This window comes from Saccostrea cucullata, unplaced genomic scaffold (assembly GCF_032062105.1).
Source record: "Saccostrea cucullata isolate Sc308-1 unplaced genomic scaffold, CSIRO_AGI_Scuc_v1 ctg2414, whole genome shotgun sequence".
Lineage (NCBI taxonomy): Eukaryota > Metazoa > Mollusca > Bivalvia > Ostreida > Ostreidae > Saccostrea > Saccostrea cuccullata.
Genome location: NW_026924651.1, coordinates 98,524 through 242,702, shown reverse-complemented (window position 1 = coordinate 242,702; position 144,179 = coordinate 98,524). Strand labels below are relative to the sequence as shown.

Here is a 144,179-nt window from a genome sequence, read left to right as displayed (position 1 = left end):
AACAAAACATAAGCAATTTGTTTTAAGGGTCTGGAAAACCAGATGACGTGCTTATGATTGTAGACATAATGTTCTTTATACTCATAAATATACAAGTATACCGTTGGTATGCGTTTTATATAACCATATCTTGCCTATGTTGGCCATAAACAAAATCAAATGAGCTATAAATAAAGAAGGTTTGTTTTTTAAGTAGACACATATTATTATAAGATTTATGCAGATATCTAATCTTTTCTTTACTAAGAAGTATTGTTACTAAATATTAGTTGATGTGACCGGCTATAAAAGATCTTTTCACTCTATGGCGTAACAGTTAGAATTCATGTCTGTAACATGGGTCAGTGGCTAGAAAAAGAGACTACATAGGAAATCAAAAAGGATTTCCCCACTGTGGATATCTAATTATTTTGGATGAACGGTAAAGTTAAGCCATTTTAAACAGTTCTATATTTGTACTACGTCACAAGCAAATAGTAACACCGGGATAACACTTCCGTTTTCCGAGACGTGAAAACATTATTTTGACTTTTACCTGTTTTTTAAATATCTGGTTTTGATTTTTATACAAGTCGGTCTCGTCAACCAAAGCATGGAAAGTGTTCAGTTTGAAGAATAAACATTGCAGAACTTAAAGCCTGAAAAGTAATTCCTCTACATATTTTTTTTATTTATTTAACTAATTATTTTTCTAAGAAGTTATTTTGTGAAAAGGAAACACTTTCTCGTAGATTTCGTCATATTTTTTTAAAATTGACAGACGGATTGACGCGTGTAGCATTTTTTGTGTTACGTTCTCAAACGTTAGACTATCAAAGTGCACATTCTTCTAATAATTCTTGCAACACAATGGTTAAATATGTTTCAGTAACATTTTCATTATATTTTGAGTTTATATATTTTGACTGTGCATATTCTACTTCCTATTTATTGACAATTTTTGAAGACAGGAAGTTTTTCTTAAATTTCAATATTCAACACTGTAGTATATATGCTACTGAGAGGCATTAGCAGAAAGACAATCATTTTCACTTATACTTTTTATACCTAACAATTGTTGGGATGTATATTTTTGTTATGAAAGTTATTTAAGCTTTAGCCCATTTTGTGGAAAGTATAGAATCACCTCAAAGTAAACAGCAAAATCTATGAACATTGGGGCTCGACGATCAATGATTATTATTCAATAAATACTTCTGAATCCTTTACTTATATAACACATTTACTTAATGATTATGATAATATGAACTTGTAACTTAATAAAATGTGACTGTTTAGATCAGCTTCAGTCTCTGTTTGTTTGTGGAAAAAATCCCCTACAAGATAATCCTATGCCATAAAAGGAGACGTCATGGAGAACAAAAATGCATAACAAAAAAATTAGCATTGTCGATTTCAGTAAATTTTCCAGGAAGACCTTATATTCTTCCTAATAAAATCAGCCGTTAAAGAGAAGCTTTTGATATATTCTGAATCAACATTTTCAAGAGGTAATATAAATAAATTATGGTTAATTAAACTCCAAATTACCTTTAGATATTTCATAAGGAACATTTCCTGACAATTTACACACCTGGCTCATTGCGTAAAATCTTATAAACATGTTGGTGTCCAATCGTAGTGTTCGCTTTGAGGGTACTTAACACAAACAAACAAGAGGCCCAGGGACCACAGCGCTCACCTGAGCACATCAGGCTTGAATTTACTCCACCCCCCCCCCCCAGGCGTTCATTATTTGAACAAACTAGAATCTACACTACCAGAGGATGATTCCATATAAATATCACTAATCATAGCTTTGAAGTACTTGAAAAAAAGATTTTAAAAGATTTCCCCATATATCCCTATGTAAAACTTGGGTCGGCCATTTTGGCCCCACCCTTGCCCCGGGGGCATGATTTGAACAAACTTGAATCTACACTACCTGAGGATAATTCCACATGTTTCATCTTTCCTGGCCCAGTGGTTGTGGAGAAGAAGATTTTTAAAGAGTTTTCCTATATATTCATATGTAAAACTTGGCTCGGCCATTTTGGCCCCACCCTTGCCCCGGGGGTCATGATTTGAACAAACTTGAATCTACACTACCAGAGGATGATTCCATATAAATATCACTAATCATAGCTTTGAAGTACTTGAAAAAAAGATTTTAAAAGATTTCCCTATATATAAATAAAGTTGTGGGGGCATAAACAAACTTGAATCTACACTACCTGAGGATAATTCCACATGATTTTCATCTTTCCTGACCCAAAGGTTCTTGAGAAGAAGATTTTTAAAGATTTTCCCTATATATTCATATGTAAAACTTGGCTCGGCCATTTTGGCCCCACCCTTGCCCCGGGGGTCATGATTTGAACAAACTTGAATCTACACTACCTGAGGATGCCTTCACATGAGTTTCATTTTTCCTGGCCCAGTGGTTCTGGAGAAGATTTTTTAAAAATGCCATTAATTTTTAACAAATTCATGATTATCTCCCCTTGGAAAAGGGCGTGTTCATTTGAACAAACTTGAATCCCCTTCACCCAATGATACTTTGTGCCAAGTTTGGTTGAAATTGGCCCAGTGGTTTAGAAGAAGATAAAAGTTTACGACAACGACGACAACGACAACGACCACGACAACGACAGACAACGGACAAATTTTGATCAGAAAAGCTCACTTGAGCCTTCGGCTCATGTGAGCTAAAAATGGATGCATGGATTGATATATATTTTTTGACTGATTTTGATTTAAAATGACATAAATAATAAATCCCTAAAATATAAACAAATCGTAGGATTTCTTGGTGCTTATAAATATTAGACTTTGTTTTGCTTTCTATATAATTCCATACAAACGTTTGCACAAATGTTTAACCTGATGATAAAATCTTATACAATTCTCAAACTATACTCGGTAATCATTATTCAGGTTACCAATTTAAATGTGATTCTATGAGAAATATTGCTTATTTCTGAGAAAAAATGTTTTATTTATCCTTGATTGCTTGGTCATGTGGGAGGCAGAATGTGTCGATAAAACACATTCACATTTATAAAATTAAAAGAGTACTTACATTCCAAGTTTCCTCAATACAGATTAAACAGTCTTCTCACTGACGTTAAATGTACAAAAAATACGTATGAACTAAAAGATGTCATCGATTGAATTCTGTCGTTTACAGCCCTGAGACATAAACTGGTGTCATACTTGTGCCATATTTAAAAAATATGAAAACAAATTCTGACAGGAAGGAAGTTTAAATCGTAAAGGCTGCGCAGTGTTATAAGGATACTCTTAATATGGCTTCACATCATGCGTCTCAGTAACATTAGCCGGAAAAAAATGAGTTATGATTGAGCATTTTTTTTTTAGGTTTATGCATATTATTTTTTGGGATTCATTTACTGATATTATTTATTTATTACAACAATTTTTATTATAGGTTAAATATATCAGTAGATTTGGTGTGTTATTTTGCATCTTTTGTTTACTTACATTTTTGTTATCCATGACGTCTGCTTTTATGGCATAGGATTATCTTGTAAGGGATTTTTTCCACAAACAAACAGAAACTTAAGCTGATCTAAACAGTAACATTTTATTAAGTTACAAGTTCATGTTATCATAGTCATCAAGTAAATGTGTTTTTTAAAAAATAAGGTATCATTTTTAAACCTCTATTGGGATATAAATACGGGTTGCTAACGAGATTAAATTCCATTAGCCGGAAAACAATGAGTTATGATTGAGGATGTTTTTTTAGGTTTATGGTTTATGCATATTATATTTCGGGATTAATTTACTGATATTATTTATTCATTACAAAAATTTTTATTATAGGTTAAATATATCAGAAGATTTGATGTGTTATTTTGCATCTTTCGTTAACTTAATAAAAATGTTTTGATGATGGATAAGAGAGTTAAGGACATATGATACCAAAACAATTAAAACAATTGCACTAAAAAGTAAAGTTTTAGAGATATACACTACGGGATGTATAAGGAAGTGTTTTACCCAATATGGGATTCTCACTGTTACGGAGAGGAAACAGACATTGCATGGGTCAAAAAGTGTATCAATTAAAACATTAATTTGTATTTTGTATGTTATTTTAATTATTTATATGAATTCACATTAGGAATTAAATGCCTTTCTTCTGTTTTGCTAGTTATTGGACAGCAGCCCTAATTAGAAGAAGTTTTAAGCTTTTACGTGAGATGTTATCTTGAGAATCTCTAACGACAAATCTTAAGTGCTTTTCACCAACATATTTGTTGCAGAATGAAATTCAGATTTTACACAGGGCAAACATTGTCCATAAAAGCAAACTGAATATGCCAAGAAAAAAATTCTGAAATAAATAGATAAAAATAAAGCTTAATGTTTATTTTTTATCCGTTCCTCACGATAAAGTAAAGGTTTTTTTTTATATCAACACAGCTGCTTTTTGCAATGAAAATAGAACTCGTAAATTAACTTACCTATTCATTGGTCATTCACAAAATTATTTAAAAAGAAAACCATCTGATTGTACAGATAATTACTCTGAAGTTGACATCAAAAGGATGTTTGAGTTTCTGATTGACAAACAATCTATTTGAATTCCCTTGGGTACCAATTGCGCCCCATTATTAGCTGACCTTTTCTTTGTATTAATTTGAAGCAGAATTTATGTAAAATTTTATGCTTGAAGGGAAGAAAACACTTGCTGGGCCTTCAACTTGACATTTTAGATATGTCGACGACGTATTGTCAATTTAAATGGCAATTTCATTCCTATGACATTACGATATATCCTGTTAAGCTTGAGATAAAAGATACTACAACGTCTGACATATCTGTTTTATATTTGGGTATATTACTTGAAAAGACGTTAATGGTTATCTTACAGCCAACTTCTATGATAAACCTGATGACTAACTTTTCTACCGTCAACGTCAGTTACTTATGCAACAATAAACCTTCATCAACTGCATAGGGAGTTTATATTTTTCAGTTGATTCGATATCTTAGAGCATGCTCTACGTATGAACAATTTCTAAAACGTGGTAAATTATAGACAAACAGAGTTGATGGAACAATAATATCAGCAGTCTCGTTTAAAGTCATTTCGTAAATTTCATGGTCGATACAATGACTTTGTCAGCAAATACAATTGATCATTGAGTCAAATGCATAACAATTGTTAGTCTATTAGTTGTCCAGATTCTATCAAGGGTGTACGGGGATTTGTTCAAAGTTTTTTTTCCATGGGTGTGGAACACAGCCCGGGTTAAATTCCTTTACACACATGATTAGGCCTGAATAACGAATCTAATTCCTGAACATCAGAGGCTGATCAACTACATCTCGATCTATCGATCAAATAACCACTTTGGATCGTGAAGCAATGTTCTTTGGTTTTTTATTATAGAGAAAGTATGCATTGTGTCGACAACTCTAATTCACCCTCCTGCTCAAGTTCGGTACAACTGTAAACAGAATTTTACACCCGACTCTTTAACCAATTAAACTTCGTGTTAAAGGCTGCATAAGAAATAACATTATTCATACAGGGAATTGACGACGGATTTCCAATTATTTTATGATCATGATCGGTGGAGAGGGGGTGCGCACTCCTCCATGGCACCTGATCCCAACTCCGATGTTTTAGAGGTTGGTGTTTGCTCTGCTCCGATTTTATATTGTTGTATTGAATTTTGATTTGGAATACTGTTCGTTATGTCATTATTTTCATTTAACAAAACAAATTCTACTGGAAACAAATATCGAATGCCATCGATTGTGAGGTAAGGAATTTCGATATATCACGACACAATCACAAGACGTGAAAAGAGGTCATATATATACATTTATGAAAATTCTTAGTGTAACTTACATTGTAAATATATTTGGAGTGTATTTTATTTAAGTTTTAAACGATTACTGAGAAAAATTATATGACATCATAGGATGTTACCCTGAAAAGTTCGATTGAATATGTTATTATGTTTGATTGCTTTTTTTTATTTCTTTATTTTTTTGTTAATAAATGCTACAAAAAGTCATTTAAAAAATGAAAGAGGTTAGATCTTCCGTTAAGTTACGAGATATTTTGCGTTTAAGATTTTTTTTAATTGAAAAAAAAAGTAATCTGGTACGCTCCAGGTATTATTATTGATTAAAATGCAACCAAAATAAAATCAGCTGAAATTGAAAGAATATCACTCAGATATAAGTTTTAAAAACTTTTAAAAATTAATGTCTGGGTTTTTTTTTAAAGATGTGATATGCTTCTTCGGGGTCCTTGAATGAATGAAATGATTACACTAAAATGAAAATAGTTACAAAAACAGTGTATACATGCAGTAAGAATTTTTTAAGTTGTGTATGTGCAATTTATGGAGATACTTATTATCTCACCTTAAGCGTAATTGTCACATTTTTGCATATATTCTTTTAACTGTAGGGATTTATAAGATAGTAAAATAGAAAAGATGATTTTATCTAATCTTAGAAATTTAAAATCGTCAATATGTTGCCTTCAAGATACTCATAATCTTCGAGTGGAGTGTAGAAAGAACAGATGCCAGAGGAACATTAACTCTTATGTAGAAGTAAATGTATTTACAGTAAAGACTGAAATTATGTGTTTGAATTTATATAATAATTTAGATAATAAAGTGTATTTTAATAACTGAATATATCCAGTTGAGGTGGTTACACAATAGATTTGTACATAGAATTCTTGCAAAATTTACATAAATACTTATCTAAAATTTGAAATCGCAGAACTTTGTACACTTTGTAGATATAATGCAGAAATTTTAGGCCATTAATTTTCAGAGTGCATCTATGTAAGTATTATATGGATAATAATGGATAAAAGAAGAATATTGCGCTTAAAGTAACTTATGTTTTACTTGGTAATTTTTAGAAATATTTCAATATTCCACATGTAATAATATGTATTATAAAAGAGTAAATTTAAAGAAAAGGGAGTAGAAAAGAACTTTAAATGCTAATGGGAATAAAAAGTGAAATATGATATTATTGTAAATGGGAAAAATTCAATTTCACAAAAAGTGTGAATTAGAATATTTGATTAAAGGTGGGCCTGGCTCTCCACAGTTAATGTCTATATTTTTGCAAAAATAATCTTATGTCACATTAGTGAATATAAAAAATATACCAAATTAACTGTTAGATTCCAAGGCTCCCCAACCTTGGCTATAAGGACACATATATTTGTAATGAGGTAATAAAAGTATTCGAAAATAACCCATGCTTTTAGAAAAATTGTTATTTACAAAAATGTCCTTGTGTTTAACATTATCATTCAGTTAAGTGATTACACCAAGAAATACATGAATATCCCCTAGAAAGATATTTCATTATTTTCAAGTAAAAGATTGTTTGAAGTTTCAGTTTTTAGGCTATATAAACATATGCCTGAAGAACAATCTAACATGAAAAGTTGACTTTGTTCAGATAGTTCCTGATAAAGCACATTCAATAAAAATCTTTCAGAGGATTTTAAGCAGCTAGTAAAACTACCATTTAAGCAGGTGGACGATTTCACTGATTCAGTTGTCAAATAAAGCAGTAAACACTTTAAAAGTCGTTCACTATAACTTTGTGACAAATGTATCGTTTTCTTGAAGAAGGATATACATGTACACTTAGGAATTAGTAAGCATGAGTTCTGTTCTCGATGGCTGCGTCCTGTCAAACCTTGGATGTAAAAATAGGTAGTGATTTTTTCCTTCGCAAAGCCCGGCAACATACGAGGAAGTCAAGGTTTATCAGACAAGACGTAAAAACCCGAAGTCCAGTGTCACGGTAGGTATTGGCACGATAAAGAGCTTTCACTGCTTCATGACTAGAGTGCAAAGCGTAGGTCTGAAATTGAAATTAATTTACTGGCAATAGGTAAGATCTTCATCAAAGTAAGAATTTCTTGAATGGGACTTAAAACAAAATTGATAAATTTGATTTTGACAGAGCGGTGTTAATTAGGTTTTTAAGGGTACTGAACACAAACAAAAAACCTAATGCATGGAATGGTATATCCTACCAAAGTAAGCTAAACGTTAATATAGTGATAACTTTGACACAATGAAAACTTTGAACACTTTGACTCTATGATTCCTTTTAGTGAACGTTTTGACACTTTGATTGACTATAGTGATAACTATTTAGTGATAACTATTTAAACTTTGATTTACCATTGTGATCATTACTAAGTGATTACTATGAAATCTTTGATTCACTTTGGAAACAACTTTGATTTACTATAGCGATGAATTTGAAAACTCTGATTTAATATACAATAACAAAGGCTATATGTTAATCTAGTAAACACTTTGACACTATGAAAACTTTGATTTACTATAGTGAACACAGACTATATAATTCATTTAAGTGAACATTTTGATACTTTGATTTACCATTGTGATCTTTGACACATTGATTTACTACATGTATAGTGACAACTATTTAAAATTTGATTTACCATTGTGATTACTACGAAAAACTTTGATTTTCCATAGTAATTACTATAAAAAGTTTGATTTACTTAAGTGATAACTTTAATTTACTATAGTCATAATTTTGAAAACTTTGATTTGACATAGTGATCACTTTGACACAACAGTGATGACTTTGAAAACTTTGATTTACTACGCGATAACTTTGACAATCACTTTGAAAAGTTTGATGTTCTTTAGTGACAACTTTGACACTTCGATTAATTACAGTTTCCTATAGTTATAGTTAACCGTAGTAAATTAAACTAAAATAATCTATAGTTAGCTATGTAGTTAACTATAATATTTTTGTTGGGGTATTTTTTTCTGATTGATTTTGATTTGAAATGATTTAATAATTATATTTATATTAAAATATGAAAAAATCGTAGGTTTTTCTTGGATATAAGACTTTTTTGCTTTCTTTATAATTCAGTAAGAAATTTTGCAGAAAGGATGTATTCGCTTCGACAAAACATTTGATCTATAAGGGAGAACAATTTTTCAAAAAAAAAAAGTGACATCTGAATATTAATCTTTATTTCTTGTTTTCTACCGAATATATGTCTGATTTTTTGTATCTTGTACATAGAATGTATCATTTAGCTATATAGCTTTATAAAGGTATTTAGAATACTAGTACCTTAATCAAGGTATTTAAAATACCTTGATCAAGGTATTTTATGTAATGAAAATTCAAAAAAAATCTTTAAAACTTAATTATTGAAAGTCCCCCTCTGAGTTGTTGTCAGTAAAATGTGTTGCATATATTGTTTTCAAACACAATGAAATCAGTAGAAAAACATGTCGTGTGAGGAGACGTTATTTTATGCTTTTGATTTTGATACCAGAGTGTTTTTCATGCACGAGTAGACACACTGAAAAAAACTCAGAACTCGACTCTCAGTATTTGATTTTTAAAGAATTTTTTTTGAATTTTCATTACCAAAATATCTTGATCAAGGTATTTTAAATACCCTGATAAAGTCAAGCTATATACGTTTATCGGGGTATTGTGCTGGACCTGTTAACAACAAACCTCCAAAGTTGACTGAACACAACCATTTTGTCCGTTAAAGCGTTGTTTTTTACATGAAGTTTTGCCTAGAAATCTTTCAGGGCAGGACTGACACTGAATAAAATTGTGATATTTTGATAGGATATGATGTAAGGAATGATTTCTATAGGATTTGTTTAATGGTACCTCCGCCCTAGGGTCAAAATTTACAAATAACTACAAAAAATAAGGAAATCTGATTCAAATTTATACCTATCATTCTTATAGACGGACCAGCTCAGTTGATAAACGACTTGGTTTTACACAGTGAAATGCTTCTTTTCAAAGCTACGGGTTCGAATCCACCTGGCACCACACTTTTAAAAAATTTAATTTCTCTTTTTCAAATATTTTTAAATTTTTTTTTAATAGCCTTGTGTATTTTCCTTCAATTATCTATCCTTTATGTAAGCCCATTTTTGAGACAAGGAATAATATAGAGATGTCAACTCGTAACAATCAAATGAACAGCTGTAAGTCACGCGAAACAAACCTCTGTATAGGCACACTTTCTCCAAGGGCAAGAGTAACTCACTCTGTGTTATTTGATGCAGGTGTTCTTGGCAGCATTGAGCTGCGTTGAATTTCAATTGGGTATATTCCTTAAAATTTTATTACATTGATTTTGGCTACATATATCAGTAAATGTACTCCCGTGCTCACATAAATGGCATTTGTTTTTATTATATCCACGGATAAATAGCTTAGACATAAAGAATAGAATTTCAGAGACAGTAGACATTACCATTATGCACAATGAGAAGTAAAGACAAATATCAATTATTACATCTGGATATATCAAACTCAGACAATCAATGAAAATGTTTTTGTACCTCTACTCACTGAAATAAAGATTTAGGGGAAACAAATCATTAAATGTATTCGGCCTAATGTCATTAATCGGAACGGAAATCGACAAAATTTTTGTAGTGAAAAAAATAAGCCCTGTCCTATAGGATAGATCCCTATTTATAATGAAGTCATCCTTTGTAACCTCATGAAAAAATGATATAAAATTCTTCCACTTCATTTGATGAACATTACTGAGGTACTGCTTTAAATGTAAATCAATAAGAAATAGTGCTCTTTCTTGAACAAAAAATTTCTTTTTTGTGTTATTCATCCTTAAAGGACTCAGATTATTGATATACCTTAAAAAGATTTCCTTAACATTGATCCATCTTATTTCAAACGTGATCTTGCAATGTACACAAAATAGTTTTTGACCATAAATGATTAGTACCGAGGATCTGATCATTTTTAGATAAAAAGAATTTTCTATTTTCCAGAAAAAATCTGTGTTTGATAAAATGTCCCTTTGTAAGCAATCAGATATTATTTACATCATTATATACACATGATCTATTCTTTTACTGAAAAGACAAAGAAAGGGTTAAACTCAATCAGAAGTTCTGGAGAGTTGTTTTTTATAGAAAAACTTCACAAAAGAACCTTTGCTTATGGTTTCGTAAGTTAACATCCAGAGATTATATACTTTTACCTTGATTAAACTTTTTAATAGCTTGAATATCTGGATATCATAAACCTTCCGTATAAGTAGAATTTTTAGCGAAGATTTAATTTTGGCATTCTTAGCGAGGGTGCTGACATCACTAAAATTGAATATTGAAGATTAATTGCGTGTTATTTGTAATAACTTCTTTCGAAAGCATTTTAAACAATCGCTAACAATCGCTTAAATTACTTCTCGCTAAAAGTATAATACCAGTTCTAAGGTAGAAATCGCTAAATTTGCGTCTCGCTAAAATTTCCACTTATACGGTATATCCTAACAGGGAGATTTAATGTCTTGTTCACACCCAGGCGACTTTACAGCTATTTCATCATCTTAACATAATAAATTTGACATTATACAGATAGTTCACTTCAAGAAGAGTTTATAGGTCGAAGCAGGAGGTTAATGTTAGTGCACACGCGGAAGATTATACATCTTCATCACAACCGGGAGATGTACTATCTAGTAAGCATCCTCCGTCAGGTCATACAGCTTGATCAAAACAGGAAGCAAAAAGCACGTAACACATATTTATCTCAATATTATCTATTTTTCTGAATGTAATTTTATTGACAAATCATAAGTTTGGTCACAATTCTTCTTCCGTGTTTAACCTAGTTCAGAATAACTTCTTATGGATTTTGTCGATATTTTCCTTGATACATTCTTTAATACTGTCAAGAACAATGAAATAATCCTCCCGCCCGATAGATTTGATGTCAAACATACTTGATAAATGCTGACATTAAATTTCCATTAAAAGAATTGCACCCATGTAGCGCTAGCATGCTCTTGCGTATCGAAACAACTGAGATATATACACTCCGTATGCAGGTGATGAAGGTATATTGCTGCATAAGTAAGGGAAGTTGACGATAGGTTACCATTAATGACGTCTTTTTCAAGTAATATATTTACTTGGTCTATTCATTAAAAAGATTAGCCCTGGTGTTTTGAAACATTTCATTTGGAAGCACATTAGATAACAAAGATTAAAAAAAATCAAAAAATTAAAAGAAATATTCTACTTTCACTTTGGATCGACCCGGGGTGACAACTTCTTCAACGAATTGTTACAATGTATAATCTGAGATTTAAATTAACTGTTTATTTTCTTTACGATATATATTAGATTAAAAATGGCACATTACTTGCAAACTTTGTATCGTTTTACTGTCAAAGCAAATACTGTAGACGTCTTTAATTTCACGTATCTAAAATTTCACGGTTTGTTAGAAAGTTAAGTTTCACGGTGGTTTTAATTTCACGGAGAATCGTTTGTAAATATTCAGGTACTATGACTGTTTCTAGGTAGAAATGACGTGAAATAATAATCACGATGGTTTAAAGTTCGCGGAAAATTCTTAAATCGTGAACATAGTGAAATTAAAAACACCGTAATGTTTTCCACTTCTACAGTACACGTCCATTTTTTTCATAACATTTACATTTGCAAATGTTTTCCTTTATATAACACTACTGAAAGAAAGCGTATCTATAACTGTATAAATACAGGGACGGCTTCAAGAGGCCATAGATGTGTGTATGGATAATCGTTTGACGTAATTTCTCAGTGACGTCATAATGGGTCGACGCTAAAATCACAATCAGGCAAAATATAAAGTATGAATAAGTCACAAATGTAAATATAAGTAATAAGGTATCATTTTAAAACATCTATCAGGCTATAAATAGGGGTTGGTACGAGATTAAATTCATCATACAGCCCTTCGGGCTTTATGGAATTTAATCTCGTGACCAATCCGTATTTATATCCCGATAGATGTTTAAAAATGATACCTTATTTCTTAAATACATGTATAATTTGTTGCTGTCTTAGACGTAAACAAGGGTTGTATCTCTTACGTCACTTGTGCTATCATTTGGCGCACTTTAAAAAAAACAATATTCTCAAAAATCTAATATAAATAAATATTTTTTTAAAGATTCTGGTTAAATTTTTTGATATATAATGTTTTTTAATTACTTAAATATGAATTTACTCTTAATTCACACAAATTAAACAGAAATAATGATCTGGAATTTGAGGGCGAGACAGTCCCTTGATGACGGGCCGAGGCAAATAAATCTCAGCCCTGAGGGCGAGACAGCCCTACTTCAGAGGCGCTCTCTCGCCTAGTCAAAAACGCCTGTATAAGGCTGATACACTACTAGGTATATGATAATATCTTTTACGGTGTGGCCGTTGGGGCGAGCGCAGTCGTATCATAAAAAACACTTGAAAACTTGAAAAGCTATTTCAAACATCAAGCCGAACGAGAATTTCGACTAGCTTTGACGTCATGCGACGTCACGAAGCTCGTCGGAGCTTAAAGAGGCAGTCGAGCTTCTGCTTGAAAGCCATAGATCTAGTGCCTTTATTGTCGAAAAACATTGCAGAGATATTTTTTGTTTCTTAGAAAGATTTCTACAAACTGAAAAGCTTTTATTTAATTAATTATGTATTCGCGCAAAGGACATTAGGTAGTAAAGGAATTCTGGGAATGTTTCACAATAAAATTTGCTTGAAGTATGTACGAGGGCTGTTCAATAAATAATGTCCTCGGTGCTGAGAAAGAAGCAAAAGACGCTTTTCAATGATTTAGTCTTCATGATTTTCCTAATTAATCTCTTTTCAGTAATGCACCTGCCCGTAACATTTTTTTATCCTATTTCTGATTGTTTTTAGAACCCATTTTTGGGTATGACCCTTAGTATACTGGAAAATGGCAGATCCAATGATTTCCCGGACTTGTTTCTTCCCTCTGAAAGGTGTTTTTTTAAGTTTGGAAATAGAAACAAGTCGAAAGGTCAAAGATCTGGCAAATACTGTTAATGTGAAAAAAAACATTAACTTTCTGTTTATCCCGAAAACCCTTTAACTCTTCGGGGCATGCGGGTTTGGACGCTGTCTTGAAGAAATTCAATGTAGATGATTCCTGATTCTGGGTCCTTACTCTTTAAAACCTTTTGATTTTTTTGCAAAAAAATTGTTTTCCAGACTTCTCCAGAAATTGAACTGTCTCTCCGAATACAAATTTGAACAACAATACCACTAATTTTTAAGAAAATTACATATAAATATGTCTTTGTGCTCTAGCATACCTGTGCTCTTGTCAGACATTCGCCGTTTTAATCAAGTACATCTTATGGTTAATTTTGTTTTTAGGGTTTAAAGCAATAGATTCATGTTCCAATATTTGTTTGAAAATAAAACAAACGTTGATAACTACAATTACTGATATTATAAAATAATTGTTAAGTTTTCACTCATTTTTCAAAATATAGGGTGACCTTTGAGTACCAAGCTTTTTTATCGTCAAACTTTTCTTAAAAACAGTGTAAACTACTCCTGATATGATGTCTATAAAATTTGCTATGTGTCTTAAAGTCAATCTTACATCATCAAATATTATTTGTTGAAATTTGGCGAACAGTACATAAATTGTTATAATATTTGTTGGCAAGGAGGGTACCCATTTTTATGCCCTTATCTAATTTTTTTATCATTGAAATCCACCTGCTCTTTTGTCTATAGAAAAGGCATTGGTTTCTGTAAATGTCAAACATTTCAATGAATATTTCTTTTGGATTTTTAACAAGTTTTACGGCAGCTATAATGAAGCTTTTATTTTCACTTTACTTTACTGATTCTTTACCATTCATTTATAATGCAGTGTCTCGAAAAGCCCTTGTTTCCCAGCTTTTCACGATGAAACTATGCGATGAAAAGTGGTCACATAAACTGTTATAAAGTTATGAATAATTCAATAATGAGAGAAAGTCAAGTTTAATGTCATATGATATCTGTAACGTATGTCATATAGTTCAGGACATTATTTATTGAACAGCCCTCGTACAATTCCAAATTTCCTCTGTTCTTACACGTTGGTCTATTGAGCTCACTGCGCATGCTATAAGAGAATGACAATGACATATGCCCATGTAAGCAGAACTTCATTATCAATTTAGATAAGAGAAAGAATGCAATGACTTATGCTCATGTAAGCAAAACTACATGATGGTCAACATAGATAAATGACACATCTTGATTTACACGGGTACCACACAAGATTTATTAACTAATGTTTCGGTGTATTTTATCCAAATTTTTAAGGTTTTCCGTGAAACAAAACTAGATCTTACATATTGTTATGTAGATGAAAATCGCCATGAGAGTTCATTCATAAGATCTCGAGGATTAATTAATAAAGTTACTCTATGTCTGAATTTTCAGAAATATATACAGAAAACTGATCATCCACTTTTGAGCTTCACGTGTCTGTCCGAAGGGAAAACATGACACACAGATCAGGATAGCTTTCAGCACTTAATTACCCGAGGACAAAGGCAGAGGCTTATCTAGTCCATAAAAAAATTTATACAGAGTGATGACAGTTTCTAACTTGAAAAATCCTTTAAATATGTTGTTCTGATATAAGATATAATCGAAGTTTTTGGAGAGGTTTAAAGTGAAATTCTGCACAACTGCCAGTAGTGAAAAATGAGGGTAGATCTGCCCCTTCATTTATTTTATTTTGCACTAATGCTTTTAATTCTTTCCCCATTTATTCCCAGTAGTGAGAAATCCCCCTTAAATTTATCCCAAAATAGGGATTTTTTTGCAAATTGAAGTCTCATCATTTTTATTTAGTTTTTTCTACTCACTTATTGTAAATTGCTGATCATCAAATTTCTGTTTAATAATGAAACTACTTTGTTCAAGCCCCTTTTTTTCATTATCATGTTATGATTTAAAGTATGGATGCTTTGCAAACCTTCCATCACTGTACCATATTAAATGTTCAGCCCACTGTCCCAAAGAAGATAATGTAAAAAGGTTAAAAAGTGTTGTGTTGGTTGTAAATTCAGACTCAGGGATGTTGTCTTGTGTAGGCCAAGGAATGGATTTGGTGCCCTGTCTGTTCATAGTAACTTCCCCATGGTTTTCACCAATTATTTCGGTAACACTTTTCTCAACCTTTTCTCGTGTATGTATATTTGAATCTGGGAGTTGAGCACCAGAATGTGTAAAGCCCCGAGAAATCCCAATGTTTGTCTGTCGAAGTGATGGACCTTTATCATTTTTTTTAGAAAGTATTTTCTTTGAATTCTAATGTAACAATGTCTGTTAATTGCCCATCTTCAGAAATTGATTGTAACCTTTACTCAAAATGATGTCTGAGTATTCCGGATCTGAAGCCATTTTAAAGACTGTTTAATTTTTAAACGACGGACTCAAAATTCTTTGGAGGTATCATTTTTACCTTGTTTTCTAACTTTTATTATTTGTATTTCAGGAGGCAATCTAGGAACAAAAATTTGCTGGTTCATTGATTTCTTCGGGGAAAGTGACACAATGACCTGATGATGCGATACCACCATGATTTAGCATGTGGACATTAATGCATGGAGTTATTCTACTTATAAGTTGTTGTTCTGTAATTGTAAGATCTTAAAGCTCCTCAGGTAATTTACCTTGGTTCATGTTGTTTTCTTTTGAGCACATGTTTATATTCTGCTTATCTCTATAACAATAGGTACAAATTTCACTTGCGGCCATTTTCATGTCAAGTCTTCTTTCAGGACATATTGTACAAAGTTCAAAATAATAGGCCATTTATTTTATGCTCTTATTGAATCCATGGCCATATCAAAATGTTGGTTGTCTTCAGAAGGAGGAGGAGGGGGGATTTCATTGTCTTGGATTTTATATGTATTCATTTTATTTTGAATTTGCCAGTTTCGCTTTCTATTTCTCAACTTAAGATATGTTTAATTTTGTGCTGGCATTTCATATGGCACACCAAATTTTCTGCAGCGTTCTCGAAGTTTTTTCTCCTGTTGGGGTAAAAAGGCATGTTTTTCTCTTTTGTTTTGTTTTTGGGTAGTAGGTGAAGGATCGTGTAGATTTCGTTGAGCCTGTCTTTTTCTTGTATTATGAGTTATTTTCAAATTAGTTTGCTGTCATTTCTTTTTTAAAATGTGTTGCATCACTTACAATTTGAGCTGTGTCCATAGGCAGTGATGTTTTGGAAATAGGGCCCTGATTTGATTCATGAATTCTAACTGGACCTGAAATGGTTGATGAGGATGTTTGTTTATTGGAAGAATTTTGAGTGTCTGTTTTTTCGTGATGTTGAAAAATGTTGGGGCTCTCTGGCAGGCTTGACTGACACTGATTGAATTGAATTGTTTTGCTTGCATAAGTATGCTAATTAGAAATGTAATTTGCAGTGTTGACTTCTGTTACTTGCTGATGGTGCATCTGGGCATAAGAATGGTCATTAATGTTGCTGTTTTGAATGTTCATTTCTACTTCCCTACTTGCATAAGTATGTTCTGAAAAAATATTATTCCTGACATTTTTCATGATTTTTGCTGTGCTTTTTTGTGCACTTGTATTGGAATTTGTTGAATTCTGCAAATTGGAGCATGAATCTAATTCCCATGAATTGTCATTTGATGCATTTTCATGCTCATGACCCAAAAAGCAGTGCTTTTGTTGATTTTTTGTGTTGATTTGACCACATATTTGATCTGATTGAACAATAGTGGGAACATTGTTTGATGTTAAATTCGAGAATGGTATTTCTTATTTTGGTTCTAAATACTAAAAATGCTGATAACAGTAAATGTATAGGCTGATCATGAGTGAGGGTGTCATTTTCAAATTTTGTAAGAACATGGGATATATGACAATGTCACTATTCTTGCTTTCAAGCAAGACATTGATGTACAGAGAAACAATTTAGCAGCAACTTCAATTTCACAAGAGGAAGCATATTCATTAACTAAATCGAACTTTGAAAATATGACAAAGGTGTGTATTCTTGAAGTTCAATATTGTTGCAAAAGCAATCCCAGTTTTTAAGTATGCATACATGTGTTTGCTCACAGATTGTCTGTCTGTAAATATTTGTCATTGTAAAATTGCAATTGGGAGCAAGACTTAAACAATGAAAGAAGCAGTTGCCATCTCCAGGAACGTTACATATATTGAAAATCATTTTGTAAAAACCATTGCCATCAACTGTCTGATCTTTAAAGTGGGTAATGTTTTCCATAAAATTGCATTTTTTAGAAAGAGAAATATTGTATTTGACAGAAATATTTTTAACTGCTATAATTATTGTACTCTAAAAAAGCTACTCTATATTTGTTACCCAATAATAAGAATTAGCTATGAGTAAATTGTCAGTCTTCACTGTTTGTAAACAACGCAGACAACCCGTAAGGAGATGATCCAGATCAAAGAAATGAAAAAAAGTGTTAAGGAAATACTATAATTGATTATAATTTTTTTTGTTTTAGTTATTTGTTAGAAGAAAAGTGTTGTTGTTTTATTTTTACTCAAATCATCGATACTTTTCATGGAAGTTTGTCGGATAAAGTTGGGGAAGGAAATGACGTCATGAGTCAGCAAATGTTCAGATAAGTACAGATTTACTACGTAAGCCCCATGTGTTATTGATATGAGATTTTAAACATTTAAAATCTAATTGCGAAAAGATGTACCCAAATGGCAATTTTTAGCACTTTAAACAAATTATACAACTACTACAATAGACTTTTTGTTTAAACTATAATATTTGATTAGTAATAATAATACCACAGATATAAGAAACACAAAATTCTACCGTCTTCTTACCAGAGGGGTCATCTCAAATTGCATAAAAAATTAACGATGTTAACTGTTTATATTCAGTACTACAAAATATGACGGGCACAAAGGACTTATATAAAAACATGAGAAAAATTATGGAGATATTCTCAAAGAAGAAGAGTCTTTATAATTTATAATCGGCCCTGTGATTGAATCTGATAAGGGATTTTTCAAAAGGTGTCTATAATGCATATTTTCCAAAACAGTGTCATTTTCTCCAACACCACTTTTAGTTTTTCGTCAGGAGCCTCTTAAAAAATGACACGATATTCCACAAAAGTCGTGCTTGACGGCATGACGTCGTGATGGAAACATAACGATATCATTTTTTTATTGGCAACTTTTAAAATCTATTATTTCAAAATATGTTAATATGATGATATTACTTATTCCAATAGGTGATATCCACTATAGGCTATTCAGAACGAATAGGTTATATCACCTATTTATTTCTAATAGGTGATATCACAATCCGAAAAGTGATATCACCTTTTCGAATAGATGATATCATCTATTCAATTTGAATGAGTGATATCTCTTATTTGTATAGGTGATATCACTTTCTGAAAGTAATACCAAAACAGCGCATAAGCTCATCGAAGAATTTCTTGGGAAAATGGTTTATAATATAGCTGTTTTAACAATTTACGAGAGTCTGGTGTGACATGTCTTGCAAAATAATACAGAAACTTACGGGTATTGTGGAAAATAGTTGTTTACTTAACAAAAACTTAGCATTTCATAAATAAATTAGATATAGAGCTTGACAGCAGAGTATCACTTCTGATGTCTAAAAATAGCCGGCGACTAGGTGTCGTTTTTTGAATGCAAGAGATGACAATCAAAAAATCCCAGTACCTTAGAACCACCGGTATCATACGAATTGAGTATACATGTACCATGTTTTTAAAACCATGATTATTTTTCTTTCAAACTTCAACAGTCAACAACTTATGGGATCACTATGAAATTTCGTCGTATGGATTCTCTAGCACCTGCTTTGTGAAAAAGTGTCGTACGAACGATACTCATTAAGCAATTTTATTTTAGAGTAAATAAATATAAAACACTCTTAAAACATAACAGCGAAAAAATAGTAAGGCACGATTAAACAGTTAGAACACATTTAATTACGAGTAAAATAGTCGTCATATTTTACATATCAAAACGGTTTATGGTTAATAATCATACTGATTAAACACAGAATACGTTCACGTTGACATAAAAAGATGCATGAATTTCTGATTGACAATATCTATATGGTTTTTGCAGACCGGTTCCTCTGACAATCTATTAGAAATCCCATGGGTACCAATTGTCCCGTTCTTACCAAACCTATTTCTGTATTCATATGAAGCAAAATGTGTCCAAAATCTTATACGTGAAAAAAAGGAGAAAAAATTGCCGTGGCCCTCAACTGGACGTTTCGACAATGTATTGTCAATTACCAATGGTAAAGTCCATTCTTATGTCCATACTATACATGTATTACACGTTGAGCTGGAGTTAAAAGATACCAAAGAATCTGACAAATCTGTTTCATATTTGGATATTTTACTTAAGAAATAAATAACAAGTTAATAAACTTCAATTGGAATTAAAGTGGGTGGTACGTGATCAAATCCTGTTAAGGCCGCAGGCCTTTGGCCTCGGTCAACTAATACCTGACCAGGTCCGTATATTCACGAGTAGACCTCATCAAAAGTCAATAATTGTATAATATATCACAGTTAATTTGCAAGAGCATGCTCTATGTTATTCTAAAACGAGGTAAATTAGTTAAAAACAAGTTGATGAAACGAAATTATACAAGCAGTCTTGTTTAATGTCATCATTTCGTATGTTCTATGGTGGATACAATGACCTTGTCAGAGAACCTCTTCTGTTTTGGAGATCTGTGTTTCCTCTGCTCCCATTTAATTTTGATTTATTGACTTTTGAGCTTAGCGGATTATAAAAAAGTGTAAACTGACCCAAACCAGGTTATAATCGATTAATTTGGCCGAGAATTAGGTTCATTTCTTATTATTTAATTTTAAAATAATTCAACAACTGTGGGTGTAAAATCGTGCTGCTTTTTATGAGTTCAAATTTGCTGATCAATAATACATCCCTAGTAATGGAAGTGATATGAAACAAGGGGAGGTAATAATTGATACGCAGACCTAGCAGCCATGATGTTTGTTAAAATGAGGAAAGATCGAGCCACTGTTTGAAGTTAAAGGAACATTTATTAAATCTGAATTTTCCATGAGTCCCAAGGACTGGAAATGAGAGGTTTACATGGATACAGATGATTCAGCTGGTTGTTAAGGGGGTGTGTACCCATACCAAACCAGGTTATTAAGAAATAATTTGCGTTCCTTTTTGGAAATAAACCAATGAGAGACTAGAATACAAAATTAAATTATTTTAAAAAAATAGTGACGAACTCGGATCGAGGCTGAGAATACAAACCAATAAACAAAGTTTCCAAGGAGAGAAAATGTCAATAAGCACCCGTAATTGCTTTAAATTTGAAACATATAAGATAAAGAGGCCTTTAATGAAATTGAAATTTGTAGAAGTAGAATCTGATAGATAGTTTTGGAATAGTTTTGTTAACAGTAAAAAAAAGCTGCATGACTTTTTTCCTCGCTTGCGCGGGATTTCAGCTAGTAACAAGTCTCTTATAAGATAAAGAGACCTTTAATGAAATTGAAATTTGTAGAAGTAGAATCTGATAGATAGTTTTGGAATAGTTTTGTTAACAGTAAAAAAAGCTGCATGACTTTTTTCCTCACTTGCGCGGGATTTCAGCTAGTAACAAGTCTCTTATCTTTTATTTTAAGAACTCGGAAACAAAATGACACAAGTTTATATGAATATTTATAAGAAAAGATATGATTATAAAAGTATTTATATATATTCATACATTCATGCAACACACTGGACAAGTTCCTTTCATATCTATTTTCATAAAATATATCGATAATTTCATGAAACAAACCAGATAAGCTCTTTTAATATTTCTGACAATTCAAATGAAATATTATTATGTACAATTTCTATCTTTTTTAAATACATTTTTTAAAGCATTCGGAACTTTCTATTTCTCTGAGACGTGAAGATATTTGTACACTCTTATTATGGTAATGAAACTCTGTCCCAAATAGAGGTTGTGCTTGTCGTCCACACACATAGTTTGTGGTCTATGTACATTATGTTCTTTAGTCAGCAGCAGAGATAGGAACCGACCGTCCTGATCCAGGAGATGAACACCGGCGTCGGAGGGAGAACAATCACACACCAGTACGTGTCCCAGTATATCAGTACAGATACCTTTGGGATTAAAGTAATGCGACGGATGACCTATGTAGTTAAACCGATGTTTTCCTGATTTATTTACCACCACCACTTTAACTGTATCAGATGTCCAGATATCTCCGTTCCTGTTCTCTGTGATGTAGCTAGGCCAATCATATAGCTTCACTCCTTGGTTGTCCTCCTCAATATCCAGGATCTTCTGTCCCGTCTTGTCGTACCTAGTTACTTTACTGGTATATAATACAGTATTATATAACCCTAACAGTATGTCGCCGGTGATGCGGGAGGAGTAGATACAATTTATATTATCGTTTGTTGAGAAAAGTGTGGTGATGATTCCATTTGACTCTAATTTTTTAACATAATTTCCCTCTGTAAACATTAGCTCTCCATCTGTGTTAGTGGAAATTTCACTTAATCCAACATCAAGACGTATTAGAACATTTCCTCTGGAATCCACCTTTAGAAGTTCAGATAGACCACTCACCCAGAATATGTCTGATGTTTCACAAGAGATTAAATTAATATCATTAACATCGGGTATGGTAATGGTAGACGTCTGTATAACGGACGGGAGTCACGTGACAAGACACACAACTATAATAAACAGAAATGTCAAAATAAATAATTATGTAAATATAAACATTAAAAAATAAAAGCTTAATTTACTTTTGTTTTTCGTTTTGTTAGATGTTTGAAAAATTTAAATCTATTTTAAAAATAAGTATCATTATTTACTAAATGCTAATAAAATGTATGTCCTATATACTATATTGTAATAAATATTATTGTATTGCTATTTTAATGTCTCGCATGCAAGTATATAGATTTGTATATATATATAGGAATCTACAATACAAACACATTTCTGTTATGGAGATGAATGACTTCTAACAAAATAAGTGGATTCTATGGCTATATGGCCTTTTACAATACAAGGCATCAGATAAAATTTAACACTGCCTTAAAACAAACCTCTTTTCCCTCGAGCACTCTTTTCCATCATTTCTGCAAAAGAGATAATAAATATTATTATTATTATTAAAATTTGTTAAAGCGCTCAATTTTACATATAGTATGCAATCAATGACGCTGTACATACAATAGCATATATACATATGATAAAAAACAATGCATTTGTTAAAATATCAAATAAAGTCTAAATGTCCACTGGCTGTTTAAATAAAATATACTAGTGTTCACAATTAAATGTTATTTAAAAGCACAGGTGTAGTAGAACGCCTTGAGATGTCGTTTAAAAATATAGTAATCAGTTAACATTCGAACGTTCGTTGGCAAGTCATTCCAAATCGAAGGTCCAGCTACCGCGAAAGACCTAGAGGCAAAAGTTTTGCGTCTTACGAACGGGACGTTCAATGTTTTCGCTGCAGGATTTACGGATCGAATGCCATATGATGATGTTCGTAAACTGAGCATTTCTTTAAGATAATGTGGGCTGTCACTGTCGTTAATGCACTTGAAGACAATGCATGCAAGTTTGAATTTAATGCGGTAGTGTACCGGTAGCCAGTGTAGTCGTTTGAGTGCTTCAGTAGAGCTATCCGTAGACCTCAGCTTCAACACAAGCTTTGCAGCACGATTTTGCAACAACTGTAGTCTTTTAATGGTACACTCTGGCAATCCATACAAGACACTATTTGCATAATCTGAATGGCTAGTAACAAGGGACTGTACAATTTGTTTACACGAATCATCACTAAGATATTGGCGAATTTGTTTAATCAAGAACAAATTCAATGAAATTGTTTTGCTTTTTTCACTGATAAATTTTTTGAAAGTAAAATTTTCGTCCAGATAACATCCAAGATATTTGATGCAAGGAGATGAATTTACAACCGTATCCACTACATTAAGGGAAATGGAAGATGATAGAGATAACATTTGTTGACTGCCAAATAGTACAAATTCAGTTTTACTGGGGTTAAGTTTTAGTTTGTTCAGATTCATCCAGTCATTGATGGTAACCAACACTTTTTCTAAATTTGTTGTTACACGTTTCTCATCAGCGAAACTCTTCGGATTAAAACTGTCGTATGCAGAGTGGTCATCTGCGTAACCTAATAATGACACACCCGAATCTTTGATGTAATGTTGGAGCGTACTCGCGTACACGGTATATAACACAGGTCCGCATATGCTGCCTTGCGGTACCGAGAAGTTCAGACATCTAGGCTGTGATTTAGACGCGTTGATATGCACTTCGGCTTTCCTGAATGAAAGGTACGATTGAAACCAATGAAGAGCCACTTCAGATACTCCGAAAGTAGTTTCTAACACGTTGCTAAGTATGGCATGGTCGATTGTGTCGAATGCAGCAGAGAGATCCAATGCGACTAAAGCAGTAATTTCCTGTTTTTCCATTTTCCACAGAATGTCTGATGACAGTTTCAGGAGAGCTGTTTCGGTACTGAACCCTCTTCTATATGCACTTTGATAGCTAGGTAGTAATCTGTTTGATTCGAGATATTTCGTAAATTGGTTCAGAGCACATTTTTCTACAATTTTTGATATAAAACTTAAATTACTTACAGGACGGTAGTTTTTCAAAATCACATCTAAACCGCTTTTTTTCAACAGGGGTCGAACTACAGCAGTTTTCATTCATTAGCGAATAAACCAGATGTTAGTGATTTATTAACTATGACAACAATTGTTGGCAATATCACATCAGAAAATTGTTTTATTAATTTTGACGGGATAGGGTCAGTTGGGCAGGTAGTGGGCTTAGAACTTTTAATCACACGTAAAACATCCTCATCTGAAACAGGATCAAAGGTATTAAACTCTTGTGTACATTTGAGTCCGAAGTTTGGGTCAAATTTTTCAAAATCGTCTAAACTTTTGCGAATGGCTAAAATTTTATCCATAAAGAAGCAACTGATATAATAACAAATAATGGTAAAGTATCATGCTTTAGACAAGAATAACAGCTTTCAAGTGCTATAATTTGCAATCGTGTATTATGATAAAACTACCAGATATGGGGCTAGAAGATAATGAAGTAAAAATATTTTTATAATATAACTCTCAGTCGGGGTCTCAAGCAGACCCCTTGATCTCAGCACATTAAATTTATTGTATCTCTGCTAAAGAAAAAATGTACAAACATTGCTTTGAACAACACAGACACAAAGTTGAAACTTATTTTTGAAGTTGAAGGCATTTTGAAAATTTAATCTTTTGAAAGTAATTTACTTATACAAATATTTTGGATGCGTAATATTTGACGACTTAATCGTGTACTTATTCATGTTTAATAAATTAAATCCGGACACTTTTATTGAAGTATTTATTCTTTTTTATTTTTATAATTTCATTTTATATTCAAATTCAAAATTCTATAAAAATATAGAAAAACTATTATATTGGTACAAAAATGAATTTTATTAACTTAGCCGAGTATTTCAAGACCGATTAATATTAAGTTATTTTTCAGACGTAAAGTGTAATAAGAGTGCATTTTTCTACTCGTGTTATATTTTCTGCTTTTTTTAAAAACAATATTTTATATTAAATAATCATAAACAATTGGACATTAGACACTGCCTACGTAAATCATCACCATGTTTGAGGTTATAAAATCATATTAATTGATTGTTCCTTGTTTAACGTCCCTCTCGAGAATTTTCCACTCATATGGAGACGCCACCATTTGCCGGTGGAGAGCTACAAATTTTGACCTATACTCAGCACTCAGGGCCATTGAGCAGTGAGGGATCTTTTTTCGATCCAATACCTGCTGCGACAGTTCATACGGTCTCATCCGAAGGACCGGTCTCTACGTCCCACAGTCAGATGCGAACCCGCAATGTAAAGATTAAACTCCTTACTTCGCGACTCTAGAGCAGACGCTTTTTCCACTGCGCCAAGCAGGCTACAGATCATAGACGGATTATAGAGAAGGATTTAAATTCATAAAAGTAAGCCATAGCAAAATTGATATTCATTTGAAATACCTTTGAAATATCTTGCGTAATGAATCATATATCATGCATTTTTACCAAAACATTTTGGAAACAATATGTCTCCATTTATGATACATATGTAATTGGCATCACAGGTGTGTGTTGTTATGAACCTATTCATGAAAGTGTTAGAAACTTTATATGTGATCCAGATTGCAATGCATTTTTTTATATTTGATCCGCTTACATATGATCGTAACACAAAGGCTTTGTGATCCAGTAACATACGGCTTAGTATACCATAACAAAGGGTCTATTTGTCCCCCGCTTGAGAAGTGGGAGACATTAATTTGGGTCTGTTTGTCTGTCCGTCCGTCCGTCTTTCTGTCTGTCTATAACGCTTTCGTTTTACAAACGATATCTCGAGAACTTTTGAGCTTTTGCAATAACATTTTGCATATCAACTCCCTATGGACTAAAGAAGACCCTTACTGATCTTGAGGAAAAAAGGTCAAAGGTCAATGTTATAAATTTGCAAATTCTGTCTGTTATAATACTTTCGTTTTCGCGAGATAGATCGAGATCCCTTTGAGCTTTTGCGATGAAATTACAAAAGAACTCCCCGTGGGCTAAGGAAGGCCCCTATTGATTTTGAGGTCAAAAAGTTGAAGGTCGTAAATTTATACATTATGTTTATGTGTAACACTATGCTTTCCGGGCGATATTTCAAGAGGATTTTGAGCTGCTGCAAAGTAATTTTATACCAAAACTCCCTAGGACCTCCCGTTTTATTAGTATTTATTGTATTACATGTCGTTATTTTTAGCACAGGGGCACGAGGAGAGTTATTTACGTATAAAACAGGTTCTCGGCGGACTTTATATTCTTATGCATAAGAACTGTTTAATAAACGTTAAATTAGACACCATGCATTGTGTAAAATTTTGACAATATCGAGCGTTAACATATAAATACATGTACATGTATGTGACTTCATATTTGTAAATATATTGGTTAGTGTTAAGTAGTTCAGTGGTCTAGTGGTATGTCACTCGCTTCGCACGTGAGAGGCCCGGGGTTCGAATCCAGAACGATCTATTTTCTTTTTATTTTATTAGCGTGTGAAATGAAAAAAAATATGAGGTCTGTCTTGTACAAACTCATAAAATCATCATTACAGAGTGATAAGTATTCCATATAAAAAGATTCTTATAAACACATAATAAAGAATAAGCGATCAATTTTTTATATGCATATTGACATACATGTATTTTATTTGTTTCAGTATACAGTCATGTATACATTTAATAATTCTAAAATTCAGTCAGGGGGATCCGACTTTTTCCATACGCAGGGGACCCGAATTCTCTGAATTAGCTTGTTTAAATTAGATTGCACTTTAAAGATATATTGAATTTGGCCTTTTTGACCAAAAAAATGCAAATTGAGGAAATGTATGCCGTTCAAAATAACATGATTTCTGAACCTGTTAAACATATAGACATTCTTGTATTATATGAAAAGATTAAGGGGAGAGGCATTCTAAAAAGGTAGATAATTTCCAAATTAAAAAAATCCTAGTTTTCTTCGTAGATTACTTTACCAGAGTTTAAATGAGACTTTTTTATAGAGTAGTCAATTCGATCAAACCTGACATTTCCTTTATCTATTAAGGAAAGGATTGCACGGGTCCGTGAAAAAATTCTGCCCAATGAATTTTTCTCATTTTTATATATAACGTTCCTAATGTCAATGATACCATTATATCGAAGTATCAAGCATGGTCATCAGGCTTATAAGGAAGTTATGGTTGGCATGGTAACCACCATTTTTTAATCTTTTGATATTTATGAGGTGAATGTTTTATAATACCATAGACGCAACAAAATTGAAGCAAATTAAATTTTTCCTGCAGATATTTGATAATATGCTTTATATTTATTGAAAATAAAAATTGTTTCGGAAACTATTGATAAATGTTGTAATGCCATTGTTTTGAGGGGAAGTATTAATTGTAAATTTGCAGTAATATTTTCAACCCAATAGCACTTTTTAACATCTAGACAAAAATTACCCAATGAATTTTCCCAAAACTAATGTATTCTGTACTAGTCATTATAAGTGACCTATGGTTAAAATATGAAGTAAGGTAATCAGATTAATTTTGAAGCTACTCGTATTTCAGTAGCCCCCCCCCCCCTTGAATATTAAAAGATTTCTCAGATTTTCATATGATGGTTTGTTGTTGGACCTTAAATATGCATAATCTGTTTAAAGACAATAAAGGCCATATGTATAGATAAATAAATACTTTTTCTCTGAAAATCTGGCAGCTGATGCTCATTTTATATGCAAAGCACAATGATTTACTTATCACCGACAGTGGCCACGAAAGAACTTTTTTTTCTCAAACTCATGCAGTTTTTCATCTCCAAAACATTCATTTTGTTACTATATCAGTATAAATAAATAACAAATTATAAACCAGTGCACAGTCCTCAAAGGCCTTATTCTTCATGCTTTGAACACTCAGCGATGTTTCTTCTTAGTGACCTGGAATCTGCAGTGTGTGTGTGTGGGGGGGGGGGGGTTAAGACATTTGAACACATTGAATGAAAAGAGATTATTTTATAAAACTTGTAACTGCATTGCATTTTTTTTTAAATAAATGTATTCATCCATAAATAATCTTATTGGCCAAATTATAGTAATTCTAAATATTCACATTTACAAATAGTTTTCCTTCCGATTCTTTTCAAGTAATCCCAAACAAAATCTTTTCTTAACAACTCATGCCAAAATCACATACAAATCATATCAATCTCATGAATTCATGGTTTTGAACTATGATTTAGACATGATCCATTTAAAGGATCTGTCATGTTGTAAATTTTGAATTTACCGGGTGGCAGTAAATACAAAATTTACAAGTGTTGTCATGTTGTAAATTGTATTTACGGCCACCCGGTAAATTCAAAATTTACAACATGACAGATCATACTGAAATCATAGATGACAAATAAGGAAGTATTATCCTGATGTGGTTTGTTTCTGGGGAATGAGTCTGCTATGATTTTCTTGTGATTCTGACATGTGTCATTAACTTAGAAAACAAAGGAACATGAGTTTGAAATGATTCGTTAACTTTGACTGCTAAAAGTTTGTGATTTTGATATGGTTTCTTAACTTTGTCTTTAAACTCCATACGAGTTACACATGATCTGTTAACTTCTCTGTTGAGAACCATGAGTTTTATATGATCTGTTAACTTTGTCAGAATTGGTTGTATGATCCTGATATGGTTTTTTAACTTTGTCATCTATGATAGGTGAAAATGCAAGCTATAAATTCACTCTAGCTTGGAGAATCAAATAACATGCATACATCTATAAAAGTCTTATTTAAAAGAGAACAGGAAAATTAAGTTTTAATTATTAAAATGCACGCAGCATGTACAGGTATAGTTACAAAGACAATAATTTTTTTTGAAGTTGAATGAAATGACAAACATATACAATAATATATATTTAAATTAGCAGACATGTATTTTGTTTAAATAACGCAGCTATAGGGTTTTATTAAAATCTTTCTCTCCATATAATATTTGCGATCCACTCCCAATCTAACTGAGGCATTGAGATTAGGATTGGATCACTGGTCAGTTTCAGAGTCATAGAACCTTGTTATGCAATCCTCCTGCTGGGCAGCTCGCTGTAGTACAGTGGTTTGCAGCTGATCTAGGTCAGAATTTGAATTCTGATAAACAAGATGTGCGCGTTTTCTTGTTGCCGATAAGAAAAGCCTTTGCATCATATAAGCAAAAAAAAAAAAAATAAGTGCTGGACTATTTATTTACTCTATACTCGGTGAGTATAATTCATTAATTTTATTATTGACCTTTTTTTTATTTCTAATTTCTACCAGCAAGTGCATGATTTATTTTTTCTTTGTAAATGTGTAGAAAAGACATAGCAAAGATTTACATTGATTTGAATTGAAAAACGTAATTTAAGCATCAAATTGACCTCCTTGATTCAAATATTTGCTGTACATGTACATGTTAATCGTTATATAAAATGTTTATTTATAAAAAGGAAATTCTTTTGCAACTACCGACATTTCCATCTTCATGATAAACATCTGAGTTGCATTCAAATTACCAAATTCAAAAGACCCGCCTTTGGTGAAGACAACATTTGTGTACGTAAATAATATTACATTTCAACAATATTATTCTTTTGGTGATTAATCCAATTCTTTTCACTAATGCAATGGGAAAAGTACTTGAATATTTCATATTTTCGTGATCTAAAGATAATGATTTGTTGATCGATAAATAAATACCACTTTCTCTACGTTTCTTTTTAGGGTGCTTATATACACATATAAAGAGATTATATCAGAGGATAGACTACTTCATTTGGAGCCCTTTCAGTGTTTGTGATTCTGATTAATAGATCCACCACTCTGCTGATTCTGTAGTGAACAAATGTTTTGATTATATGCTTTTGCAGAATCATAAATTAGCAGTGATATCAATGAGTTCCGGATTATTCTTTAAGAAGAATGGATTTTAGTGATTTTGTTCTTATAAAATTCAGTGAATAGTTTGGATAATGTTTTAAATTCAAGTCGTCATTTTATTAAGGAAGATCATTAGATGGGATTATATTTATATGACGTCATGGTTCATGTGACATATGTGCATAATATTTTTCTTAATTTTTGGTAACTGAAATTATTTATTATATATATTAAAGAGAACTTTATTGCAAATATCAAAGTCTTTAGTTAAATTGTATAAGAAGTAGAATTTTCCTATGAGTTGTTCAATTTAACAGATCATACCAGGATCATGATTTTGATACGAGTTGTTAGCTACAACAGATCATACCAGGATCATGGTTTTAATACGAGTTGTTAGCTCTTCAACAGATCATACCTGGATCATGGTTTTCTTGCTAGTAGTTTAGTTTAACAGATCATCTCAGAACCATGATCCATTAGCTCATTTGCATGTGAAATTTTCCTATACCGAAATCATATCAAAACCATGATTTACACATGAGTTGTTAGCATGATCCGATAGGCTGTTTTTTCTGTTTAAGTGCACTTCATTTTCTCCTGTACATGGATGATCGCTATCTCCATTGTGACGTCATAATGACACAATTATAGACTAAACTATAGATCTACTGTTTTGATTAAAAAATAATCATTGATTGAAATAACTTTCCGTCGCTTTATGATATATGCTTGAGTGAAATATCTATGTTCATGTCCATGTGATTAAAAATAAAATATTTTTCAAATGAGGAGTTCACATGTTTCTTTTATTTCTATGTACATGCATATCTTCCCTGGTATTCTTTCAGATTAAGTGTGTTGTATTTCAATACGACGCATGAAACATTTTACAACAATCACTTACAATACTGTATATGTAAGACAATGATTGAATGTTTACACGGTCAATGTGAAATGCTAAAGATCTTATAGGAGAAAACAAAGTACTCTGCGATATTTTTTTAAAGGTATGTCTTCTAGGCATAAGTGGTCTTCGCCGTAACACCTTTATCGAAATCGCCTTCGTTTATCAATATCTATATATGTATCTAGTAAATAACGTCGTCTGAATCTCTTATTGGAAATTATTTATACATAGATGTAGATCCTATGATAAACAACAATCTTAAATAAAATTCTAATTTTAAAATGAAGATATGAACCTCAAGATATAAATCAAATTTATTTTCAAAGAAATAGATTTCAATGTTCAGAGATAAACAATAGATAGACGTGTCGAATCGTAAAACATGCACGTAGATAAAAAATATGATCAACGCTCACCAGCACTCTCAGTGCATCGTAACAATCTTTTTAAAATATCTTATACTCTCTCTACTTTAGAAAAATAAACCCCTTTTTTCATGAGCGCAAACATATGACGCTCCTTATTCCGGAAATAATTACAGCAAACATTCTTTTTTTTATCCACCAAATGATAATCGCGTCCTTAATTTATCGATGTCGGATCTATAAGCATTTCCTTTATCTATTAATTTATCGATGTCGGATCTATAAGGTAAATATAAAGTCACTAATTGAAATACGAAGCATTAAAAATGACTATCGTTCCTTCCTTAGGTCATAGAAAGAGTTTAAATGTCAAGAAAGTTCAAAACAAATTAAAATCAAAAATCTAGCACTGCTACTACGCAAGTAACCTCCCCCCCCCCTTTTTTTTTTTTACAGTTTAACATTTTAGATTTTGATGTTAAAAACTAAATACATATGAAATAAATCAGTACCACCGCAAAGCACGTCCAGTCAGTCTTGTTCACTGCACCCATGACGATGTGTGATTTCCGTAAACGAGCGATTTAATTATCGTTAATTAATTATTGTGTAGTGTTAAGATGATACTGAAATGAAATATATATATATATATATATAAAATAAAGTTAATTCTACAAGTAGGTTTGTTATTGTTTTGAGGAAAATCCAGTTTGAACCGGCTGGCTGGCTAGACTGTCTAGACTGTGAAAAGTGACGTCACAATGACATTCTTGATTTGTTGCCAAAATTGTAGTAGCAGCGTAGTGTATAATGTAAACACAGTGTAAACACCCGGTATAGGACATATAGGGGATATGTACTAACCCACCCAACCCCCTAGGGTTAGGGTTGAACTGAGTTGACCCAGCTATCCCCAACAGACCCCCTAATCTGCACTCTCTTGACCCACCTATCCCCCACAGGGGCTGCACTGCCTTGACCCGCCTATCCCCCAACCCCAAAAGTGCACTCAGTTGACCCGCCTATCCCCCTCAGTGGGATGTCCTAGATATTGACCCGCCTATCTAGGATGCTTATACTACTTACGTCGAACAGACCAATGATAGTAAGACTTAATAAACCCACAAATAACAATATGACAGTAACAAAGAAGGGAATACATGTATAAGATGATAAATAGGAATGCCTATGCGATCATAGAGGGTGATATAAAAAGGAATAAGGAAAAGGATAAAATTTCAATCCAACATTTCACAAAATCAACTCTGTTAGTTAAGCCGAGTGCTTACAATGTTATAATTATACAATTAGGTTGTTCGTGCGTGGTTTAATCATGCATTAATCATTAAAAACAAAGATAACCAGTTTCAGTTTAGATTTTATGGATTTATTTCAAGATTGTAGCTTTTTTTTTGAATGAAAAAATATTAATACTGTCTCATAAAAGTTATGACAGTGTTTTTTTTTTAAAAAAAACAAATCAATTTTCCAACATACAGAATTTATTGCATAATTACCTTGACCCTTTGATCACAAAATCAACAAGAGGCCCATGGGCCACATCGCTCACCTGAGAATCTTTTGTCATATTGTTCTTTACCAGATTCCCCCTTGTAATACATATTGTGACCCCACCCTACCCCAATGATCATAATTTACACAATTTGACATCTACACTACCCAGGATGCTTCCACATAAGTTTCAGCTTTACTGGCCCAGTGGGTCTTGTGAAGAAGATTTTCAAAGATTTTTCCTATATATTTCTATGTAAAACATTGATTCCCCATTGTGGCCCCACCCTTCCCCCCGAGGTCATGATTTGTACAATTTAGAATCTACACTACTACAGGGTGCTTCCACATCAGTTTCAGCTTTTCTGGCCCAGTGAGTCTTGAGAAGAAGATTTTTCCTATATATTTCTATGTCATATTATGATTCCCCATTGTGGCCCCGCCCTACCCACGGGGGTCATGATTTAAACAATTTAGAATCTACACTACCCCAGATTGCTTCCACATCAGTTTCAGCTTTTCTGGTCCAGTGGTTCTTGAGAAGAAGATTTTCAAAGATTTTTCCTATATATATTTCTATGTAAAACTTGGATTCCCTATTGTGGCCCTGCCCGACCCCCAGGGGTCATGTTTTGAACAATTTAGAATCTACACTATCCCTGGATTCTTCCACATAAGTTTCAGCTTTTCTGGCCCAGTGGTTCTTGAGAGGAAGATTTTTTAATGACCCCACCCTATTTTTGTCTTTTGTTGATTATCTCCCCTTGTGAGGGGACTTGGCCCTTCATTTTTACAATTTAAATTTCCCTTTACCCAAGGATGCTTTCACTACTGGACGAAAAAAGTGCTGAGAATCCCAAATTTTACTGATAATGTTTGATAATTACTGATACGGTGCTGTTCTTGCTGATAATTACTGATATTTACTGTTATTATTACTGTTGTTGCTGATAATTTTAGTTGTTGCTGATAAATACTGATAATTACTGTCGTCTTTTAATGTGGAGTCTGATAAATACTGATAAATACTGTTGGGGTACTGTCGCTGCTGAGAATTGCTGATAATTACTGTTGAGGTACTGTCGATGCTGAGATTTACTGATAATTACTGTGGTCATTGTTTTTAACCTGGGAATGGATTAGAATAGCCTGAGAAATGATTATTTGTTGTTTTTTTTTTTAAAGTATTTTAACAAATTCATTACAGTCAACTACAAAATAAATTATTCTAAATAAAAAAGTCACATTTTATTAATTTGTATTCAGTTTTCATCTATTAATTTCATTATAATTATTTTTAGACCATAATGTTAACATAAGCTTTCATAAATATTTATGTTTTTTCTTTAAATTTCTCCTTACACGTAGATGACATTATTAGAGGAAAATTATTCTGTTGTATATCCAGTGGTTTTTCTTCCCAAGTACTTCTTTAAAAAGTTTAATTTTTGTTCATAAAGGTTAAAAAAAATCTCATCTCATATTTTTTCTCACATGTATGTGTACTGTCATCAAAAGCTTTGTGGGTAACTTTAATACTTCAATACAGTCAATGGTTGTAAATATCAATTTATTTTACCGTGTGGAGAACTGATAATGCATGAGCACATTAAGTTGAACCCACCCCACCCCCCTTTTCCAATTACTTTTAAATTAAGCTCTCATTTTAACAAGACAGTATTAAATATTTTTCATGAAATCTAGTCTTGAAGCGTACACTTTGTTATTTTATAGAAGAATGTGACAGGGTTAAATAATTAAATTGAAGCATCTTTAATTATTTTTTTTATATATATATTATGTAGACAGCGCGCTCTAGTTCTCCGATGTCCTCCCTGCGAATTTTATATCGTGTCGCTTTCTAGTTCTCTCTCTCTCTCTCTCTCTCTCTCACACACACACACACACACACCCTCACACACACACACTGTCTCTTTTGAATTATTTGTTAAGGCTTAAGTATTGTACACTACATGACATAAATCTTATGCAGTGTGATTTTCAGTCAATGAAATATACGTCTTTCTTTGTTTTAAGTCTATGTGCATATGGCTTCTAATATTATGCGCCACTCCTTAAACATGTTATATGCGGTCAGTCAGTTAAAAAACTAAATAAAATAAATCATAACTTGAATTAACTTTTTCCATTAATGCAAACTTTGTGCTTGTTGTTATTGAACATACCTGTCAACCACGTGTAAAAGTTCTACTTTCGTTTTAGAATCGGGTCAATTATTAGTACATTCTGCCACAGGGATATCGTTACGGCTTGCGTTTTTGTAAAATTAGAATTTTGTGCAGTGATTATAATTTTTTTTTAATTCCATTTTTGTCTGAGACCTTTGTATAAACGAGCAGTACAGACTTGGTGCTTATTTATATGATTTTACGTGATTGTAGCACAAAAAGGAGGGGGTGAAATACTGTTTACAATTAAGTGATAGCCGATAGGGCAAGGTCTGTTCTTTAGTTGTGTGTTTTAAAAGTCATGCAAGTTATGATATTATACTTATCGAATTTTTTATATGCATGAATAAAATTATTTTAGAGAATCAATTGCAATGAACAATACAAATTTTAGAACTGAAGTAATTATTATATAACATTTATTCATGAGTGCGATCGATACACAACGTCATGTTTCTGACATTCAAAATACATACTTTTAACGTTTTTTTTTTCTCGGATTAAGCGAAGTGGAGTTTCCCTGCATCTGAATTGGGAACAATTCATGCTAATATTATTTCAAAAAAGTGCTTCACTAAAGAATCTTTCTCTTTATATCTATATGATTGTATATTTTGCACATTTTTTTTATTAAAAAGTGAAGTCAATTTCTCGTCTACGTATTTACCGGTCCCAAACAATCATTAGCAGAGATTCAGAATTGAAAATACATGTGACCACCTTCTTTTATCTGATAAACAAAATATACTCCCCGGCCTAAATTCCCTTACTTCGCATTTATAGCAACCTACAAATTTTTTTTTTGTTTAGTTTCTTATTCACGCATGCCTTTTAGACCTACTGTTATGTATAAAACCACTTACATTTTTTATGTTTTTGTGGTCTATGTATACTAAAGTAAAATGGTAAAAAGATTCAAATAAATGATTGATTGATTGAAGAAATATGCGTAAAACTAAAAAATGAAATTAAATACTGAAGAAGATAGATCTTTGAGAATTGAAATAAAAATGAAAATAAGTCTGTACAACGTACATGATGTACATATATGTATCTTTTCTTTCATTATAGTAACAAGGTGTTCTATTCTAAATATTTTTTCTATCAATTTTATTCGTCATCAAATTCAATATTATGGAATTTTTTTTTTCGTGCGACCATAAACTTTATGACTGTTCCAAAGTAGCGAGTACATGTACAGTGTAGGTAGTTTGTTTATTGAAAACACCGGTAGCCGCAGACGAAGAACAATAGGTAATTAGTGCCCATTGTTACGCTGACCACTACAATTTGCATGGAATATACAAGTTGTACCCCGTTCTACCCCGGGGCTGAAGACATGTACACAATACAGCCAAATCACAGGTCGATCACCGATTCCTGATCAATTGAAATCAATTTAAAGGTGTTTTCCTTTCAACTTTTTACCGTGCAAAATTAAAATCGATCAATTTGATCATATACTAATAGTAACATATTAAGTTATTTCTAATTTCAGTTCTTATTTCCCATTCCATAAAATCAAATAAAAAAATTAATGAGATTTCAAAACTGATTAAATAAAAAATGATTTTGTATTTAAATTTTAAGAGACAAACCAAACACGTGTACCTTTGTACTAGGGATTCTTAACCTCTAACTTTTAATCAGCTCGCCCCATTTGTAGGTTGCACATGCATACAGTGTGTACTTGTACATATGTACATGTGGAGGAGTTTAATTCTTGGATGATCTACAAACGTCTACATAACATTAAAATAAATGAATGAATAAATAAATTATTAATTAAAATCAGTGCCCACAGATTGAACATATTCAAACCTGTTTTCACCTCTTAGTTACTTTTTAAAAGGGATAAAATTTCTAATTTTCGAGCAAATTTTCAGATATTTCGACGAAAAGAGACAAGACAACTGAACATTTAACAAGATAAATATAATTGTTTTCGAGAAAAAAGGCCTTAAAACACAAAATGTTGTCCAAACTCGACCAGTTGACCTAGTGAAAACGGAACAAATCCAACTTTTCTAACCTGCAGGAAACTTTTTTTATCCCGATTTTTTTCCCATATATTAAGAACTTTTTTCTTATTATTGAAAAAAAAAAGATCACCGATCTCCCTACATAATTTTCTTGGAGTCGGGGAGGCGGCGATGGATCTTTTTTAAGATGGCATAATTTTCTTTTTATTTACAGTTTATTTTTCAATAAGATCTCATGCAAAAGTAAAATTCCATTTTTTTCTGCAGTTATTTTTTTTTAATTAATACTAGTTCTATATATTCATTCTATTAATAATTCATTTGATTATTGTCAAAATTTTCACAAAGTTAACGTAATGTAGAAATTGAAATCAGCATACATACATACAACCATGTAATTTTGCCACAAGCAGAACATTTAAAAAAAATATGAAAATTTTGCCATGACAATTCAAGAAAAAGAAAGTAATAATTGAACGTTTTAATAGCCCTCTGTTTTATTTTAAACCAATTACCAGGTTAAAAACAATGACCACAGTAATTATCAGTAAATCTCAGCATCGACAGTACCTCAACAGTAATTATCAGCAATTCTCAGCAACGACAGTACCTCAGCAGTATTTATCAGTATTTATCAGACTCAACAGTAAAAGGCAACAGTAATTATCAGTATTTATCAGAAACAACAAAAAATATCAGCAACAACAGTAATAATAACAGTAAATATCAGTATTTATCAGCAACAACAGCACAGTATCAGTAATTATCAAACTTTATCAGTAAAATTTGGGATTCTCAGCACTTTTTTCGTCCAGTAGTGTTTGTACCAGGTTTGGTCAAAATTGGCCCAGTGGTTCTTGAGAAGAAATCGAAAATGTGAAAAGTTTACAGACGGACGGACAGCTAGACAGACGGACGGACGACGGACAAAATGTGATCAGAAAAGCTCAATTGAGCCTTCGGCTCAGGTGAGCTAACAAACATGACAAACAATTTATTCCTGTCCATGGTGGGGCATAAAAATTTCACACAGACTTCTAACCTAACACCACAGCCAAATGAACTTCAAATAAGATCTTTTAAAAATTCTTTATTTATCATCATCATGGGACCAAATTTAAAAAATTGTTATCTCAACACAAAACACTCACAGGAAAAGACACTATACCTTTAATGACAAATTTATTTTCTGACTGTACATGTGTTGAAAATGATAATATGTAAAATGTGAGGTTTTACATGATGTACGACTCTTTTTTTTAAGACCAGTAACTCGACAGAAATATCAAGGCAATGCACTTGAAAAACAAACTTTGTAACTTATTTAACATTAAAGCAAGCATTGTCACAAAACTTTCCTAACAATAAACAAAATTTACAATCACTTAATGGGTCTATGGTTTTGGGAAGTGGAAAGTAAAATAACAGACATAAATTATTATAATTATCTATCTACAAATTAATAAAATAGAAAAATAGTTGCCTTCATAAAATACTTTCCCTGCAGCATGCTTCATGTTGATTGGAAAATACTGGTTTTTCATAATAAAGTTCTTAATCAACAATTTTTTTTCTAATTATCAATGGGCCAATCTGTTACATTTCATTTAAATTTTTGATCATAACAACTTTTCACCTAAACAGATAAATGTCAAAGACTATTAAGACAGTGGCATCAAAAAACATAATTACAATCCATTTAAAACCCTATGTGACACGGTATCAGTGAATATGGAGGGGCAAGGCGTCAGGATCATCCTCATATCGCTTCTTCTATTTCTTCTCTCTAGGTCCCCTGTCCGACGCGTCACTCACAGGCGTGTCTGTCCTGGTGTCAAGGTCATCCAGTATATCAAAATAACACGGCAAAAACTTCTGTACCAGACGCTCAAACTCTTCATCCAGCATTTTCCCCTGGTCATATATTGGAGTTCCAACCTAAAATAACAATGCATTACCAGGGTATTCTTTTGTTTTAAAATATAATTTCTAGAGGCAATCAAAATCTACATTTAATAACTTCAAAGCTAATACTTAAATTTTAAAAACCATTTTAAAATTGACGTTTTAGTTCAGCATAAATACATGTATATACATACCGAATTGTAAGTAGCACAGTTCTTGAAGACCAGTTTACAATCACTCAGGAATTCCTCTACTGTATTATAGTGGTTGAGATTCTGTCTTTGAAGCTTAGATCGTATCTTGGAGAAATCTATTGGTCTGGTTATGATTTTGTAATAGTTTGGTACCTTCAAAGAGAAAACACAAAATAGTTTAGTGTCTCCAGAGAGCAAACAGTTATTCATCGTTTGAAACAGATACCTTTATTTCTTTATTTAGTTGAAATTTTCACAAACTTTTGACTTTTCTCTTTCAAACAGTAAAAATTAATCTATGATAAAAATTGCATATAACTTGGGTATGGGGGAAGTATACAATCAAGCTTTTAGAAGAAAATAAGCAAAAGTATTGAATGCCATATATAAACTGTAAAAAAAAATTACTTTTTCTGGCTTAGAAACATTAACCCTCAGCATGTCTAATCAATAAGTTCATTCAAAGAAATTAACATCATACTTTGTTGTTTTCAAGCATTTCTTATTTAACTAACATTCAGTTTTCAATTGGTACAATGTAAGTGGACTTTAAAGATAAACTCAGCAGACTTGATCTTCAGTTGTCTTCATCAGCTATGTTTTTATTCTAAATTTAGCACATTTCAGCTGATAAAATCATAAGAATCTTTCATACATACCAATTTATGAACAGGTTCATGAAACACAGCACTGTCTTTATTGGTGTACAGCTCTAAGAGGATCCGTTCACAAGCCTGTAAAGCATGTATGTAATATGTATTCTTAATTTTATCTACAATAAATCATATCTTAATAGCACAACATCCTATTTCATGATCAGTTTATAAACACTGTAGTCTCAAAAGTTCAAATTGTTCAATTCATTGTAGCTTTGAGAAAAATCACAATCAATAATAAATGTTCCTGTCTATTTCAAGATAGGAATGAAATATGTAATTCATTCCATTATTTTGCTAAAAAGTAATACAGCACCAAATAAAAATGTCACTACATGCAATACTGAATTTTTTGCTAAAAGAAAATCTTTTATGATGTTGCAAACCAATCTCTTTTTTCTGTAACCATTGTATAATTTTACCTCCTCTAACTCTGTTCTCTATTTGACCTGTAACTTTGCCTACCTTTAATTCTTTCTCTGTAAGTCCTGACGGTGCCTTTCTTTTTCCTGGACCCATTGTAAAGTCTTTCTTTTCAATCTTGCTCAACACCATGTCATCAGCCTTTGTACATAAAGTACACTGCCACTCATCACTACAAGCACATAAACATTTTCACTAAAAGCACCTAATTCCCACATATAAAGAATAACTTTTGCCAAAGAATGGGATAGAATGCACTTTACCGGTACGGCCGCCATTTTGATTCTAGATCCGCGCGTGAGAGTGCGCGGCGTAAAAACTTAGCAAGGTATCAACTACGATGGGCGACGCGATTTTGTTGTGTAAGAAACTCTCGAAGCGAGAAAAAAAGATATCTAAATGGGTTTTCGCTTTTTTAAGCGGGGGTGTGGGGGGGCAGCCCCCAATATGTAAAAATAAATAAAACAAACTTACCTTAGTCGGTAGATAAATCTGCGTTAAGACTCGGGGCCATACGTACGTGTCACTATACATGTAGAACCAGTGTGTCTTTTTTGATGAGTTGTAAATACGTTTTTATGGGCGATGAAGGAGATAAACGTCAATTTTTAATTATAGCTACTATCCTAGTGCATTCTTGTTTTAGTAGAGATTTCCTACATAACTGCTTTCCATGTGGTCTCAGTGATTGTAAAGTATCCAGTGTTTTGCAAATTGAAATAGATAAATTTTAGTTCATAAATCCAGGATTTACTGCAGCTCTGTTTCCAGAAATCTAAGATGTGTCTCTTACGTTTCATTTTTCTTTTACTGCCGATTGCTGTTTCTCGAAACAAGACCGGTCTCACTGCATGTTTACAAGTTTTGCCCCTCCACTTATTCAAAATTTCCATAAACTAAGGATCACATTATCGCTAAAATTTCCAAAAATTCTAGAATGTTGCAGTCAGTCAATTAAAAATATCCATTCATAGAAAACACAACACAAATCATCTTAAATAAGGTGCATGATGAATCACTGTTTACAATCAAATAGAGTGGAACTCAAACTTTCTAGTTCACGTCACCTACCCTGAACAATCACAGCACTGAAATAAGTCACGTGCTTAACATCGTCACGACTTTGGAATGTGACCGACAAAATGAAAGCCAAAGGTTTGTTTTGAAAGTGCTTTTAGTTTTAATTAATAACTTCGTTAATTAAACGAAGTTTATTTACATGAAAAATGACGAGGGATTCAAAGAAGAGGCCCATGGGCCACATCGCTCACCTGAGCACTAAGTGTAGGAAAAAGTAGAAAATGGGTTTTTATTGTAAAGTTTTAATCCAAAAGTAGTCCCATGACCAATCATGGGTTTGCTATTTTTAGAAAATGATTTTTAAAGAATTTTCCTTTATATATTTTTAAAAACTTTGGTCGGCCATTTTGGCCCCGCTCTACCCTCAGGGTTCATGATTTGAACAAACTTGAATCTACACTACCTGAGCATGCTTCCATATAAATATGATGAATTAAGGCTTTGTCATTCTTGAGAAGAAGATTTTTAAAGAATTTTCATATATATTTCTTTGTAAAAGTTTGGTCGGCCATTTTGGCCCCGCCCTACCCCTGGGGGTCATGATTTGAACAAACTTGGATCTACACTACCTGAGCATGCTTCCATATAAACATGATGAATTATGGCTTTGTCATTCTAGAGGAGAAGATTTTTAAAGAATTTTCCTAAATATTCCTATGTAAAAGTTTGGTCGGCCATTTTGGCCCTGCCCTACCCCTGGGGGTCATGATTTGAACAAACTTGGATCTACACTACCTGAGCATGCTTCCATATAAATATGATGAATTATGGCTTTGTCATTCTTGAGAAGAAGATTTTTAAAGAATTTTCCTATATATTTCTTTGTAAAAGTTTGGTCGGCCATTTTGGCCCCGCCCTACCCCCGGGGGTCATGGTTTGAACAAATTTGAATCTACACTACCTGAGCATGCTCCCATATAAATATGATGAATAATGGCTCTGTCATTCTTGAGAAGAAGATGTTTACAGAATTTTCTTATATATTTCTATGTAAAAGTTTGGTCGGCCATTTTGGCCCCGCCCTACCCCGTGGGTCATGATTTGAACAAACTTGAATCTACACTACCTGAGGATGTTTCCCCATAAGTTTCATCTTTCCTGGCACAGTGGTTCTTTAGAAGAAGATTTTTAAAATATGCCACCAAATTTTCATTAATTCCCAAATATCTACCCTTGAATGAGGGCGTGGCCCTTCATTTGAACAAACTTAAATTCCCTTCACCCAAGGATACTTTGTGGCAAGTTTGGTTGAAATTGGCCCAGCGGTTCTTGAAAATGTGAAAAGTTTACAGACAGACGGACAGACGGACAGACGGACAGACAGACAGACGGACAGACAGACAGACGGACACCGGACAAAAGTGATCAGAAAAGCTCACTTGAGCCTTCGGCTCAGGTGAGCTAAAAATAGGTTATTTTTGCATTTTATTGCCTTTTTAGCGAAATCGTCACGCTGACGCGTGACTCTCTTATAGAGAAAGAGCACGTGCTATTTCCATGTTATTTGGACGTACCGGTAAAGTGCAGTTGTCTCAAAAAATGCTTCTTTACTCATACATCAAATGATCAACATATTCAAAAATCCACAAAATTTCTGCAAATGCTAATGCCCCACATTACCTTGGGCATTCTTTAAGTTCTGGGATGTGACACTTGAGATGATACACCTTGCGGCACTTGTCACAGCACAGCAGGTACCCTCCAATTTGACAAACAGCACAGTAGTCCTCATTAGGGTCGTCATCTTTACTCTCAGGCATCTGTTTCCCCTGGGAAGGACTTTGGGTATTATTGCTCTGTAAATTGCCGGTGTGGATCAAAGGTGGTGGAGGGTGTGGGGAGGCCCGTCGAGGGGGTGAGGTCCTGTGCCTCTCTGGTAGGGGAGACTGAATAAAACCATCAAGTCTAGCTCTTATTTCTATACATAGTCAACTTTTTCTTGAACTTGATGAAACCAAGAAAAAACTTCAAGATATCTATGCAATCAATACACTGAGGTTAAAATTAAGACTTAATATATTATATGTGTGTATAAACAGATTATGCCAATTTCCTTGTGTTTAAACAATATCAATTTAATAGAAATGGTTGGTAAAATATCTTACAGTGTCACTAGTAGCTGAGGAGAATTGGCAGGAAGACAGTTGTTTATCTTCAGTCTTTACATGGTTTCTGTAATTGAATAATACATATATTTAAATTTACAATTATTCCTCACTATCAACAGTGAATACATTTAATTTCATTAAAAACAGAAAGATAATCACTATTTTTAGATATCCAAAACTGAACAAAATGGTAGGCTATTGGTGCCATGTTAAAATAATAAGAAACTCTATTCAAACAGTTCTGTGTATCCCAAAATAGTTGAAAAATGTGAAAGGTGTGAAAAGTAAATATCAAGTTTTCCGTATTCATATGGGTATAAAATAAATTTATTATATACATTTTCAATGGCGCCCCCCCCCCTTCCCCAATTTTTTTAAATTTGACAAACTCTGCACATTACCCTGTACCACTTGAAGACCATGCATCCAGTCGTATCTGACCAGTTGTGGACTCATCAAATCCAGCTACGGTGGGGCTAGGGATCTTGGTTTGGTGAGATGCTGCCTGAGGACCTGAAAAGTTGGAACATACACAGTTGAATCTCTGTATAATGATATCTAAATACCATGGCCATTTCAAACTAAAAGAAAGCTGAAAGTCTCATCCACTTTTGCTTAATGCATCTTTTTTAAACTTCTACATTTAGAATTTAAAGTTACTTATGTTTTTTCCTTCTAAAACCCATTGAGTTTACTGAAATTATTAAAAGATGTTTCCAAATACCAACCTTTTATACACTAAAGGGATATGTATTACTGTAAAGAGCAAAGTTTTGGGTCATTTTTATATAATTAGGTACCTTTAGGCCATCCTTAAAGAAAATGTTTGTATGGAATTGCCGCCTGGGGGTTTTCAGACCCAGGAGGGAGGGAGGGAATATATTTTTTTTTTACAAATTGAAGCTAATAATTAGAAATTAAAAATCGCAATGAACATGCAGTGGTGATTTTCATTAATTTCCCTCTTTCTTTTAGTTGATTAATTTCATTTTTGTCTAAAATATACACAGAATGGTACTCATTCTTTCTTCGATGTTAGATTTTCTTATCTATTAAAAGTCAAATTTCAGCGTCAAACTTTTTTCTTTATTTTAAAAATCATTTTAAAATAATTTCTTTACAAATCTTTTTAGAACAATTTCATTAGTGTATTTCATAACATTTTTCTTTGAAATTTAACCCTTCGTTAAGACAACCCTTACAAAGAGTGCGAACCACACAAAATTAGTTGGGATGTTGTGTGGAAAAACGGGAGGGTAAGCTTGGTATTTCTAGAGTGTTCGCCATGAATCAGTAGGTTTCAGACTTGTCATACTGACAGACAACATTTTTCCTTTTGTATTTTGGAATAAACATTTCTGACCCGTGTAATTTTTTAACTGGGAACTGTGCGATCATTTATAATTTCAACATTACGGACTTATCAAGTTCAAAGGGCAATCTATTACAATAGCACTTTCCAGGTATCGGTGTATCATTCCATTTAATTTTTAATTCATCTTTTATTTTTATGAAGATGCATAAATGTTCTGGTCTTCAATGCTTGAATGTTTTCACATCCAATGATCCAACTTGGTCTGACATTTTGGCGGCTTTCATTTTGTCAAATGGCCACCTACATTCCCTATATCATAAATACTATGAAGAAAATGTTTTATTGACCGGTGTTGTTAAATTTATGCGAGCTCAAACCCGACTACAAAAAGCTATTTCGAAGAACGAATTAACTTGTAAAATGTTGGACATAAGACGGTAAAAAAAAATTCCGATATTTTGCCAATAAATTTTTTTGAGCGGGGGGTATTTCAATGAGGCGGGCAGCAATTCCAAACAAACTGTAATTTTATTTTGGCCTTATATAATAATGATTATCATCCTTTTCTCTATTCTGCTACTTTTACAAAGGTAAACTAATGTGGAATCATCAGAGGTTGTGAGGGAACACTATTTACCAAATTCATGGGTCACCCTTACCAATGAATTTACATCCCCAAAACAGTCAATTCATCAACGTATATATAACTTTATCTTTTGTACATGTATATACTTTCTACCCACATAACTACATCCCCACAAAGCAAAAAAAATTTTGATATCACATGACCATTGACACCAAAAATTAATACAAAAGGTCCATGGGCCACATCACTCACCTAAGAAGCTTTGACCATTTTGTTCTTTACTAGATTTCCCCCATGTAATACATATTGTGACCCCACCCTATCCCACTGATCATAATTAAGACAATTTGAAATCTACACTACCCAAGGATGCTTTCACATAAGTTTCAACTTTTCTGGCCCAGTGGTTCTTGGGAAGAAGATTTTCAAAGATTTTTCCTATCTATTTCTATGTAAAACTTTGATTCCCCATTGAGGCACCGCCCAATCCCCGGGGGTCATGATTTGAACAATTTAGAATCTTAACTACCCAAGGATGCTTTCACATAAGTTTCAGCTTTTCTGGCCCAGTAGTTATTAAGAAGAAGATTTTCAAAGATTTTTCCTATATATTTCTATGTAAAACTTTGATTCCCCATTGTGGCCCCATCCTACCCCCGGGGGTCATGATTTGAACAATTTAGAATCTACACTAACCAAGGATGCTTTCACATAAGTTTCAGTTTTTCTGGCCCAGGGTTCTTGAAAAGAAGATTTTCAAAGATTTTTCATATATATTCTATGTAAAACTTTGATTCCCCATTGTGGCCCCGCCCAATCCCCGGGGGTCATGATTTGAACAATTCAGAATCTACACTACCCCAGGACGCTTTCACTTAAGTTTCAGCTTTTCTGGCCCAGTGGGTCTTGACAAGAAGATTTTTAAAGATTTTTTCTTATATATATATCTATGTAAAACTTTGATTCCCCATTGTGGCCCCGCCCAATCCCCGGGGGTCATGATTTTAAAAAATTTAAAATCTACAATACCCCAAGATGCTTTCAAGTTTCAGCTTTTCTGGCCCAGTGCTCCTTGCAATTGAGAAGAAGATTTTTTAATGACCCCACCCTATTTTTGTCTTTTCTTGATTATCTCCCCTTGTGAAGGGATTTGGCCCTTTGTTTTAACAATTTAAATTTCCCTTTATCCAAGCATGCTTTGTACCAAGTTTGGTTGAAATTGGCCCAGTGGTTCTTGAGAAGAAGTCGAAAATGTGAAAAGTTTACGGACGGACAGACGGACGGACGGACGTCGGACACAATGTGATCAGAAAAGCTCACTTGAGCCTTCGGCTCAGGTGAGCTAATAAGGGTCTCCGTCGAGCCACAGAGAGTTGCTGTGTAAAATTTCAATGCAAAGGCTTCTTGAAAGTGTTACAGACAGACAGAAAGACACACGGACAGATGCACAGACCTTAATGTAGTATCCCCACTTTCAGTGAAAGGGGAGACAATTATATAAGTTTTTTTTTGTTGATGTTAAACTTGGTTTATCAAGATACTTGTTTAAAAAAAAATAGCATAACTTTCCCAGTGATTATTCAGTTCTTTCTTTTCCTACATAAATAGTTTTTGATATCATATTGCGCTTAATAATATTATACACCTACACATTTATCTATTTTAACATCAATATGCACCAAGCAACACAGTTCCAAAAAGCCAGATAATGTATTGGACCAGCATGCAAAACTTGTATCAAACCATTTTCCCCCAAATGAATGAAGAGTCCTTCCCAAACTTATGAGTCAGGACTTTGTGCTGTGTCATGTAGCATGATAAAAAGCTGGAGAAGAAAAAAATCTTTTTTTTTAATTTCATTATTAGAATAGAATTTTAAAGAAGTATAATTGAATTGCCTAAACTCCAATACAAGTCAAATTAAACCATCTTGGATGTCTTGATTAAATGTTTTTATTTTAGGCACAGAGCAACAGAAAAGAGTTTTTTTTTACATGTAAAACTAGACCAAGTTCATAATGCATGTATTATTCCTCAGGTACTTTTAATATACAAATATACATACAAATTAATTATTCAGTCCCTATCATGATGTTCATCAGCTCAGACAATTTCAGGTTCGAGAATCTGTGTCAAAACTCATGGAAAAAATGCTCACTAGATCCATATCAAAATATCACTAACATAGAACATTCTATTTACTCAGGGAGTTGTTGACTTTTAAAGCATCATACCAATGACTTTTCATACCAATTTTGCATAGATCAGTTTTTCCAAGGAGGGGTCCTGCCATCCAAGGTCACTTTTAGTAAAATTCACTGTTATCTTAGGACTTTCAGTAAGTCGGGATATTCTTGATGTTATGTATTTAGCCTCTAAAATTTACACAGCTTTCATTCATCGTTGAAATATATGTGGCCGGGATAGAAATTAATTCAGGACATATAAGAAAGTAAGGTTACCGGTAAGTTGTCTAATGATTGTCAACAATGATTAAAAGTACCTGATGTTATTAATTTTTTAACCAATGAAAATTTATTTGCCATTTGAAAGACACTAGTGCCGAGAATACTACGTCTTACTAAAAGTCCAAGGATGGCTGAGAATAATTGTACTGCTAGGTTAAGTATGTACATTTAATAATTCTGCAATGTCCATGGGAACACACACACTCACCACTAGATCCGCCATGAAAATTTCAATCAAAAAGCATCCTATAGAAATTATACTATGGAAACGAGAAAAAAAATATAAGTGCTGACAAAAATTATTGTGTAAGGGTGATTTTGAAAGCTCCGTCAGAGTACATAAAACAACTATTTTTTTATTGTTTGACTTACTTAAAGGTACTTGGACACAGATTTGAAGTCAATATTTTTCAATAATTTTCTATAATATTACGACATATATATTTTGATAGCGTTTTACAAAGAAATTAACTAAAAATCTTATTTCATTTAAAAGATATTAAAACTTTACATTTTTTGGCAGGTTTGATTGACACACCATTGCACTTTCACAAATTTTAACCCTATTCTTTTTCTTTAGGAAAAGTGGCAATTTTATTGTGTATTAATGAGAATTATTAAAACTTTTATCCAGAAAAATAGTTTTATTCCGAGTACAAATGCTAGAAAGCAAAACTCATTCGTCATTCCGAACTACGGGTTGCGTACAGAGTTTGGCAAATCGAGCTAACCCGTGTTATGTACACAGTTTTTGTAAACAAGGCTCGAGTTCTGTTATTGTTTATATTTAGAATTCACCGGGTGCGTTTAATATCGTCACAGTCTGTTTATTACAATTGCACGGACTGACAATATATTGTGTGTTTGTTTTACTTTTAAACATGCTTACTCTGAGTTTTCTCGATTTTAGCATTAATATGTTTCATTTATACACAACTAGATTGACACTTTTCTTATGGATTAAGAATAAAATTAATTTTGCGAATGTGCAGGAATGTGTCAATCAAAATCGCCAAAGAATTTGAAATGTTAATATCTTTTATATGAAATAAGGTTTTTTATTAATTTTTATGTGATATGCTATCAAAATATATAAATTGTAATATTTAAGAAAATTATTGAAAAATATTGACTTCAAATCTGTGTCCAATGCAAGTACCTTTAACCCTTTTAATTATGAACTCTTTCATATATACTCAACAAAAAAAGAAACGCATATTGTTTTACTCGTCAAAGAAATTTTAAAATGTACATGAAACAACTGTTTTTTTTTATATCATTGGATACCTGTGACCTATTTAAAGGACAACATGGGGTTTTAAAACCCAAGTGTTGAATTATCTCCCTTGATTAAACATGTTTATAAAAGTAGTGTTTTTCATGATTTCTTCTGAATCAGATGTATATTTTCATTGATATTTTGGATTTAGATAAACTTTAAACACTTCTATTAAACCCATATTTAAGATTTGATTGCAGTGTTAATACTGCTATGCCATGCCCAAACAAAGATGAATACAACCAGGCTAACGATGACACTAAATGGAGCTACGCAACAGGAAGTTGCAACTGTATTTGAAATAAATCAATGGGCTTTGCAACCTTAAAACTAACGTCTGAAGACCACTATCTGGCCATCCGCAGGTAACCACAACCAGGCAGGACCGTCAGACCCCCCCCCCCCCCCCCCTCATCACCTCATGCGATTCAGAACTTGCTGTAAAAACTTCTGCTACAATTGCTGATGAAAAAATAAGCATAAAAATGCATAAATTGTTCGAATGAGACTAAAATGAGATGATATTCCCCCACGACATCCGTACATTGGAAACCCACTAGCATTGAGACTTTGCACAGTACATATTGTTATGCCCCTTGAATTTGGGGGCAATGAAAATGACCTCCACTTGACTACTCAATTTGCACAGTCCTGTTGCAACATTGATATTTATCACAACACACTCTAAAATCGCTTAAATAATACAAGGTTTAAACTGAAAACTTAGAATTTCATATTATTCTGATTATGCGTTTCTTTTTTTGTTCAGTATATTTATAAAACCTTATTGATTTTAGAAATACATAAATCACTTCACATTTTACCAATTAAATGACATAGCTTTAGTAATGATGCTCTCAACGCAATTCTAGTCATCAACTATGGAGCTTGAATTTATTAAACGAATTTGAGTAATGTACGGAAAACCTCGATCATTAAGTGCTAGAGTGTCCCTAGCTTAAGAAGGGGATCTCTGCCTTCCAAGGATATGATCGCCAGTAAGCACGGTGTTTTAAACAAACAAACATTACAAAGTGGAAACACTGAACATATTCATCTCCGCGTACATTAATTTGATCTATTTTATATGGTATATGAATAAAAACATGATAAACAACGTTGAACAGGTTGGGAACACATCCCCTTTAGCGAGATCATCACGCTAAAGCGCGATTATCCCTCTGTAGCGGGAGAAAATACATTACTATAAACGGGAATTTTGTTGTTTTCGTTATAAAATAATCATAAATCTCATGCGTATTGAAAATCCGGGAGAAAGCTTCATTGAAGCGTGAATTTACTACAAAAAACCGACAATATTGGCCAGAAATTTAAGATAATCACTGCTGCGTGTGAGAATAAGATGCTGAAATCCACGTGTAAATCGTGCTTTTTTAGCGAAGGTTTCAAGATTTACAGTCATATATATTTTTGAAGCATATAAAATATATGTATAGATATCCAAATTATATTCGTTAGGGTCTTAGCTTTCCATTCTTGTACAAAAGTTCAAAATAATGCTCTTTAGAAACCCATGATATTTGCTTAAATATTTGATCTTTGGTTGACGCAAAGAAGTACGGAAGCGCAACAGGGTTGTAACGTTTGTGGAAAAGGCCATGATTAGAAAATAAGTATAAACTGAGATGTGTATAGAATATCATGTTTAAACCATTAATTTAACGGAGTATTGAAAAGAAATTACTAAAAAAAGGTTTATATTGAGTCTAACCGATATTGACTTAGTACAAATGTTGATGCATGGTAAACTTGTAAATTCATGAAAACATGATTCAACGGCGTCGGAAGCAAATTTGAAAAGGGGGGTATGGCTAATTCAAAGAGAAAAAATCAACCTGAAAAAAAACTTGACATGCAAAAAGAGGAGGATTTGACCATTGTCCAAACCTGAAAATCCTATTTCGTGCAGGTAGAAGGGGGGGGGGGGGGTAGCTTCGAACTTTTTTGCAGTTACCACTTACCCATCTTTTCATTAACACAGAAACGCGCCTGTTGAAATTGTAAACACGTTACCTTGAATTAAATTTAATAACTTTACGAAATTAGTGAAACAGAAATGCGAAATTGTATTGTTGAAATTGCTGCTACTTACGTGTTGTTAATTATAATTTAAAGAAGTATTCCCTATGTATTCGTATTTTAATGACATAAATTAATTCTTAATGTTTTTACCGGTGGCAATGAACAGTTCTTCGTTTGAGGACACTTTAATTGCGTTGGAAACATATTGTGATCCTGCACAAGTTAAAAGTGTAAATTTTAATAGGGAATCAGATACTTTCCTAAACATAGGTTACATGAAAGCACACAGACCAAGTGGCATTTTTATATTTAAAAAAGGGGGCTTCTGAAAAATCTGCCCCCCCCCCAAAAAAAAAAATCAAATAAATGCTAAAAGTGTTAATTGTTAAATGCCGAGTCGGCAAAATTTCAGCCGTATTTTGGCGGCAGGTGAATACTGGTAAAGACATTCTTTATTTTGAAAGAATATCTACGAACATTGCATGGAATACTTCGAATTTTACATTTTATTATACCTTGTAATTGTTTTATTGTGTTAATAAGAGAGACTATTGTCACCTTTATTAGGCTTTAATAGCTTCTTAATTAGAAGATTAAGTCTTAATTGATCACCGATAAGACTTTCAATTAAAATGGTAAAGATTTAAAAAATGCTTATGTCGATAGCTTTTACCATGCCTGATAAGAGTCTTGGTACAATGAAGCGCATAGAAGTCGTAAAATTTTCTGTTTGGATGGAACGTTTTTAGCTATCTTTAGACACGCCCATTTCTTTAGAAAGAAAATATCGGTCAAATGATTCAATCGAATACCTATAGAACAGGTATTTCATAAATATAACATCCAATGAAATTGACAGTTTACATACACACCGAGTAAACACGTGTTCGACTGATAAATGTGCTATGCTAACTACAATAGACATTATAAAAATCATAATTATGGACTTCGTGTTTTACGAAGGCGGGGACTCTATAAATAGCTCTTTCTTAATTAAAACTCTTCATTTCAATGTAACTCATGTTGCTTGTCGCGGAAAGTGTAGTGTCCTAAAACATTACGACGAATATTCCTTTCTCGTTTCTAAAGAATGGGCGTGTTGTTATCCTATTATTGACGTTCAAAATATGACTCAGAACGTTTCGTCCAAATGGAAAATTTTACCACTTCAATGCGCTTCCTTGTACATGTATATAATACATTTAAAGAAATCAAGTTGCACAACCTACCTACTGTATTTGTTTCTAGTACCCCCCCCCCCCCCACCTATCCGTTCATCTACATGTACCATCTCTAGCCATCTAAAATATCACGTTTCCAATATAACTTGCAAAGTTTGAGACAGTACAATAGTATAGGATAAAATATTTTCTAGGGTTGATTAATTTACGTAGGACGAGAATTTAAAACTGACTATGACCGTTTTATTTTCAGGGGTAAAATATACAGAAAAATTAATATACATGTTATGATGTATCTGTTAGAAGATCCTGGAAACTCTGACGAGTGTAGCAAAGAACCAATGAGTGCGCTTCTTACAGTAAAAATTTATAGGTCACCAAACAGACTTCGTGTCGAGATCGTCATGCCCTATGGAAAGTCCAAAGTGACTGACACCCCATCACTATATCATGCTGTATATACTGTCGCTTTTCCAGTAGGCGTATTAAACAAGATTTAATAAAGTAAACATGCAATTACAATAACCGTATAACCGAAGTACGTTTAGTTGTACTGATAATTATCACCTGTGGTCCTCCGTAGGAAGGCTACGCTATTGTACATAAACTTATTCTAATTTCCATGATTTGCAGCAGTAGAGGCAATATTTTGAAGCAACTTTATTGAGATGAGACAATAAATATTTATCAAATGGGTTAACATACTCCCGGATTTTCCTTTTTCAGAAGTTAACACGATTACAGTTTGAATCAGTGTACAAATCTCGGTTTTCCGAGATGTATTTTCTCCCGCTACAGAGGGATAATCGCGCTTTAGCGAGATGATCTCGCTAAAGGGGATGTGTTCCCAACCTGTTGAACCTTACTTGGACAGGTCCGAGCATTTCCTGAGATCAGAAACCAGACGTTAAAAAGATGTGGCAAACAAACCACTTATTTGTATCTATGAATAGCGAGAAATGTATTACATAGACACAAAAAATAGTAAAACGTGCCACTTCTCTTAATTTTTAATCAACTAAATCGCATCCAAACTACCCATGTTGAAACTGAAAGTATTTTCTTCTTTCACTTCCGTCACGACGTCACACATGCGCATTAACGGTTTATAGAATATTTCGAAGATTGAACCCGATTACTATAATGCTTGTGAATCGTGAAAACGAATTTTTGGCCGTCTATGCATTAAATATTCAACTTATGATTTAAACCAAACATATTACTGTTCTATTATCGATAGTTTCAAATATTTAAAGCGATTTTTACACCCAAATCCTAAAAGTAAAGATGTTAAAAAGATTTTTCAAATTATCATTTTTCAGCAAATTTGGTTTAAAAATGTGAAATTTTCTTGTTTGATGCCCGCTGCCCCACTTAATTTTTATGCCATATAAGGGAGAGAACATTGGAAAATAACGTGTTAATTTTAAAAAGAAATCTGTAGTCAGAATATCAAGCAGCAATTTATTTTTACTAGTAATGAAATTTATAATTTTGAGCTAAATATGTATAATTCGCCCTAGAAAGTAATATTAGGTGGATCAGCAGATTAAAAAAATAATTAAACATTTAAACAAGCATATTTTCTCTATGATTCATATGTTAAAAAAATTCTTTTGCTTTTAATTTTAGAAAGCTAGAATAAATATCTTAATTTCCGCATTTCCGTCATTTCACGAGACAATGTCTATTTTAAGTAACAATCCTTTCAAAAGGAGGTCCGGTTGACCCCAAAATTTACACTGATCTGGAAAGGACAAATACTCAGTTAAGATTCTGAAAAGGTTCAACAAAATCTGTAGTTCCGTTATTTCTATAGGATGGTATGGATCTTTACCTTAAAAGGAGACTTATACTTAAAGAGACTATATCATAATAAAATAGTGCTATGTGAGAGAAAATTCAACGTTGTACGGAGCTTGTCAATTTAAAGAATCAAGATATTCTACATATACAAAAAACTCTCAGATATTTGGCTAGATGATAATCAAGTAACTGGCTTTATGTATGAAAGCCTTCGTCATTTAAGGGGATGAAAGATGCATGGTCACGTGACTCAATTGATTTACGTCATAATCTCTGATAAAAAATGTACAAAACGAGATTGAAACCACAGTACTTGTATAGTTTTTTTGACTGTTTGTTTGCGTTCACCATCTAGTATAAAAATATTTGAAAACATTCAAAATTTCTTGCAAATATTATCAAATTACGGAATAGATTAATCCACTCTGCCGTTTCCCTACTCTGCGCGTCCAGTGCGTCTTTGACGTCATAGTGGATCTCTTAGTTCAACAAAATCATACGGTAAAAACGGGTAGTAAAAAATCATAACAAGAGGCACATGGGCCACATCGCTCACCTGAGCACCAAGGGTAGGAAAAAGTAGAAAATGGCTTTTTATTGTAAAGTTTAAATCCCAAAGTAGTCCCATGACCAATCATGGATTTGCTATTTTTTAGAAAATGATTTTTAAAGAATTTTCCTATATATACCTTTAAAAACTTTGGTCGGCCATTTTGGCCCCGCCCTACCCCCTGTGGTCATGATTTGAACAAACTTGAATCTACACTACCTGAGCATGCTTTCATATAAATATGATGAATTATGGCTTTGTCATTCTTGAGAAGAAGATTTTAAAAGAATTTTCCTATATATTTCTATGTAAAACTTTGGTCAGCCATTTTGGCCCCGCCCTACCCCCAGGGGTCATGATTTGAACAAACTTGAATATACACTACCTGAGCATGCTTCCATATAAATATAATGAATTATGGCTTTGTCATACTTGAGAAGAAGATTTTAAAGAATTTTCCTATATATTTCTATGTAAAACTTTGGTCAGCCATTTTGGCCCCGCCCTTCCCCCGGGGGTCATGATTTGAACAAACTTGAATCTACACTACCTGAGCATGCTTCCATATAAATATAATGAATTATGGCTTTGTCATACTTGAGTAGAAGATTTTAAAGAATTTCCCTATATATTTCTATGTAAAACTTTGGTCAGCCATTTTGGCCCCGCCCTACCCCCGGGGGTCATGATTTGAACAAACTTGAATATACACTACCTGAGCATGCTCCCCCATAAGTTTCATCTTTCCTGGCACAGTGGTTCTTGAGAAGAAGATTTTTTAAATATGCCACCAAATTTTCATAAATTCCCAATTATCTCCCCTTGAATGAGGGCGTGGCCCTTCATTTGAACAAATCTGAATCCCCTTCACCCAAGGATACTTTGTGGCAAGTTTGGTTGAAATTGGCCCAGCGGTTCTTGAGAAGAAGTCGAAAATGTGAAAAGTTTACAGACAGACGGACAGACGGACAGACAGACAGACAGACAGACAGACAGACGGACAGACAGACGGACGCCGGACAAAATGTGATCAGAAAAGCTCCTTTGAGCTTTCAGCTCAGGTGAGCTAAAAACGGGCCATAATATATACATGGTAGGGTATTTTGTAAATTTCAGAACGCAAAAAATATTTCTACATGGTTGTTGACGGAAAAGTTCTGTGAGTTTGTCTTATTTCGCTTATTTCAGGAATATGACTCGTTTAACTTTGCCCCGTGCAATATTGAGCTCAGCTTCACCAATCGATATTTTTACAGTTAATCAATACAATGACGACCTTGAACTTCGACGTAAATTTTCAAATATTGAATGATATGATTTTTTGCAAAATAATTTTTTTATGGTTTAAGTTGTCCTAAAAAAGTCGTAAATTTCCATCTCCAGATGTGGTGTTACAAAAGAATCTTGCTTTTTCGAATTTTTAATCCTATTCATACTCTAAAATATTTTAAAATACACATTTCCGCTGGTATATTTTTTATCTATGGTGAAAAATTTCAATTATCGACCGAGTAATGGACCCAGAAACACGGTGAATAAAAACTCCGCTCAGACACTGTGGGGTATGGTATCTGTCACTCAATATCTCAGAAAAAAGTCTAGAAACCTATTGATATGTCTGCTTTATAGTATGTAGGACATACTAAATAAGATATATGCAAAATATGAAAAAAATTAAATGGCATGTATTTTTTCAGCTAAAGGTCCTTCATTCCCTTAAGCATGTTATCATGCAATACAATTGCTTGATCACATAAAGAAACCAAAAAATAACAATAAAATAAGATATTATTTCTAAAATGAAAAAAGTACATTTCAAAAAAGCGTTGTAAGACATATAAAATCATAAACAATATTTCAAATTCAGTATTTGTATTACTATTCAGACAAATTTCTGAATTTTGCGTTTGAACATGAAATATTCAGATAATGAGCAGTATCAAAAGTTCATTCAAACAATACGAAAGTTGAGCCGAGCAATATATCTTTTTTCTATACGAAAATCCATTACAAGAGTGTTTTGTTTGCAGCCATGGCGGGAAAAAAAGTTACTCACCTTTCACTTCCTGTTTGTGTTGCTTAAATTCATCTGTAAATAATAATTCAATAACTAAATAAATGGCAATCCTGATAAAATACAATCAAAACAATAATATTATTTGTTCATTAACACTTCTTATTTCAAAACAATTTTATATGAATGGTAACGGTGTTTGAAATAAATTGACATGTATAGTGTTTTTAAGCTGCCGTCATTTATGAAAATGAAACCAAAAAATCGCTTTTTTGGGTTAAAATAGGGGAGAGAGGTTTTCCATAGTGATGATGCGATTTTGTTCCAATCCCATTTTCATTTTCCATACCATGAAGTATTTATTTTCAAAAGATTTTGTGAGATATTTAATATCATATTTATTTCTATTTCGCTGATGTGCTGATCATGATATTTATAAAGTATTAAGACATATATTTCTCAGATATACTTTCAAACATTTTAAAGTATTTCCTGAAAATCTCTTTACAAAAAATGTAAATGTTAACAAACATGAAGAAAGAAAAATACCTTGTATTTCCTGCTTGTGTTTCTTTAACTCTTCTGGAAATATTGATTCATGATTTAATAATAATCTTAATGACATGCAATGATATTTTAGATTAGTTATTCAGTATGGTTTTGAATTCTCAACAAAAAAACTTATGTTTAATTGTTTATGACTGATCTCAGAATTTAATATAACACAGATTTTGATTTGTTTGTTGTTTAACGTTTCATTGCAGAGAACTCTTCACTCATATATGTATTGAAAAGATATCACTTGTCGGTGGAGAGCTGCAAATTCTGGCTTGTTCACGGCACTCATGGTCATTGAGTAGTGAGGGATGATTTTCGTGCCAGCACTTACTGCGACACGGGACCTAGGTTTATACGGTCTTTTCTAAAGTGCCTGTCTCCATGTCCAACAGTTAGATTGGAAACCGCGACTTAAGGATCAGCTCCTTACTCCATAACTCTAGAGCAGACGCACCACTATGCCACGCTGGCGATTCATGAATAGATATTTATTCTGACTACTGTCATCTTTAATATAAAATAATAAGTTTCTTTTTGCCTATACTGTATTAAAATGAAAAAAAGATATAATGAGTTGTTTTCAAATCAATTTGGGACTAGATTCAAGCGCATTTTTTGTTTCTTGTGTTATATTATTATTCCAATCTCCCTGATCAGCTTAAAGGTGATAATTTGATAAAGCAAATAACAGAAAAAGGAAATACAATGACATCAAACAGGTAACTTTAATTTAATTTCTGTGTGAAAATTTAAGTTTGTTCGTATTATGTTCAAATTTTGCCTTGCCAAGTTCTCTAAAAAAAACAGAATAAATGTAGCCCTCAAATTCGGTTAATCCATATATATTATTAGTCCCCTACCAGTGAAACCGGGGGGGGGGACTATAGTTTTCCTCTGCGTCTGTCTGTCCGTCCGTCTGTCCGTCTGTCCGTCCGTCTGTCCGTCCCCGTCAGTCTGTCCCACTTGGTTTTCCGCACTTTTTTTTCTAAACGCTTGCAGCTATTGAGCTGAATTTTGGTACATGAGTGTATCTTAATGAGTTACAGATCAAGTTCGAATTTCGTTTCACTTCATTGATTTTTGACAGAATTATGGCATTTTTAATATTTTTCATTTCCACTTGGTTTTCCGCACTTTTTTTTCTAAACGCTTGCAGGTATTGAGCTGAATTTTGGTAAGTGAGTGTATCTTAATGAGTTACAGATCAAGTTTGAATTTCGTTTCGCTTCATTGATTTCTGACAGAATTATGGCATTTTGAATATTTTTCAAAATCTCTTAATTAAGATCAGGTTCGAACTGCGCTAACTTCCGATTGTCGACAAAAATATGAAGCGAGGAAAGGACGATGGATAAATGAGTTGAATTGTCGTCTTAATGTTTGTTATTTTATTAGACTTAAGGCATTTGCAACTTAAAAATCTTTCAGTTTAACCTTGGACATGACTTTTGCACATTAAAAAATGACATCCTGAAGAAAAAGGGGAACCCGGTAGGGGACATGTATTGCTTATGCAATACTCTCAGAATGCTTGTTATAACAGTAACTTGATCCAAAGGGTTGTATCACGTCGAGTTGACAGGCGCGGATCATCAGATCTAACGCGACGCGACGCTTCGAGTTTGATCTGATGATCTGCGCCTGTCAACGAGACGTGATACGGCTCTTCGGATCAAGTTACTGTTATAATGATAAATTTATTATCAATAATACCCCCTCATACCTAGCAAAATATAGCAAAAGAAAACTTTAGATATCAATTGCATAACATTTATCCATAAAACAAAGCATAATAACAAGGAACTCTTTAACGCGCAAGAAAAATAATGTCACATTTCTGCGTACTACGTCATCAGTTTCAGAGAGTGGTGATATGGATTCAGCAAACAACATGTTGGTGATCCGGAAAATCCGGATCACGACGTCACGCGATAGCGTAAATTCAACAGTAAAATTGGGTGATACACATTAGGTATATAATAAATAGATATATCTACTTGACAGAGAAGCATATCGACCCCTAACTTAACTAAGGATCGACTTTATGAAAGGAATAAATCTGTTTGAAAGGTATACATTTACAAAAGATGTAAAATATTGATTATGAAAACTGATTAGTTTTTATTTGTGAATACATAAGAGTAAGACAATTTAAAGTGGGAAAGAGATATTTTCCAAAGTGATGATTCGACTTTATTCAAATGTCATTTTCATTTTCGTTATTTATACCATAAAGTATCTATTTACAAACAATTTTGTGGGATATCTTATATCATATTTATTTCTAATTTGCGTCTTTGCTGATATTTTTGAAGTATTAAGACATATATTTCTCAGATATACCTTTGAAATCTCTTTGTAAAAATATTTGTTAATGCTAACAAAAACGAAAAAAGAAATACCTTGGATATCCTGCTTGTTTTTCTTCAACTCATCTGGAAATATTGAAACATGAACTAAATGATAATCTTTATGAAAAACAATGATATCTTAATATATGTTATTCAATATAGTTTTGAATTTCTAAAAAAAATTATTTGTTATTACGTAGGAGTAAGACCCTCAATTCTCAGTTATCTCTTTTTTACCATTTAAGCTGACAGATTTGAAAAAAAAGTTTGTTAGATGTATGAAAATCAATTACATGTATACACTTAAATATTTTTCAAGTCTCCTTCGGTCGATTCCTTCACAAAACTATTCAGTTTACAAAAAGGTTAAAACATTAATACCTTGCACTTCCTGTTTGTGTTTCTTAAACTCATCTGAAAAATAATGATTATCAAAACAAAATACAGTGACGTCTCAAGATTATATTTGATTTTCAATTCAAACAATAAGATTCGTTTACAATAATACCAGAATTTTATACAGTGTGTCATGTACAGTCTAATTTATACTGCACTTATTTATGAAAAAAAAATTAAAATTTTATCCTAATTTGTGTCTAAAATGCTAAACAAAGTCTACCACGATAATGATGTAACTTAGTCCAACTGCCTTGTTCGTTCATTATATTTACTACAAGATTTGTTGTAAGATATCTAGCATCATTATTACGAAAAAAAATTAAGAAATGTTTGTTAACAAATGTTGTTAATGAAAAGGAATGAAATACCTTGCATTTCCTTTTCGTGTCTTTTAAAACCATCAGTAAACTAGTTCTAATTGTAACGGGAACCGTTACAGATGTTCCCCAAACGCTCCCCAACTCCCCTTTGGTGCCATATTCCCTCCAAGCTTCATTAAATAAGACATCTGTGCATTTTTTACTTTAAAAACGTTTTCCCAGAAGGATACCAATTATATTCAAATTTTAGAATTGCACGCGTGTGCATGTGAATGCATGTGCGTAATGACCATATCATTTTGTCTACACTATCTATATATTTTAATATACTATATATTAAAATATTTAGTCCAAAAGTATTAAAATAACTCATTCAATTGTATTTTTATATTCACTCGTTCCAAATGCACGCACGTGCGTGCAAGTGTATATTGACCATACCTTTTTGTAGGAGTCCCTTATATCTATCTTTGTTCTAAATCCCATCCGGTTTGGTAGAAAACCAAGGGAGTAATAGCCATTTGAAGTTTAAGCCAATCAGATCGCAGCACACATGAATACACGTGGTTTCATGAAATTTGTTCTATATCATATTGTAGGAAATCCTAATGCATGACTATTTGTTAAATTTCAAAGCATTTCGACAAAAAATAAAGGAGATATAGCCATTTAAAGTTTCAGCCAATCAGATTGCAGCTCTAGTGCATGCGCAATATTTCTTGAAATGTTTTGTATATCATATTACAGGATATCCTAGTGTATGACTATGTTTTAAATTACAAAGCATTTCGTCAATAAACAAAGGAGCTATAGCCATTTAAAGTTTCAGCCAATCAGATCGCAGCACACATGCATGCGCGTGATTTCCCGAAATGTTTTGTATATTATATTACAGGATAACCTAATGTACGATTATGTTTCAAATTTCAAAGCATTTCGTCAAGAAACAAAGGCGATATGTGCACGTGATTTCATAATTTTTTTTCCATATGATATTGTAGGATATCCTAATTCATTACTATATTTTAAATTTCAAAGGATTTCGTCAAAAAACAAAAGAGATATTGAGATTTTTGTTTCAGCCAATCAGAGCAAAGCGCACGTGCATGCACGTGAGTTCCTGCTAATTTGACAGTGACATATTATTAACAGCATTAATATATACTTATGTAATGAGTTTGATAGCATTTCATCAAAAAATGTAAAAGTTATGGCCATATTAAGTATATAAGTCATTTCACTCATTTCACGCGCCCGCACGTGCATGCGTATGAGCGCAAAATGACCTTCGTTCCGCACACCTACACTACACACCTATTAACCCTAAAAAGGTTTTAGCTCAGTTGGGTGAACAGTTTCTGAGAACACTCGGACAAAAAAAGTACCGGAGAACAAATAAGAAAAAAAACTAGAAACGATCTCGTTGCGAGCAACGAGAGGTCTTCCGTCCGATTCAGGAAAAAAAAAATTTTGGTCGCAAAGAGGATTGAACCCATGTCGCCTTTTTCTGTTTTATCCCAAACGCGCAAACCATTAAGCTTTTGGGAGTATTGCTCTAAATGTACTTGTTTGTATACTTTTGCATCCGTACACCTGTCTAAGAATCATAAAAGGCGGGTCACTATTGATAATTTGCGCCAAACGCCACGAGTAAATATTCGCGCATTTTCTTTGGACTAATCTATTAAATAGGTGTGATAGTTTCAATGAAATAAAATAAATAAAACGTTCTTATTGCCTTTATTTTATTTCGACGTTTAAAAAGTCATTGTAAACATTACATATATCGTATCTAGCCCGGTTACACTAAAGTAGTGAAACGGTAATTAAGTGTTAAGATTGACACTGAATTGCAACGTACTACTACGTGAAAGTCCAAGTAAATTTTTTTACATTTCATGCATTCTTATGTCAGAATAGTTTAATCAAACGCTCAGCTGCCTCCATAAACCCCAATGGCGAAATTGCGAAATGGCGGACTTGACAAAGACAGCCGCCATCTTGGGCCCGCTTCAGATTTTCAAATATTAATATGTAGAATTCAGATAAGCCAATTTTCAAACAACTTATATAGTAAGCATCAAATTGTTAAGATGAATACTTTTGATCAATAATGTATAACAAAGAATTGATCATTAGAGAGTTATAGATAAAAGGCCCCTCTTAGTCCCTAATTTGAAGGGTCAGCCCTATTATTTTAATATCAAATGAAAGGTCTTGCGATATTGAACATTTTGTCTTCAATATGTTTTAACAAATTATGAACAGGTGTGAAGATATGAGACAAACTGCGTCAAATTTTGTGAGATATTTCTGAGACATTTTTTCGGCCCTACCGAACTTCGGTGCCTTTTGCGCTAGAAACACTTGAAGACCCAATTACAACTCACCAAACCTTCCTCTATTTTACCTGAAAATCCCAAGTCCATATCTTAAGTCGTTTCGGAGGAGTTTCCCGGACAAGCCGACCCTCTGAAAATCAGAAAATCGTCCATATCTCACGACCGGAAGTGAGATAATCAAAAAGGAAAAAAACCTATCAAGATCAATTGAATAATTGAATATCTTTCAGATCTGAAAGTTTGGTAGAAATCGGACGAGCCATCTCTGAGAAATCGCTTGCACAAAATCGGTTGGAATAATAATAATAACTAGAGCAAAGCTCGTTGCAAAGCAACGAGTAAGTCTTCCGTCCTGTTCGACCGGTAGTAGCTTTCATTTTTAACAAAAATGAGAAATAACGCTGAAAAATGGGTTGAATCATCTAAAACTATGTTAATTAATGCAATAATAAGCCATTTTTTGCTACTTCCGGTTTGACCGGAAGTGACGACGACGGACGGAAAATTAATTTTTATGCTCCCAGAGACATATGTTACCCAAAAACTTCCCAAGCTCGGCAAAAATACGCGTTTTCCGAACACTTCCGGTTTTGCCGGAAGTGACGACGCCGGACGTATTTTGAAGACACCAAAAGATTGAGCTTAACATTTTTGACAACTTTGCTTCTTTGATGTATTACAAATTCTCAATACTTTTTGAGATATAAAGAAAAAACTTTCGACCCCTCTAGGCCCCTAATTTTAGGGGCCAGCCCTTTTTACAAGATATCATTTGAAAAATCTTGGAATTCTACATTTCTTTTGTTCTATATGTTTTAACAAAATATTTCCAGGTAAAAAGCTATCGTAGAAAAGATGTTAAAAATTTTGAAATTCGCGATAGGTCTATTTTAGGGCCATAGCGAGCGTCATCTTAAAGCTTTTAAGATTTTGAACATTTTTTGCTCAACAACTATTCAGAAATTCTTTTTCGTTTTTGAGCTATTAACAAAAGAAATATTTTGGGGCCAACCCTTCAACTCCTAAATGGGAATGTTTAGCAAAAAAATGAAAGGTTGCATATTGTTCAGAACATTATTTTGAACATCTTTTGTTCAATATTGCGTATCAAAATATTTCTCTCTTTCGAGATATAAAGCATCTAAGATTTAGCATTCTGGCCCCTTGTGGCCCCTAATTATGTACCGTACGACATAAAAATCATAATATATAGTTGTAGATGGTTGAGATAAACATCTTTGTTTCAGTAATGTATTACAAAATATTAACTGATAAAGAGTTATCGATTGAAGACTTTTGGCCCCTCTTGGACCCTAATTCGAGTGCCCAGCCCCTTTTTCGGGATTTCATCTTAAAGATCTTAAGATTTTGAACATTTTTTGTTCAATAACTATTCAGAAATTCTTTTTCCTTTTTCCTTTTAAAGCTATTAGCAAAAGAAATATTTAGGGGCCAACCCTTCAACTCCTTAATGGGAATGTTTAGCAAAAAAATGAAAGGTTGCATATTGTTCAGAACATTATTTTGAACATCTTTTATTCAATATTGCTTATCAAAATATTTCTCCCTTTCGAGATATAAAGCATCAAAGATTTAGCATTCTGGCCCCTTGTGGCCCCTAATTATGTACAATACGACATAAAACTCATAATATATAGTTGTAGATGGTTGAGATAAACATCTTTGCTTCAGTAATGTATTACAAAATATTAATTGATAAAGAGTTATCGAAAAAAGATTCTTGGCCCCTCTTGGCCCCTAATTCGAGTGCCCAGCCCCTTTTTCGGGATCTCATCTTAAAGATCTTAAGATTTTAAACATTTTTGTTTAATAACTATTCAGAAATTCTTTTTTGTTTTTGAGCTATTAGCAAAATAAATATTTAGGGGCCAACCCTTCAACTCCTTAATGGGGACGTTTAGCAAAAAATGAAAGGTTGCACATTGTTCAGAACATTATTTTGAACATCTTTTGTTCAATATTGCTTGTCAAAATATTTCTCTCTTTCGAGATATAAAGCATCAAAGATTTAGCATTCTGGCCCCTTGTGGCCCCTAATTATGTACCATACGACATGAATATCATAATATGAAGTTGTAGATTGTTAAGCTTAACATTTTTTGTTCAATAATATATACCAAAATATTGATTCTTAAAGAGTTATCGATTAAGGACTTTTGGCCCCTTTTTGCCCTTAATGTGATGAGTCAGCGCTTTTTTCTTGGTATAATATGAAAGATCTTGATGTTCTGCACAAATGATGTTCAGTATGTTTAAAAAAATATTTATACTTTAAAAAAAATGCTGCGAAACGTCTAAAAAAAAAATCGGTCATGATTCGTGTCCTAAATTTTGACCCCTAATGAGCTCCCATACTAGGCACTTTCAGAAAATATCCTGACCCAGGTGCAATATGGCAACATGTCTTCTACCATCCCTGAAAATTTCAGCTTTCTAGCTTGACCTGTTTTCGAGTTCCATTACAGACAAGGAGGTCATCTAAATTTTGATAAAAGGGTGATAATTTCCGACCGGAAGTGATTTTTCAAAATCGAAGCGCCGGTACAAACTTCCGATACAAGCACATCAACACCGAATATTTGAACCAAATCGATCGAGCCATCTCCGAGAAATCTTCTGCACAAAATCGGTAAGGAGAAAAAAGAATAATAACTAGAGCAAAGCTCGTTGCAAAGCAACGAGTAGGTCTTCCGTCCTGTTTGACCGGAAGTAGTTTTCATTTTCAACAAAATGAGATATAACGCCTAAAAATGGTTTGAATCCTCTAAAGCTATGTTAATTAATGCAAAAATAAGCAATTTTTACTTCTGCCGGTTTAACCGGAAGTGACGACGACGGACGGAAAATTAATTTTAATGCTCCCAGAGACATATGTTACCCAAAAAACTTCACAAGAACGGCAAAAATACGCGTTTTTGACTACTTCTGGTTTGGCCGGAAGTTACGACGCCGGACGTATTTTGACGACTCAAATAGATCGAGCTTGTCATTTTGAACAACTTTGCTTCTTTGAAGTATTACAAATTCTCAATACTTTTCGAGATATTAAGTAAAAACTTTTGGCCCCTCCAGATCCCTAATTTTAGGGGTCAGCCCTTTTTTTCGAAATATCATTTGAAAGATCATAGAATTCTTCACAATTTTTGTTCTATATGTTTTAACAAAATATTTACAAGTAAAACGACATAATAGAAAAAGTGTAAGAAATTTTGAAACGCTCAATATGACTTTTTTTAGACCATACCAAGCGTTAACGTGCAGTACTTCCGGTAAAAGTTAACAACACAATGCAAATCTACATTTGTTGCTCTATCTTCCAGAAAAGGTTTCATCTTCCTGTGATGAGCAGTTTTTAAGAAGAGCGACAGACAAATGACCCTTAAAAATCACAAAATTGCAAAAATCTTCGAACCGGAAGTGACGTCATCAAAATGAAAAAAAATGCATAAAGTTTTTTTTAAGTTCTATCAGACCTGAAAGTTTCATAAAAATATAACTAACCGTTTTTGAGAAATCGCGTGCACAAAATCGGTGAGAAAAAAATAATAAGAACTAGAGCAAAGCTCGTTGCAAAGCAACGAGTAGGTCTTCCGTCCGGTTTGACCGGAAGTAGCTTTCATTTTCAACAAAAATGAGAAATAACGCCTAAAAATGGTTTGAATCCACTAAAGCTATGTTAATTAATGCAAAAATAAGCAATTTGTGCTACTTCCGGTTAAACCGGAAGTGACGATGACGGATGGAAAATTAATTTTTATGCTCCAAGAGAGACATATGTTACCAAAAATCTTGAAAAGAACAGCAAAAATACCCGTTTTTGACTACTTCCGGTTTGGCCGGAAGTGACGACGCCGGACGTAATTTGACGACTCAGATAGATTTAGCTTGTCATTTTGAACAACTTTGCTTCTTTGAAGAAATACAAATTCTCAATACTTTTCGAGATATCAAGTAAAAATTTTTGGCCCCTCTAGATCCCTAATTTTAGGGGTCAGCCCTTTTTTCGAGATATCATTTGAAAGATCTTAGAATTCCTCACAATTTTTGTTCTATATGTTTCAACAAAATATTTACAAGTAAAAAGTTATAATAGAAAAAGTGTAAAAAATTGTAAAACGCTCAATATGGCTTTTTTCAGACCATACCGTGCGTTAACGTGCAGTACTTCTGGTGAAAGTTAACAGCACAATGCAAATCTACATTTGTTGCTCTAACTTCCAGACAAGGTTTCATCTTCCTGTGATGAGCGGTTTCTAAGAAGAGCGACGGACAAAATGACCCTTAAAAATCACAAAATCGCGAAAATCTTCGAACCGGAAGTGACGTCATCAAAATGAAAAAAAATGCATCAAGTTTTTAAAATGTTCTATCAGACCTGAAAGATTCATAAAAATCTAACGAGCCGTTTTCGAGAAATCGCGTGCACAAAATCGGGGAGAAAAAAAATAATAAGAAAAACAGTGGAAAAGAAACAAACGAATAACAAGAAGGTCTTCCGCTGAAGACGGAAGACCTTAAAAACAGTGGAAAAGAAACAAACCAATAACAAGAAGGTCTTCCGCTGAAGACGAAAGACCTTAATAATAATAACTAGATACGATATCGTTGCGAGCAACGAGTGGGTCTTCCGTCCGATTCTTGATGAGATGATATAAGATTTTGATTGAGATTTTTATTCTTAAATAATGATTTTCCATAATCTGTTACAAGACATTGAACATTAAAGATTTTTAAAAATCGGTTTTTCACCCCTCACGGCCCCTAATTTTAAGAATCAGCCCTTTTTATTCATATCATCTTAAAGCTCTTCGGATATTAATCACTTTCTGTTCAACAACTACTCAGAAATTCTTTTTCGTTTTCGAGTCATTTGCAAAAGAAATATTTAGGGGCCAGCCCTTCAACTCTTTAGTGGGGACGTTTGGCGAAAAATGAAAGGTTGCATGTTGCTGAGAACATGATTTTGAACATCTTTTGTTCAATATTACTCATCAAAATATTTCTCATTTTCGAGATATAGGGTGTCAAAGACTTAGCATCATAGCCCCTTGTGGCCCTTTATTATGTATCATACGGAAGAAAAATCATAATATATAGTTGTAGACTGTTTAGAATAACCTTTTTGCTTCAGTAATGTATTACAAAATACTGACTGCTACAGAGTTATCGATTGAAGACTGTTGGCCCCTCTTGGCCCCTAATTTGAGTGTCCAGCCCCTTTTATTTGATTTCATCTTAAAGCTTGTTGGATTTTGAACACTTTTTGTTCAATAACTATTCAGAATTTCTTTTTACTTTTCGAGTTATTTGCAAAAGAAATATTTAGGGGCCAACCCTTCAACTCCCTAATGGGGACATTTAGCGTAAAATGAAAGGTTGCATATAGTTTGGAACATTATTTTAAACATCTTTTGTACAATATCATTTATCAAAATATTTCTCACTTCCGAGATATAAAGCGTCAAAGATTTAGCATTCTGGCCCCTTTTGGCCCCTAATCATGTACTATACGACATTAAAATCATAATATACAGTGGTAGATTGTTGAGATAAACATTTTTGCTTCAGTAATATATAACAAAATATTGAATGTTAAAGTGTAATCGAAAAAAGACTTTAAGCCCCTTTTGGTCCATAATTTAAGCGCCCATCCCCTTTTTCTTGATTTTGTCCTAAAGCTTTTATGATTTTGAACACTTTTTGTTCAACAACTATTCAGAGGTTTTTTTTTCGTTTTCAAGTTATTTTCAAAAGAAACATTTAGGGGCCAACCTTTTAACTCCCTAACGGGGACGTTTAGCGAAAATGAAAGGTTGCATATTGTTCAGAACGTTATTTTGAACATCTTTTGTTCAATATTACTTATCAAAATATTTCTCTCTTTTAAGATATAAAGCATCAAAGATTTAGCATTCTGGCACCTTGTGGCCACTAATCATGTACCATACGACATTGAAATCATAATATACAGTGGTAGATTGTTGAGATAAACATTTTTACTTCAGTAATGTATAACAAAATATTGACTGTTCAAGAGTTATCGAAAAAAGACTTTAAACCCCTTTTGGCCCCTAATTTAAGTGCCCAGCCCCTTTTTCTTGCTTTCGTCTTAAAGCTTTTATGATTTTGAACATTTTTTGTTCAACAACTATTCAGAGATTCTTTTTCGTTTTCAAGTTATTTGCAAAAGAAATATTTAGGGGCCAACCCATTAACTCCCTAACGGGGATGTTTAGAGAAAAATAAAAGGTTGCATATTGTTCAGAACGTTATTTTGAACATCTTTTGTTCAATATTAATTATCAAAATATTTCTCTCTTTTGAGATATAAAGCGTCAAAGATTTAGCATTCTGGCCCCTTGTGGCCCCTAATCATGAACTATACGACATTAAAATCATAATATACAGTTGTAGACTGTTTAGAAAAACATTTTTGCTTCAATAATGTATAACAAAATACTGAATGGTAAAGACTTATCGATTGAAGAGTTTTGGCCCCTTTTGGTCCTTAATTTGATGAGTCAGCACTTTTTTCTTGATATCATATTATAGATCTTGTCATTTTGCACAAATGATGTTCAGTATGTCTTAACAAAATATTTATACTTTAAAAGATACAATGCAAAATGTCTCAAAAAATCAGTCTTGATTCGTGTCCTAATTTTAGACCCCTATCGAGCTTCCATACTACACACTTCAGGAAAATATCCTGACCAAGGTGCAATATGGCAACATGTCCTCTATCATCCCTGAAAATTTTAGCTTTGTAGCTTAAACCATTTTTGAGTTCCATCACAGACAAGGAGGTCATCGAAATTTCGATCAAAGGGCGATAACTTCCGACCAGAAGTGAATTTTTCAAAATCAAATTGTGGGCACAAACTTCAGATAGAAACACATAATCTCTGAAAATTTTAACTAAATCGATCAAGCCATCTCTGAGAAATCCTCTGCACAAAATCGGTAAGGAAAAAATAGAAAAAAAAATAACTAGATACGATCTCGTTGCGAGCAACGAGTGGGTCTTCCGTCTGATTCTTGATAAGAAGAGATAAGATTTTGATTGAGAATTTCATTCTGAATAATGATAAAGATTGTAAAGAAGAACAATTTTGCCTTCATAATCTGTAAACAGAAATTGAACATTAAAGACTTAAAAATTCAACTTTTGGCCACTCACGGCCCCTAATATTTGGGATCAGCCCTTTTTTTCCTTATATTATCTAAAAGCTCTCAGTATTTTGAACACTTTTTGTTCAACAACTATTCAGAGATTCTCTTTCGTTTTCAAGTTATTAAAGAAAGAAATATTTAGGGGCCAACCCTTGAACTCCTTAATGGGCACATTTAGCGAAAAATGAAAGGTTGCATATTGTTAAGAACATTATTTTGAACATCTTTTGTTCAATATTACTTATTAAAATATTTCCGACTTTTGAGATATAAAGCGTTAAAGATTACGCATTCTGGCCCCTTGTGGCCCCTAATTATGCACCATAGGACATTCAAATTATAATATATAGTTGTAGATTGTTGGGATAAACATTTTTGCTTCAGTAATGTATAACAAAATATTGACTGCTAAAGAGTTAACGATTGAAGACTTTTGGCCCCTCTCGGCCCTTAATTTGAGTGCCCAGCCCCTTTTTCTTGATTTCAACTTAAAGCTTTTATGATTTTGAACAATTTTTGTGCAACAACTATTCAGAGATTCTCTTTCGTTTTTGAGTTATTTGCAAAAGAAATATTTAGGGGCCACCCCTACAACTCCTTAATGGGGACGTGTAGCGAAAAATGAAAGATTGCATATTGCTCAGAACATGATTTTGAACATCTTTTGTTTAATATTGCTTATCAAAATATTTTCCACTTTTGAGATATTAAGCTTCAAAGATTAAGAATTCTTACCCCTTGTGGCCCCTAAGTATGTACCATACGATATAAATAACATTATGTATAGTTGTAGATTGTTGAGATAAACATTTTTGTTTCAGTAATGTATTACAAAATATTGACTGCTAAAGAGTTATCAAATAAATACTTTTGGCCCCTCTTAGCCCCTAATGTGATGAGTCAGCACTTTTTTTCTTGATATCATATTAAAGATCTTGTTATTCTGCACAAATATAACTCAGTATGTGTTAACAAAATAATTATACTTTAAAAGATATGATTCAAAATGTCTAAAAAAATCAGTCATGATTCGTGTCCTAAATTTTGACCCCTACCGAGCTTCCATACTAGGCACTTCTGGAAATTTTGAAAACATAGGTACAAAACTATAACATGTCGTCTATCATTCCTGAAAAATTCAGCCTTCTAGCGTTTCTCGTTTTTGAGTTTTTGACCGGACAAAAATATCATATAACAATCGATTAAAGATCGATAACTTTTGACCGGAAGTGAATTTCCAACCAGAAGTCTCTGTCGAGACTGAAGCTCTACTGGTTTGTACTTATAGTTCTTAAGAAGTTGGGACTTGAAACTTTACCACAGCAATAAAAAGAATAATGATCCTTGATTAAGTCTCTTTATGTTCTTAGTATAGTCTACTCGCATGATACATTATATTATAATCGGACTTAAACTGCAGGAGGAGTAGCATTTTGAAAGAATTTCACAGAAATTTCTATTTTTAGTAACAACGGTAACACCGATAATCGAAATCAAAAACCGATACACAGAATTATGTATCTTAGTGTAATATACTTGTGTGTAAATTTATATTGAAACCAGATTAAAACTGTAGGAGGAGTAGCATTTTGAACGAATTTCACAAAAATTTCTATTTTTAGTAACAACAACAACACCGTTCATCGAAATCAAAAATTGATATACAGAATTATGTTTCTTAGTGTAGTCTACTTGTGTGCCAAGTTATATTCAAATCAGACCAAAAATGTAGAAGGAGTAGCACTTTGAAAGAATTTCACAGAAATTTCTATTTTTAGCAACAATGGCAACACCGTTATTCGGAATCAAAAATCGATACACAGAATTATGTATCTTAGTGTAGTCTACTTGTGTGGTAAGTTATATTGAAATCAGACCAAAACTGTAGGAGAAGTAGTATTTTGAAAGAATTTCACAGAAATTTTTATTTTTAGTAACCATGGCAACACCCTTCATCGAAATCAAAAACCGATACACAGAATTATGTATCTTAGTGTAGTCTACTTATGTGCCAAGTTATATTGAAATCAGATCAAAACTGTAGGAGGAGTAGCATTTTGAAAGATTGTTTAAAGACAGACAGACGGACAGACAGACGAACGGACGACGGACGCATTACTATCGCATAAGCTCTTCTGGTCTCTGACCAGTAGAGCTAAAAATCAAGAAAAATGGATCAGGTTCACATTATGACAGATCATCTCTGAAATTTTCAAGTGAATCGACCAAACCGTCTCTGAGAAATCATCTGCACAAAAATTGGTATGGAGAAAAATAATAATAACTAGAGCAAAGCTCGTTGCAAAGCAACGAGTAGGTCTTCCATCCAGTTTTGACCGGAAGTGAAGTCAATAAGAGAAAAGAATGAGTTAAGACGCCTTCAGTGTCTCTAAAATTTAAAAAATTTCAATTTTACGTCAAAACCTTCAAAATAAGCTAATTTGGCTTCTTCTGGTTTAACCGGAAGTGACATCATTTGACGAATTTAGACATTTAGGCATCATTTTCGGCCGACGTCAAAGTCAGAAGTACAAAAAAACTTTGAAAAAAAACTCACATAAAACCATTTGTTCTATTTCTTTTTACGCAAGAGAGAAAGTTTAATTTTTCAACTACTTCCGGTTTACACCGGAAGTTATTCAAATGGATTCGTTTTGTTGATGATTGTTAATGTGAACATAAGTTTTACTTGCCATTATTCAAAACGGTTAAATTTTTCAAAAAATCTCGAAAATTAATGTCACTTCCTGTGTCGACCGGAAGTGACGGATGCAAAATCAAAAGATGCCATGCATAACTGAAAGAGATGTTTTATCATCCTCGAAGATATCGTGATTAAATCTTGAGTGGTTAAGAAGGAGTTGCTTGGACAAAATGGCAATTTAAATATAGAAAATCGGACAAAAAATGTGACCCGAAGTGATTTTACAAAAAATAAAAAAAATCGTCTGGAGATATTATAACAATGCATCATTCCTGAAAAAATCTTTGAAATCAGTCAAGTAGTTTCCGAGAAATCACGTGTACTATGAAAAGGGAATAATAATAATAATAGGAAACATAAGAAAACAGTAAGGTCTTCCGAAGGAAGTCGGAAGACCTTAATAATAAGAAAAAAAGTGAAAAAGAAACAATAGAATAATAGGAGGGTCTTCTGTTGGAGACGGAAGACCCTAATAAAAGTGTAAAAGAAACCGAAGAATAATAGAAGGGTCTTCCGCTGAAGACGGAAGACCCTAATAAAGGTAAAAAAGAAACCGAAGAATAATAGAAGGGTCTTCCGCTGAAGACGGAAGACCCTAATAATAAAGGTAAAAAAGAAATCGAAGAATAATAGAAGGGTCTTCCGCTGAAGACGAAAGACCCTAATAATAAGAAACAATAGAATCACTATAAGGTGTTCCGTTGAGACGGAAGACCTTAATAATAAGAAACCGAGTAAAAACAATATGTTCCCAAACTCTGTTTGGGGAACATAATAACAATTCAATTCTTTAATGTTAATCGTAATATAATAAACTGACATCGTGAAACTACATTCGTTATACTTTTTAAATTCCATTTAATTTGTACTACTAACACTTAAGAAAAATACATAAGAATTTGTTCACTTTTATTCAATATCTTTTTATATATTAGGTAAAATATGTATTGAAATTTTGACATCTTATTCCTTTTAAAAAACAAAGAAAAATGCAGCACAACAATAATATGTATTAGGATATGTATTGATATTTTGACATATCATTCCGTTTTAAAAAAAAAAAGAAAAAAAGATGCAACACTACAATAAATTTAATTTAATTTAATTTAAAATTTCCTTTTCTTTAACTTTCACACCTTGATTGTTTTTTGATAATATAAACATGTTGTGCATGTGTTGATATACATAATTATGTTATCAAAACTTGCATTTCATTTAATTACCTTGTAACTTTTTTGACTCTTCTGTAATAATTCCTAAATGAAAATATTCGATACACAATCATGACAGTTCTCCAATTTAAAGTACAAAGACAATAATTTCAAATCAAAATGAATTCTTTTATAATTGAAAATACATTATATTGTAATGTAAATGACTTTATTCTGTTTTGTACCTTGTATGGCTGAGAGAAGTATCTGTTCATGTTCTGTGGATAAATATCAGAATACAGATATTAACATTTAGATAGTACAAATGAAACGTTAAGATCATGAAAAGCACGCAAGCTAAAGGTCCAATCAGACAAAACAAATGATGAGAATCGCTCAGAAGGAACTCTGAGTTAAGTAATATTACTATTGGGACTTTAAGATAGACTATTATACTTTAATTCATAAGAAGATAAATTTCTGAAACCTTAATGTATCATAAAAAGTTAATATATTTTCCTAATATCATGTGCTTTAACGTGTGTTAAAACATTTTTAAGACAAATAAATCTTTTACACTTATGTTCCTCGCAGTTATATTTGACATGAATTAATCATGTTTTAAGATCATTTCATTCGATCATAAATTATCGTTGGTCTTCCTTATAAATGGATAAAAAACTTCATAAAATTCATTTTCAGAGACGATTGTCTTTTATGTATTTACTTTAAGGATGTTAAAAGGCATCTGATTTGATCGTTTGAAATTTTTTTCCCTTTGTTCTGCTTATCTGATTTTTGACTGTTTTTTATACTACAGAATTACTTCTAAAATAACTTACCTTGAAGTTTTAAAGGTAGCTGATCATCAATGTACCTCTTGTTATCTAAAGAAAATATTACATATTAACAAGAGGCCCATGGGCCTTATAGGTCATCTGAGTATCATGCAACAACTTTCAAAAATATTAAATTTGATTCATGTGTTAAACCAGAGGCCATGGAATTCTGACACAATTTTGAAAGAGGCACAATTGCTTATCATAATTATACACTGAGTATGCTTACTTTGGTTACTTAATAACCAGTGGTAGATCAGAGTAACAAAGAGGAATGCATTTCCACTTCATCAGTTGTGCACCCCATACCACAGGAATCACTGACCCTGGGGCCACATCTTTCATAAAATTGGAAATTTTATTTCATTATGTTGTGGATTAAAACCAAAGTGCAGATTTCAAAGCATTAAATAATTTTCAGACCATGTACCCCCTCCCCAACCTCTAAGTACCTCTGTCCCAGGGGCCAATAAAATAACCGTTTTTGGAAGAAGCAGCTTTCTTTGTCATAAATATAAACTAAGATCATTGGCATAATACCCAAGAACAAAGGAAAACATTTTCAAAGAATTCATGCATTTTCACTAAATAAACATTAGAGCCCCACCCTAACACAAGAAGTCCTGACCCAGGGTCCCTGAAATTCCCAAATCTCAGAGGGGCATCCTTCCTTCTCATATCTATGTACATGCTAGTAGTGGTTAAATACCCAGGTGTAGAAAAAAAAGATGTTTAAAGAATTTATGCATTTTCACTATAATTATAATCAATAAAACCCCACCCTAACACCAGAACCCCTATCCCAGGGCTCATGAAATTCACAATTTTGGAAGAGGCAGCCTTATGCAACATAACTACGTACTTGGTTAGTTTATTTAATACTCAGGAGCAGAGAAGGAGATTTTCAAAGAAATAAATCATTTTTACTATAATCTATATTGCCCAACCCTAGCACTAGAGCCCCTGACCCTGGGGCCATGAAATTAACAATTTTGGAAGAGGCATCTTATGTAACGTCGCTATGCACTTGGTTAGTTTATTTAATCCCCAGGAACAAAGACGAAGAATTTCAAAGAATTTTTGCATTTTCACTATATAATCTAATAAAGCCCCGCCTTGCTACTAGAATCCCTGACCCTAGAGCCATTAGATTCACAATTTTAGAAGAGGCTGTCTTATTCAACATAGCTTTGCACTTTGTTACTTTATTTAATGCCCACAAACAGAAAAGAAGACGTTCAAAGAATTTTTGCATTTCACTATATAATCTATATACCCGCGCCCTAGCACTAAAACCACTTGCAATGGGGCCATGAAATTCACAATTTTTGAAGAGGCAGCCATTTTCAATTCAACTATGCACTTGGTTAGTTTATTTAATGACCAGGAGCAGAAAAGAAGAACTTTAAAGAAATAATGCATTTTCACTATATAATCTATTTAGACCCGCCCTAGTACTAGAACCCCTGACCCTTGGGCCATGAATTTCACAATTTTGGTAGAGGACTCAATTCTAATTACAATCATATCAACAGTTTGACTTCTTGATGTCCAGGAGTAAAGAAGAAAATTTTAAAAGATTGCACTAATTTTAGTGGTTTTTGCCGCACCCCCCAGGCCCCAGGGGGGCAGGGACCATGAAATTCACAATTTTTGTTCCCCTTCACCCATAGATGCTCTATGCTAAATTGGTTGAATTTGATTCAGTGGTTTCAGAGAAGAAGCTGAAAATGTTCAAATGTTAACACACGACGCACGACGACGAACGATAACAGACAGCAATAGGTCACCTGAGTTTACTCAGGTGACCTAATGAAAAATTGCTTTAAAATATGGATACCTGTATACAGACATAAAAGATATTTAAAAACTGTTTAAAAGATAAAGGCGACATACATGACTGTATAGTGGAACATATAATCTTGAAGATAGAATCTTGATAGAGAACGTTTCTAAAAAATGAGAATGTTATTGACAAAACAAGAGGCCCATGGGCCACATCGCTCACCTGAGAAGCTTTGACCATTTTGTTCATTACCAGATTTCCCCCTTGTTATACATAATGCATCCCCACCCTACCCCACTGATCATAATTTAGACATTTTGAAATCTACACCACCCCATGATCCTTCCATGGGCACATATGTTTCAGCTTTTTTGGCCCAGTGGTTCCTGAGAAGAAGATTTTCAAAGATTTTTCCTATATATTTCTATGTAAAACTTTGATTCCCAATAATGGCCCCGTCCTTCCCCCGGGGGTCATGATTCCTACAATTTAGAATTTATACTACCCCAGAATGCTTCCACATAAGCTTCACTTTATCTGGCCCAGTGGTTCTTGAGAAGAAGATTTTCAAAGATTTTTCCTATATATTTCTATTTAAAACTTTGATTCCCCATTGTGGCCCTCCCTTCCCCCGGGGGTCATGATTTGAACAATTTAGAATCTACATTATACCAGGATGCTTCCACATAAGTTTCAGCTTTTCTGGCCCAGTGGTTCTTGAGAAGAAGATTTTCAAAGTTTTTTTCCTATATATTTCTATGTAAAAATTTGATTCCCCATTGTGGCCCTGCCCTTCCCCCAGGGGTTATGATTTCAACAATTTAGAATCTACACTATACCACGATGCTTCCACATAAGTTTCAGCTTTTCTGGCTCAGTGGTTCTTGAGAAGAAGATTTTTTAATGACCCAACCCTATTTTTGTCTTTTCTTGATTATCTCCCCTTGCGAGGGGATATGTCCCTTCATTTTAACAATTTAAATTTCCCTTTACCCAAGGATGCTTTGTACCAAGTTTGGTCAAAATTGGCCCAGTGGTTCTTGAGAAGAAGTCGAAAATGTGAAAAGTTTACAGACGGACAGACAGACAGACGGACAGACGGACGGACGACGGACAAAATGTGATCAGAAAAGCTCACTTGAGCCTTCGGCTCAGGTGAGCTAAAAATGGACATATACATCTATCCCGTCCAATTTACTGCATTTCACATTTTTTGATATTTTGAAGCCAACAATTATCTAAGGCAGCTTTTTGTATCATTTTGAGCACATGAACCTTTTTTACACACGCACTGACAAGGTACAAAATTCTGTCGGCATGTGTGTGTCTAAAAACATCAGTGTATGAGGGTTGTCCTAAAAAGTCGTAGACAGGGAAAACAGTTTAGTTTTTCTCGGCTTAATTGAATTTTTTTCCTTGTCAAAGCAAAAAGTAACATTTTATGATTATGCATTTCAAGCTTCATTATGATATCACATCTAATATTTTTTATAAGAAAATAATGTAAAAAATAAAGAATATAAGTGTACAACGGCGCACGAAAGCAAGCGTAAATTGCGTCTCTTATAAAGTCATGATCTCTTTATCAGCTTCACTCGCGTCTATTAACATTCAATATATTTTTTTAAAGTGATAGACCACATTATTGACTAAGGACTAATTTAATTTTACTACTGTCCGTTTGTTTTTCATTTGTTTGTTTTTTAAGCAGATTCAAAATTCAGTCGAAATTTAGTCGAAAGATCGCCTTACATTGCAGGCAGCAAAGAAGCATTGTTTGACGTCGTTCGTGGTCCATATTGTTCCCAATTGTCTGCGTTTATAAAACAGAATATTGCAAGAGATGCTTGAATTATTTTAAGTATTTAGACGTTGCAACGTGTCATTAGAACATAAGAACCGTTAAAAATTAAAAAGCGCTCATATAGCGTCGCGAAAGAGTTGAACATACCAAGATAATGGAAAAGAACTTCTGTCCCACTGTTTGGCTTAAAAACAAACTCTCATAAGTTCATTTTTATATAATCAATGACAAAATTCCTTATTCTAGGCATATTACCAATACATGTTTATCGATATTACAAAATTGTATTGCGATACAATATTTTTGGTCTTGTATTGCAATATATTGAAATATTGATATTATTGCCCAGCCTTATTTGCGTCATTTAAAAGCGGCTTATTAAAATCTAGACCAATAATATCTCCTTTTAAATCAGAATATTCATAGGAGTAGTTTATTTCATGGATTAATTGTAAATGACAATACTTTCTGTGGTGATGGACAAATTGCAATAACATCAAACCTTTGTTGTTTACTATTTAAACCAACTAAACAAATCATCCAATCACCACTACCAGAAAGTACTAATGAACATACGTTTCGTGTCTCCAAGCATAGATCTTAGACAATGAAAGATTTTGAGCCAAAATTCAATATAAATCAGGAGAAAACTGGAGTTGAAAAATACTTTATATGAAATTTATTTATGTGACCTCTGCACTCTTGCGAACATTAATAAGATGCAGTAGTATATGAAAAAGAGATGCTATGGAGCGACTAAAGACAATGCACAATTGCAAATATGTTCCTTTGATGTTTGTAATTCAAAGTCTATCTTTAATTCTATTGAACTAATCAAGGGTCAGAAATCATAGCGTGGGCAAATAACACAGCGCGAAAGTACTCTGACAACAGAACTTCTTAAAAGCAGTAAAGTAGAAAAATATTTATAAACATTGATATTTTTATCAAAGGCTGCCCATTAGATATTGTTTTTAAAAATCAATGTATATCAAAAAATAAAAAGTTACAAAAATCTCGGCGTATCCCGAAGTATCTTTAATGTAAATTAAAACAGAGGTTTCTCGCTGGAATACATTGCTGAACAACTGCTTTGATAATTAGAAGGTAACAAAATTTTCAGTACCAATCACTTTAAATTCATTCAAAATTTTATAATTTGTGAACATCAGTAAATTAACATTCGAAATTAGTGACTTACTAAATTCTAGGACACTGCGTACATGTGCGTTCCACATAGTGATACAGTGGGCCATACATGTCAAATTTCTAATCAATGCTCGTCTCAAATATAAGTACAGGTTATAAATAACAATGTCAAATAGTTTACTTGGAAATGAACTTGATTGGTGCGTGATACGATCTAGTGAGAAGCCTTCAGGGCTTCACAGGATTTAATAACCTGACCAATCAAGTTCATTTTTTAATTTTTTTTATTATTACTTACTCTAAATGTAAAATATAATACCCAAATTACTGTAAACCAACTTTTATTCGCGACGACTTTATTTCGCGATTAACCGGGAGTAAACTAGTTCGCGACGATTAATTCGGCAATCAAGCCGTTTTTGGAAAGGTATTTAATAGTAAAAGAGACTTTCGGGACCCGTTCGCGGCGAGAAATATTTGCGCTGACGAGACTCTCGCGAACCTCGCGAAAATTTCTCACACGCGAATAAAAGTTGGTTTACAGTACAATAATTGATATTGGATTTGAAAGATATGTACACGTATCGATGCCCTGAACTTTATATTAACCATTCATATGTCTTTAGAAGGGTCTCGAGAGGGACGTTAAACAATAAACAATCAATCAATCAATCTTTAGAAGAGTTGCAGTACTTACCATGCATCCTTTGATGAAGCAGTGTGTTGGTTTGTTCTACTCTGGTAATTTTCACTACAATCATTGGCATATAATGAGAAATGTGGATATAATAAACAGTGATCGGCATAAAAAAAAATAAATATTGCAAATATGTGAAGATGTTAGAAAACACGGTCACTGAAGATTGGTATTGTAATGCGAGTTTGATTGCGGAATCGTCCATGGCAGGGAGGTGTGAGTTGCTGATTGTCATTAAGTTATCGGGTCTGGATCACACTAATTATTCTAATAAGGAAAAAAAGGGATAGTCAGAGTGGTACCGGATACTAACAGGGTACAAATAGGTGCCTGTAGGGGGCACTGGGGCTCACCCACTATTCCCTTAGAAGTAACTCTCTTACTACATAAATTAGAATAGTTAACGATGGGAAAGCTGTTCATCTAGTTTGACATTGAGGTGTTAGTTTGTCTTTATCGTCTACAGCCAGTAAAACATCAAAATATGAAAAAGATGTGGTATTTTTTTTATTTCAAGTGCACTGGGATATATATATAGTAGACATTCATGAAATTTAATTTTTGTCGTCCATACACCAAATGTCGCGATGAAGGCCGCAGACAGTTTTGTCTTCTCATGTAAAAGTTTTTAAAAATAAATTCTGCTTTGCAGCAGTATAAAACAGGTCGTCTTAGAAAGGCGTACCAAATGTGCTGATATCATTCCCAACCGTTTGTTTGAAGAGCTTGTATCCAAAGAAAAAATGATGTTTTGAATGAGAAATTTTATCATTCTTTTTATTTCAGATAACCTATGTGCAAAATCAGAGTAATTTTTTTATAAACTTTGTAGATGACCAATCACAAGACACTAATGATTTCAAATTCCATTTTAATTGACGAAGCAGCTGTCTATAATATAAGAAGCTAACAATTTAATCTTTCGTGAGGAATGGTTTTAAAGTTTAGAAATGTCATATGTCTCCCTGTTACTGATTTCTAAAAAAAAATGGCAATTTTTAAAAAAAAATTCTAAAAAATCTTTGGATTTTTTTTTTTTTGAGAATCTACATTTAAATTACAATACTTATATAATAAGCTAAAAAAAAATATGTCAGATTTTTCTCCTTTAAAGCAATTAAGACTTTTAAGTGGTAATGATAGGAGCTTGGGAAAGCATTTGCTGGAGCCGCCAATGTATTTTTGTTGTAAGGATTTTTTGGAAGTTTAGGAATCCAGTAAATGTAAGAAAGATGGAACTTTTTTCTGGAATGTTAGGAATTAAACACTTAAATGTGATTTTGAAGAATTTCATCTTTAGGAAATAAACTACGAGTATGAGTTCGATTACCAAATGTGGAATCAAAATCATGTTATTCTATAATACAATCATATAGTGATATACATCGTATCATCATAGTAACAAAATTATATTATATTCACATAAAATTAAATCTGAATTTTAGAATTCTTTTTTACATATATAATAAAATGATGAGAATGTATAAACAAACTTACTTTTCTTGACAGCCAACTGGTCTGAAACACAACAAAAATAATATATTATCTTCAAAGATAGCTACAGAACAGTAACATTATTATAAAATTATTAAAATTAATTGGATCATACACAATTATTATATTGTTTGACAAAAATGTGTAATGTAATCTTGGAGGCGTAATATTTCTTTATTTTGATTTAAAAGTCCAGAAGATGTTTTTTTCAGTTATATTTTATAAATGAAGTTAGCACAACATTCAGGTATATAGAATATGAAATATCATGTTGGAAATGTATTTTGTTTTCTTTTTAGAAAATATGAATTTCATGATCAAAATTAATACGAATATTTTACATTAAAAAAAAAAAAAAACTCACGTTTTGCTGTCCTTGTTTTACTTTCAAGGCGTTCAATTCTCTCTGTATTAATTAATTGAATAATTTCAAGTCAGGTAAATATTTTCCAGAAGAATAGGCTATTATCATTAAAAAAGTACATTGTATGTTGTAATAATATGTAGCTTTTTTTGATCAATTATCTGATAAGTGCAGTTCAGAATAATAAGGTTTTCTTTCAATTTATTCTAACAACACATTATATTGATATATTTGCATGACTTGTCAATTTAATTGAAACATACCTTGTTTTATCTGCATATTTTCTGTCAAGATAATTGAATGCTATTTAGTTTCAGAAGAAACACAAATGATTTTTTGTTTATTTTACCTTTGATTTACTACATTTACTAGAAAGATAATGATATTTGTAAATTAATACATAATCATGATTAATACCTTGTATTTTCTTGAATTCTTCAACATACAGCTTGGATCTTCCTGGGTTCAGATCACAAGATAATAACTCGTTTACGCCTCTCTCATACATATCCCCACCGACAGACTGTTTTTCAATTTCTATGATGGCGTCTTTGAGTACGTCCCAGTACTCTTGAAACATTAGGTCATCCACAGCAGCAGTGACAGAATGAGCGGAGATTAAATTTCTCTGGATCCTGATCCTTTCTATGCAGGCCGATAATCTTTTATCACCATTTAGAGGAGGATTTCCCCACCCGGCTCGATGTTTGGGTATGTTACAGATATTCCTCAATATGATATATAATACAGAGATGTCCAGGTCTTTAGCAGTCAAAGTTACTGAACCGGACGCCGTATAGATTTGTTCTTTTTGTTGAGCATTCATAATTCTCTCCAGCCTATTTCTGTTGTTGTCCAGCTCCGACCTAAGGTCAGCTGGTTTGATGTAACGACTTAGAATGTCCCTGAACAAGTCGCTACAGATCGTCATGATCAGCTGACACAGACGGGAGAAGTTCTCTGTTGCTTTCCTTTGATTGAAGTAAGGAGCTGAAGACGGCCCAGGAACGTCACCCATTACTCTAATTAAACAATGAAACAAAACATTTGACGAACTTTTGTTATAATATATGAATAAATTGTTTCGGCGAATACTCGAAAAAAGATTTTGATTTAACTTTGCTTGGCATAATTCCCCTCTTTGAGCCTCTATATATGCGTGTATATTGTTTTAAAATTTCGCCTGACATTTTCTTCATCGTCATGGTGATTTACTCAGCCGCAAACAGTAACATATATACATGAGCAGGCGTCTGCAATGCAGATAAAAAGAAAACACAACAAATCTAGGACATGAACATAATTATTGATTGTTCTTTCGCAAAGCACCTGGCGTTAGATGTGAATGTCACATATTTTTCTGATGAGAACTCAAAAGTGAGGTCCCGTGCCATGGTAGGCTTTGTAACGATAAAGAACACTCACTACTACATTAACCTGATTAGTGCCAAGAATAGATCTAAATTCGGAGTCTGTTGAAATATGTGTGAGCAAAAAATCTTATTAAACAGCATATAATCAATCATTTATTGTTATGTCATGCCAACTATACAGATTTTGTTGGGTTGGACTATTTGAGACGGGTAAAGAAATGTTTTCAAACGAGACTTTAAATTGATAATTCCATTTCGTTTCTGACGCGTTTACCAAGTTAAAACTACAAATCAGTGGCGGATTCAGGATTCTTGAAAAGAAAAACAGTTTGGCTGACTGTGGACTGTCTTTAATTGCGACTCGTCCATCTGCATACAATTTATTTTTCTTCTTGAAAATATGTCATACAAACGATAATTAATTTTCAGAATCTTCTTATCAATAATTTTTTTAAAAAATCTAAAAACTAGTCACATAACATGTAACTTATAAGAAATGACCATTTTTATTGATTTGTCCAGATATTCAATTTATAAAGGACAGAACACAACATAAGTAAATAAATAATATCATTAATTGATATAGCTGTTACAGCTTATCATGAACAAAAATACATCGCTGCTTTCATTTCCGAAATTCTTCACATTTTTTCGATACTTTTTTATTTGTGACATTTATTTCTTTTTACATTGTATTTTAAAATATTTGCAAGTATTTCTTTGGTTATTCATTGGTAACCAATGAGGCTTTATGGAATTTGATCTCGTAACCAACCATTTCCGAGTTGATCTTAAAAGGATATTCTATTTCTTTAACTTATGAGCAAAACTTGAAAACACTTATATGGCCCTTAGGAAAAAATAAAAATTTTTCTCTTCATTGATATAGAAACATTTTAATTTTGATTTAATGATTTATTCATGATATATTCTTTAATTTATTACATTAGAGAAATCTTCAATCCTGCTTTCATTGCCGAAAAATACTACCAAAAAAATATTGGAGCTGAAAACTTAAAATTGTCAGAAATTCAAACTCTAATTTGTCGGCAATGAAAACCTGAAAAAAAAATAAAAACAAAATCGGAAATGAAATGCTGCCAAATACATGCAAGTAGATGCAACATTCCACTTAATAAAATTAACATATCGACATTCCTTTAAAAAATGAAAAATATTGAAGAATATATATAGATCTATGCCTGTGTTTCCCAATAAAATTTAATTAATAACACACATGCATTTCACAAGTATGTCATAACCATAAATCGGCGTAGCTCACACCCAAATCTTACAAAAGTTTAGGAACCCTCATCTTATAAAATCGTTGTAACGTTAACATCATGTTTTAACTTAGTCAGTATTTTTTCTTTGCTGTTTTAGAAGTACAATTTGAAGGAATTAATGTGTTTGTTTTCCTTTTGAAGTATAAGAATGTTTTTATACATTGATTTTTATCACGCGGCAATCGACAGCAGAAGAAATGCTGCATCTGACATGTATTTTCAGGGTGACTGATGAACAAAAAATAGAAGATTATTATCTACTATGTACCACCGTACATCATACTGACGTAAAAGTCAGCGCAAAGTCTAATTACTTTCATCAATGAACCAGAAGGCACTTTTCTCTGCGCTTATAAAGCATTAAAAATATAAATAGGTTATTCGGCCAGAATTTAAAAAGACTTGCACTGTGACACAGCAGTATTACAATGACCAATCTTTTGTTAACAGAGCATTTATTGTGATATTAAACTACGGAGGCACTTCTTTAAATGTGTTACATAAATCATGTTAAACATTTACCTGCTTATCGTTGTCCTTCTCTACATTAAGGAAAACACTTCATTGAATTTTGCTTATTTTACACATATAACGATATAAAGTACCAATCTTTCCTGAATAAATCGATAGACTGGCTTGCCTGTCTGATATCCGATATACAGACAGGTGATCAGTAATGTAAAGAGCCCTCTACCGGCCGCGCTCATTGGCTGATAAAAACTCTCGCTGACGTAGAATTTAAATACGTCGGGGAAACCAAAACAGATCATAGAGTGCTATATTATGGATGGTTATCGTTACCTCGAGTTTTCTTTGCGTACGAAAATTGCATTGGCAGAAATAAATTGTGAAAGGCATTCAACATTAAATTTTCTAAAGCCTTTGCAAGGAAGAAGTTTTAAAAGTGCTTTGACTACCGATACCGTGGTTGTTTTACCGACGGCCCGGGCTAGGGAAAAAGTTTGATTTACGAGGTGCTGCCCAAAATATTTGATACAAAGATTGTAATTGTTTCACCACTGAATTCCATCATAGAGGAACAATCCGCAAAATTAAGAGACAGGGCAGTAACAATAGATGGGAAATTAATACAGGATCTTGAGAAGAAAGGTATATGGTTCTCTCTCTCTCTCTCTCTCTCTCTCTCTCTCTCTCTCTCTCTCTCTCTCTCTCTCTCTCTCTCTCTCTCTCTGAGACTCGTTAAAAAATACTTACCAAGTATCTATTTTTTTTAGAACCAAGCACAGAATCTGAAAACGAGAGAGTTAAAAGATTTTTGGATGGAAATGCTGTTTACATCATGGGACACCCAGAATTTATTATGGAAAAATCAGTTTGTAAAATTCTTCGAAATAAATACAAGGATATAGCACACATTGTAGTTGACGAGGCTCATTGTGTTGTGAGCTGGGGGCACGATTTTCGACCACAATTTTCACAAATTTCAAAGTTTAGGTCCCTCTTTCCAAATGCTAAATTCGTAGCCCTGACGACCACTGCAACGGTTAAAATGCAAAAAGAAATTGCAGAGAATTTATGCATGTCCAAATATTTCCACACAATTTCAAGTAATACTATTCGCGCCAACATAAAACTAAATGTCTCCAAAAGGTGTGCATCAATAGGTGGACATTACACAGCAGAAGAATCCTTTGAAACATCTTTGAAACCAGTGATTTCTGAGCTCTGTCTACAATTTCAAAACTTTGACAGAACAATTGTTTACAGTAAGCTTAAATACTGTGCTATGGGCTTTGAGCTAGTAAAAAGGGAGGCAATGAAACTATCCCTTGAAGATGTTTCTCAAGTGATGAATGCAGTTTCACAATATCATGCACCAAGCACCACTAAGGTATTTTAAAACTAGTTTTCATTTTAATTCACATAAAAATGAACACATTTAAAAAATTCAGTTTAGCCATCAAATATACATATTTTCCCATTTTTTTGAAGATGAAGGAGAAGACAGTTCACAAAATGTGTGACCCCTCTAGCCAACTGAAACTTCTATTTGCTACCGAGGCATACAGCATGGGAACAGATGCACCACATATTCGGCGAATCATACATTTTGGTCCCCCATCATCACTGGAGAGTACGTTTATCTTAAAAAACATAATTGTATATTATTCAACTACATGAACAGACAAATATATAACAGATAAGTAACTAAATTAACAATTTCTTATTAACGAGGCTAGGGGGTGGCAGCCATTTTTAGACTATTTCAATCTCCTTTAAAAGGAGAGCTCCTTATAAGGATAAAGAAAATGATCAAATTTTAAAACTAAAATATATAATTTTTTCTTTGCCAAATGATAGTTGAAAGCTAAAGATACCGTATGTAAAAAAAAAATAATTTAAATCTGGTGGTTAATTTGGAATTAAATTGTTGACCCACCAGCCTCCTTAATCAGTATGATTCTTGATTACAGCGTACTTGCAGGAGATAGGACGAGGTGGGAGAGATGGTGCCAAGTGCATCGCAACTCTGTTTGATAACGCAAGTTACATAGGAAGCAACGTCAAAAACATGAAAGAAGAAGTCAAACAGTTTTGCGCGCTAAAAACATGCAGGCGAAAATTTCTTACTGACCACTTTGGATTTTCTTATGAACAAAATATGACACCGCATACATGTTGCGATGTTTGTGAGCTAAAATGCCAATGTGACAATTGTATTGTCGCCATTGCTGATAGAATAGAAAATGACGTAGCAATGGAATCGCAAGCATCAAGTCGTAAAACTAAAAATTCTACATTACTTGTCGTAGTTCTAAGTGCGTATTTTGATGCTGAAAACAGTCAATTGGATATTCCAAACCCAGATGTATTTACTGGTCTCTCTAAATCCTTGTTAACAGATCTTGTCAATTCAACTGAAGATTTTGAAAGTGAAGATTGTTTAAAGCAGAAGTTTAGTCACTTTCAACCTCATTTTTTGAGCAACATATATGAAATCATACAGAACGTAAGTGAAATCTAATTAATTTCCATATTCAACGGAAAATTGGAGCTTTTTATTTTCTTTCCAACGGTGGTAGTTGGTTACATTAATATTTGTAGACGAGGAAGCCTGGATATCGGAGAATTGTTCGTGTTGGCGCCCTTCTTCAAACGAAAAAGGTCTAACCTCTCTCAATTCATTTAGAATTGACAGTTCGTCACCAACAGCTGATTTGTCGGAATGTCGTTTGGATCTTTCGACAACATTTGAGATTTCATCATAATGCTCAGCAATTTTCTCTGATGCTTGATATGGCACTAGACCTGTTCCTAACATTTCTTTCTGTTTTGTTGGAGAACATATGCTTGATATGTTTTTTTTATTTGTTTAACTAAGTATTCCATCCTCCTGTCTGCGGGAATATGTCTGTTTACTTGTCCTGAGACAAATAAACCGTAAAATTCTTCGTTTGCAGCTTTCTCAGATAGGATACACGTTTGATGTACAAGTAATCTCATGATTTCATATGCATATTTTGATAGATTGTTGTTACTTTTAAATATGAGCATGGTATTTCTTAAGAGACAGAGACCCCGATCTCTATTCGGCATTTTACAGAAATCAAGCCAATCTTTAAAGACTAATCCAAGTTCTAAGACTCGTCGGGAATAATTTTGTACTTTGTCGACTTTGGTATTTTCAGGGGTTTTTCGTTTTAACACCGATATCTTTGTTTCTTTGCCATTTGCTAACTTGATGTGAATCATCTGCACTTCTCCTTCCACTAAAAGAAAGATAAATTTTAAATGTGAGTGACTTGTTTTTTTCCCCCCTAATATTTAAAAAAATTTTATTATGAGTTCATAATATTTATATTGATGTTTGTTGTAAATAAAAATATATATACCTTCAACCTCCTGTTCACCCATATTCATTGTCTTAATTTCGTTCTTCAGCATTGTTCCAACTTCATTAAAAAACCAACACCTTTTCATTTCGTCGTCAGCAAATTCGGGTGGAATGTGTTTAGAAGGAGCGGAATTGATATCTGGCATTCCAAAATACTCAAGAACACATTCTACTATATACATATCAACAACAGAGACAAAAAAGACCTTGTCTGCATCATAGTGGGTGTTGATATTTTCATTTACGTTTGTTCTGGAAATAATATTTTTCAAATGACTTAATGTTCCCCTATCACCAACACTGTTCTCTTTGTATAAAATTTTGAATGCCATTTTCAGGAAATTCATTTGCATGTGGAATAGTTCAAATGTAATGGGACTTAAGTTCTCAAAACGATCTTTCCGCTCATCTTCATGAGCCCTCATGGCCTTTGCCCCAGAAAACCTTTCTCTCGTCAACTGATCTCCTCCTACATGAATGAAAAAATCATTCTCATCTTTGTTGCATTTTTGACAAACATCCAGAACAAGATCTTCATAAAATTCTAATATATCCACAACATCCTTATAACTCTGTTCATTTTTGTAAGGCACTGGCAGTGGGATGACTTTAGACTTCTGCTGAAGCTAAGGGTAGGTTGGTTGACTAATATAAGTAGGAACAATATCTCGAAACTGGCGAAAATATGGCAAGTGTTTTAACATGACCCTGGCAGAAATGATCGTATAGTCCCTGGTTAAAACTTCGTTATCTTCAGGAGATGGTAAAAATGCTTGAACTGGTGTGGAACAAAAATCTCGCTGTGGGTATGTGTTTGAAAGATGATCAAATGAGATATTCTGAACAATTGCGGCGGATCCAAAGGTATGCTGCATATGGCCTCTGTTGTCTTGCCTTTGACCATGCACACCAACTGTCCAGTTGATATTGTCGCCCACGATGCGGATGGTTTTGTTGTTCTGAATTTCTTCAATTAGTTGCTCTTTATACTTTCCTCCAAAGTTTTCTATTACTTTCAAGCTTCTCTCGTATCCAATACAGACTCCTACAGGTTGTAGTCTATCAAAAACCTGGTGGAAATATATCAGATTAAACATATGATATTTTGTATAATTGAATTAGGAAAAATTATCTAAAATTCATATACATTAAGACATTACCTTTTGATCACAAATATTGTCAAACAGCAGGAGAGACATCATTCTTTGAACGAGACTTAGTTCTTTGTTTCGTCCTTGCATAAGAACTCCTTAAACCATTCCAAGTCTTGGAACAACTCTCTCTATTTGCATATATGAAGACATTTGGTGTGGCTCTAGTAAGATGGACAGAAGACATACAAGCAGGTCTGGGAAGAATGTTAATAACTCCTCCACAATCGAAAACCAATTTATATTTTTCAGATCTTCAAAATTCTTCTCCATTAATCTGCTGACATAAAAATGTTTTCTTCTATTCATATGCTTTGCAGTTTCACTAATTTCTTGAGATAAATGATGTACTACATTCTTCCTCAAGTATTCAATAGAAAGGATTTTTGAAACAAGATTGTCTGTAGTTTCATAGAGACATGACCTTAACAGGATTTCTCTGTCTTTTTCCTGTAGTTTTTCTTGGTGTAATGGACTGTATGATTTCATGAGACTGCTTATGTCTGAACATATACTATTATATTTTTGTGCCTTGTTTTTTGATTCCGTTGTCTTCTTGGCTGCTGTTTTTCCAGTAGACTGTGGCTTTTCATATGAATGAATTTGAGCATTGCTTTGTAAATCTAAATTCAAAGACTTTTTTCTGCATTGATCCGAGGACTTCTTTTTTGTTTGAAGAGGACTCTTAGCATAAGAATGTATTTCTTTGAAAATATGCAAATTGAAAAAGGATTCATCTTCATTTTTACAACAGGTAGAATGTGCATGGTCCTCAAATTGTTTAGCAGGTGTTGATTTATTAGTATATTGGACTGTTGTTGATGCAGTACCTGCTGATGGAATATCCGTAAAACTCTTTTCATATAGGACTGCATATGAACCACCTGAAGTGTACGTAATTTTACATAAATATATATTTTGCTGCACGTCGAAAAAAACACAGAAAAAAATCTGTGTAAGCAGTTTTTTTTATCGTTTTATTATTTTCACTAATTAAATCTTAATCTATGGAAGATAAACTTACCAGAAGATGAATCTTTGGGGTTTTCATCAGCTTTAAACGAAAGTTGAAACAACCGATTTCTGGCTTTAACTGGAGTGTTTTTTCTATCGCTCCTTTTTCTTGTGTCATTTGCAGGAGAAGAGGCTACCCTCTTTCCTCTACTATACACAGCCACATAGTTTTTCTGACACAAATCATAGAACTCTCGACATTTTTTGTCCAAGTTAATTAATTTTTGAAAGCAATTTCTACAAAGTATTTCGCTTTCAACACTTATACCGCCATACTTTTTTAACAGTTCTTTTAGACCAATATCTGTATTTATTTTGGATTCAATTAATCTAACACGATCACTAATATTTCCACATACAATACAAATATTCCTTTTTTCAGATTTTTGTTTCACAGGAGTGTTAAACATTTCATACTAGGCCTATGTATAAGACATTTCACTTAGCTGAATTTATTCTAAATTTTCAGGCGTGATGTAACAGATCAGCAAACCCCAATCACATTACATGACATACATTAATTGGATAAAATAGAACTGCAACAACTCTGCAAACTAGTTTTGTTTATTAGAATTGACATATTTAATCACCGCAGGAAACATAAATCGGTTTAAAGCTCACAAACTGAGTCAGCAGATAGCTTTATGTGATTACTTCCCATGCTGTGTCGTAGAGCAGCGGCGATAGATGGCGCGTCACTCAAGCCAGGAATCCCTGGCTTTAATGGCGGTGATCACCTGTCTTTTCCTGCACACGGTAAAGACAGGCAATGCCAGTCTATTGCACTGGTAACGTACATGTTATACATAAATGGAAGCTGGAAAATTCCGGAAGGTATATTTTATAAGTTTTATACGGACGGTACCCACTGTATATTTAACAATTATCTAGATGAATCATATACTCCCTTTTGAGATTTGTTGTGAATTTTTGGTGAATTTCTTTCTTTTTTTAAAATATATTTTTGCTCTTGAATTCGGATTGATTATATCTACCGATGACCGAGTTCAATTTTATGTGCCTCTACCGATATCCGATACACATGACGAGATTGGAGAACTTTTTATGTAATCTTTGTTTACTGTTTTTAGAGTAAATTTTAAACCAATGCGAACTCATAACATCATGCCAGACAAGAAAGTGGACGTAAGGTAAACAATGTGAAATAAATTGAAACATTAAATACTTACACGACAAGTCAACAACGCAAACACATGTATGCTTCAGTTGTGATCTGGTGATTGGGTTTAACCAAATATCATAATAATGTTTATGTTCAAAAAAAGATATTTTAGATTTTAAAATATAATTATTAAAAATACATGCAAATTCTAATCTAAGGACCCGTTATACATGTTTTAAGAAGGATTTTATAGATGGTCATATCACTATGATTGCTCTTCTTCCTGAATAGCAGGTTAAGCCTCAAGTGCCCATTGATTGCTATGTTAAATAATATCTTGATTAGTTCTCCAAAATCACTTAAACTATAAAGGAAAAATTATGTAGTCCCTAACAACAATAAATGTTTAACGCATTGGTTTTTTTTCTCTCTTTATAGCAAAAACTAAATGATAATTTGATTAATAAATTAAATTTGAAATAAAATAAAAAGGATTAGATTTATAGTCAACCTACATTTATGTAACGTCGCCGTAGCGTTCAAAGAGCGATAACTCTTTATTTTCAATCCTCTGAATGAATTACGCAAAGTACGTTTAAAAGTTTATTTACACTATTTACACATCATAATAAAATCACAATAACATCCAATAATCACACATATATAATCCCAGTATTAAAACAATAATATAATCCAATGTTCACATAAGTACAGATTCTGAGCAAGTGTTTTTCTCTGAGAACATCCCCCCTATATATATCTTTAGGCCATTGCTCGCGAGGAGCAATGCGTGTTTTGTCATTACATAATAGTTTACCATTGCTCGCGAGGAGCAATGGTACGTAAACAAAGACTACAGGTATCTATAATTATAATATAACGGAATCAACTATATTTATATAAACAAACATAATGAAATAATTAAAGACCGTTACAACTTCCCCCCACTTAAATTTTTGACTCCGCTCAAAAGAAACTGACTATTTACAACAAAGAAAATGTACGGAATCTTCAATCTACATAGTTAAACAAGATAATAAACACAAAAATAATCATACAAAAAAATAATAACAATGACACAATGAAACATAGCGTAAAACAAAACATTTCTTCTGTCTTGAAATAATATAAACATGACAAGTTATCAAATTTAGATTAAATATTTTCACAATTATATACAACTTATATATACAACCAAATCACAAATTTCCCTTTACAAGTTTCACATGTACATGTGGATCAGTGAAATGTTTTGGCACCTCTTTTAAAATGTCTGAAGCTACTGATTCAAAGTCAATGTCTTCGGGGTTCACGTCTTCAGAATACACAATCTGCGAGTCGCGTGAAATTTCCTCTGTCCCGCAAGGGTCCCGTCTCACTGTACAGTTCATTACGAGGCAAATTGTAGTCTTCGTCACCGCGCTATTGTTGTTATCGTCTGTTTCGGTCATTACGGAATCATTATCACGGTCGGAATCAGTGTCATCACACAAAATCACTTGACGAGTATCTATGTTATCGTTCCCGTCCTCCGAGATAACTATCCTCTCGTCACCAATAGAGTCACTTTCTCCGAGTAATCCATTGATAAAATCGAAGTCCATGGAGTTTACTGAGATTTCCTCTAAATCGTCACTTTCGATTAACTGATTCACGGGTTCACTTAGGTCCTCCTCATCACTGGAAATGTCCTCGTAAAGATGGCTAAGCACGTAGACGGGCTTCTGGGTTTCCTCATATCGCTCTCGTTCCACTTTTCTTCTTTTCTGGTCCATGTCTTTCTCGATATCGGAAGATTTATGCACTGTTGATAGATGTCTTTTTAAGTTGAATTTCCTAAGAAATAGTCTCTGACAAAACGAACACTTGAATGGTTCTACATGGTGTTGATGCTGTTCTCTCTGGTGTTGATTCAAATTACTTCGAGTACTAAAACAATGTCCACAATTCTCACAAATCATCTGGTCAGTTGCTGTCTCTGAAACGAACTGGCCTTTTTATAACCCGTCCATGTCGGGTAGTCCTCGTTCTGGCTTCTGATTGGTTGTCGGCGAGTGACTGATCATTTTGGTCAAGACCATGGCGCGTGTCTGCCGGCAACTTCAAACTTCTCCCTCTCGCTGTCGCGCGTCGCTCGGGTACACGGGCGTTGACTGTCTGGTCACTTGTATATTCCGTCGGGGTTATGGCAGAATGTTTATTCCCACGGTACGGTTTTAAGTTGTCTGTATGGACAATTACGGGTTTTGAAGTTTTTGAATGTCGGATTTGGTACAGCACATCACTTAATCGTTTCACCACATACCAAGGACCAGTCCAATTGCGTGCTAATTTTGATTTTGTTCCTTTTATTATTTGTCGTTGATTTCTTCTAACTAAATCTCCAATATCGTAATTTACCTCTCGCACTTTTCGATCATAATTACGTTTTTGACGACACACGTCTTTACCTGTCACATCTCTCACAATGTGGTATAATTCACAAAGGGAATTTTCCAGGGTACGCACATATTCTGAAGGTGTAGAAACACGGTCTTCTTCACAATTAACATTTTCTGTCACTAATTCAAAAGGTAATCTCATTTCTTCTCCAAACACCATTCTGTACGGCGTAATCCCGGTCGTATCATGTACTGTGCTGTTATATGCGAATACAACTCCGTCTAAGAATTTATCCCAGTCATTTTGATGTACAGAAATATACTTCGATAGCACATCTTTCACAGTTCTGTTTAAACGTTCAATCATCCCATCTGATTGGGGATGATAAGCGGTAGTGCGCGTTTCGTTTATCTGCAACATTTTACACAGTTCCTGGAATAACTGGCTTTCAAACTGTACACCTTGGTTCGAATGTAATTCCTGGGGACAACCATATCTTTTGATCCAGCCACGGAATATGATATTTGCTACTGTCTCAGCCTCAATATCACGAAGAGGGAATATTTCCGTAAATTTAGTAAAATAGTCCGCAATCACTAGAATATACACAAATCCGTTGTTTGTTTTCGGGAATGGGCCAGCTATATCCACCGCTATTCGCTCGAATTTCACTCCACTTAGATAGGTTTTCATGTATGCGCGTTTCTTGTTACTTGGATGTTTTCGCTCCTCACAGATATCACATGAAGTCACATAATCATGTACACTTTACCTGAGATGAGGCCAATAGTATTGGCTTTTGTTTAACTTGTCCAGAGTTCTTCTGACGCCCATGTGTCCTGCTGTTTCTGAATCATGGAAATTCCACATAACATTGTCACTTAGAATTTTTGGCACACAAATCCGGAATCGCTCACAATCACTGTCAATCCATCGAATACACAATACACCTTGTTTCACAAAGTAATTCCCAACGAGCATATAGAAACTTACTTTCAAATCCTAATGGGGAAATCGAACTAATCGATGGCTTCTCAAATTCAGAATCTTCTTTCCATTTCAGAAATCTACACATATCCTTATCGGTCAACTGTGTGTTATATAAACAAACATAATGAAATAATTAAAGACCGTTACATTTATCATACATGTATGTAATAGTATGAATTTACAAAATATACAGCCTTCTCATTCTCAAACATAGGTTTTCACACACATGTAAAACACCTTTAGTTTAAGAAGTATTTTATTCATAATATACAAAGAGTACAATATGAATATGGATTGAACATCAGGCCAAGGGCCTATATTAGTTCTCTCCATAATGTAAAACACCTTTTTAAATGTATATGTAACATGTGCCTGATAATACACATACTATATTCATCAACATATATGTAAGGAGAGCTTTAGAAAACAAGTTAACCATAATTTATTTATGTACATTAGTATATTAAATGTGCGGTTTATAATGCACATAAACTATATATATATATATATATATATATATATATATATATATATATATATATATATATATATATATATATATATATATATATATATATATATATATATATATATATATATATATATATATATATACATGACATTTGTGCTTTATAAAACACATGTAAACCATGAGTTCATTAACGTACGTGTAACATGTGGTTGACTATACACATGAATACCATGTGTTCATTAACGTACGTGTAACATGTGGTTGATATACACATGTAAACCATATGATAATTAACGTACGTGTAACATGTGGTTGACAATACACATGTAAACCTTACGTTTATCAACGTACGTGTAACGTATGGTTCCACATAACACATGTTACACGTACATTTCACGTACGTAACACATACGTGTATTCCAAACATACGTTTAACGTACGTTATGTGAAACGTATGTAGTCACACATGTGTTATACGTACGTTGTACCACATACGTGAAACGTATGTTTGTAATACACATATGTGATACGTACATTTCACATACGTGATACATGTGTTATGTGCAACCATATGTAACACGTACGTGGCACAATTAGCTGTGTATGATAATATGAACTTGTAGTAATAAAATTTAACTGTTTAGATCATCTTCAGTCTGTATATAACTCATTTAATGGACGGCTATAATAATATGAGCTCGTAGGAGTAACATTTCATAGTTTTCATCACATTCGGTCTTTGTTTGTTTGTAGTTAAAGATCGCTCAAATATAATTCCATGACACAAAAGGCAACGCCATGGAAATTGTCACTGGAGGGACTCGAGGGATTTTTAGACCACTTAAATTGTCGATTTCAATAAAAATTTCCAGGAAGACATTATATTATTCCTGATGAAATCAAGCGTGAAAGAGAAAGATCTAATATATTCTGACTCAACCTTTTCCAGAATGATAGAAATAAATTGTGGTTTCTTAAATCCCAATGTTAAATTAGAATTTTCAAAAGGAACATTATCTGACAATTTACGCACCTGGTTTATTGGGTAAAATCATATAAACAAATATGTTCGGTGCCAAATCGAAGTGTATGTTAAAATGGCTTGGTCCTGTATGAGGCTGAACGTATCAATAAAACACATTTACATTTAGAAAGCTAAAACGTACTTACATTCAAAGTTTCCTCAATACAGATTTAATAGTCTTCTCACTCCCGTTAAATTTACAGAAAATATGTACTTAGCGATGTAATCGACTGAATTCTGTCTTTCACAACCTCGAGACGTGAAATTGTGTTATACGTGTGCCACTTTAAAAATATATACATATGAAAACAAATTCTGACAGGAAGTTTAAATCGAAAAAGCTGTGCAGTGTGATAAGGAGACTCTTAATATGTGCTTCACATCATATCTCATTGACCTTAGCCGGAAAAATGAGTAATGATTGACCAAGTTTTTTATGCATATTATTTAATGAGATTTATTTAGTGATATTATTTATTCTTTACAAAAAATTTTATTGTAGATTAATATCAGTAGATTTTGTCTGTTATTTTGCATCTTTCGTTTACTTAATAAAAATGTTTTGATGGTAGATAAGGAAATTTAGGACAGATAATACAAGAAACAAAGAGTAGCCTTAAAATTAAAACCTACAGCATGAGTCATATTTTAAGAAGAAAAATGAACAAGTTTGTTTCTCCATTCAAAGTTTTGCAGCATTGGCGTATAAAGCATATGAAGCAAAGAATATTTGTAAAAATTAATAAGGATGGTTGCAGATAGGTATAATTCTGAACATCATTGAAAATGTACGATTTCTTAATATTTTGGAAAACTATTATTTGCATTAATTTCACCAAAAATATACACAGAAAGCTATACCATGCTAGACATCCATTCTTTTGTTTGTATCATCTGTCCTTAAACATTTAAAACAATTGCGCTAAATAGTTAAATTTTAGAATTAAATACACCACGGGATATATAAGCAAGCGTTTAAACCATTGTGGAAATCTCACTGTTACGGAGAGGAATCAGACATTGCGTGGGTCAAAAAGTGTATCAATGAAAAACATTAATTTGTATTTTATATGGTATTTTAATTATTAATATGAATTCACATAGGGAAACAAATGCTTTTCTTCTGCATTACTAGTTATTGGACAGCAGTCCTAATCAGAAGAATGTGTTAAGTTTTTGAGTGAGATGTTATCTTGAGAATCTCTTACGACAAATCTTAAGTGCTTTTCACAAATATTTATGTGGCAGATTAAACTTCAGATTTTACACAGGACAAACATTTTCCATAAAAGCAAACTGAAAATGTTAAAAACATTCTGAAATAAATAGATAAAAAAATAAAGCTTAATGTTTAATTTTAAACGTTCCCCACGATAAAGTAAAGTCAAGGGTTTTTTTATATCACTAACAGCTGCTTTTTCAATGGAAATGGACCTCTTCAATATTGACTTACCTTTTCATTGGTCATTTGCAAAATTATTTTGTTGAAAAATTCTGATTGTATACACAAAATTACTCTGAAGTTGACATCAAAAGGATGTTTGAGTTTCTGATTGACATTATCTAAGTCTTTTTTGGAGACCAGGTCTTCAAACAATCTATAAAAATTTCCCTTGGGTACCAGTTGAACCCCATTATTAGCAGACCTTTTCTTTCTATTCATATGAAGCAGAATTTATGTAAAATCTTATGGTTGAAGGGAAGAAAACACGTGCTGTAGCCTTCAACTTGACATTTAAGATATATCGGCGACGTATTGTCAATTAACAATGGTAATTTCATTTCTATGTCATTACGATATATCCTTTTAAGCTGGAGATAAAAGATACTACAACGTCTGACACATCTGCTTCATATTTGGGTATATTACTTGAAAGGATGTTAATGGTTATCTAACAACCAAGCTTTATGATAAACCTGATGACTAACTTTTCTACCGTCAACGTCCCTTACTTTTGCAGCAATATACCTTCATCAACTGCATAGGGAGTTTATATTTCTCAGTTAATTCGATATACACATGTATTAGAGTATGCTCTACGAATGAAGAATTTCTAAAACGAGGTAAATTATAGACAAACAAGTAGATGGAACAATAATATTAGCAGTCTCGTTTAAAGTAATCATTTCATAAGTTCTATTGTAGATACAATGGCTTTGTCAGCAAATACATGTACAATTTATCATTGAGTCAAATGCATAACAATTTTTAGTCTATTAGTTCCCCAGATTTAATCAGGGGTGTACAGGGATTTCTGTCAAGTTTTTTTTCCTGGTTTTGGAACACAGTCCGGGTTAAATGCCCGTACTCCAATGATTAGGCCTGAATAACGAACTTGTTTCCTGAATATCAGAGGCTAATCAACTACGTCTCAATCTATCAATCAGATAACCACTATGGATCGTGAAGTCATGTTCTTTGGTTTTTATTATAGAGAAAGTATGCATTGTGTCCACAAGTTTTATTTATCCCGGGCTCAAGTCCGGTACAGCTGTAAACAGAAATTTGCACCAGACTCTATAACCAATCAAACATCGTGTTACAAGCTAAATAGGAAATAGCATTATTCATACAGTGAATTGACGACAGATTTCATTTTCATGATCATGACGAGGAGCACACGGAGGCGTGACTGGTTGAGAGGGGGTGCCCACTCCTTCATAGCACCTGATCCCAACTCCGATGTTTTAGAGGTTGGTGTTTGCTCTGCTCCTATTTTATATTATTTGTTTGACTTTTGATTTCGAATACTGTTCGTTATCTCCATCTTTTTATTTAGCAAAACAAATACTTCTGGAAACAAATATCAAATTTCCATTCCTATGTTGACACGATTTATCCTGGTGAGCTTGAGATAAAAGATACCACAGAGTCCGACACTTCTGCTTCATACTTGGATATTTTACTTGAAAAAGACACTAATGGTAATCTAACAACCAAGCTATATGATAAAGGTGATGACTTTTACTTTTCTATTATCAACTTCCTTTACTTATGCAACAATGTATCTTCATAACCTGCATACGTAGTTTAAATATCTCAGTTGATTCGATACGCAAGAGCATGCTCTACGTATGAACAATTTCTTAAACGAGGGAAATTATTGACAAGCAAGTTGATGAAACAAGAATATCAACAGTCTCGTTTAAAGTCATCATTTCGTAAATTCTATGGTCGATACAATGACCTTGTCAGCAAATACAATTTATCATTGAATAAAATGCTGACTGACGTTTTTCATACCCATTGTTAGTCCATTACTTATACACTGAATTGACCACGGATTTTTTCCGTTATTTCCTGATTATGACAACGAGCACACGGCAGGTGTGACCGGTCGGCAGGGGATGCGCACTCCTCCATGGCACCTGATCCCACCTCTGATGTTTCGGAGGTCCGTGTTTGCTCTGCTCTTATTTTGTATATTTGTTTAATGGACGTTGAGATTGAATACTGTTCGTTATTTCCATATCCTTCATGCAATCGATTGTGAGGTAAGGAATTTTGATATTTCACGCCACAATCACAAGACGTGAAAAGAGGTCATACATGTATGAAAATTCTTAGTGAAACTTACATCGTAAATATATTTGGAGTGTATTTTGTTTGAGTTTTAGCGATTACTGAAAAAAAATATATGACATCATAGGATGTTGCCTTGAAAAGTGTGATTTTTTGATTGTTTTGTTTCAGTTTTTTCTGTTAATAAATGTTACAAAAAGTCACTTTAAAAAAAAAAAGAGAGAGGTTAGCTCTTTCATTCAGTTACGAGATATTTTGCATTTGAAACTTTCTTTTGAAAAGAAAAATCAAAAAAAGTCACGTATTATTTTTTAAGTACAATTATTGATTAAAATGCAACCAAAATAAAAACAGCTGAAATTGAAAGAATATCACTCAGAAATTCGTTTTTCAAAACTTTTTAAAATAAATGTTTGGGATTTTTTTTAAAGATGTGACATGCTTCGTCGGGGTCGTTGAGTGAATGAAATGATTTCACTAAAAAGAAAATAGTTACATAAACTGTGTATACATGAAGTAAGATTTTTTAAAGTTGTGTTTGTGCAATTTATGGAGATTATCTCATCTTAAGCGTAATTGTCATATTTTTGCAAATATTCTTTTAATTGTAGGGATTTATAAGATAGTAAAATAGAAAAGATGATTTTATCTAATCTTAGAAATTTAAAACCGTCAATATGTTGTCTTCAAGATACTCATAATCTTCGAGTGGAGCGCCGGAAGAACAGATGCCAGAGGAACATTAACTCTTATCTAGAAGTAAACGTATCTACAGTAAAACCTGAAATTATGTGTGTGGATTTATAACTAAAGATGTCCAGTTGAGATGGCATAGATTTGTGCATAGAATCCTTGCAAAATATATTCAAATACTTATATAAGATTTGCAATCGCAGACTGTACTTTTTACATGTAATGCAGAAATTTTAAGACATTTATATTTTCAGGGTGCATCTATGTAAGTGATATATATATATATATATATATATATATATATATATATATATATATATATATATATATATATATATATATATATATATATATATATATATATATATATATATATATATATATATATATATATATATATATATATATATATATATATATATATAATAATGGATATAAGAAGAATATTGCACTGAAAATAACTGATGTTTTACTTGGTATATTTTTTAATATTTCAATATTCCACATGTAATAATATGTATTATAAAAATGAGAATAAATCTAAGGAAAAGGGGGTAAAAAAGAATGTCCAATGCTAATGGGAATTAAAAGTGAAATATGATATTATTATAAAATGGAAAAATTCAATTTCACAAAAGTGTGAATTAGAAGATTTTATTTAAAGATGGGCCTGGCTCTCTACAGTTAATATCTATATTTTTGCAAAAAATAACCTTATGTCACATAAGTGAATATTAAAAATATACCAAATTAACTGTTAGATTCCAAGGCCCCCCAATCTTGGCTATAAGTACACATAAATTTGTACTGAGGTAATAAAAATATTCAAAAATAACACATGCTTTTAGAAAAAAGGTTATTTACAAAAAAGTCCTTGTGTTTAACAATATCATTCTGTTAAGTGATTACACCTAGAAATACATGTATATCCGCTAGAAAGATATTTCATGATTTTCAAGTAAAAGATTGTTTGAAGTTTCAGTTTTTAGGCTATATAAACATATACCTGGAAAACAATCTAACAAGAAAAGTTGACTTTGTTAAGATTATTACTGATAAAGCACATTCAATAAAAATCTTTCAGAGGAATTTCAGCAGCTAGTAAAACTACTATAAGGCAGGTGGCCATATTTTCAAAATGTGTTGCTTCACTTTCAATTTGTGCTGTGTCCATAGGCAGTAATGTTTCGAAATAGAGCCCTGATTTGTTTCATCAATTCTAACTTGACCTGAAATGGTTGATGAGGATTTCTTTTTTAAAAGAATTTTGAGTGTCTGTGTTTTCTTGATGTTGAAAAATTTTGGGGCTCTCTGGCAGGCTTGATTGACACTGATTGAATTGAATTGTTTTGCTTGCATAAGTATGCTAATTAGAAATGTAATTTGCAGTGTTGACTACTGTTATTTGCTGATGGTGCATGACGGCATATGAACGGTCATTAATGTTGCTGGTTTGAATGTTACTTTCTACTTCCCTATCTGCATAGGCATGTTCTAAAAAAAGTGATTCCTGACATTTTTCATGATTTTTGCTGTGCTTTTTATGCACTTGTATTGGAATTTGTTGAATTCTGAAAATTGGAATCTAAATCACATGAATTGTCATTTGATGCATTTTCATGCTTATGATTCAAAAAGCAGTGATTTTGTTGATTTTTTGTGTTGATATGACCACATGGTTGATCTGATTGAACAATAGTGGGAACATTGTTTGGTGTTAAATTCATGAATGGTATTTCTGATTTTGGTGTTAAATACTGATAATGCTGATAACAGTAAATGATCTTGAGTGAGAGTGTCATTTTTACATTTTTTGAGAACGTGGGATATATGACATTGTCACTATTCTAACATTCAAGTCAGACATTGATGTGACAGTGAAACAATTTAGCAGCACCTTCAATTTCACAGGAAGAAGCATATTCATTACTCTGAAAATATGACAAAGGTGTGTGTTCTTAAAGTTCAATTTTGTTGCAAAAGCAATCCCAGTTTTTAACTATGTGTTCACAGATTGTCTGTCTGTAAACATTTGTCATTGTAAAATTGCCATTGAGAGCAAGACATAAACAATGCAAGAAGCAGTTGCCATCTCCAGAAACATTATTTATTTTGAAAATCATTTTGTCAAAATCATTGCCATCAACAATCTTTAAAGTGGGTACTGTTTTTCATAATAATGCAGATTTCAGAAAGAGATATATTCTATTTTACAGAAATATTTTAACTTCAATTATTATTGTACTCTTTAAAAATGTTACTCTATACTTGTTACCCATTAATAATAAGTTGCTATGAGTAAATTGTCAGTCTTCACAAATTTTTGCCAGTCTTCACTGTTTGTAAACAACGCAGACGTCCTGGAAGGAGATTGCCCGGATCAAAGAAATGAAAAAAATATAAGGGTTAAGGAAATGTTTATTATTATTCATTTGTTGTTATTGTTATTTATTAGACGAAAAGTGTTGTTGTTTCATTTTCACTCAAATCAACGGTACTTTTCGTGGACGTTTGTCGAATGAAGTCGGAGAAGGAAATGACGTCACAAGTCAGCAAAAGTTCAGATAGGTACAGATTTATTACGTAAGCCCCATGAGCACATGTGTTATTGATTTAAGTTATCAAACATTTTAAACCTAATTGTGAAAAGATGAACCCAACATTAAAAGGTAAGATTTTCCCCCAGAAACGCTATTTAATCCACCATGTTATTTGCACCGCAAAAGAATTATTGGGAGTTTGGAATTTTTTCACGCGGTACGATAAAATTTTCTCGAAACAATGTGCAGATTTCAACCCGAATTTCCTCTGTTCGTTCATGTTAGTCTATTGAGCTCGCTACGCGAGAGGCGCTGTGCGCCGCCTCGATGCGCTCGCTCTTACATATATATATATATACTTATATTTCATTCAAAATAAACCAAAGTCTTATTTATTTATTTTAATATTAGGTCAATCATAAAAGCCAGGATCAAGGGGTAAAAATCATAGCATGGTTTAAAAGCATCTTGTTACAGGTAAGGCACAGTCAAATATGGAAGTGCTTCATTTTCTCAATTTAAAGTTATGAGAAATTGTAATAGCTTTAATTCAACCAGTATGTCAAACTTCATGGTGAAGGTCAAATAGGGTAAAGAGTGTATTTTGAAATGCCTTGTCACAGGTTATACACACATATGATATGAAAGTCCTATCTTAGTATGATCAATTTTATTTAATAAAGTATAATATCAAAATTTCTGAAAAAGTAGGGTAAAATTTTAAGATCAAGGTAATGGGGTCAAGAATTCATAGCTAGCCTACTTGAATTAAAGGTCTTGTCTCAAGTAATGAACGTGTGAAATATAAAAGACTTACTCTTCTCATTCGAAAGCCATGGCTATTATTTAAGTTTTTGTGACAGACGGACAGAATGACAGAGGAATGGACCCCACCCTGCGCTTTCAAGGAAGCAACCAATGTCAGTCGCGTTTACATGAATATCAATTCAGTTTATCAAAGTCAAGAGGCATGCATCTCATTGACAATATGTACAATCATACATTTAATAATGAAATTAGTATCCAACATGCACAATATGTTTCATATATTTTAATATTTTCAATAATTTAAGAAATATTTTAAGACACCAAATTTACAGGTGCTGTAACAAATTCAAGAACACAGGTATGCATGGACTCGAATCGATTGATTAAATGAAAAATAAAAAAAAAATTAAATAAAAAAATGAATATTTATTTATTAAAATCAGTAAATTAAGTGGGCCGACTGGGGTTTTATTGTGTAAAAACTACAATAGCGTAACTCTTTATTTTCATGCCATGTATAACTTGCATAAATGTCAATGCAAATGCTAAAGACCGGGACAATCTACCGGCAATGTATTTTGGGGGGACTTTGTTCAAACAATAATATTTGATGAGTACTGATTTATTATATAATATATGTAAAAAACACAAAATTCTACCGTCGTGTTATCAGAGGGGACATCTCAAAAATAAAAGAAAAATAATTTTACTGTCTATATAGTGTACTACAAAATATGACGGGCACAAAGGGTTCATATGAAAAGAAAAAAGAAAATCATGGAGATATTTTCAAATTTCTTTGTTTTAAATTTCAAGAGCGTATGTTTATTACTTCTTCTTTGAAAACTTTTTATATCCCCTTTCTTTAAGAGTTTCCGAGGATCATAAAGTCAAAAACACACTGTAACCACGTAAACCTACCTTACAATTGCAAAATGGCTAATAAATCAGTTAACTAAAATTGTAATTACATTTATATACCTATCATTTCTTAATTTTGTTTCATTTTAAGAATTAAGCGAAAAAAGTTGCTTTAAAACAGTTAACACGCTTCATTTTACTATGATGCGCGAAATATTGCGCAATGGAAATTGAAGTCAGCCCCGTTTAATTCAATATCGATGACAAAATATACGATTGCTTCATTTAAAGAAGAATGATTTTTTTTTGTAAAAATATGTCTATAAAATTTACAAAATCCAAATCTACATAATTCAACAACAAAAAGTTTCAAAAAATATTACTCAGAGTGTACACCAAAGAGTAAAATATTACAAATTCATTTACTTCAAAATGTCTTGTATATTAGTCATTAATAGTGTTCTTTGAACGAACCTGTATTTACATCTCAATAAAATTTTATTGCTTTGTTACTTATACAGGGTGTCACAAAACATATGTTAACACTTCTAGTCATCTATTACTTTATCAAACCAAAAGCTTTCACAGAATACTTTGTAAACATGTAATGTATTAACATACATTTTATCTGATAAAATTTCGAGAAATTCTGTTAAAGAGTCAGGCAAATATGATGTGCTAATGACGTCATCATATTTTTAATTTGAAACCTTCATGCGAAGAGCTGGTAGAAATTTTAAAACTTTACTATGGGTCTAAAATTGCTACTTCAGCAATTAGTACCTTACATCCTGTAATGAAAGTGCTCAACGAAATACTTATTTATAGATTTGTGAATAATTTTGAAATTAAATGCACCATAAATAACTCATGACTTAATTCTGGTATTAGAAGACCAAGAAAGCCTTATCCAAAGAGAAAATTAATACCATTGATTATTACTGAAACCCTTACAAAAATCCCTTAGATGGGTCCTGTACGTATGACAAGATATCACCTTTGGTTAACTTAGTAGTAAAAAAATACCATAATTTGATTTTAAAATCGATTCCTTACAAGATAATTATGTAAGTGTAATGCAGCAAATGAAAGAGACAGAAATCATAAGTGGTTTCAATTTGCTCATTGGATTTTAATTAGACTCAACTCTGAAAATTAATCAGATGCATTGTTTTCCGATGAAGGCTACTTCTATATTAACAATGTTGTTAAGAGAATCTTAAATTCTATTGTTTGGTGAAACCCAATTTTAAAGTGGAAAAACTTCTGAACTGTTAGAATGTTACATTTAAAGCTTGGTAAATAAAAACTTTAGGAATCGTGTTCAAACAATGTTTATTCAGAGGGACGTCATTTGGAACATGTTGTAAAATGACATGTTATTCTAAAGGAAAAAATATTGATGATTAATAAGGAAACTGTGACAAATGTATGCTTCACATAAAATTTATAACAATTCCATCATATATTTTAAATTTCATTACGGTATCTTGAGGCATAAAGAATTTATAACGGTTTAAAAGTGTAACATATGTTTTTGGACACCCTGTATGTACAAGTATATCATTTATTGTTTGGAATAACAACGGCTCCCAAGGTTATGGTTCTTTAAATCTGATTTACTTTCACTTCCGTCTTATAACTCATCGTTCTTGGAGACGATGGATTACATCGCAGTGTTTAGTTTTAATCACCCAAATAGAAGTTGAAGCTTTCTGCACACAAATTAATTTATAACACTATAATCTATCATGATTTCTTCATGAACAAGAGGTCCATGGGCCTTATAGGTCACCTGAGCATCATGCAACAACTTTCAAATGATTGAATTTGGTTCATGTTTTAAGCTAGATGCTATGGCATTCACAATTTTGAAAGAGGCACCATTGCTGATCATAATTTTACACTTAGTAATTGTCTAGTTTGTTTACTTAATACCCATAAGTGGGGTAGAGGAACAAAAACGCATTTTAACTAATCAGTAATACATGTATTCAGCAATAATCAGAAGTGCGCCTTGCACACATGAACCCCTGACCCTAGGTCTACACATTGCACAATTTTTTTTTTTTTTTTTAAATATTTATTGTCAATAACATACAACATTATTTGAGGTAACACTTCCGAAGAAGCTCTCCGTATATACTTCACCTGGGGTGCCAGGAGCTCCCTGGATCAGTAGTTTATTTTATGATAAATTATCAAATATTTCATAATGATAATATATAAACATTTCACAAATACATGTGTATATAGAAAAGATTGGTCAGTAGAAATAAAATATATATAGAGAGAAAGAAAGAACAAAAATAAATATTTTACAATAGAAAAATAATAGTAACTGTAAATATACAGATAATGATAATTTGATTTTATAATGATGGTTTTATAAATAAAATAAGAAAAAAAGGAACACACTCATTCACAACCGGAGGTAAAACCACATCTTAAGAGTCCATTCACATTACCCCCAGGTTGAGTTTCAACAGGATGACTGACCCATCCTGCAGTGAGTGTTTAATTTTTTTTTTTTAATTCAAAGGATTATATATTTTATAGTCTCAATGATAATTTTTGAAAGTAGATTCCTTCATTAGTTTTTTTAATAAATTTCATAACAGTTGCATATGCCATTACAGAATCTTTTAATGCATGTAACAAAGAATGTTCACTTTCTTCAATATCATCAATTCGACAATACATTTTGTGTTTGTATATTTTATATGCAATAAAAGAAAACAAAATATTGTACAGTCTTGTTGTATTATTTTGATCAACATAAAATCCGATAACAATGTGTTTCCATTGTACAGTAAAGCCAACATATTCACTGACTGTATTCCATATTTGAAAAACATTTTTACAATCAAAAATTAGATGTCTTATATTCTCTATTAGATTTTGACAAAGATTACAATATTTGTTTATTTTACTATTCCATTTACTTAAAAACAAATTATTACAAAGAATGTTATTCAATAATTTATAATTAAATTCTGCTAATTTTTTGTCTTCCATTAATTTTATTTTGTAAAAATAAATATTTTCCCAATCCGAATCATTTGTTATTTTGAACTCCTTACTTAGTGTACTTTGAGAGCACGGAGTTTGCAATTTTTTCTTTTTTATTTTAGAGTAAAACAATTAAGTGTTTTGTTTTTTTAGGGATGGGATAGGATTTTCTATTTTTATAAAATCTATCTTTGAATAATCAAAGATTTGTTCGTATTTTACAAATACTGTTTTAATTATCATATACTCACACAGCCAGTTACTTTTATTTTTTATAAGACGCGCGAAATCGTTGAGAGATTTTAATTTTCCATTTTCATTGAATAATTGTTTTGTGTATAAGATTCCACTTTTTACCCAGTTTTGAAAACAGAATGATTTTCCCTTGTAAGTAAAAAACGTATTGGACCAAATAGGCTGTGTCAAAATCTATCTGTTGTATCTAGCTTTGTGGTTTCTTTGCAAAAGTTATAGCATGAGAAGATTTCTTTATAAAAAAGCGGCATGTGTTGAACAATATCAAATCTTTTGATAACTGTTTCTGTTGTAATTAAAATATACTGCAAATCAATTTTTAGAGTTTTACAAAAGCTGTTTACAAAATCTTTTATCACATGTTTAGTAAGGAGCAGTCTAGGATCCCAGGCTGCTTTCAACGCCTTTAATTTTGATTCTATATCAGTCAAACCTATACCACCCTCAGTTATTTCCCCTATCACAGTATTTCTTTTTATTCGTTCGTTTTTACTCCAGATGAATTTGAAAATTAATTTGTTTAATTTCTTAACATAGTCTTTGTCTGGTAGTTCTAGTATTGTGGCCATATAAACTAATTTAGGAATAGCTAACGTATTTATTATGGCGCATTTGCCAAAAAGTGTTAATTTTTTTTTCTGGACAATTTTTGAAAATACACACTTGCTTATCAAAAATGTTTGATTAATACCAAGGAGCAGATTTCAAACAATTCATTTTCAGTATATAAGTAGACCCCCCTCAACAATTTGTGGGATCATATGAAATTTCGCTCTATTTTTAAACATTTCTATTTTCACTTTGTTTATTATTTTTGTTTTGTATGTATTATTTATTTAATTTGTCATTTGATTGTATACGTGTAATTGACCCACGTGAGTCAGTGTAATGATTGAGAGAGTGTTTAACGGCCTCAAAAGATAAAAACTCAAACGCAACCTCATCCTACCGCACTGATCATAATTTAGAAATTTTTAAATCTATACTACCCCATAATGCTTCCATATGCACATAAGTTTCAGCTTTTCTGGCTCAATGGTTATTGAGAAGGAGATTTTCAAAGGTCTTCCTATATATTTCTATGTTAAACTTTGATTCCCCGTTGTGGCCCCGCCCTACGCCAGGGGGTCATTCTTTGAACAATTTAGGTCTCGGTCAACCAATACCTGACCAGGTCCGTATAGTGACGAGTAGACCTATCAAAAGTTAATAATTGTATAGAATATCTCAGCTAATTCGCAAGAGCATGCTTTACGTTTTTCTAAAACGAGGTAAATAAGTGACAAACAAGTTGATGAAACCAGATTATGTAACGTAGCGCATAGTATTGGGGTTTGAAATTGCGTAACTTGTAACATCATAAACGATGGACTTTAGTATATATTTTTGATCATTTTAACGTTTTGTCTGAATGGATTTTTTTTTGGTAAATTTGTATAAAGTGTTTATAACATCCTGTGATGATGTCCCACAAAATCCATTAACAAATTTCCTATATGCTGGCCGATTTCGACTGTACGTAAAATTGGAAGCATTCCGTACTATACCGTGATCTTGACAACTAACAAGAAAAGATGGAATGTTTAATAAAGATTATTTTACTATGTAACAGATTCCTTTTGTAAAAATAAAGTGATCAAAGAAATTTGTGCAAATCAAGAATTAGTAGTGAATTTGTTTTTTTTTAAATTATAAGCAAGTAAAAGGAAAAATTGATAGAGTGATTTTGATGTCTTAGTCGGTGTTGTTACTCGACACAAATATGCATATTATGACATTTAAAGAGACGTATAGCATGAATGTACTAAGCTGTGTTCTCTTACAAAGCTTTTTGATGGAAAAATCTTGTCAAACAGAAAATCGTATTTTTAAAATGTGCAAATAAATAAAACGGTTTTTAGAAAACGAGAGCAAAAAATGGATGTCAACTCCAACTTGTTACGCCTTAATTTTTCACGTTTTGACGCTAAATGGAAATGGATAATTTGACGTTACAAAAATCAGGCCAATTCTGTACACGACGTCTCAACTGTCTTATTTAATGTCATCATTTCGTAAATGCTATGGTGGTTACAATGACCTTGTCAGCAGATACAATTTATTTTTGAGTCAAATGCTGACTGACGTTTTTCATACTAATTGATAGTCCATTTTTACACACTGAATTGAAAATGGATTTTCCCGTTATTTCCCGATCATCAGATAGAACACATGGCGGGTGTTACCGGTCAGCAGGGGATGCTCACTCCTCCATGGCACCTGATCCCACCTCTGCTGTTTTTGGAGGTCCGTGTTTGCTCTGCTCCCATTTAGTATTGAATTATTGACCTTTGAGCTTAAAAACTGTTCGATATCTTTATATATTATATAACTGTGACATCCGGTAAATTGATTGGTCAATACGAAGTAATTATTTTTTTCTATAATGACTGCTATATTTAATGATCAGTTTTTAAGTTATTGCAGCCCGCAGAATCTACACTATCCCTGGATGCTTCAAATTAGGTTTCAGCTTTTCTGCCCAAATGGTTCTTGAGAAGAAAATTTTTTAATGACCCTATCCTGTGTTTGTCTGTTCTTGATTATTGCAGCCCGCTGGACATATAAGTTTAAGTGTTGGTGTATGGTGATTGGGGTGGGAGAAGTTATTAAAGGTTTTCTAAACATTGAAAAGATTCTTAATCAGAATGTTCTTTCGAGATACATATTATATTTACTTCCATAAAGTGAATCTGTAAAAATGAACAGGTTTTACATATTTAGTAAATAAAGTTGCTTATCATTTACTATCGAAAGAACTATCGAAAGAACGACAGATCCCTTTTTTCAGAACATTTAATTTTACTTCTCGCATTTAAACGTACATAGTTCATGTTTTATATTCTAAAATTGAAAATTAATACATTTTTGAATATAGTTGATGCATGTGTCTAACTTCAATTTATATTTTATGAAGCCAATATTTACATGAGGAATTTATCAAGTTTAAGATGGTATCGTTTTTGTTTGATTTTTATCCGACTATAAGCTTTCAAAATATTCGCGACTATCGTCGCATGCGGCAATCAATTAGACGCATGCCTTTTCATACATATCAAAGCGGTTTGGTGATCAAGACTCATTACATGTACAATTGTTTACTTATATATTTCCCGGGCGACAATTGATTGTTACATCAATGTTAACTTGTCTCTCCTTGTGACAATTTAAATTCCCTTCACCCAAGGATGATTTGTACCAAGTTTGGTCAAAAATGGCCCAGTAGTTCTTGAGATGAAGTCAAAAATGTGAATAGTTTACAGACGGACAGACAGCTAGATAGACGGACGGACAGCGGACAAAATTTGATCTGAAAAGTTCACTTGAGCCTTCGGCTTAAGAGAGCTAAAAAAAACTCTAGATCTGAGGCTTAGAATACAAAGCGAATAACAAAGTTTCCAAGAAGAGAAAATGTCAATAAGCATCCGTAGTTGCTTTAAATTTGTAACATATAAGATTAAGAGACCTTTAATGAAATTGATATTTGTAGAAGTAAAATTTGTAAGATAGTTTTGGAATAGCTTTATTAACAGTAACAAAAAAGCATGAATTTTTCCGCGTGATTTCAGCTAAAAACAAGTCTCTTATCTTTTATCTTAAGAACTCGGAAACATTATGACACACATTTATACGAAAATTTATAAGTAAAGATATAATTATATAAAGTATTTATATTCATAAATTCAGGCAACACTATCTATTTTCATGAAATATATCGATATTTTCATGAAATAAAATAGATAAGCTCTACTCATATTTCTGACAATTCAAATCAAATATGATGTACAACTTCTATCTTTTTTTAATATATCATTGAAAGCATTCTGTGCTTTCTATTTTTCTGAGACCTGAAGATATTTGTAGACAATGATTTTGATACTGTAACCCTGTCCCAAATAGAGGTTGTGTTTGTCGTCCACACACACAGTTTTAGGGTCATGTACATTATGTTCTTTAGTCAGCAGCAGAGATAGAAACCGACCGTCCTGATCCAGGAGATGAACGCTGGGATCGGATACAGAACCATTACACACCAGTACGTGTCCGAGTATATCAGTACAGATACCTTCGGGAAAAAAGTCACGAGACTGATGGCCTGTGTAGTTAAACCGATGTTTTCCTGATTTATCTACCACCACTACCACTCTAACTAAATCAGATATCCCCGTTTTTGTTCTCCGTGATGTAGTTAGGGTAACCATACAGCTTCACTCCTTGGTTGTCTTTCTCAACATCCATGATCTTCTGTCCCGTTCTGTCGTACCTAGTTACTTTAGTGGTAACTAACATAGTATTATATAACCCCAGTAGTATGTCGCCGTTGATGCGGGAGGAGTGGATACACTGTATCCTCTCGACTGTAGAGAAAAGTGTGGTGATGATTCCATTTGAATCTAACTTTTTAACTTCATTTTCGTGTGTAAACAATAGCTCTTCATCTGTGATAGTGGATATATCATTACACACAGCATCAAGACGTCTTAGAACATTTCCTCTGGAGTCCACCTGTAAAAGTTTAGATCCGATATATACCCATAGTCTTTCAGATGTTTCACAGGAGATTGATTTAACAGTACCAACATCGGGTATGGTAATGTTAGACGTCTGTATAACGGACGGGAGTCACGTGACAAGACACACGTCTGATAAATAGAAATGTCAAAATAAATAATTATATTTACTATGCATATGTTTTTTGCATATAAAGTAAATATGAATGGAAATTCATTACATTCAAAACACCATAACACAGACAGGGTGCAAAGATGTTAAAGCATGCGCTAAGTTTGACGTCATGATCGTTTAACGCCGAGGAAGTGCAACGTCACGAGCGAAAATAAAAAAAAATCACGCTCAAATATATCAAAAGCTGTTACTTTGGCTGATCCATTTACTGTATTTTACAGGAATAATAAGTATAAGTTTTTAACTAGAAATCACCTTCGCATTTAAGGTAGAAAGTTATAAGTTGTAAATGTAAGCAATGAATCAATATTTTTCAAAAGATGTAGTCTAATTAACGCGCGTTACTTAATTTGTTTGTTCACACCGTTGCAGTTAAGAGATGATTTTTATAAAATTTATGTTTCATTACTTAAATGTAAATATTAACATGATTACAATAGTAAAGATTCATTTACTTTTGGTTTTTATTGTGCTAGATGTTTTCATTATTAATTTAATCTTTTGAAAAAAGTAAATAACATTATCATCTGTAAATGAAATGGGAGCCATATGTATTGAAACACATAGAGTTGCTTTTCTATCTCGCAATAAGGCATATAAAATGGTATATGTAAATGAAATATCTGTTCCGGAGAGGATTTAGATTAAAAATATTGTGGATTCTATGTCTATATTGCGATTAACAATACAAAGATAATAAAAATAAATATAATACCCTAAAACAGACCTTTTTTCTCTCGAGAGAATTTTTCCATCATTTCTGCAAAAGAGATACATTATCATTGCTTACATAAGTATATCAGTTTTCAGTTCTTATTATTTGTAATCATGTATTAAAATAAAATAAATTAGAGAGGGGAAAGGAGATCAAGCATAGCCAAAAAAAATCGCTAGATTTATGGCAAAGTTTTATATTTTGTTAATGATTTTACAGTCAAAGGTTTTTTACAGAAGGTTTTACATTAATGTAACTATATGTTAGAAGCTTTTACTGGATAGTGACTGAGGATAAGGCCTGAGAGTTAAGTGACCTGTCCATGAATGACCTGTTCACACGGAAATTTATTTCGTAGCAGAATAATGCTACGAAAAATAAAACTAATGCAAATTAAATTGCGTTCCCACGACAGCCAGTTCGATTGATTGATTGATTGATTGATTTTATGTTGCTAATGTTCCTCTGGAGACTTTTTCACTCATATGGAGATGCCTTCACTTGTCGGTTGAGAGCTGAAAAGTTTGTCCTATGCTCGGCACTCGGGGCTATTTAGAATTGAGGGATCTTTTTCGTGCCAACATGAACTGCGACAGAGGTCCTCGGTTTACTTTGTCTCATCCAAAGGACCGTTACTTAAGTCCCACAGATTCGACCTGCGAAGGAATGATTAACTCCATACCCCGCAACTTTTAATAGCAGAGGCTCTAACCACTGCTTCACGTGGTCGACAATTCTAATTAAACTAATTGGAATTTTAAAAAATGTTCTTCTACAGTAAGGTTGTAGACGACATTTGCAAATCACGTCACATTGATTTGTTCAGAGCAAATTATAATTTGACATTTTAATAATAGTGTTTGTACACATTTTACATATTTTCCACTCAAAAATAACCGAACTTCCTAAATGATGAAGACTTTGTTCGCAGTAACTTATGTTTAAGGACAGATAATACAAACAAAATCACTGTTACCTCAATAAATGTCACTTCAATTTAAGCCAGATTGCTTGTGCTCAAAGGTATATTTTCATCAACATTATTTTTAATAACTGACACATAATTACGGTTTATATTTATAGATTTTAAGCTTTAAAGCTTTATTTCTCACATTTCAAGCAAATTCCTTACTATTCCTTTATAATATAAATGTTCACAAATATGGTTTAAAAACTGAAATACCTTGCAAATCCTGCTTTTGTTTCATAAATTCATCTGTAATGATCGATCTCAAGAAAACTATAACCAATACAAATTAAACGACAACTTAAAGGTTCGTTATTCATTATCATTTTGAATGAAAAACAAAAACAATAAATTCAAAAATGATAGCAACGTTTGATATGACATGAAATATTGTTTCCTTTTATGTTGCTGACACTTAAAAAATGTTTGTATATGCTCTTAGTGTTCTTAAATATGCAATGAGGAGATGTTTCCCTCGACAAAAACGATTTAGTGTCTTTATTCAAGCGTCATTTTACAAGCATCTTAAAACATTTCAATACCTTGCATTTCCTCTTTCTGTTTCTTAAAGTCACCTGTAAATAATTTTTCAATAATTAAAAGAAACTGGCGATTACAAACTCAAAAATATATAATAAATACAAACACAATATGATTTAAAAATAATTTATTTATAATTATTTTGAAATTCAAAACAAAATCATATGTATATGAATGATAGCAGCATTCGATGTATTATACATGTATCACATTGGGAGTGATCTATCTTGTTGTACAGATCAGTTGTACATACAGCGAATCAAATTTGTGTATACATTTAGCACTTTGACTTTGACAATCATGGATTTAAAAAAAATATACGTGAATTTATTGTTCAAAAGTACACGATTTCACATATTATTCATTTCGTCATTTCGCTCAAACTATTTGGCCGTGTGGCTTAATATTCCAGAGAGTATTATATCTCACTTAAAGCTTGTCAACTTAAAGCATTTTCATTTTATGGGGGTCGACTTTGGTTTTCATTGCGCAGTATGTTGCGCATCGGAGTAAAATGAAGCGTACTTACTGTTTTAAAGCACCTCTTTTCACTTAATTAATGAAATTAAATAAACTTAAGAAAAATCAGGTCTTATAAGGGTAATTACAATCTTATATAACTGTTTGCTTCACTTAGTTTGCAATTGAAAAGTAAGTTGACGTCGTTATAGTGTGTTTTTGACGTTATGATAAACTGAAGCTCTTAAGAATTGGGTAAAAAAAATGTTATTAAAGAAAAAGTAATAAACACACGCTCTTAAAATTTAAAACATCGAACGGACAAGTGCACTTTTGATTGGCATTCGGCAGGAATCTGGGCGTAATTTAAAAGTGAAAATTATATCGACATGTCTCATAAAATTTAAACATTTTTTGAATGTATTGGGTTCCTGTGCGACAGGAAAGGAAAATATTTTCCCGAAAGTGCATTTTGATTCTCTAAAAAATAACTAGAAAATTAGCTAGATCAGACATTTTGTACAAAATGGTACATTTTTAAACACGTTTTTCTAGAAATTTTCTATCTCTGGGTCTTCTCTCCATGATTTTTAAAAATTATTTGTGTATGTTTTAATTCAAAGAAACGAATACACGTTTTTAAAAAGTAGAAAGAAGACCCAGAGACCACGAAAAATGAATTTTTCCCAAAAAAATCCAAATGTGTGAATGTGGTGCTTCTTTGTCCTTTGGAAAACAATTGTTTATGTGTGGCGGTGATAGCTCATTAAGTTAGGCTACCTGTTCAGTACAGTCGAAGCTCAAAGTTTTTGGTTCGAGCCTTGCATGGGGTGTTAATTTTTTTTCATTCAAACAACCATTTATTTAGTCAGTTTCTTTTTATTTACTGGTGCATTAAAATTTTGAATTTAATTTTGGTTCAGTTTGGTTTTCGAGCGAAATCAATTCCAATCGTTTAATCTATAATGTACATGTACAGTGCACGCTTCATGCATCTATGCTTTAATTATTTTAGGTGTTTATTTTTTGTGAAACTTTACTATATTATTCTACCCCCTTGGAAAAAAAGGACAAAAAAGTTCCAATCTCACAAAGTATTTCAAACTAAATTAAAAAAACCTATGGACGTGTTTGTAAAATATGACCAGCTATGTTCAGCTCAGCCAACCAAATCATGGACATTTAAACCATAAATGTTTCGTACAAATGATTCCTGCAGATCACACGCCAAATGCGCCCACCTTCTTTTATTTCCAATATTTAAGGACTTCCGTTTCCAACGGAAGACCTTCTACTGATTCTGAAGATTAAGATTATTCTTATTATTCTTTTTTTTGTTTTCTTCCTAGACGCCAACTTTGAGGCCTCATATCTCACTCATTTCTCAATGGATTTTACTCAAATTTTCAGACATTATAGACGGTAATAAACTCTTTCAAAATACTGTCTAAAATTTCAAAAATTCACTTCCGGTTTTGAGTTATTCCCCTTTAAACGAAAAATTATAAGCTTTCATTTCCAGACAAAGGCTCAGAGACCACTAGAGCTGGAGCAGAAATTTTACTGGTTTTAGATAACAGAAGGATTGAAGTTGTGCACATCGGTTTTTGTTTTTCGATTTCTGTATTCAAAATGGCACTATATAGGGATCAAAAAATAGAACGCCTAAAAGAGCGAAAATTTACACATATTTTCCTTTTTATCTTGAAAACTAAAAATATTTTGTTAAGACATGTTGAACAAAAGTTGTGCATAATTGCAAGGGCTTTCATATAATACTATTCAAAAGGGGCTGGCCCCTATGATTAAGGATTTAGGGAGCTTGAAAGTTTTTGCTTTATAACTCAAAAACGGTAAATATTTCGATCTGGATTATACGAACAAAATTGTTCTTTGACGCCTTTTTGATCTGATGAGAATGTTTATTTGTTCGAATATACCGGGGATATTGCGTAACACGAAGTAGAAAGCAGGCCAGGTAAACAGATAGCGTTTTTCAATCGGAAAGAAAATCAGACCTCTTCGTGTGTATAATTTACACAAACTTCCTATCAATAATATACCCTATGGTATTTAATGTTAAATTTCTACTAAAAGGTCTTTATACATGCTTTACGGTTCATTATTAAATTATTTATATAACAATTAGTTTTTCTTTTTTTTGTATTATTCATTAGTTTTATAGTGAACACGTCTTCATCGGAATATATTAAATCTATCTTTCTACGTTAAATATATTTATAAGTAATTTTAAGCTTTATTAATCGAATAATTCACGATCATTTAGTTGATCTCCACGTTCGCCAGCCTAGATGTTTGTAACAGTTGCGTAATCAAACGCGCCAATCCCACGCTCCGATCGGGGTCACTTGTGTACCAGCCACCTGTTGTCGTAAACAAAGCAAGTGTCTGTAATCGTGTTTAAAATCCATTGTGTACAAAGACCTATCAATTAATAGAAAATTGTGTTTTTAATTAATCGAATCAATAAGAATACGTCACCGATCTTACATTAAATCGCAATTCCTAACACTGGTGCATAAAATCATTTTCAATTTTGATAACTTTCTTTGGCCTGTTCGCGCAAAATTATTTCTCTATTCCGTGTTAATGTATTTTATCAAAATTGTAATTGAAAAGGGGCTTCGGCAAATAATTATAATTAGTGAAGGAAGTCTTGAGATAGGTAATGTACTATATGTACGTTTTATTTTTACCATCACTCTTTTGTGTCTCCGTTATTTTTTTAACGTGCGTGGTCACAGAGAGCCGCAGGCATGTCGAATGTTAAAAACATCGTGTACTCCAACAGTGGAAATTGGCTTTGAAATCATGTCGCCTTTTTCATATTACTGAATGACGGGTATTTTTTTTTTTTAGGTTTATAAATCCGTACAATTTAAACGCATAAAATTTAACATAATTTATAAAACGGCTCGTATAATTTTTTACACGGTATGTGTAAAAGTAATGCTTATTGCTACTAAGCTCACTCCATGGAGGCTATATAATTAGTATACTGTTAGTATTTTGAACACTGTTAAGCCAATCATCAATTGGGATCATACAGGTAATCTCAATTAACTTGTATATAAATTAAACAAACATTATCAATTAATTTATAAGTTAGACCTACATGGTTACTCTTTTTTAGTTTTTTTTTTAGAGACGCATAACTTCTGATAATGACTTAATAATTACAGCTCTTCCAATTAAATGTATACCCGTGTTTTCAATCTTGGACATTTTCTTCTGCTTCATATATGCTTTGAATAAAACTTCGACCTCTTAATACGCTGTACTTAATTAAATTATGTTAGTTTGAGTTGTCTCTCTTTGTTTTCGGTAAATATACCAGACATGCACGTGTGCCTAGCTATGTTTATAAAAAAAAAAACATGAATCAAAGAAGGGCACATTGCTCATGTATATAAAGGTTATTTTTTTAAAAAATTATACCATGAGTGGATCTAGAGGGGGGGGGGGGTACCCCCTTGGAATTTACCAGGTTAAAAATGTACATACTTAAACAAGGAAAAATTACCATTGACCCCCTTGGAAAACGCAGACCCCCCTGGACTATATGTGTAAAATGGGTATGAAAAGTTAAAGATTTGAGGCAAAAGAAGAAAAGAAGTCACTACCTCCCCCCCCCCCCCCTTACGAAATAGGTTTTTAACGTTGGGGGGAGTGTTACTTTACGTTTTTTTTTTTTTTTTTTTTTTTTTTTGTGCTTGTCAAGAAATTTCCGGCATATGATTTTTTTTTGACTGAGGTGGACCCCCCCTGGAAAAAATTTCTGGATCTGCGCCTGTATACAATTCATTATGTAATTTGTTTGCATTGTTTATATTGTTATATCAAATTAACATGTGTTTAATAACTCTCTCACTCTCTCTTTCTCTCTCTCTCCTACAAGTTACATAGGGTTTTTGGACACGTTATTTGTACACGTAAATGCATTCAATGTGATCTGGAATTTTACGTCTGATGTTTTGAATTTTTACGGACATATTCAATTCGTAAAAGATCACCGTATAAAAATTTAAATCACCTTTTTTGACCCAAATTCGTAAAAATATACAGCAGTAAAAATTACCCATTATATGATATTTTATTTCACTCTATCTCATAGTTTGTTTTAATCAATCGTATTTGCTTTTTACACTTTATTAATTTCAAGGTTTATGCCTGATGAAAGCAGGTGCTTTGATCCTTTTCATGCCAGCACCTACCCCGACACAAGACCTTGATTTATCCGGTCTCATCCATAGGATCGGTCTCCACGCATCATTTCACAAGTCTCCAAATTTCAAATAAAACATTCTCATTGAAACTTTGATGCTTCCACATGAAAATGGCCGGGCATATATTGTTTGTCATGTACGTCTTCCATTTTCCGTCTGTCCCTCTTCCCCGCTTTGCGTTTACCTCAGTTTAAAGCTCAATTTCAAAGAAACTATTCAATTTTTTTTATATTAAACGTCCTATGCTGATAAACATTGATGAGAGCTATTTTCCTGCATCAACATATTTTAACTTTGACCTTTCCTTTGAACTTAATATCACCTTTTATGAATTCTGTCTAAAGAGACCATTCAAGATAGTATCATCAAACTTCATGTGCCGATATGTACTGATATGTGCTGATACATACTGTAGGCTAGCTACACGTTTGTAACTGCATCAACATTTTGTTTTACCTTTCCTTTGACCTTAACCTAACTTTTCTCAGGTTAGTGTTTAACTCAGAAACATACCATTCAAGACTATAAGTATTCTTTTACTTCTTTTTTACTTTGACCTCTTTTTTTTTTACTTTGACCTCTCCTTTCACCTTGATCTTACCTTACCTAATTCATTGAGTATTAAGCTCAGTTTTGAAGAAAGCATTTATATTTTTACTCAACTTCATATGCTGATACACTGTACACACTTATGAGAGCTATCCAAACCTTAGTGTATAACAGATGCTCTAACTACTGTGCCAAACGGGCGACCTTCAGTTTTGAAGAATCCATTCAAGACATTTTTATCAAACTTTAGTATACTGATACAGTTTGATCTTGCACTTTCCTGTGACCTTGACCTCACTTGTCTTTAATTTGCAATTTGCATAGTATTAAAGAAACCATTTGAGATATTTTATTGTAAGCTTATGCCTATATGCATTATCTGAACGGAATTTCCATTTTTAAGATTTCAATTTTTAAGAAACTATTCAAGATATTCTCAACAAACGTCATACACTCGTATTTCTAAATAAATCATCATGTAAATCATAGTTTTGAACCTAATAAATTCTTTCGATTTGATATATGTTCAATAAAAATTTGACTGAACATATCCAGTCTTTTGGACGAGTCATTGTTACTGACAGAGAAATTTTAAATTCTCAACCGTATTTGTACCAGTGAAACATTGCTCATATAATGCAGGGTGGGGCATGACCTTGTCTCAAGTTCTAGATCACTTAAGATAAGATGTTTTGGTTGGATATGAACTAAAAGAATATCTAAAAAAAAACATACGTGAACTTTTCCACTCGGTAACACGCAGAGTATGTATTTTTATAACAGAGTTTGTCTTTGCTTGTTGCAAGGTCATTTAGAAAGTTCAAGGTCATGCACATAACATTCTTTTACAGTCTTTTTCCTGGCGAAACATTGTAAGTTGCTTCCTCAACAAGCCTTTGGGTTGCTTACTTAAATAATTTAAGAATGGTTTGACCTAGACTCAAGGTTACGTCTTCCCTTCCGTAGCTCCAACGGAAGACCTATTCGTTGCTTTGCAACGAGCTCGGCTCTAGTTTCAGTATATTTTCATATAAATCCCTTGTCAAATAAAACACATAATTCGTGAATATTTTTTAAACTTGTGTTTAAAATCTTCTTAAAACCAGTCACAACTGGGGAGAACATCTTCTTTAATCATATTTATAAAAGAAATTGAAACGAAATGGTCAAATTTAAAAGAAAATATATATTTTTTTAATTTTGGCCAATCCTCATCAAAATTAAACCGATCCTAACCATGAGTGTAAAGTTATTGAAAATAAATACATGTAACATTTCCCCTAGAATACCAGTCTGATAAATACACGAAGAGGCAATAAATTATCATTTCATTCATTTTGTTTTAATTTTGATCGGGATCAATTTCATTTTGATCGGGTTAGGTCTAAATATTAATTTTTTTTCTCTATAGGGGGGCCTATATTTCTTTAAAATTTCTTAATTTCTTAATTTCGTTACAATTTCTTTTTAAAATATGATTGACAGACATGTTGTCCTAAGTTCTGATTAGTTTTGTGGTGTTTTAACCATAGGTTTTAAAAAAATCACAAATAATGTGTTTTATATTCAGATATTATTTTTTATAAAAAAAAATTAAAAAGTCTAACCAGCCTTTCTTTACATAATTTATTAGATATACATATGATGCATATATTATAAGAATTCCCGAAATGCTCGATATTTTCTACGAAGAGCTTGACACATTATTGAAATTTAGCTATGCTGAAATTTCAAAACACGACAACGCTGTTAAAGAACAAGGTAGGAAATCTCATAAAACACGTAAATAATCAAGCTATTCTACCCCCCACCCCGGCATCATTTACATTCAGAGGAAAAAACAGGAGGGAACCATATCTAAATTTCTAGTTTGTATAATTTTTTCCCGATATATACCCGCCCCTGCTTTCTCATAAAAATTGTGATCGGTGTGTCGATCAGTCCGTCTATCTAGCTGTCCATCACTTTTCCCATCTTAAGACTTATTAATATTGACCGAACATCAAACAGAAAAAGTGGGAAATATCATTATGTTACAATAAATGGTTTCTAGATAAGACAGTTTCTCTCCTCCTATTTATTAACATTTTGGTTAATTCTTTGAATATTTTTCTCATGTGCTGTCATTTATTATAAATATATAAAAATTAGTACATGCATTTAAAAACCTATTTAATTTCCTTACCTTGTGACTTCTCTGATTCTTTTTTGACAATTCCTAAACGAAATTTTCGGTTTTCAATCATAACAATGTACCAATTAAAATACAAAGGCAATTAACTAAAATTAATTAAAAATTCATAGTTTTGTTACATAAATGAGGTTACTCTAATTTGTACCTTGCATGGCTGAGAGAAGTATCTGTTCATGCTCTGTAAATAAATATCAGAATTTAGACAGCAAAAATGACAAATGAAGATTTCAAGCAATATAAATGCTTAGAAGTCCAATCAAACAACACCAAGAATTTTACTCTCTGGTCTTTAATATACGAAGGTTATACTTTATGATCAACAAATATTTAGAATTTCAATGTATCAAAAAAATCAATACATATTCCAATTCATGTGCTTAAACCAATTATAAAACAGGTTAATTGAAAAAAAAATATGTAAATTTCAGGAAGATATGGTAATAATCTGACATAAACTCAATACACTGATTTACGATTGTTTGACTACAATATAAATTTGTCTTAAAATTGGATTATGTAATTTCTTTAAATACTTTACATAATCATACCTCCAAGATATCTTTCAGTTATATCATTTCATCAAGTATATTTTGAGGTATCTGAATTGAGCGTGTGAAAAAGAAAATACAATTTTTCAGCTTGTCCAAAACGTTTTGTAAGCAAAACATAGAATTAGTTTTAAAATTGCTTACCTTGAAATTTAAAATTTAGCTGGTCATCAATGTATCTCTTGTTATCTATTGAAAATATTACAACACATCGCTTTAAAACATATACAAATACAGAATGTACAAAAAGTGTTTCAAAACAATAAAGCGGATATATATATATATATATATATATATATATAGAGAGAGAGAGAGAGAGAGAGAGAGAGAGAGAGAGAGAGAGAGAGAGTAAGTACTATTAAGTACTATACTATTAATAGCTACCTAGGTATTTTGATTGATTATATATTGTTTAACGTCCGTCTTGAGAATTTTTCACTCATATGGAGACGTCACCGTATGCCAGTAAAGGGCTTCAAATTTTGACCTATACTCGGCACTCAGGGCCATTGAGCAGTGAGGGTTCTTTATCGTGCCAGCGCCTACCGTGACACGGGACCTACGTTTCTAAGGTCATATCCGAAAGACCCGTGACTTTAACTTCTAGTGCCGAGCGCTTGGCGAAGGAACAATCACTACCTTTGTTTACGTCTTAGGTATGACGCGGCGCCGCGATCGAGAATCGAACCCGGGCCTCCCGATCACGAAGCGAACGCTCTACCACTAGGCTACCGTGACCGGTACCTAGGTATCTAAAGCTACCCAAAGTAGCTATTTTTACCTACACTCTGCTTAACCTGCATTTTGTGGCCAATTACAGGAACGGCGCAACATGGTGAGCACAAAATTTCTTGATACAGTCACACTGATGATGAATATGACAAAAATGTGGCCAAAAAATGAAAACTTCGTATATTATCAATTTTGAATAGAAACTTGTTAAATTGCCGATTTCGGAAGTAATCATTTTTAGCCAAAATTTTGTTGTATTCATTATAGTGTGACTGCATCAAAAGATATGGTATTCACCATGATGCGCCGTTTTGTCTTTTGGTCGCAAAATGCAGAAATTATATAAGGTAGGAAAAATAGCTACTTTGGGTAGCTTTAAATACCTAGGTAGCTATTAATAGCTACGTAGGTAGAAATAGTCTTTGGACTGGACCTGGTTAAGATGATTATCTTTGCTTCTGTAATGTACAGTACCGACCAGACCCAACCTGACACCAAAGCAGTCCCAGAAAGCAGTCCCCAGGACTGCTTTTGGACCGCTGTGGGACTGCTCTTGGACCGCTATGGGACTGCTCTGGGACTGCTATGAAAAGCCATCCCAGCAGTCCCAGCTTACCCTGGGACTGCTTTGTTCACTCATGTGTAAAAAAGGTTCTGAGTGACATGATAGCTCCGCCCCCGTGTGTATTCTGAATTTGCAGGCTCCCTGTTGTTTTGTTTACTTGCAGCAGAAATGTGTTTAAACTGTTTAATAAGTAAGGATGTCTTAAATTCTTTTAATAAGTGGAGATTATTATAGTTAATTGATATTTTCAAAGACTGTATACTTACACAAAATCATGTGTATTTAGAATAAATAAAAAAATAAAGAAAGAAAAAATTCATGAAAAAAATTTTATCCCTAAAATTAAACTACAAGTTTATGAGAAAAGAAATAGCTACATGTTGTTTTTTTTTTTAAATTTTTTAACGTTAAATTCTAATATGTACTTTAAATCTATTTACATTTAAATTAAATTACATTAATTTGATACTATTTCAAAATAATCGTTACAGTTAGATATAAGATTTATTTTATTAAAAATGCTACACATTTTATAAGGAACACGCTAAAAAAGTATTCCATGTAACCCTTAAATAAAACCAAACAGTTTATTAAATGACCATGATATAAAATTATGCCACCATTCTCCCGTAACATAAACTATGTGAATAATCATTGGGGAGTTTATGAATTACCGGTAGCTTTCAATTAATGAACAAGTTATTAAAAGAGTATATCTATTTTTAAAAATAAAATGAAAATACTGTGAATTGTGATTTATTTCTCTTTTGTTTTGCTAGTGTTTACCTGGCCGATAAATGTTTATAACATGGTATCAATGCCCATTGTTTCAATCGCCTTTAGGCAGAAAAATCGATAGATGTTATTTGGGTATTTTATAAGTGTTACACATCATTGAACATGCTGGTAAACAATGATCCTAATTTCAATTTATTCGAAAAAAATGTTATAAATGAAATGTGTATACATTTCTTTGGGGATTCATTAATTTTGAACACAATCTGAAGCTTCCATTCTGGTGATTTACAGATGTACACTCTAACATTTACAAATAAAACACTTAAAACTGAGTTTTATAGAACTAAGCATTAACGATAATCAAATTGACATGTCAGTAAAATAATCATGACTGAAAAATAATACCTGGCAAATCACAGATAGAATAAGTAATATACCCAAAAATTGTGATTAAATATTCATGTTGAGTGTAATTCATATATGTACATGTAAGTCTGAAATCCTTCTTTCTCCAATAAATATTATAATTATTTCAATTTTTATGCGTGTACATATTCTGTTCATAAATGACCCTCGCGTACATGTAAGGATTCCTGGCATACTACCCATATTCAATTTCTAATGCCTTTTATAGTTCGATTGTTTATTGGAAATCTCATTCCCGAGTTAGCTCAGCTCATTAAATTAATAAACCCCGCCCACTGGGACTGCTCTCTTGGACCGCTGGGACTGCTGTGGGACTGCTCTGGGACCGCTGTGGGACTGCTCTGGGACCGCTCAGGGACTGCCGTGGGACTGTTTTGTGTCAGGTTGGGTCTGATTGGTACTGTAATGATCATTAAAGAGGCACAGATGCGATTTCTTTTCCTTGTGAAGATATGCTTCATATAAATATTTAGGGGCTACCCCTACAAGTTCTTAATGGGTCCGTTTTACAAAAAATCAAAGTATGAATATTATGAAGAGCATTATTCTGACCATCTTTTGTTCAATATTGCTAATAACAATATTCCCCTTTATTAGATATAAAGCGTCAAAGATTTGACATTCTGGCCCCTTGTGGCCCCTAATTATGGAACATATGATCAAAATTTTATCAAATATTGCTGCAAATCGTTAAAATGAATACTTTTGCTTCAATCATGAACAACGAAATATTGATCATTAGAGAGTTATAAATAAAAGACTTATGGACCCTCTGAGTCTCTAATTTTAAGTTGTCAGCCCCTTTTCTTGATACCAAACGGAAAGGTCTTGTGATTTTGAAGATTTTTTGTTCACCTCTTATTCAGAGATTTCTATTCGTTGTTGAGATATGTTAAATGGAAATAATTAGGGGTCATCCCTACAAGTCCTTAATGGGGCCGTTTTAGAAAAAACTGAAAGTATGCGCATTGTTTAGAACATTATTCTGATCATCTTTTGTTCAATATCGCTAATCAAAATATTCCCCCATTTCGAGATATAAAGCATCAAAGATAAAGTATTCTGGCCCCTTGTGACCCCTAATTACGTGTGATATGATCAAAATTTTTCAATATATTGTTGCAAGTTGCTCTTATGAATATCTTTGTTTCTATAATGTATCACAAAATATTGATCAATAAAGAGATATAAATGAAAAATTTTTGGCCTTTCTGAGCCCCTAATTTGTAAGGTCAGCCCGTTTTTCTCGATATCGAATGAATCGTCTTGTGATTTAAAAGACTTTTTGTTCAACAACTATTCAGAGATTTCTTATTGTTATTGAGATATGCTGAATGGAATTATTTAGGGGCCACCCCTACAAGTCCTTAATGGGGCCATTTTACAAAAATTCAAAGAATGCATATTGCTAATAACATTATTCTTAACATCTTTTGTACAAAATGTTTTATCAAAATTTTATACATGTGTACTATATTGTTGCAAATCGTCTAAAATTGAAAAATAACAAAAGATCGAGCAGAAAAATGATAAAATGTTTTGGACATACGGGGGATCGAACCCAGGTCGCCTGCGTGACAATCTAACGCGCTCACCATTAAGCCGTTGGGATCACCGCTTCGAATTTTAAAATGCTAATATCTCGAGATCGGCTTTTTCGATTTTCAAACAAATCACATAATTCGCTTCTGCAAAACAGCCTTTATTAATATCAAAAACAAAAAAAAATTAAAAAAACAACATTTGAAAAATTGCGACAGGAAGCATTGACAACTCACGGAAAGGTGATTCTGCAAACCTATAAATGATGAACTATCATCTCTAATAAGTTTCCAGTTCATATTTTTTGCTACTAAGTTGCGACAAAATTGCATTTTAAAATCACTAAATCTCACGAACGGAAGTGACGTCATCGACAAAAAAATCCAATAAGGTTCAGATCAGTACCTATCAGATGTGAAAGTTTCATGAGAATCGGCCCAATTGTTTTCGAGAAATCGCGTGCACGAAATCGGTAAGAATAGGGAAAAAGAAACCGAAAAATAACAAGATGGTCTACCGTTGGAGACGGAAGACCTTAATTAAGCGCCAATCAAATATTTTAGATGGTATGGCGACTAATGAATTACCTTGTTCAATTAATGACGTCAAAAGGCTTTTAATAATGTCAGAAAGGCAATGATAGGTCATAGAGACAATAATGCAAGCTATGCTTGATGGATTATAGATACTGTAGATCACTTAATTTTCGCGACACTTTATTTTCGCGAGAAAGTAATTGACTCTTGATTAGCGAGACAAAATTTTCGCGAATTGTTGTTATTGCTTTATTTAATCTTAAGGAATCAATTATACGCGAGAATTAAATTTTCGCGAGCAGTCTATCTCGCGTAATTACGCGAAAATAAAGTTCTCGCGAATAAAAAGTGATTTACAGTACATGTATTAAAGTTGTTTTCAATTGTGATTGGTCTGATGATTGGAGCAGTTAAACGAACATTAACGAGAGTGAAAGCTTTTCATTGGGACTTCATAATAGATCGAAGCAAAAACACAATATCCTATGACATATTTTATAACAAAATCAAACAAAATAAGACATACAAAACCAAAACATTGCACAAATTGCACGAGAATGGGAATAATTATCTTCTTATTCGGTATTTGCGATTATTATTGCTGATTTAACGGTCACAAATCTTTTGAAGACACTGCTTCTGCGTCGCCGGTAAAACTCAATTCAATCAACATAAAGAACATAATTATTCCCTAAATTTTGACGTTCATCTTGTCAAAAGATCTGCTAACAATTTCAATATCATGCGTAGATCTTTGTGAATTTTTTTCACACACCATGAAAATGAAAAAAGAAGGCTTGGAACATATCCTTTTATTCTTTAAAGTAGTCATTGCTAAATTAGTGTCATTCAAATCTAGCTTATGAAAATATAGACAATAACATCTCCTTGGAAATCAGAATTCTGATAGGAGAAGATTAATTTATTTCTCGGATTATTTGTAAATTACTTCCTTTCTGTAATGATAGACAAATTGAAGTAAAATCAAACTTTGGTGTTTACTATCTAAACAAACTAAACAAAATCATCAATATAACACATACCAGGAACTACAAATAAGCAGAATAATATACGTTTATTGCCTCCAAGCATAGATCATAAACAAAACAAAATTTTGAGCAAAAATTCAATATAAATCGGAAAAAAAACTGGATCTGAAAAGCAGTTGCAAACATCAACATGATGCAGCATGAAGAAGAGACGCTATGGAGCAACTAAAGAAAATTCAATAATTTAGAGAATCAATCATCGGAAAGGGAGCAGCAACTTAAAGAGCAATTGTAGTTTATATTGGAGAGTAAATCGTTGAAAGAGAAGATATATCATTATGATTAACATTTGAAAATATGTTCTTTAGATGAATGCAATAAAGAACAAATATCATTAATTCCACTGAAATAATCAATGGTCAGAGGTCATAGCGTGGACAAATAATACAGTGCGATGGTTCGAATGCTCTCAAATATAAGTATAGGTAATAAACAACAAAGTGAAATAGTTTACTTGGGAATGAACTTGGTTTGTACGTAATGAGATCTACAGAGAAACCTTCCGGTCTTCACAAGATTTTATCACGTGACCAATGAAGTTCACTTCTTACCTTTTTTCCTATTATTACTTGTTTTTATCTCCGAAATAAAACAAAAAAACTCTACTATAAATATCAAATATAATTCCAAAATTGTAATAATTCATATTGGATTTAAAAGATAAATGTATCTATGCCATGAATTTTACATTCACTATTTATTTCTTTAGAGTTGCAATACTTACCATGTATCCGTTGATAAAGTAGTGTATTGGTTTTTTCAACTCTGTTAATTTTCACTACAATTATTTATATATCATTATAAATGTGAAGAAAACGAACTGTGATCCATCTAAAAAAAAAATATGTAGAGGTTACAAATTTGTGAAGAAGGCATAAAAATAGCCACTGGACATCCGATGCCCAGGAAGAGTGTTATTATCGAAGAAGCAGCTGTCTATAATATCAAAAGGTTATTTTTAAACATAGCTAGGGATAATTGTGGTTTTAATGTTCAGAAATATATGTCTTGCTGTTTCTGATTTCTGAAAAATGGCGATTTTGAATTTTTAAAAGATCCTTTGAGTTTTTGAGAATTCATATCTGTTTTACAATTATACTTCTAAAATATGGTGTAGCTCAGTTTGTCTGAATGCTGTACTTTATAGGCATTATGTTTTTGTCAGGAGTAAAAATACTGGCTTGGAAAGAACATTTGTCTTTTTTTCATTAATTCGGGAATCTAGTAAAGGTTAGATAGATTGAACAAAACTTCTTCTGGATGATAAAAGAATTAGAACACTTATAGTATACCATTATCTGTAAATATGGCAATAAAATAGGTGCAGCAGAAGGCGGTGTACAATATATATCAAACTGCAGTTAACAGTAGGTCGCTTTTACAATAACGGTTAAAATCGGAAATGTTACAACATTAGAAATGATTCACTCGAAGCGAAAATTTCATGAACTGAACCAAAGTGTAAGAAAATATATTGGCACGATACAACATTAGACTTAATAATGCAAGTTTCTGGTCACAGAAGGCACTCATACTAGTGCTTTTTGTTAGCAAAAACTAATAAATTTTCCAAGAGTCAGGAAGATTACAGAGTGTACATAAACAACCCAATCATAAAAACTATATAACGTAACCCTAATCACTCGATCGGATGTGTTTTGTTGTAGCGAGTGGGAAATTAGGGATTATTTACATTCTACATTGCAACGGGAAGAAAAATAACTGCTCATGCGCAATCACGTGATTCTGGGGACCGGTGTACTAGAAACTTCCAATGTTATTAGAAGAATTTCATCTTAAGAAAGTAAATTGTGAGTATAAGTTTGATTACAAAACGTGGAATTGACTGCCGGGTACCATGTTTTCTTAGATACAGTACAAATACAATTATCTGTAAACGTTATCTGAAAAATACTATTATCTTTTAAAAGATGCATACTCCTCCATGAAACCTGACCCCACCTCCGATGTTTTGGAAGTCTGTGTTTGCTCTGCTCCTATTTTGTATTGTTTAATTGACTTTTGATAAATAACTGAAGTGTTTCAAAAGTGTTCCACATTAGATAAAATTAGTAATTTTTAAAGTCCCAATCTGTATTATATTTGCGTGAGAGTTCTGATGTTTTTAGATGTCTTTTTTTTTTTTTGCTCTGCCCCAAACGTGTATTGTTTCCGTGATCTTTTGAAATTGATAAGTGTTCGTTGTCTTCATGCTTTATTTATGAGATTAATCCATTCAACATTCATCATATAGTAGCACAATACTCTCTCAAATATATTATATCATATATATCTTATCATTATTGTATCAAAATTAAATGTACCTATATGTAAATCTAAACTTTAAAATCGTTTAACATATAGAATACAACATAAGAGAAAGCATGAGAAAACTTACTTTTCTTGAGAGCTAATTGGTCTGGAACACAATAACAATGATTTATTATCTTCCTTGATAAAATGTTATTTGCTATATCCGATGAGATATCGAATTTATATATCTGTTTACAGTAGATATCTTAAGATATAATCTATGTACTGTATATAGTGTTTCTTTAAAATGGTAACTGTTTAACAATGTTTAATATGATTTAAAAATATCTTACTGTCAGCTCTACATGTAGTTCTCTTTAGCTTTTTAATCTCCTCTGAAAAAAAATAAATTGAATGCCAATGAATACATGGATGATTCCCTAAGAACAAATCGAGATTTGGTACTTTTGAAATTAATGAATTTTTGAATTGCTCAAAACAGTTTCATAAAACCGTGTTTCTAATGGTCACATTTTTCTAATATTTCAAATATCTTACTTTTCTTGACAGCTATTTTACCTGCAAAATAAAATTTACTCAAACACATTTATTTGAATATTTGATAAAAAAAAAATTGTAACCTATTCTTAAACACTAATATCAAACCACGTCTGATTTCTCACTTTTGATTTAAAAGTCCAGAAGATATTCTCTCCAATTTTATTTTCAAAATTATGTCAGAATAACATTCAGCTATATAGAATATGAAATATATTGTTGGAACTTTTTTTCAGAGAAAATATGAGTTTAACGATCAAAATTGGTCAGAGTATTTATGTAAACAATAAATATAACTCACGTTTTGCTGTCCTGGTCTCACTTTCAAGACATTCAATTTTCTCTGTATGAATTAAGTAATTTCAAGTCTCATTAAATACTTTGCAAAAGAATACGCTATCACCATAAAATAAATAAATGATTAATTAATTAATAAAAGTACATTGTATGTTTTAATAATCTGTAGCATTTCTTTATTACCTATATACACTGTACGACAAGTCAGTTCAAAAAAGTAAAGTTTACTTTCAATTTATTCTTATACTTCTGTTTACGCGAATCTCTACATTACTAATTAATTTAATTGAAACGTACCTTGTTTTATCTGCATATTTTCTGTCAAGACAATTAATGCACTCAGATTCAGAAGAAACACAAATAATTTTTTTAAATTTTACTTTAGATTTACTAAAAAAGCTAAAGATATACATGTAATAATGAAAAGTAATATAAAATTCTTATTAATACCTTGAAATTTCTTGAATTCCGCAACATACAGTTTTGATCTGCCTGGGTTAAGATCACAAGATAATAACTCGTTAACGCCTCTCTCATACATGTCCCCGCCGACACACTGTTTTTCAATTTCTATAATGGCGTCTTTCAATTCGTCCCAGTGCTCTTGAAACATTATGTCATCCACAGCAGCAGTGACAGAATGAGCGGAGATTAAATTTCTTTGGATTCTGATCCTTTCTATACAGGCCGATAATCTTTTATCACCATTTAGAGGAGGATTACCCCAACCTGCTCGATGTTTTGGTATGTTACAGATATTCCTCAATATAATATACAATACAGAGATGTCCAAGTCTTTAGCAGTCAATGTTACTGAACCGGACGCCGGATAGATCTGTTCTTTCTGTTGAGCGTTCATGATTCTCTCCAGCCTTGTGCTATTGTTGTCCAGCTCTGACCTCAGGTCAGCTGGTTTGATGTAACGACTTAGAATGTCCCTGAACAAGTCGCTACAGATTGTCATGATCAGCTGACACAGTCGGGAGAAATTCTCTGTTGCCTTCCTTTGATTGAAGTAAGGAGCTGTAGACGGCCCAGGAACGTCACCCATTACTCTACTCAAATAATAAAACAAAGTGTGTGACGAACTTTTGTTATAATATATTAATAAATTGTTTAAGCGAATACTCAAAAAAAATTTTGATTTGACTCTGCTTTGCATAATTCTCCTCTATGAGCCTCTATATTAGCGTCAGACACAATCCTTCTAGTGTATATTGTTTTAAAATTTCGCCTGTAAAGACTTTTTCTTCATCGTCATGGTGATTTACTCAGCCGCGAAAAGTAACACACACACACACATACAAATATATAAAGCACTAAAAATGACCAACGACACTAACAGTAAAAATTGTCAAATTTTCGGGACGCCCTGTCCCTTCCTCAGGAGAAAGAAAAAAGTTAAAAAGTCATAAGAACAAAGGAAAAAGAGAAACAAAAACAACTAGCACTACTACTAAACTACTAAACACTAGATATTTACATACCTTAATTATATGTTAAATTGGAAATTTTTAAGAACACCAATAAAGCATAATTAATCAAATAAAACTCTGGCAGGGCGAATTTAAAACGGGGCAAAATTGTCCACAAGTGTGAAAGGACGAAATTAACACGGGTTGAGAAAATACCCCGTATACAGTATTTATTTAAAATCTTATGCATGAAAAAAAAAACACTTGCTGTGGCCTTCAATTCGACTTTCAGATATATCGACGACGTATTGTCAATTAACAATGGTGATTTCTATTCCTATGTCGATATGATATATCCAGAAGAGCTTGAGATTTAAGACACGACAGGGTCAGACACATCTATTTCATACTTGGATATTTTAATTGAAAAAGACGTTAATGGCCCTTGTCATGGACGGCGGGCTTTTATGGTCGCTCTGAGTATATTACATTTATTTGATTATTTTTCATATTCTGGAGCTCTGTATGCTGTTTGAATTGTGTGATTAGTAGTATGATTAGAAGTGTGGTTTGTATGCCGCAAATAAATACAACGAACTGTGAGTATCAAATTATAATATTTTGAACATTGAAAATCAAAACGGCAGCAAGTAGTAAATCCAACTGAACACTACTCAGCCCTACTCAGTATGCAGAAGGTACAAAGAAATCTGTCGATACACTTTCCGACAAAATTTTACAAGGGTATAACTTATGAAGATGTACTAGACGGGGTATATAAAAGCAATTCAGATTACAAAAAAGGAGTGTTTTGTAACTCTAAAAAATGAACAAACAAAAGAAAAACTATTAATGTCTGTTGTAACGGTTAAAATCTAACAGTTTCATTGTATGAGGTTGACAAACAAATCACGAATGTGACAATCAAGGATGCCCCAAATGAACTAACATACACTTTCATAACTACTAATATGATGCAGTATGGTCAGGTAGTAGCAGGCAGCATCAAGCATTGCACTATTAAAAATACGTCAATTTAAAACGGCACATCTTACTTGCAAATATTAAACTGTGCACCTACTCTACCAAACAGAACAAAATTTGGGGATCACGAAGTCAGAATCTTTGCGGATAATAATCCCACGATATGCCCATATTGCGGAAAATCTTATCACCCCTCGTACAAATGCCTAAACAAACCCACGAACAAAACAATCTGCTTTTAATTGTAACAAACAAGGCCATTTAGCCAAACACTGTGAAAATGTTGGTATCGTAAAGGAGAGGGCCATATAGAGGAAAACTGTGAGTAATTTTCAGAAAAAATGGTACAAAAGTATGATAAATATGCCGCAGATATCAATGAAGGCAGAGAGGCTTTAAACGATTGATAGATTGTATATTGTTTAACGCTGAGTCGGCAATTTTTCTGCCATATTTCGGCGGACTATTGGGTGAATGGATCAGTATATTTTTTGGTTTCTCTGGCGGCCCCCAGTGAGCCTACTCTTTTTCGAACTCCAGAGAAACGATCTTCAACGTGCCAAGGGGGTTGTCATCCTTGATACGGGGCACCATTTTACGTCCCATCCGACGGACTTAAATATTCTTAAAAATATATAAACTCTCAAAAAATAGAGTATAAACTGTTTATGAAATAGATTCATATATCTTAATGTATTTCCCATTAAAATTACTTTCAAAATTTTATTCTAATTTTGCTATAATAATCCGTTTCTTGTAGATATTCTTAAATGTTGTGAACATTGTCACGTGGTCAAGCTGGCTATCTCCAAGAATCACACAAGTTCAATAAGTTTAATAAATTTATTTACAAAAAAAAAAATAATAATGATAATAATAATAACAATAACAAAGATCTCACACAAACTACCGCACACAAATTCATACCCCCTTTCTCACTACTAAACAATTAAACAAAGAAAAAAAAACAATTGGTAATCAACAATTACCCAATTAACAAATTCATTAATCAGCCAATCACCCCGGGTATCTAATTCAGTTATTAATGCCAAACATGATCACAGATCATAGATCATCCTCGTCATCATCACGATCATCATCATCAACATCATCCTCATCCTCGATCCAGGAATGAAATAAAAAGTTTGCCTTTTCTTATAAAGCGCTAACTCAAATTTTCTTGGATAGACTTATCTGTTATCCGTTCACCAACAAAAATTTGGATCCACGCAGAGCACTCTTCCGGGCCTTAGTCCCTGGAACCTTTCGCCGTCACAATGATCCCCTCAGCTCAGTCTATGTATCAAGCACAGGTCATACCAATATCCATGACGCTACAATGATGCATATTTATAAATCACATGTTTCACTACACATGTTTGGCAATACCACTATATATGTTTGGCTATTCATTCTCAATATAAAAATAATAATCAAAAAAATATTAAGTGTAATGGTAACCAGTTAACAAAAGTCAAAACAATTTATTGCCAATATGGCGCACCTTACTTTCAACTTCCGGTCATTGACTTTCGCCCAGACATTTAAACCAAAATTTAAATGGACAAAATATTCTACACAAAGTAACAAAACTGAGTACAAGAAAATAGCGAACATTTAACAATGAGAACTTTAAACGTTATCGATATAATACAACAGCCACTCGAACACTCTCGCTAACCGGCACACCTGAGTGAACAACAGGTAAAATGGTGAGAGCTGGCCAAGTTAAGAAATAAAAACGAAGTTGTACTCAATAATAAATTTGCCTTTACAATAAAAACTATATACAAAGCAAATAATATCATAATATCATAAGTAAATACTTACCACGGACCTGTCTCCGTGCCAGTGTCAAGATAAAGCTTGTATGGCTACTAACATATACTAGCTGCTTAAAAAAAACGTGTCTGCAGCTACGTTTCTCTGCCGGGAATGACCAGGCCTCAATTGTTCTGGTCGGCTTAGCTATCTTGCAAGGACTTATGGGTAAAATAGGCATAGGGACAAAACGCGGGAAATACAAATTATAAACGCAAGTGCAATAGTGATTGTTACAAACATGAACATTTGTAAAAAGTTCATACATTGTTTTTAAACTTCCAAAAAGTGTACTTCGAATAGGTGTAAAATCGGAAAATCTAAAAGTATGTGATTTATAGTTATCGGGCAGTCACAGGATATACACTCTGGCTGTGACTCCCGATTCAATAAATATTCATGCGTAATTTTTGAATGCCCAATGCGTATTCTTGATATAATTACTTCGTCCTGACGTTTCCGACCGAAGTGAGGCGATTTGTTAACTTTGTTTTCAATAGCGTAAAGCTTACTTTCGTCACAAAAATTCCAATAAATTTGCCAAAGAGAATTAACATAAATTTTAACGAGGTATTTCAAATCAGTGTAAGGAATTTTGAATAAAGTAATTTCAAGTTAGAATTCATTTTTGGCAGCACTGTCAGCTCTAGTATTTCCAGGGATTCCGACATGACTCGGAATCCAACAAAAGTTTACTGTTTTACCTTTTTGCGCCAAATGATAATATTGAATTAAAATATCTAAAATGTAAGGTTGATCAATATATTTATTTTGTATAGATTGTAAGCAAGAGAGCGAGTCCGAAAATATTATGAATATTTTTTCGCTAGAATATTTTATATATTCAAATGCAAGTTGAATGGCCTTTGCTTCTGCGGTAAAGTTTGTTGCTTCATTTGGGAGCCGTGTAGAGAAAACACTGTCTTCCATCACGGCAGCTGATGCTTCTTTATTTTTATCCTTTGAACCATCTGTATATATCTCGACTGTTGGACCAAAAGAATGTTTTATTTCAGCATATTTTTGTTTAAAAACACGACAATTTGTGTCCGATTTCTTAAATTCAGTTAAAGATAAATATACAGTTGGATTTATTAATTAATTGCCATGGCGGTATTTCTGAAAAATTAGAAGGTTTCATAACACCCAAAGGTAGGCTTAAAACGAAGATGACCAACGAAGCGAAACTGACGTTACGGAATCAAACACGCATGACGATCAGATCAATACCGTTATTCTTGGGTGTCGAACTGCAAGCGCATTAGAAAGCTTCGGCCAAATATCTTAAACGCCTCGGTCTCTGGGTCATCCTACGAAAACGTGTCACAATTACTGGAATAAGCTAAGAAAAGATTAGACGAAACTACACCTGAAAACGTAATCGTTGATTTATAGGAACAAATGATGTTACCAGATGTCAAGACGAAATCGGGGATTTAACTGACAATGTTATGATGGGTCTTAACAAGATTCAGGAAACTTTCCCCGAGGCTCGAATTGCAGTATGCACAGTCATACCCAGGAAAGGAAAAAGCGCCGTGATTAAAAAAATGAACGACGACACTTGGCATATGAATAAATTCCTTGGAAAATTGTGGGAAAAAATAAATTACTATCGGTGATGGACGTGTGCAGTTCATTCATAAATGACCGAGGGTTTGCTACTAGAGCACTGTATGACAGCAATGACCCCAGCGGAGTTCATGTCAGTAGCGAAGGAGACGAGAAAATTGCTGATATTTTCTGTAATTACAATTGATCCGCAAACGGTCCTCCTCAAGCCTCAAGCTTTACAGAGCGGAAGTTAAGTTCAAATACCCCAGCTTCGACCGAAAAGCAGGGTAAAATCCAAACGATGTAAACTCTAAATAACAGAATTGACCAATATGACTTTTGTTATGACTTTTGTTAGATAGGTTGGTCACTATGTACATAATGAATACTTGTATATATGTTGTACGTGTTATTTTTTTCATTCGTATTTCTTGGTATTTTTTTAGATTGTATTATTATTAGCCAAATTAGAGCAGAGAGTTTCTGTCAATTTAGGATGAAAAAAAAAATGAGTATGATTGTCTGCTGTATGAATATCAGTTTCAGTGATAATGCCTAGACAATAACCGAGGTGGCATGATGAAAAACCATTTCTTGTTGTGACGTTGTTACGCGCCAACGTCGCCGTCATGGTTGGTTGGAAACATTTTAAGTTAACTCTCTGACAACCCAAAGGAAGTTTTATTTGGTTGAAAATTTGAAAAAAATATGTACAGCAGCATGTTTTTGCCTTTTTATTCACAATATTGCAATATTGAATTCAATTACTAAACCCACAGTAGCTTCCGTCAGCCATACCACGATTGCAAGAAGTTATACTGACTGCAAATATGCAAAAAGGATTTCTATAACTTTAATGCATGTGATGGCACTACAAAATTTTATCACAAAATTATCATCATCAACATGCAAGTGTTTTTGACTTTTTATCATTTCACCTACGTGACGCCATACATTTCATGGTTGAGTAGTTTTGACTAGCGATTTAAGTGAAAAGTAACCAAAATACACATCTGACCAATTTTCATAATTTTCGGATACATAGTCAAACATTTCCCCCATATTATGTTCTTATGCGTTTCTTTTCCTTTCAGTATACATAAAGGGAATGAAGGACTTCCAAAAATTAATTCATCCAGACCAAAAAAGGATTTTTAAGGTTAGAAAACTAAGTGACGCATATAGACTGATTCAAGATATCATTGATTATGCTGATAATGAAGATTTAGAAGGGGCAAATATATTTCTAGATCAACAAAAAGCGTTTGATAGAATTGAATGGGGTTGGATAAAAGCATCATTAAAAAGATTTTACTTTGGTTAAAAAATATTGCGATTGGATGAAAATGCTACTTATTTAATCAAAAACATGCATTAAAACTAATAGATTTGTATCAAAATTCTTTTCAATATCGAGATCGGAAAGACAAGGTTGCACTACTGCTCCATTGCTTTATGTTCTTCAAATAGAGCCTACCAAGCAGGCACGCAACGTTGTTTCAACGTTGAAAGGAGGTGGAATATAGGGTGCAACTTTGATCAACTATATTTCAACGTTGTTTCAACTTTTAAGTTTCAACGTTGACTCCTCAACCTTTTTTCAACGTTGAAACAACGTTGAAGCTGCAACATATTTTCAACGTTGAATTTTTCGTCGATATTTCAAACTTGAAACAACGTAGAAGCTGCAACCTATTTTCATCGTTGAATGTTCGTCGATATTTCAACGTTGAAACAACCTTGAAGCTGCAACATATTTTAAACATTGAATGATCGTCGATACTCAACGTTGAAACAACGTTGAAGCTGCAACAAATTCTCAACGTTTGATGTTTGTTGATATTATAATTGCATTATGAATTGATTTACTCTTAAGAATTGTATAAACAGCTAGTGCCATTATAAAAATTTAAATGTGAGTGTATATGAAGTATGGCATCTACATTTTACACTTCATTATAATTATGTTTCAAAAAAAGTTTGTTTTTTTTAAATAAATTGTGAAAGCAGTTTTTTTGTATATTTGTAAAAATATTTTAAATATAGGCTTTTAATAAATAATGACATCTTTATCCAACATCTCACTGTAATTCCATGTTGCTATAGAATTAATCAAAATAATTACTTATTCCGAATTAATGTTCTGAAAATTAAACTCTTATAGATCCGTGCCATATACTCTTGCGCAGATTGTACGTATACAAAGCGAATCTAAGAAGTCTTATTTTATTACATTGTGCTTTTGTTGTGTGTATTAATTCTATAATCTTTTTTTTCACAAAATAAATTTTAAAAAAATTCAAATAAATATATAACAATTTTTACACTGACAATTAACCCCAGTCAAGTAGCATTACATAAAGCTTAATATCCACTCCCCAAAATTCTTTCAAGATATCCGATAGGAGTGCCTTTCGCTTAGTTGATCAGTTTCAGTATCAGGATAACCTTGTTATGCAATTTTCTTGCTGGGCAGAGTATAGCTGTTTGCGGCTTACCTAGGTCAAATTTTGAATTCAACTGATGGACAAGAAGTTCGCGTCTCCTTGCTGTTCATATTTAATGTATTTTCAAGCTATATACACAAGGATTAAGGCTGGAATATCAACGTCTGCTCATTAAGTATATTTTACCTTTTCCTGGATTCAATAAATTAAGTTTTTTTTAGTATCTGTACATCATTTAATTCTTGTTTTATAAGACTATTTGAAATCTGCGTGAAATGCATATCCTTGGTTCATGTATTTTGTGTTTTGTTGATTTTCATTTGGTTATGAAATATAAGTATACTAATATATTATACAATTTAAATAATTGTAGTTCGTCGACGGTTCAATTAATCAGAGGTGCAGGGAATTGGTTGTGTAGTCTACCTTGATTGCATCAGATTCTTCGCCGGTAAAAATTATACAAAGGAATCCAACATTTCGTAAGAACACTATGTCTATGTATGTCGATAACATTTTTCTTTATTAAAAATTATTTATAAGCATACTAATACGAATTTTGACATGAAGTCACTTTAATTCTTTTAATCATGCTAATTAAATCCAAGTACCGGAATATATTCCTTTGTTTGATTTTTTAAATCATTCATGTATATTTATTTTTATAGCTTAAAATAACGTATTACGTACATTGTATTGAACAAATGGCTGTAACATCTTTATTTCTTTAATTAATAGGCATTTGCTTTGGAGGGTGGATACTCTTGTTCATTTCTTTCATTCATGGGACTAACTATTTGCGTGATTAAAATAAATGGATCCTCCACTTTGTGGAACTTAGCAGTGTAAGACAGACGCGAACTTTGAAGAACTTGGATATGATTACTGTGACCCCCTTTTCAATAGGAATATAAATTTTGTCAAGCAGTGATTTTTAAGATTCAGTGATTGAATCCGAATTCAATACCGGATATATATGCAAAACAATTAAATGATATTGTCTAGTCTTTTATTTGGGATAATAAATTGAATAAAATTGACAGAAATGTGTGCTGCCTATAAAGCAAGAATGAAGGAAGGATAAACATGATCAATATCTTTAATTCTATAAAAAGTAAACAAATAAAAACAATTTATAAAATCATGAATTCAAAGTTAAAAACATGGGATGTTATTGGTAAATACTGGTTACAGGGTAAAGATATGCATTTAATTAAGTCAGGAATATTTTTTATGCACTTGTTCAGATTTATCTCCAATTTCCTTAAATAACAGGTCTAGTTTCTTTTTAAAGCACTCATTGCATATAGAGAATTTCAGTCAAAATTCGAGCCAGGGAACCGAGGAAAAAATACCTAACCTCTCACTATTTGGTAATAAACTTATTCAATTCCAAGGGAAAAGCCTATATGTGGAATCGTTTATTAAAAGCGGTTTAATAAAAATTTAAGACATTTGGAATGAAGCTGAAAATTGTTTTAAATATAATGACACCATTTTTAATAAATTATTAGACAAAAGATGCTGGATATTTGAATATAGTACAATAAAATCAGCCATTCCTAAACTGTGTTATCCAATACTGAAAAGAAATAAACTCAACATCTAATAGCGAAACAAAACTCCCTTATAAATTGAATAATGATTGTCTCATAAAAAGAGATACTAATAAAGTGGTAACATATGAAGATATTAAGTTAAAGAACATAGAAAAAATATTAAACAAGACAATAATTCCAAATGTCAAGAAAATGGGAAATATATATCAAAATAACATACAGTGGAACTTAGTTTGGGACAGTATTTCAAAAGGAAAGTTAAAAACAAAATTCAAGAATTCCAATGGAAATGCGTGCATATTTTTTTGTATACTAAAGATAAATCGTACTATCCAGTGGTTTATGCAACTTGTGTAAAAATCATAAAGAAAATCAACAACACCTCTTTTTCCATTGCAAAAAAGTGAAAACAACACTCAAATAACTAGAAGATATAATTAAAAATGTGCTACAAAAAAATGGAACTTCACAAATTGACCAACAAACAATAATATTAGGGTACTTGAAGGAACCGAAAACCCAAGGAACCGTTGTTAACATTTTGATATGTATTTATAAATGGATCATATGGAAAACAAGAAATAAAATTCAATATGAGAATATAAAAATAACTTTAGTACTTTAGACTTTAGTATTAAAAATGCATTCAAAAATGAAATGAAATCGAATTTATTTTTTACAATTACATCACATTATTTGACAAATTTCATAATGAAAATAAATCATATGTTTCAAAATTATTTGTGATTCTAATACTATGTATTGTGTTAATGACAGTATCTGCTGCCGATATGAACTCTATACATGTATACATGTATTCACATTATCAATCCACTGTCAGGCACACACATTTTTTACTATGTTTTTTTCATGTAACTGGAAACTTTATGTTAAAAATATGTTCAAGATAAAGAAGTTAAAAGATCATCAAATGAAGATGTAAAGCCAGATTCAAACTATGTACTGTATATGGGGAAAAATATTCATGTCTTTGTAAAATTCATTCATTCTGATGTGTTTTTATAATCTAATTTTATTATCACAAAACTCTACATATGGATGTAGACCCGTCTTTGAGGGTGACCTGGATCCTAAATACTAGTTACATTGAAATTGATATAGACTTCTTTCATTTTTCCCACACAATCTCCACTGCAACGAGGGTCATTCTTCTTTTTGTGTTAAACGTATACTTTGTTATTATATATAAAAATAATGCTTTGAGATATTTATGTATATTATATAACTTCGTGAAATCCGGAAATCTGATTGGTCAATGCGAAGTACTTATTTTTTAATAACGACCGCTGAAAGCGAATAATGACTCGCACGAGCTGCCTCATTTTCACTTTCGCTTTAGACAAACATGGAAGTTCGCAAGTTGTAGGTGAGGAAAAGTTAAAACATATAGTGAAGAACTCTGAGACTGATAATACAAAACAATTACTAGAATATTATACAATTATGGACTCTTTTGGTGTTGAATATGGTTTGTTATTCACCAGAAAAATATTCATATCGACCGAGGCGAAGCCGAGGTCAATATGGATTTTTTTCTGGTGAATAACAAACCATATTCAACACCAAAAGAGTCCATAATTGTTTTATTATATAGTCGGGATTTGAATAGATAAGACATTGAAGGCTGTATGACGACACCATTTTCATTTGCGATCTTCCATTGTTGAAAATAAAAAAAATCTCCAGATTACTGTTTGTAGCCTCTGTGCTTTCCTTTCCAAGTTTCGCTATGTGTAAGACGTCTAGATGTTAAAAAATAATCAAGAAATAGGTTTGAATAATTGTTTTCCTGCACAGATACATAGCTCGCTGCGGCCATTGCAACCATCGTTTACAACGTTGTTTGATATTTTGATTGTGACGTCACAATGCCGTTGCACGTGCATTGACCCTCCGGTGAATACAGCCTCAAATCCGGTGAATATGTAGTGTTATAAACTGTTTGCGTCTGTATAGATTATATAGGGACTATAAATAGACTATATAATAATTGTGAATATTTTTCGGGAATAATTAGCAAAAATCATTTCATGATTGCGTTCGACCTTTCCACTCGGCGAGCAGAGTTTTGACGCTGTTTACGCGATTACGGAGACTAAAGAAAATATAGACAAGCATGTCATGTTAGATTGTATATGTTCTTAGAAGACATAGGTATTTCTATTTTGTCAGTGCATTTCATCTCCAAGTGTAAACGAGAGCGA

At 32.7% G+C, this 144,179-nt stretch overlaps 4 protein-coding genes across 6 annotated transcripts; 1 reads left to right on the top strand and 3 right to left on the bottom strand.

Moving 5' to 3' along the window:
- Positions 1 to 21,646: 21,646 nt before the first annotated feature.
- On the bottom strand, positions 21,647 to 22,618 carry LOC134266969 (uncharacterized). Its single transcript, XM_062749194.1, has one exon. It carries the CDS (start codon positions 22,423 to 22,425, stop codon positions 21,826 to 21,828), a length of 600 nt encoding a protein of 199 aa, XP_062605178.1. The 5' UTR covers positions 22,426 to 22,618; the 3' UTR covers positions 21,647 to 21,825.
- A 15,659-nt stretch (positions 22,619 to 38,277) lies between these two features.
- LOC134266968 (nucleosome-remodeling factor subunit BPTF-like) lies at positions 38,278 to 97,179 on the bottom strand. 3 transcript variants are annotated; one of them, XM_062749191.1, is made up of 20 exons: positions 97,029 to 97,179; positions 82,629 to 83,233; positions 82,475 to 82,495; positions 82,212 to 82,253; positions 81,851 to 81,871; positions 80,354 to 80,407; positions 74,921 to 74,965; positions 74,324 to 74,356; positions 74,151 to 74,183; positions 60,350 to 60,382; positions 60,020 to 60,052; positions 57,609 to 57,641; positions 57,102 to 57,134; positions 44,219 to 44,330; positions 43,815 to 43,881; positions 43,330 to 43,595; positions 40,672 to 40,801; positions 40,210 to 40,284; positions 39,551 to 39,703; positions 38,278 to 39,389 (listed from the first exon to the last, which is right to left on the bottom strand). In XM_062749191.1, exons 2-20 carry the CDS (start codon positions 83,227 to 83,229, stop codon positions 39,225 to 39,227), a joined length of 1,950 nt encoding a protein of 649 aa, XP_062605175.1. In that variant the 5' UTR covers positions 83,230 to 83,233; positions 97,029 to 97,179; the 3' UTR covers positions 38,278 to 39,224. The 3 variants fall into 3 exon arrangements, with proteins under 3 accessions (XP_062605175.1, XP_062605176.1, XP_062605177.1); XM_062749192.1 differs by lacking the exon at positions 97,029 to 97,179 and adding an exon at positions 85,393 to 85,461 and having other exon boundaries at positions 82,629 to 83,231; XM_062749193.1 differs by lacking the exon at positions 60,350 to 60,382.
- LOC134266964 (uncharacterized) lies at positions 85,651 to 87,856 on the top strand. Its single transcript, XM_062749170.1, has 4 exons — positions 85,651 to 85,980; positions 86,106 to 86,722; positions 86,824 to 86,965; positions 87,306 to 87,856. Exons 2-4 carry the CDS (start codon positions 86,171 to 86,173, stop codon positions 87,854 to 87,856), a joined length of 1,245 nt encoding a protein of 414 aa, XP_062605154.1. The 5' UTR covers positions 85,651 to 85,980; positions 86,106 to 86,170.
- A 25,885-nt stretch (positions 97,180 to 123,064) lies between the features above and the next one.
- Positions 123,065 to 133,297, bottom strand: LOC134266963 (uncharacterized). Its single transcript, XM_062749169.1, has 8 exons — positions 132,625 to 133,297; positions 132,472 to 132,492; positions 132,179 to 132,220; positions 131,878 to 131,898; positions 131,673 to 131,714; positions 129,791 to 129,844; positions 123,623 to 123,667; positions 123,065 to 123,108 (listed from the first exon to the last, which is right to left on the bottom strand). The coding sequence occupies exons 1-8, from the start codon at positions 133,223 to 133,225 to the stop codon at positions 123,065 to 123,067; spliced, it is 870 nt and encodes a 289-aa protein (XP_062605153.1). The 5' UTR covers positions 133,226 to 133,297.
- Positions 133,298 to 144,179: the final 10,882 nt, after the last annotated feature.

What these genes read in the sequence shown, in the direction of transcription:
- LOC134266968 (XM_062749191.1), bottom strand. Translation starts at nt 83,229, where the DNA reads ATGGGTGACGTTCCTGGGCCGTCTTCAGCTCCTTACTTCAATCAAAGG. An exon ending in GCTACCTTTAAAACTTCAAG is followed by an intron (nt 74,357 to 74,920) that starts GTAAGTTATTTT and finishes ATTTATCCACAG; the next exon opens with AACATGAACAGATACTTCTC. An exon ending in ACACAAGCAGGAAATACAAG is followed by an intron (nt 57,135 to 57,608) that starts GTATTTTTCTTT and finishes TATTATTTACAG; the next exon opens with ATGAATTTAAGCAACACAAA.
- LOC134266964 (XM_062749170.1), top strand. Translation starts at nt 86,171, where the DNA reads ATGGGACACCCAGAATTTATTATGGAAAAATCAGTTTGTAAAATTCTT. An exon ending in ATGCACCAAGCACCACTAAG is followed by an intron (nt 86,723 to 86,823) that starts GTATTTTAAAAC and finishes ATTTTTTTGAAG; the next exon opens with ATGAAGGAGAAGACAGTTCA. An exon ending in TCCCCCATCATCACTGGAGA is followed by an intron (nt 86,966 to 87,305) that starts GTACGTTTATCT and finishes TCTTGATTACAG; the next exon opens with CGTACTTGCAGGAGATAGGA.
- LOC134266969 (XM_062749194.1), bottom strand. Translation starts at nt 22,425, where the DNA reads ATGTTTACAGAGGGAAATTATGTTAAAAAATTAGAGTCAAATGGAATC.
- LOC134266963 (XM_062749169.1), bottom strand. Translation starts at nt 133,225, where the DNA reads ATGGGTGACGTTCCTGGGCCGTCTACAGCTCCTTACTTCAATCAAAGG. An exon ending in TAAAATAGCTGTCAAGAAAA is followed by an intron (nt 131,715 to 131,877) that starts GTAAGATATTTG and finishes ATTTTTTTTCAG; the next exon opens with AGGAGATTAAAAAGCTAAAG. An exon ending in AACTACATGTAGAGCTGACA is followed by an intron (nt 129,845 to 131,672) that starts GTAAGATATTTT and finishes AAATAATTGTAG; the next exon opens with TGAAAATTAACAGAGTTGAA.